Source organism: Eschrichtius robustus, chromosome 11 (genome assembly GCF_028021215.1).
Source record: "Eschrichtius robustus isolate mEscRob2 chromosome 11, mEscRob2.pri, whole genome shotgun sequence".
Classification (NCBI taxonomy): Eukaryota; Metazoa; Chordata; class Mammalia; order Artiodactyla; family Eschrichtiidae; genus Eschrichtius; species Eschrichtius robustus.
Genome location: NC_090834.1, coordinates 90,231,721 through 90,353,616, shown reverse-complemented (window position 1 = coordinate 90,353,616; position 121,896 = coordinate 90,231,721). Strand labels below are relative to the sequence as shown.

The window sequence follows — 121,896 nt, the reverse complement described above, 5'->3', positions numbered from 1 at the left end:
CCACCGCTGACACTTCCGACACCAGATTGTCTGCCAGATCATATTCTCCAAGTGGCAGAGCTACTTGTACCGTAGCCTGAACTGACTACAGATTCCTTTCTTGCTCCAGGCCCACACAAAGTTGGCTACCTTTCAGATTTCCCAGTATATGTACTGGAGTAGTATTGCTAGATGTGGAATGTGCAGCCTCCAGAACCCAACCTAAAAGGGAATGACAGACATTATACCTCATTCTAAGGGATAAAAAATGCAGCAATTTGTCTTTTACTTTCGACAGTATTTCTCAGCATGATCTTTGGACCCCTGAAAACTTTACCAATGTGCCATGCCCCTCCGTCTTCCTAGGGTTTATCTCCCACCATCTGAAGTGAGCTGTTTCACCAAGGCCTCCAGTGTGCTAGGCAGCTCTTACTCTCCCTGCTCTGTCATTGATAGAATGGATCGATGTGCTATTCTGAAGGATGTGCAGATGGTCCAGATTTCTTCTGACTATATTGTGACAGCAGAAGAATTAACATAGACCTAGGACAATACCGTAAATACATATTATTGTCCATTCCATGTGAATGTAAATTGTTCCCGATTCTCTTCTCTGATTGGGATAGAAAAGAACTCATTGGCTGCATACCATTTGCCCAAGTCCATAATAATCTGCTCTGGCAAAGGTACCATGAATGGCAAGACAGCCACTATTGGAACTACTTCTCGGCTGAGTATGTGATAGTTGACAGTCATTCTAGAGTATCCATCTGGTTTCTGCAGGGACCTGACTGGTGAATTAAATTGAGATGTGGAGATATGAAGAAGACCACCATGACTGCATCAGTAAGATCCTTACGGGTGGCACTAATCTCCAACTTCCCCCAGGAATGTGATATTGTTTTTGGTTCACTATTTGGGGGAACTGAAGTTTCAGAGGGGAAGGCAATTTCAGAGGTTTTTACTCAGTCTTTCCATTATGATAAACCAAGGATCTCATGTAAGAATTTAAGAGCTGAGTATATCAATCCCAATTATATATTTGGAGACCAGAAAAATCATCACTGGATGGGTGATCCATGGACCCACTGGACCCACTGTAAGTTGGCCTTTGGCCAAAACTCAATATATTAACTTGCTGCCGTATGCCTCAAACAGTTGGCCATTATGACATTTCAGGTCTCCAGATATTGATGTCATCTCAGACTCTGTGTCCAATAACCCTCAAAATGTATGGGTATTTCTCTTTCCCCAGTCATCTGAGTAAATGGTTGTAGGTATTTTAAGGGAATCATTAGTATATACTTGCCATGGTGTTGCTGTGTACTTCCTTTTGGGGACCCATCCACCTCTGTAGCCAACAGAGTCTGGGTATGAAAACTGGCTCAGGTCCAGGAATTGAGCAAAGTTCATAACTTCTGTTGAGGTGACCACCTTCAGCCTCCTGCTCATTCATTCTTGTCTTTTTTGATTGTATATATTAAACAGCACCCTCTTTGTCTGCCTGAGTCTTTTGTCCCTAGGGGATCCCATGTTCTACTAACCATATCCACAGCTCCTTGTGGGTCAAGCCCCCTTGGCTGCCCCTCCAATCTTGTTGGTTGTGATGGTAATTGTGGGGCCCCCTCATTTCTGGTGATTAATAACCATTATCTGGACTCTTTTGCTTTGAGGCCTTATCATTCCCATTGCTATTAGTAAGCCAAGTTCTGTGACATATTTCCTAGAGTCAATCCTAGCCTGTAGAGGAAAGCCACCACTTAATGTCTTAGTGATGCTAATATTCATCCCATCAGCATGTTCTTGATGGCCTTCGTGAATAGTGCGTTCTCTAGATCCTTCCACGGAACAAAATTTCTGATGGATCTTCTGTCCTCATGTAATATATCCAATTCAGCATGCCTAGTTCCCTGAGCCATTTAATCCCACTAGTTTCCATGGTACCTTAGGCATTACCACTTGGTCAGTATGGGCTATTTTTTTTCTTTTTTTTTTTTTCTTTATTTCGGCTGTGCTGGGTCTTAGTTGTGGCACGTGGGATCTTCATTGCGGCTTGCGGGATCTTTTTATTTTTTTAGTTGCAGCATGCGGACTTCTTAGTTGTGGCATGTGGACTCTTAGTTGTGGCATGCATGGGGGATCTAGTTCCCCAACCAGGGATCGAACCCGGGCCCCCTGCATTGGGAGCTTGGAGTGTTACCCACTGGACTGCCAGGGAAGTCCCAGAATGGGCTGTTTTTTTCTCCATGTTTTTAAGAGTTACAAATTTGCCCATACCCTAGGGCTCTTGCCAAGGCGTTAAATCCATGTTCCTGAAGAGTACTCCAAAGTAAATGAACTTTTGCTTGTCCATTCTTATGTCCTGTACTCCTTAATCAAGCATCCTCAAAATCCAATCCCATGGGTACTCCCCTGGCTCATGCTGGTACGTGCTACCTAATTCTTGCAGCTCCATTGGGATTCGTCTGTTTCCTTATGTTCTAAACTGGGAATATGCTGGAATTTAACCCTATTTTCTGGCCTGGCAGCCAGGACAGGTCTGGGAGAAAGTCCTGAGGAGGACACCTGTTTTTTTGCAATGGGGAGGCCCATGTTGTATCTTCCCACAGGAAGGAGTTCTAGCTCTTAATAGGGACAGGTGAGCCATCTCTGAAGGCTCAGAGGATTCAGGGAAGTCACTGGAACCACAATCTTTGGGGGCATCCATCCAGATGACTCAATCTCATGTTCAGGAGTTCAGGTTTTCCCAGGCAGGGCACTGATCTTTGCATAGTAGACTGGCCGTGACAAAGCATTCCACTCTCTTTGAACCCTGGTGACTATAAATATCAGAACCTGAGTCTGCTTCTCAGTCCACTCTCCTACTGCAGGAACTACCAAAGAGGACCACTGGCTTTCACACTTAGTATTTAAATTTGTTAATTGCCCTTAGTTTCTCATTATCCCTCTGTAGGCATCAAATCAACTCAGTTAGTAACCAGCTGTTTCTACTGTCCTTAAATGTGCTATTCTTCCATAATGTGCAAAAACCTGAATCTTCATACCAGCCCAGGCATTCCCCTCCACCAGGAGGTCCTTCCAAGTAATCACCTGTGAAATTTTTAGCAATTGGGTTGCCACCTTGTGCCAGGATTATCTATACCTCAGATACCATTTGGGATGGGGCCTTCCTTGCCAGCTGTGTGGCAAGTGATCTAGAACGCAAACTCCCTCTTATCACCTCTTGTTTTTGATTATTCCCAGTATCAATTGTGTTGGTTGTCCCTTTAAGAAGCAGACACCAAGCTAAGTTAGAAGTGTAAGACAGAATCTTGGTTGTAGAGCCTGTGAAAAATAAAGGGGAGAGAGGCAAGAGTAGGCAGGGAGAGCCTTCAAACTGCTGTGCGGGTCTGACATGGTGAAAAGCCAGGGGAAACACAGAAGGATGCGGTAGGAGACCCTCAGACTGGTACAGCATTCAGGATTTCTTGGTCAGCGTGGTAGGGAACTCTAGTGCAAATATTACCTATAGAGAAGTCCTGCATTGGGTAGAAATGGCCAGGCCCCCATACCCTCACCAACTGGGAATAATGTGGCTTGAGTTCAAATGCCGCAATTAGGTCATTTCTGGGTAGGCTTCAGAGGGTCCACGCATATCCTGAAATTGTAATCAAAAATCAATATGTGTATATTTTTCTAGAATCCATAGCTTTTCACTAAATTTTCAAAGAATTCCCTGATGCCCAGAAGGTAGCGTGACAGTGGTGTGAATTCACCTGGTCATCCCAGCATGTTCTCCTGGCCCCTTTCATATTCCCTCTTTTCTAAAGAGCTGTGTGCCAGCTACACTGGCCTCCTTTGTGTTCCTCAAGCACTCTAAGCTCATTCCCAACTCAGGGCCTTTGTCTTAGCTGTTCCCTCTGCCTGGGATGCCCTTTCCTCAGATGCATTCAGCTTAAATGTCAGCTTCTCAGAGAGGCCTGCTCGGATTCTGCAAACTAAAGTACCTTCCTCCGTCACTCCTAGCATACTTCTCTGTTTCATTTCTAGCACAGAGCTCTTCCATCTGATCTTCTCTTTGAAGTACAGTTGATTTGCAGTATTGTGTTAATTTCTGCTGTACAGCAAAGTGATTCTGTTATACACATATATACATTCTTTTTTATATTCTTTTCCATTATAGTTTATCACAGGATATTGAATATAGTTTCCTGTACTATACAGTAGGACCTTGTTGTTTATCCTTCCTATATATAAGAGTTTGCATCTGCTAATCCCCAAATCCCAATCCATCCCTCCCCCCACCGCTTGGCAACCACAGGTCTGTTCTCTGTGTCTGTGAGTCTTTCCGTTTTGTAGATAAGTTCATTTGTGTCATATTTTAGATTCCACATATAAGTGGTATCATGTGGTATGTCTTTCTCTTTCTGACTTACTTCAGGTAGTATGATAATCTCTAGGTCCATCCATGTTGCTGCAAATGGCATTATTTCATTCTTTCAAAATGTTTTCTTAAGAATAAATGCTTGTCTTCTCTGTCCATTAAAATATTTTCCAATATGTCCCCTTCTTACATTTTTTGTAGCTACTTTATAGACCTATAAATATAGATATAATTATTAATAATCCAGACATGCAAAAAAATTCCAGACAATAACAGATCCCTATGCACTAGCCTCAAAGATAGACAGATGTTAACGTTTGGCTTCAATTTCTTCAATTTCTCCTTCATTTGTTTTATTTTTTAGCTAAAATTTCATAGCTCACATTTTGTGACACCCTTCCTTTTCAGTGGTAACTCCTGCCTTGAAGGTAGTGTATGTCATTTCTAACTATGTTTTAGTAGTTTAATGATATGTGTTTCTATTCACAAACAACATATGCTATTTTTTTTTTACTGAAGTATAGTTGATTTACAATATTGTGTTAGTTTCAGGTGTATAGCAAAGTGATTTGGTTATGTATATACATAACTGAATATATATATATGTATATATACATTCTTTTTTTCAATTTTTTTCCATTATAGGTTATTACAAGGTATTAAATATAGTTCCCTGTGCTATACAGTAAATCCTTGTTGTTTATCTATTTTATATATGGTAATATGTATCTGTTAATCCCATACTCCTAATTTATACCTCCCTCTGCTTCCCCTTTGGTAACCATAAGTTTGTTTTCTATGTCTGGAGTCTATTTCTGTTTTGTAAATAAGTTCATTTGTACTATTTTTTAGATTCCACATGTAAGTGATATCATTTAATATTTGTCTTCCTCTCTCTGACTTATTTCACTTAGTATGATAATCTCCAGGTCCATCCATGTTGCTGCAAATGGCATTATTTCATTCTTTTTTATGGCTGAGTAATATTCCATTGTATATATGTACCACATCTTCTTTATCCATTCATCTATTGAAGGACACTTAGGTTGCTTCCATGTCTTGGCTATTGTAAATAGTGCTGCAATGAACATTGGGGTCCATGTATCTTTTCGAATTAGAGTTTTCATCTTTTGTGGCTATATGCCCAGGAATGGGATTGCTGGATCATATGGTAGCTCTATTTTTAGTTTTTAAAGGAACCTCCATACTGTTTTCCATAGTGGCTGCACCAATTTACATTCCCACCAACAGTGCAAGAGGGTTCCCTTTTCTCCACACCCTCTCCAGCATTTATTGTTTGTAGATGTTTTTGTGATGGCCATTCTGACAGGTATGAGGTGATACTTCATAGTTTTGATTTGCGTTTCTCTAATAATTAGCGATGTTGAGCATCTTTTCATGTGGCTGTTGGCCATCTGTATAACACATGCTATTTTTATATGTCCCAAGATTTTATATAAATGTGTACACACTGTATATATCTGTTGGTAATTTGGACCTATTTAAGTATTTAACACTACTGTTGAGCCACAGAATTAACTCTGGAGCTGTCCTACCTGTGGACTTATTGTTATACATGATAATACAATTCCTTATTGTTTCAGCCACATGAATTGGGCTTGTTGTTATGCACAACTGAAAGCTTCTTCCCTGTGATAGGCTCATTGTGTTAACATTTCTCACTGTTGAGTCCTTAAGCTGTGGCTGCCCAGAAGTTTTCATTTGGCTGCAGGTTTACCAAGTGTGTAGACAGTTTTGGTTTCTCCTCTACCCCAGGTTGCCCAATTCAGAAATCTTTTGTAGTAGTAATTTATTGCCGTGTAACAAATTTAGCAGTGCAAAACAACACAATTTATTATCTTGCCTAGTTTCTGAGGGTCAGGGATCTGGGAGCAGCTTAGCTGGGTGGCTCTGGCTAAGGGGACTCTTGTGAGGTCGCAGGCAAGTTGCTGGCTGGGGCTGCAGCCATTGGAAGGGCTGGAGAATTGGCTCCCAAGATCCTTCATGGGACTGTGGTCAGGAAGCTTCGGTTCCTTTCTGTGTGAGACTCTCCATAGTTGACTTCTCCCAGAGTGAATGATCTGAGAGAGAGAGAGAGAGTCCTACATAGCGCACCACCATGCACCCACCCACATCTACACGGTTATCAACTGGGAGTCGTCTTTGCTCCCTCACTTTTCTCCTCAATATACACCATAATCAGTGATCCCATCCTCTTTACCTCCTTGGTGCCTCTCAGATCAAGCCACTTCTCTCCATCCTGTTGCATACTGGATGTAGGTGCGGAGAGCTGAGTCTGGGGCACAAGTCTGATCCAGTCACTGGCCCTCAAGTTGTTTTCAATGACCCTGTTAGAATCAAGTTCATGGTTTTGAAGGCCTGCCTGCACCTCTAGCCTCCTTATTACCCGGTCTTCCTCATCTCTTGTCCTCTACTCTCCCTTCCCTCTGTGTTTCTTTAGGTCTGAAGTTCAGTGTCACCTTCTCAGGGAAACTTTTCTGACCTTCAGACCAGACTGGGTCCCCTGGTTACACGCTTTTGGAATGTTCCATCTTCACTCATGCTGCTCATCACATGTGCCCAATGTCTCATTGCTATCTGGTCTGCAAGTCTGCAAGGTGAGCGACCACACAGGTTTTGTTCACGGCTATACTCCAAGGACCTGAGATGATGTCTGGCACATAGCAGACATGCAATACATTGCACTGAATAAGTGAATGGATGATTTTTACTTGGTATTTGTGCTTTCTCCTTTCCTTCCTTCCATGGAAGGAGACAGGTTACTTTATATGCAAATCCTATTTATCCCAATGAACAATGTGGCAAGATTGAACCAGACATTCAAAGCAAGGACCTTTCAGGGCATTTTGTGGGTCCTGTGTGACAAAGACTTGCTCCTTACCCAAGCCGTAGTCAGTCTTGTGTAAGCCTTTTCTTGACTAGGCCCCTCCTTGAGCCTTGTCCTCAAGAGAAAGAATCCTACTAAGTCAGTTTAGTGAGACTCTCCCATCACTGATATCTGATCACCCTTGATATCTGATTCAGTTCCTCATCCCCCACCATCTCCTGGTTGATATCTGATCACCCTGACCTGCCTTCAGCAAGAATCCTGTTAAATCAGATTAGCCAGTATCCCCCCTTATTCTTAATGTTTCCTCTTAGTAGTTTTCCATCCACTGACCCCCCCACCCTGCTCCTTGGTGATAAATCCTCACTTTTCTTTGTTTTATTCAGAGTTGAGCCCAATCTCCCCTGCTTCCTGCAGACACCCATTGCTGCAGTCCCTTGAATAAAGTCTTCCTTACAGTCTTTAACAAACATCAGAATAATTTTTTCTTCAGCACTTGGACTGGGTCCGCCCAGGACAGGCCTCTCGATTTGTCTTTGAACAAATGCACACTCTACCCCTAGACTTCCAACTGGAAGCATAAATATACAAGACAATATATTCTTCACACATGCATTGGCTTCAAATCAATATAGGAACGTAACCTAACTTATATCACCAGACCTGTGGAAAATGGTACCTACTTAGTTTCATTTTGAAATGAAACTCTAAGAGTAGATGTTCATACATAGTTATAACAACAGTCAACCTTGACTGAGCTACCATTATGTATGCCAGCCTCATTTTAATCTCACCAGAATTATAAGGTAGCTATTACCTCCCTTTTATAGATGAGGAAACTGAGACTCAGAGGGGCCAAGGAACTTGCCCAAGTTCATACAGCCTGTAGGTAGTAGAGCCTTGGGCCCAACACCCTGGGGCCTGTTGCCTTTTTTATGCCACTGTACTCTGCTGCCTTTCCTTGGAGTTATTCTATGTTTTGGTCCCTTCCTCATCCTAAATGGCTCAAATGCATGTAACTGTTGAGTTAGCCACTTGGATTGGGGTCACAATTTTTGCCAGTGTTCTTTGTAAAGCTTTGCAGTTCCGTGGCATAGCAGACATTTTGCTTTAAATTGAAGTTTATAAATACACATATGAAAGTCAAGAATAGGTTTGCCCAAGTGATTCAGGAGCACATTCACTATGAAGGCGGGAAGCGTGCCCACTTTCAGCAATTTCCATGATGAATGACATAGAGCAAGAAGAATGTGGTTAAAGAAAGAACGACAGACTCACCTACCCCTTTGCCTGGTTCCCAATGGAAAGGGAGTGGAGCTGAGCCAGCCCTGGAGGTGGAACATTGTTGCTTGTTGCGTAGATGAACAGCTGGGATTCATTAGGGCTGGAGACTTCCATGGCGCGGCCAGTTAGAGCAGGCTCTGGTGGAAGGACCCTTTGTCTTTTCCACAGACCTACCCTTCTCCATCTCTGGCCTTGGTTGACTTGAACTTTGTGTTTCGTACGCTGATGAAAGCCACACTTACTGACCACACTACTGACCAGTGCTCTGGGATGCCTCTCTCAGGCTTGCAGACCTGTACCGCCCCAGCTCTTTCCTCTGGCTTGCCCTCTGTGTGGTTTCTGCTCAGGTGCTGATCTGAAAAAGTTATAGTTTGGAGATTGGGGAGCTGTTGGCATTCACAAGACAGCCTTCTCTGCGGTTTCTTTCTGTGTATTCACATGCAATCAGCCTCCCATGGCACTGAAAAAGGTTCAGGTTTTTTAGAGTGCCTCATCCTTTCATGTGAAAATTAGAGGGGATTGTGACTTGTAATTAAATGGCGGGCCCTACTCCGTCTACTAGAGCCAATTGTTGATTTCTGAGTGTTGATTATAAGTAGATAATTCTTAATTCTAGGTATTGTTCCCTACTTCCCAGCATGGCACTTTGCCTCTTTCACCCATAGCCTTTCTAATGATTTATTCCTCCCAGAAGTGGGTGTAGAAAGTGAGGGCAGGAGGGGGAGAGAATCATAATAAAAATAGCTAATGTTTCCTGAGTACTTAGTATATTTTAGGCACTGTTCTGAGCTCTTTACTCCAACCCTATGGGGGCAGGTACCATTATTCTCTCTACTTAACAGGTGAGAAAACTACAGGCATCATAGGTGAAATAACCTGCCCAGGTGTACATATGTAGTAAGTGGTCCAGCTGGATTCAACACTAGGCAGTATGATCCAGAGCAAGAGCTCTTAAGGCAGAAATAAAAAAAAGGGAGGGAGGGTCCTACAAATACCCATTGTGCAGCTTATAGCCTAGATTCAACAATTGTCTGTCCCAAACCACTTTCCCCAAACCCAACAGGTACTTAGTGAATTTTTCAGTGTTAACTTATGATGATCAGTGATTCTTAAAAAGTTGGGACTTTGCAGATCCCTTTGAGATTTTGAAGAAGGCCATGGCTCCCTCTTACTCCAAAAACTGCATGCAAAATTTTGCATATCATTTCCAGAGCTTCAAAGGCCATGTGAAACTCTCCTCCCAATAGACCCCATGGAACCTGGGTCAAGAATCCTGACTTAGAATAATACTAAACTTTATCAATATGAAAAACTGATTTGACCATAATGGGAAGAGAGGAAGCTAAATTTGGGTAGGAAAATGGAAATTTGTGTAGAGTTGTATGACCTCAGACAAATTACTGACCTTTTTTGTATCGTAGTCATAGCTTCCCTCTTCCTCTACCAGCCCAAGTTTATTGTCAAGTTCAACAAGGTAATATCTGATCACTGCTTTCAGTTCCCCAGAAGAATGTGTCCCGCTCCTTTCTGAGAATTCCTTTCCAGGTTCCATAGCCCTAGGAAGTTTGCAAACCCAGATTAGTGACAACAAACTAGTAGGGCCCAATTACTCCTGTGGGCATTCCAAAGATAGATGTGAGGGCCTGTTTCCAGCCCCCTTAGCCTGGAGAAGCAAAGACCTGGCACCAGGGACTTCTTTAGGGAGCTGCCAGCCATGTTCATCACCTGGGGCTCCACCCTAGTGGGGTAAATTGCTGTAGGGAGAGGCTGCTGGGTATGACTCAGGGAGGGTGTGTTTGTGTGTGTATGTGTGTGTAGGTGAGGGGAGACAAGGGAAGAAGGAAGTAGCATTGTCAGCTGATGGGAGAAACAGATTCCTGAGAGGCTCTAATACCTACAGTTATTTGGAAACTAAGTCACCACCTCCCCACTCCCATCACCAAAGGACTAGAGCTGGTTGACTGGCAACAAGGTAAACCTCTCCTCTTCTACCTTCTTCCCTCTACCCCCTAGGTGTGCTGCCCTTTGGCATTTTCCCCCCTTTTAAGGTTACTTTTGGGGCTTGTTTTAAACAAATTTCACCTGGATAGAGAAGTTGAGGGTGAGGGAGAAGGCCCATACCATGGGATGTCCTTGGGATTAGTCTCAGACTGATAATACAGACAATGATTTATATTTATGGAGCACTGAGAATGAGCTAGACCCTGTGCTAAGGGCTTTATGTATATAATCTCATTAAATTCTCCAAACAGTCTACAAAGTAGATTTGATTATTATTTCCATGTGACAGATGAGAAAATTGAGATTCAGAGAGTTAGTGGTGAATCAAGGATTTGACTGCTGTTCACAATCTTTTGGCTGCAATGGGCCCCAGAAGCAGGGCTGGGATTTAGGAATTTCTTCCTGAGAGGAGCACCTGTGTCAGGGCTCCTGCCCATTTAGTCTGTCCTGAATCCTGGGATTCTACCTTCACCAAGTTTCTCCCATAATTTTTCCCTTCAACTTCCACGGCTGGCTCCTTAGTCCAGGCATTACTCCATAGTCCCAGCTGTTCTCTCTAGGCGGGCCTTGGCCTCCTCCATCCCTCAGTCTGGACACCAGGGTGACTTTTCTTCCTGGGACTTGGCTTTGGGCCCAACAACCCCTGCTCCGAAACCGTCAGAGCCCTCCATTAACTGTAGAATAAAATCCAAACACCATGACCACATGCTTTTTTTCTTGCTCTCTGCCATATCCAAGCTATACAGATTGTTTATCCTCTTGAGTTGGCTTTTGTTCTGAGGCATATATATAGAGAGATATAGATAGATAGATAGATCAAGATATATATATATATATATATATATATATATATATGTATATATATATATAAAACAGTTTTGACATATAGATAGATCGAGATATATCTATATCTCGATCTATCTGTATATGAAAACTATTTAAAATTCATTTTAATGGTATACGTTGCCATGGATCCTTTGGGGAAAAGGATAAATATAAATTATAAACATGCAAATACTTATTTCCCAGTGGCACTGGACAAACTCAGCCCTTTTTCTTAGAAAGACCTCCTTACTCCCTCCATGCATTGAGATCCTACCTCTCTCTCAGGTCCCAGATCAAGCTTCCCCAGCTCAGGGAAGCCTCCCAGTGCTCTGGGCCTGAATGATCACTCCTCTCAACTTTGGTTCTTCATCTGAAGGTACAAACTGGGACCAAGCATGGCTTGAAGCCCCAGTGCTTCCCTGAGTTAGACCTGGGTATGAGTCCTACTTTGCCACTTCCAGCCAAATGACCTTGAACAAGTCATGTAATCTCTGAGTCTTGGTTTCTGCATCCATACTGTGTGGACAATGCCATCTACTGTACATGGTGACTATAATGGCTAAATAAAATGCTGTATACACAGCATTTTAAGAAGCAGTATGCCTGTTGGCTAGGACTATGGCTTCTGGACCCAAGCTGCTTGGGTTCAAACCCTGGCTCTGCCACTTACTGCCTGACCTTGGATGAGCTATTGAACTCTCAAGGACTCAGTTTCCCTATCTGTAAGATGGAGATGATAGGTTTATTTATTTTTTAATTAATTAATTAATTTAGTTTTGGCTACGCCTCGTGGCAGGTGGGATCCTAGTTCCCCAACCAGGGATCAAACCCGCATCCCCTGCAGTGGAAGTGGGGAGTCTTAACCACTGGACTGCCAGTGAAGTTCCAGAGATGATAGGTTTATTGTGAGGAATAAATGAGTTAATACATGTAAGGTACTTAGATGCCTGGCACAGAGAAATTGATTAAAAATGTCAGCTATTATCTTGTAAAGCATCCTTCCTCCTTACTTCAACGTGTCATTTGCTATCTCTGTACCTAGACTGAACGTCCTCAGAACGGAGGCAATATCCTGTATGTTCTTTTATTCCTGAGCCCAATACCCTGCCTAGCATGTGTGCAGGGGCTCTTATGCTGCTGAACTTACCATAATGGGCGTCATGGGAAGATGAAGAATTTTCCCAGAAGCCTGTAGAGGCAAAGGATAAGATTTCCAAACTGTGGTCACCTGGAGCAAATGCTCCAGGTAGGAAGGAGACTTGGGGATACAGGTGGAGGGGGAGGCAGGTTGGCTGCTTTTCTCCTCGCATCACCAGGGCGCCCCCTCCCCCTCGAAGGCAGGCTTTTAATCTAGCAGACTTAGTGTGCGCAGTGAAGGCAGGCAGTGGACCTCCCATCCCAGGCTCGGGGTGTGGGTGAGGGTGTTGGGGGCAGGTGCTTCAGGCCTCACCTGAGCGGCCCCCAGCCCCGTCTACCTGCGCTCCCATTCAGGGTACTGCGGGCCCCTCCCCTCCCCTCACCGCGCTGAGGGAGCCCAGCCTGACCTGGGCTGGCCTCCGTGCCCCGCAGCTTGCCTTCCAGCCACAGCCTGGGGCCTCTCCGCGTGGCCACACCTCCCCGGGCCCCGCAAGGGTTAAGGCAGCCGCGGAGAGGAGAGGTTTGGGCTGACGTCGCTCTGGCTGAAGGTGGTTCCCCTCGGATGAGGATGGGAGAGCCTGGCGAGCTGAAACCCGAGCTCCCGCTCGGCCGCGGCTTGGGGAGGTCCGTGTAAGAGCCGCCTGCCCGCCGGCCTCCCTAGGTCCCTCCCCGGCAGTCGCTCCGGGCACCACCGCGGAACGATGGATCTGGGCTGGTGGCCGCAGCTGGGGCTCACTTTCCTGCAGCTCCTTCTCATCTCCTCCTTGCCAAGAGGTACTGTGAGTAGCATTCAGAACCCCCAGGAGGGAACTTTTCCCTCTTGGGGTTTGGTAGGGGGCAGGACTGGGGGGTCCCAGGAGACGGTGCTTGTGTGTATATGGGTGGTGGCTGGGGGGGGTGCTTCTTCTCAGTGATAATCTTGGGGGCTTGGCTGGTGATGCTGGAGTGTCTGTCTTTCTCCCTGAGAATGGGACACTGTTTTCTGTCATCCCGACTTGTGGGACTGAACTGCCTCAGGAGGGGTACCAGCTTCAGTTTTATTTGCTGGTTTTTTATTTTAGCTTTTTAAAGCACAAAATTACCTCCGGGAATCTACCCAGTGTCAGGTACTCCCTCTGACATGCAAAAGCTAAATTTCCCACTGGAAAAAGCCCCCTCAGAGGTGAGCTGGGAGGAAAGAGGAGGAGGAGAGCAGGGCTGGCAGCGAGGGTGTTCCTCTGGGGCATCTTGCTTGATGAAATCTTACAGTTACAGCCCTTCAGAACAGATTCCCAGCATGGGAGATGTACTCACTCAGCATATATACACTTCCTTTCTGATAAGAATGAGAAAGAAGAAGGAAAAGCCGAGGTGAAGAGTGCAAGTCGTTTCTGGGGAAGCACAGTGTTTGTTTAGAAAGAGCTGTGGCTTCTGTGTTTTTCACATGTCATTTTCTGAGCCACAAAACCCATGTCAAATGGGCTCCTGGGGCAAGTGAGGCTGAAACGAGACACAGAGGTCCTGGGAGCCTCTTGACTCAGCAGAAGCAAGGAGAGGGCAGGCTTGTCCTCTGATTGCTCCCCGGCAAGCAGGGAAGGAGGACTTCTTAGGATCATCTGTCCTATGGCTGGAGAGGTCAGGTGTCAGGAGGTAGGGTGAGACCTCAGGAGATAAGGACCGGTTGAAATGTACACACATGATAAAATAGGGCGACTCTGCAGAGGTGCAGGGAGTGTGTGAGCTTTTGCTACTCTCCTTCTGCGGGGGTTACCTGTCACCTGTGCCGGTTACCTGTCACCTGTGCTCTACCTGAGAGGTGGATTATCCATTGCTGCACATAGCTGGCAAGTGCCTGAGAGTGAGACAGAGTAAGCGGGAGTGGTGAGGGTGTAAAATGAGATCACCTACTGTAGAAGGGGAGCTGGACCATGGGGCATATCCCTTCATGATGAACAAAAAGCCAAGATATAAAAAAAGAAAAACCCATTTTGGTGACTACTTCCCATCTACCTGTAGCCTGCCAGCCTCAGGTGAAATCTTCCTTGGTGATTTACTCTCAAGCTGGAGAGAGTGTTTCATTTGAATTTTGCCTCACTGGCATCTGGAACAGCCCAAAGACAATAATGTAGGAAGAAGGAGCCCAGGAGGGGGGAGTCTGGTAATCCATAAACCCAGACACTTGCCCCAGGGGGTAAGTTGGTGAATTTTCCTTAAGGCTCATTCCTGTTCCACCTCTGCCTTTTGGAGCCAAACTTCCAGGGCATGGTGGCCCAAGCCCAACTCCAGAGGAACCTGGTTCCTTCTGGAACACCAGGGCTCCGAGGTCTATTTTGCTCATCCCTGCATCAGCACGCCCCTGCTTCTTTTTTTCTAACGTGGCAGGTAAGACGGCTGAAACCCAGAAAAGTTAAAAACCAAAGCTCAGCTGCCCCTTTTTTCTTGCCCGGGATCCGAAAAACCCATTTGTTCCTGAGCTGAGAATCTCTTTTACCTTTTGCTCTGGAAAAGCTTCAGGGAGGGTACGCGGTGTCTGGGCAGCCGAGCTGCTGACTGAACCAGAGAGCAACTTCACGTGTCTCGCAAGGATATTTCATTGTTGAGCATTTGCATTTAGAGGGAACACGGAGGGATGGAGTGGAGAAGGAAAATATTTCTTCAAGTCGTGAGTGAATGAGTCCACTCCCTGCTGGAGTTCTGAATCTGGCCCTGTCAAGGAAAGCTTAGCAGCATATTTCCTCTAATTACTTTTCTAAAAAGAGCATCTGATGAAATGTAAACATCCACGGGGATGGCACAGCAGACGGTTGTTGCTCATCGACTTGGGACACGTGTCTGAGGATGAAAATCCAAACATCGGGCCAAGTGATAACCCAATATAAACAGCATGTGAGGGGAGAAACCCAACTCCACTGACTTCACCAAATAGCAGTAGCTCTGCCAGCAGGATTCTGCCTAAAAGGAACAACTCATTTAAAAGATGTGACTCTGGGGAGTGAAACCTTAATATGAATAACTTCACAAGTGTTGCTTCCAACAGACATTAGCTGGTGGGGAATGAGCATCAAGGCAGCTGGGGAAGATAATTTGAAGCACAGATATTCAGTGGGCAGGAGAAGCCAACCGAGAAAGGGAATGTGGGAAGAAAGCAAGGGGGAAGGAGTGGCAAGAAAAATTAGATGTTGGTTTATAATGGGATGTGTTAGCAAATTCCAAGGAGAGAGCTATGAAAATTGGGCCTTCTTGGCAGGGCTAGATTTTTGTGGGGACCATGAAGAGGGTGTTCCCCAGATATATATATTCTGAGAACTCCTGGCTTCTCCAACAGGGAAATAATTTGAGGGTGGGATCATTGGTTTAGGGAGCTGGGAGTAACTGTAGAGATCATTTAGTTTGAGTACCTCAAATGCAGAGGACAAGGAGAGTAAACATCTGTGAGCATTTATTATGTGCCCAGTGTTTGAGCCAAAGCAGGGTAGGTGCTGTTTCCAGGTGAGGTTTACAGAGGGTCTGTAACCTGTCCAAAGATATACAGGCACAGTTCTGAAAAAGGTAAATGTTTGATCTAGCAATTCCACTTCTGGGTATATACACAAAATAAGTCAAAGCAGGAACTCCAGCAGATATTTGTACACCAGTGTCCACTGCAGCATTGTTCCCAATAGCCAAAAGGTGGGAAAAACCCACGTGTCCATCAATGGATAAGCAAAATGTGGTACGTACATACAGTGGAATATTATTCAGACTTAAAAAGGAGTGAAGTTCTGACACAGCCTACAACATGGATGAACCTTGAAAACATTATGCTAAGTGAAAGAAGCCAGACACAAAAGGACAAATCCTGTATGATTCCATTTATATGAAGTACCTAGAGAAGTCAAATTCATAGAGGCAGAAAGTAGAACAGTGGTTACCAGGGGCTGTGGGGAGGAAAGATTGAGGAGTTAGTGTTTAATGGGTGTAGAGTGTCAGTGAGGGACGATGGAAACATTCTGGAGATGTATAGTGGTGATGGTTACACAAGCCACTGAACTGTACACTTAAAAGTGATTAAAATGGTAAATTTATGTTATTTACATTTTGCTGTAATAATGATAAAAAAGAAAACACAAGCAGATTAGCGGAGCCTGGCGTGAGCCCAGACTGTCGAATTTCTGAGCTCAAGCTCGTGTGGTACCTGGCTGACTTAAACTCACATATCTAACAGCATCATATACTGATGCACACGTGATCATGGCATGGCTTCAGGACACATGTGGCGGGGGGAGGGTTCTTGCTAGCTCCAGTTTGGGTGGCACTGCTGCTCTTTTGGGGGTGACTTTGGCAAAGAGGGAGACTGTAGCACCGAAGGATTGGCAGCCGTCGGGTCAAAGGTCTGCAGAAGTAGCTAGTAGGATACGATGCTTAAAAATGTTTTGAACCTGAATGCTTTGAGGTAGGCTGGGTCCCCTCTCTGGCCTGACACCCTGCCTTCTCAATTCACACGTATGTTCTCTGCTAGTCTCTACTGGCATTTGCATTTTTGACCTCCATTCCTGGGAGGGATGGGGCAGAAATGGAGAGTAAAAGAGAGAGAGTGGAAGGCTGTGTACTGAATGCGGGGAAGCAGAAGTGAGAATTTCGTAGCAGACAGGACTTTGAAAAGAAGGAACGTAAATATATTTTAACTTGTGTGTTTTGTGGAACGTAATCTCACCTCTATGACCACCAACGCTTTGGTAAAATGTTCTACTCTCAGGAATGCCCTGGAGAGTGAGCTTTTGGTGGAAACTGGGGGTGAGGCTGGGTGTTATGTTTGGGTCAGTAAGCTAGGGACAAAGCACCTCTGGACCCAGAGGCAGATGTGACCTGGAGCATGTAAGTCCCTTAGAAATATCCAGAAGCCTTAGGGAGGGCTTTGGAATGCTCCTGCCAGGGACCATGTGTTTGACTTAAACTTATCTGCATCTGGGTTACCCTGGCTAGACAGCAATGGCTGAGATAATGGCGTCTCATGGCATCTGGAGGACCTAATGACTGGCCTTAAGTCAGAAAATTATTTCCATCTGCCCTACTAGGGGTGGCCAATCCTGATGCATGAGAAAACCTCTCTACCTGCCTCCCCTGAGCCCAGCTCTAGACGCTGCAATTGATCTGGGGTATGTGCAAATTGGGAAAAGTGCCATTTCAGTGATAAATGAGAGAAGGTGGTGCCCTGCTCCTCCCACATGTGGGAGAACCTGTCACCCTCACTTTGTGGATACTTGAAAGTCATAGGAACCCAGATCCCTTTCCTCTTATTCTATTTTAAAGGGGAGGGAAAAGCAATGTTTACATTTTCTAATTCCTGAATTCCATGGCAGAGGACCCAGAGGGCAGCTGGAGCTTTGAAAGCTACCACATCAGTGGCAGAAAGTCTATCAGAGTCCAAGCCTGGTCTATGTTTAAGGAGTTCTGTTCGTCAGTCATCATGAGATCTGGGCCAAAGCATTAGGTTTATAATGGAGAGAAAGAAGTAAAATGCAGGAAAAAAATCAAACCTCATATCTATAAACAAAACCACTCACAGAAGGCAGAGAATTAGTGTTGGCTGGAGATATTCCACTCTCTTAACCAGTGGGACTTTCTACTACTCCCCCCGCACTGCCCAACCCACCAACAATGACTCCTTTCATTGTTCTCAGTTGTTATTTGTGATACAGACACAGAGCCCATGGGGGCTGAGAGTGGACTAGGTAGGGCTGCACATCAGATTCTTCACCGGTGATGGTGGAAACACCAATGGTGGAAGCCTCCGTACCTAAGGGACCAGATCCCAAATTATCTACTGAGTTTGTGGTAAATACCAGGCACTCTCCTATATGCTTTACATGTATTTATTTAATCCTCACAACACATCTAGAAGCTAATTAGTAGTGTTTTTATCCCTAGTTTACATAGGAGGGAACTGAGAGGTATAGCACTTGCCCAGGTCACAGAGCTGGATGTCCATGATTTGAACCCAGACAGCCTGACCCCATTATGCATGCAATGAAACACTACATAACACTGCCATGGTCAGCAGGGGGCCCAACTATGGTAGATCTGCTGGCCGAATCATAAAGACCATGGTGTTAGTAAAGGATTCTGGTTATCCCTTGGATATTCCAGGAGATGAGAATGGCCTCAGGGAGGTCATGTGCTCACCACTGTGGGGGCAGAGTGGATGTGAGAGATGAGGGAGAGACCTCAGCAGCCCTAGTGGGACCACGTGGAACCCAAGAGGAGCCATTTTCTAAAGGAAACAGGAGTGTTAAGCAGATTGCAAATCCCGCCAATTTCTGGGGTAGCTGTCCACAGGCTCATGCATCTCATTCTGATTAGATGTGGGAAGTGAGAATTTCTTTGTCCCGTGGTCAGCCTTTATAATCAAAATCATGTGTCTGCTTGTGGAGGGACAGAATTAAGGATGAGACCTGCTTCAGGCCTGGCCCTGACACTGTGTAGCGCTGCTCCTTTATGGATTTATTCTGTCATGATCGTCACTGTGTAAACTCTTAGGCTATGGAACAGCAGCAGCAGGCCTGGCATGAGTAAGGGGAAGCGTTTTTTCTTTCTTCTTTTTTTTTCGGCGTAACACAGTTGATGGATATTGCAGGGGATGGAAATGTAGACTCCCGCCATTAATACTCAGATGGGTTTTGAATGAGGATCAGCTGTCTACTAGACACTAATGTCTTGGGTCCTTTGTCAACTGGTTAAGAGAAGTGCCCCCCTCGGCTGAGCGGCAAACGAAGACCCATGTTTCTGTCACCCTTCTGCCCTTGGAGTTGGGGAAATGCCTTTGTTCCTGCAGTGTAGGCATCTTTTTTATCACTGCCCTCTCCGAGGCTCTGGCTGTCTCAGAGGGTTGAGTTAGTCCTTTGGCAGCCAGTGTCAGTGTAAGTAGAAGTCTGGTCAGTTGGTTTGGTGATTGGAAACCCAGGGCTGTTGCTGCCAGAACAGAGTGAGGAACACATTCAGGCAACTTCAGCTCATGGGAAGATGCAGCAATTGTCCTCATAAGCTGAATTTATGATTGGTTACAATAAATTTCTAACCAGTTTTTAATGGAAAACCACCGGGCGAAGGAGGGATGTTGGCCTGGTTTGCTTCAAGTCAAATCATTTGAGGACTCAGAGGAACCAAGGTGTCAATGTTTTTCAAACCCAGTTCCATGTCCACTTACTTCATAGGACTCCTTTGAAGAAGATCAGTTAATCCCCTGCATCATGGGATCCCACCTCGGAAGTCAACAGTGATGGTAGAGAACACCTGAGATATCCCAGGACAAGTTGCCTGAGCTTAGCTTCCATCTGGTAGCATCTACTATATTTTTCAATATACCACTTGGCTCACCTGGATGCAAGCAGAAGGGAGGGCTTGCCTGGTATAAAGAATCTTTATTCTTGGTCTGGCTTTCTGCCTCCCAGTGGATGATTGACTGCCTGCTTCTAAGTGATGTTCCGCCTCCTTTCTGTACAAGCCTGGCTCCCCTGGCCAATCAATGGTAGAAAAGAACAAGTGAGCAGCTCAAGCCTTTATGGAAATGAGATGCAAACTGCAGTACACAAAGAGCAAAAAATATTCAGCCGTAATGGACCCAATGGATTCCTTCTACTGTAAAATAGAGACCCCAAAAGGTCATCGCAAGAGCCATTTCTAACATCCGTCTTTGACACAAATAACCTGACCTTGGAAATCACACATGCCTCATGTATCCACATTCATGTATTTATTCAGCAGACTTTATCAAGCACCTACCAGGTGCCAGGTGTGATCCTAGGTGCTGGAGACAGGATGATGAATAAAAGACCTTTTCCTTAAGGCACTTTCTTTCTTTTTTTTTTTTTAACATCTTTATTGGAGTAAAATTGCTTTACAATGGTGTGTTAATTTCTGCTTTATAACAAAGTGAATCAGCTATACATATACATATATTCCCCATATCTCTTCCCTCTTGCGTCTCCCTTCCACCCTCCCTATCCCACCCCTCTAGGTGGATGCAAAGCACCGAGCTGATCTCCCTGTGCTATGCAGCTGCTTCCCACTAGCTATCTATTTTACATTTGGTAGTGTATATATATATATGTCCGTGCCACTCCCTCACTTCGTTCCAGCTTACCCTTCCCCCTCCCCGTGTCCTCAAGTCCATTCTCTATGACTGCATACTTATTCCTGCCCTGCCCCTAGGTTCTTCAGAACCTTTTTGTTTTTTGGTTTTTTTTAGATTCCATATGTATGTGTTAGCATACGGTATTTGTTTTTCTCTTTCTGAATTACTTCAGTCTGTATGACAGTCTCTAGGTCCATCCACCTCACTACAAATAACTCAATTTCGTTTCTTTTTATGGCTAAGTACTATTCCATTGTATATATGTAAGGCACTTTCTTTAAGGTTGAGAGAGCTTATGGTCCAGCCTGGTATTTTCCAAAGTAGGTTTCATGGAATATTAATCCTAAAGGATATTCAACAGAAGTAAACAAAACCTAGGACGTCATGATGGAATTAGTTTGGGGGATGTGGGAATTAACTATGTGCAAAGAATATTATAGACTTGGCAAAGCCCTACAATAAAGAAAGCTGTTATTAGCATTTACAAAGTTGTTTGGCCACAGAACCTTTATTCACATAATACCTTATACCATCCAGTGGAACTAGTGCTTCACCATTTGGAAAACTTAGGTCTCTTGCCCATAATGAATAAAACATTGAAGAATATCTTCACCATTATAGAGGATGGGGTAAGAAGGGAATTTGAAAATCTACAAAACATGAGCTTTTCTTCAGACTTCTGCTGAGAGATGGACGGGAAGTCTGATGTCCTAGTCCCTTCACACTTGCTGAGATGTTGAAAGAACTGTGGAGGTGATCCCGACCACATTGCTGTAAGAAAAGTCCTCACCAACATCGACCTGCATAGTTCACCAAGAAAACTCATTTCTTGTCTATAAGTTGTTTATAGTAATGTGGTTGCCCTGGGATCACTGGTCAAACTGAGGTGTGGGTCTGATTAACGCACCACCTATGATGATGTGGCAGTTCTGGGGAGCGATAAGAGCTGTGACTTGACTTCCCGATTACATTGTATCCCTGGTGACAGTCACACTGTCTCCTCTTCAAAAATAAGGAGAATCTGGGACTTCCCTGGTGGCGCAGTGGTTGAGAATCTGCCTGCCAATGCAGGGGACAGGGTTCGAGCCCTGGTCTGGGAAGATCCCACATGCCGCGGAGCAACTAAGCCCGTGCGCCACAACTACTGAGCCTGCGCTCTAGAGCACACAAGCCGCAACTACTGAAGCCTGCGTGCCTAGAGCCCGTGCACCGCAACGAAGAGTAGCCCCCGCTCACTGCAACTAGAGAAAGCCCGCGTGCAGCAACGAAGACCCAACGCAGCCAAAAATAAAAATAAAATAAATTTTAAAAAAATTAAAAAAAAAAAACCAATAAGGAGACTATTTGGGCATCCTTCTAGTCCCTGGGGGCACTGAGTCCAAGGTCAGTTCATTACCAATTAACCTCTCCCTTCCCCCCTCTAACACACGCGGGTTTGTCTCCAGTGTTTTTTTATTTACCCCCCTGTCTGCCAGTTCTAGTATAGCTACCATGACCCTGATTTGCACAACCCGGAAGTGGTCTGGGCTGTTTACGCTGGGGCTGTATCCCATAGAGACAGAACGTGAGTTTGAGCTGTTCATCAACCCCTTGTTTGCTGTTTCTGGGAACAGCTTTATTCCTGCCTTTCCTAAATATTGTTCTTGTTGTCACGCGACACGGCTTCTCCCTTGCCCCTAGCATTGCCTGCCTCCTATCTCTGCCCAGACTTGCTTCAGAACAGTGGCAATGGATAAGGAATAAAACCAGCTGTTCCTTTTAAGGGCTTCCTGCCTAAGCAGACTTGAGTAACCATATCCTTCTCAGCAAAGAGTCAGCCCTTGCTTGCCATATTTATGGATTTCATTTTTGATATAGATGTCTTAGTATGGATGTGTTCAAGTTTGAATACACATGTACACAGAAAAATAAAAGTGTAGATATGGTTATGTATATACTTATGTGTGTATATGTATGGATATGTATAAACATAGGGTGTAGAGTATTATGGTTTAAAATATGGGCCAGGTTTGAATCTTGCCTTTGTCATTTATGGCTGGTTTTCTTGGCAAGTTACTTAACCTCTTTAATGTGGCTGTACCACCTCTTAGCCTGTACACTGAGGATAATAGTGTCTTTATATAGGTTTATTGCAGGTGTTAAATGAGATAAGCTATTTATTTATTTACTTATTTATTTATTTATTTTTAAATTTGTATTGGGGTATAGTTGATTTATAATGTTGTGTTAGTTTCAAGTGTACAGCAAAGTGAATCTGTTATACATATACATATATCAACTCTTTTTTAGATTCTTTTCCCAAATAGGCCATTACAGAGTATTGAGTAGAGTTCCCTGTGCTATACAGTAGGTTCTTATTAGTTATCTATTTTATACATAGTAGTGTGTATATGTCAATCCCAATCTTCCAATTTATCCCTCCCCCTCTTTACCCCCGATAACCGTAAGTTTATTTTCTACATCTATAAGTCTCTTCCTGTTTTGTAGGTAAGTTCATTTGTAGCCTTTTTTTTTAGATTCCACTTATAAGCGATCTCATATGATGTGTCTTTCTCTGTCTGACTTACTTCACTCAGTATGACAATCTCTAGGTGGTCCAGTGGTTAAGACTCCACGCTTTCACTGCAAGGGCACAGGTTCGATCCCTGGTCGGGGAACTAAGATCCTGTATGCTGTGTGGCACGGCCAAAAAAAAAAAAAGTAACCTATTTAAAATAGTATAATGCTTTGCAAAAAGGGAGCACTCAGGAAATTAAAGTCATCTTCTACTCCTCTCCTTTCTGCTATTTTCCCCACTAGCACACGTTTCACAAGGAATTAAGAAGGAGAAATATTGGGTGTTCTATCTATAGTAGGGTGGAAGTTACATGGTCCTCTTGAAGCCCACTCCACCTTGGTCCACAGTCCTATCCTATTCATCTGTTACTCTGTGTCAGGGAAAAAATATTCCTAAAGATTCACCATATGTTTATTTCTTTGAGACTTGCTTTTTCCCCTTGCTTTTATCATGCATCTGCCTTCCAGCCTTAGGGTGAAATGCCTTCCACATGCTGTGACTAAGTTTGTCCATGTTTGAAATATGGCTGGTGGTAGATTCTTGCAGGGGTTTGAGGGGATGGTGTCTTGCAGAGTAGGTGATTCTGGGTCAATGATGTTGTCTCCCAAACATGAGATGTTGCTCATGACCATCTGTTGTGATTCAAGGGTAGAGCCAGCCAGGAATCCTCAGGCAAAAAGAAGTTCCCCTTCATCTTGTTCTAGCTTGCAGAACTGGAGAAGGCAATTCTAATGAGGACTAGCCTGCACGAAGCTGCCGCCAGCTTAGGGCTTAGTGAACCATAGGACATGCCATTGTAAACGCATCACCCTCGCTCAAACTGTCATCTGCTCTTGGCCATCTGCCTTTGGTAGAAGGAAAATCTGGCTTCTGCCTGGCATCAGTGAACCTGGATGTGAAGACAGTAACACTTACTCTGGAAGCTCTTGGCAAAGGGGCGGGTGTGGTTGACCAAGACCCCCTTATAGCCCTGACACACTCTGACTCAGAAAGAAGGTTTTAAAAGTGTTGAGGACTGAGGAGCAGGTGGGATCATTTGTAGAATTCTTAGGTCTGGGGAAATCCAGATTGGATTTTTAGGATATAGCTTAAGTTTTATTGTTTTTAACTTAGACATTCTAATACTTTGCTTGATATAATATTTGCTGAGTTCTATTGCCAAGTACATTTAGATGCATTATTAAATTATATTTTTAGTACCCAATGCTAATAAAGAAATAAGATCTATTCAGCTCATATTCCAGTGTTTGAAATAACCCAGAAGCAGCTGTCCTTCAAGGATTTCCAGCACAGTTGTTGAGAATAGTGGCAACTTGGGGCTCTTCCAAGATGCTAGAGTTTGGGTTTTGTTCCCTTTGCCTATAGATGTAGAATTTCTATTTCTGGAAGACAAGCAGCAGGAGGTGAGGTATGTCCTAGTTAAATAGGTGTCTGAAGAGGAGGTATTAGAAAAAAGAAATCAGGAAATCTAGAAGCAAGGGGGAGGAACCCAGAATGCAATGATATAAGCAAGAACGGACTGCTTGAAAATGCCATGTATGTGTGGGCCTCTGGAGGAGGCATTATTACTCACCCCCTTTGCTCCCTTAGCCATCTGTATTTTAGCTACACGTGATGGTTTTTAAAAAAATTTTTATTGGAGTATAGTTGATTTACAATGTTGTGTTAGTTTCAGGTGTATAGCAAAGGGAATCAGATATATATAATCTCCATTCTTTTTCAGATTCTTTTCCCATATAGGTTATTACAGAATATCGAGTAGAGTTCCCTGTGCTATACAGTAGGTCCTTGTTAGTTATCTATTTTGTACGTAGTAGTGTGTATATGTTAATCCCAATCTCCTAATTTATCACTTCCCCCCACGTTTCCCCTTTGGTAACCATAAGTTTGATTTTGAGATCTGTGAGTCTGTTTCTGTCTTGTAAAAAAGTTCATTTGTATCATTTTTATTAGATTCCACATATAAGTGATATTGTATAATATTTGTCTTTGTCTGACTTACTTCACTTATTATGATAATCTCTAGGTCCATCCATGTTGCTGCAAATGGCATTATTTCATTCTTTTTTATGACTGAGTAGTATTCCATTGTATATATGTACCACATCTTCTTTATCCATTGATGGTTTTTTATTCTACAGAGAATAATGGTAATATCTCAACAAACATGCGAGTTTTCTTTGAAAGTGCTTTATGCTCATTGCCTCTTTAACTGCAGTGACATGAACAACCCTATCAATCTACATCCATTCTCTTGAGGTTTGGGGGAAATGCCACAGCAAGGTGTCTTGTCTATGATTGTCCAGCAGCATACAAGAGGGACAGATTTGGTATTAAAATTTGGGTGGTCTGATTACCAAGTGTGTTCATTTCACCAATGCTGCATTCGTAATCTGTAAAGTCAAAGTTGAGAACTCTCTAGAATCAAAATACTGTGTTGGAAAGAATAAGACCTTGGCCCCAGAAAGAGCTGGCTTCGAATCTTCTTTCACCTGAAAGCTGTGCCACCTGGGACAATTTATTTACCCTCTCTGTTCCTCAGTTTCCTCATCTGTTAAATGAAAAAAATGATACTTACTTTGAAGGGTGGCTCTGAGGATTCAGTGAGCTGGTATGTTTGAAAGGTTCAGCTCCCTTTCCGTGGGGGCTGGGACCCAGGGAGAGAGGAGAATGAATGAGGAGTGACAGTGCGGAGCAGCGTGCTTAACAAAGCATGAAGAGGGGAAGGAAATGAAAAACGGATTTTTGCTTCCCTACCCCTCCCCATTGTACTAGTGTCAACAAACTAGATTTCTAGGGAATCCATTGTAAGTTTTATCACTGCTGATACCCAAAAGGGGGTGATGGAGGCATTGACTTTCCAGCTATCATTACCTCGTTAACAAGAGGAGCTGTGAGCAGGGAAAGACCAAGGTCACTGAAGTTGGGAATCCAGCCAGGCTGGGACTGAGGGTCATGGTGATGGGATGGTTCTCAAAGGCTCAGGAGGAGATATGGAGTCACCAAGGGCCCCAGTAACCGTTCCATCACCCCTGCCTCACAGCATTTCTGTCTGGGATTTGCCTGGCATCTGTCATTGACCTCATGGAGTGGGTGATCAGACCTTCAGGTGGTTAGGAAGGTTGCGTGTTAGAAATCAATACAGGGAGTTCAGACAGCACGAGAGGAGGCGGGGGAATGAGTGGGGATGAGAGCGGAGCCCAAGCTGCCTAGCTGCAGGACTCTCTGATTCCTACATCTTTTTTCTCCCTCTGGTCTTAGATGGTTTATAAAATGCAGGACAGTAAAACACTCAGTAGAAATTTTCATGAAATGTGGTTAGAGGGGAGGGCTGTGGGGTTTTTGGTGGATGCAAAGGCAGACTTTAACATCAAGGCGGAGCGGGCACATGATGAAAACGCCTTTCTTTGCCACCTTCTGGGGTGGCCTGTGGTCTGACAACTGACATTTCCACCGTATATGGAACAGTCTGACTCATGTTTTCAGCAAGAATTCTCTGACTTTTTTCAGATTTACCTTAACAACTATCATGTCAACATATTTCCTTAAAACCTAGTGTTGAAAGCGTGCCACTTGGAGACAATGCTAAGGAGACACAATTGCTCCCTCTGCCATTCTGTGGAGTTGAGCCCCTGCTGTTTGAGGGATTACGTGTTCTCCATCTTGTCAGCAGTAGAAATACATCAGTGTCGGAGAGCCTTAAAGCAAGCTGCCTGGCTGATGAGGGGCTGTGAAAATAATGCCGATGGCCATGATGACAGCCAACTCTCCCTCACTCGTTTGTTCATTTGTTCACCACATCTGTGAAAGCCAAACTTGTGCCAATCGGTCAGCGTTGTTTTCATCGCCTTGGCATTTGCATGGATAAAACAAGACTGAGCGGTTAAGTGTCTTATGTTTTCCAACGTGAATTCAGGAAAAACCAGAGCTGGACCAATGTAACTGAACTCTTCGCTCTGGATAGGAGATACCAGGATGGCTGCCCCAAGCGTGGCAGCTGAGGAAGGGCTTGGGCAAAGCCTATGATACCAAAGTACTCTGCATCTCTTTTTTTATTTGTTTACCCTGATTTTAAAAAGAGGGGAGAGGGCTTCCCTGGTGGTGCAGTGGTTGAGAATCTGCCTGCCAATGCAGGGGACACGGGTTCGAGCCCTGGTCTGGGAAGATCCCACGTGCCGCGGAGCAACTGGGCCCGTGAGCCACAACTACTGAGCCTGCGCGTCTGGAGCCTGTGCTCCGCAACAAGAGAGGCCGCAATAGTGAGAGGCCCGTGCACCGCGATGAAGAGTGGCCCCCACTTGCCACAACTAGAGAAAGCCCTCGCACAGAAACGAAGACCCAACACAGCCAAAAATAAATAAATAAATTTAAAAAAAAATTGTAAACTTTAAAAAAAAAAAAAAGAGGGGAGAGAAGCAGTTGCACATATAGGATAATGATGCAGCAGTTTAAAATCACTTTTGAAGACTATTCAGGGTCAAGAGAAAATGTCTGTGATTAAAGTAAAGAAGAAGAGAAGTTTCTTTTCTTTTAAAAAATATTTATTTATTTATTTGGCTGCACCAGGTCTTCATTGCAGCACGTGGGATCTTTGTTGCCACGTGTGGGATCTTTAGTTGGGACATGTGGAATCTAGTTCCCTGAGCAGGGGTTGAACCCGGGCTCCCTGAATTGGGAGTGCGGAGTCTTAACTGCTGGACCACCAGGGAAGTCCCGAAGCAGCGCAGTTTCTTTTTTTTTTTTTTTTTTTTAACGTCTTTATTGGAGTATAATTGCTTTACAATGGTGTGTTAGTTTCTGCTGTATAACAAAGTGAATCAGCTATACGTATACATATATCCCCATATCCCCTCCCTCTTGTGTCTCCCTCCCATCCTCCCTATCCCACCCCTCTAGGTGGTCACAAAGCACCGAGCTGATAAAAAAAAAAAAAATAGGTTACCAGTTTTGAGAGGTAAGAAGATGATCTACACATCTAGCATTTTCTACATGTGGATATATATGTCCACCGAAAGAAAACAATTGAAAGATAGACAATATAATATTAAGGTTATTTCTGAATACTTCTTACTTCTTTATGTATGATCTTATTATTTGAAGCTTTCACAAGGAATCTTTTACATTAAAATATGGAGTGTTTTATATAGAAAAAAATAAGTATTTTGTCCAATGGAAGAGTTAGAGATGAATGAATGCATATGGTGCCTGGAACTTTGTAAGTTCAATTTTGCTATGTGACTATGGGCATGTGCTTGACCTTTTGGTGCCTTGGTTGATCCCAAAGTGGTGCTCTATGAGTTCTTGGTGCTTAATTTGTGCTTGTTTCCTGGGAAGCACTGACAGGATAAAACTCATTTGCAGCTTAATAACTCTTTGTTCTCAAACATGGAAGACAAAGTAACAGTTGCTCAACTACAGCAGCCCCTGAAACTAGAGGTTGTCCTGGCCTGTTTCCAGGCTAAGGAAGCAGCAGGCTGTTCACCCCCTCCCTAAACCTGGAATTCTGCGGGCCTCCCTTCCCTCTCAGAACTCCCTAAAAAACGTCTTTGGCATTTCTCTTTGCTTCTTCCCTACTTAGCTCTTTTCATCACTGGTAAAGTGAAGAGGTTAGAGTAGCTTATTTTAAATTACAAGAAAATGTATTACCTACCTCACTGGGTCATCTTGAAAATTAAATTGCATAAACAATATAAAAGCCCTTTAGCTAAACAAATGCTAACGTGATTTAGCATGCATATAGGAAAACGTTCAGTAGCTTCTCCTGCTGTTGGTATTTCTTTAAATCCTCATTTCTGGAACCTACCTTTAGCATCATATTGAAATCCCCTGAAATTTGTACGGCTGAAGCCAAATGACCAATGTGCCCTTTGTCCATTTAATTCTGATAGATCGAGAAGGAAAAGTCCATGAGATCACTTTTGTCTGCTTAGTGTATTTTCAAATCTCTTCAGCTGATCAACTTTAAATATTTCTCATAGAATATTTCACTGACCTGTTTATTTCTTACATATATGTTTCGGGGTCACTTTCCTGTCTCTGTTCCAGCGAGGGGAGAAAAAAGGGTGATGGACTTACCAGACCAGAGGAGCTGAGTCAACAAAAGCATTAAAACCGTCCCCTCCTCCATCACTTCCATATTCCTGAGAAGTGGTCTTATCTTGGCAAATAGATTTTTATTTGTGATTTTACTTAAACCCCCTTAACCCTGCGAGTCCTGTAGATTTGGTGCTAATGTCCCTGCATGACCATCCACTTGTTCTCATAGCATCCTACATGTCCTCATCATAATGAGTGATCGTGTGTTTGTGGGATCCTTTATCCAATGTCTACTCCTCTACAAAAGTGTGAGTTCCATGGGGCCAGTAACGGTGCCTGTTCTCTCCATTGTATCCCAGTACCCAGCCTCCTACCTGGGATGTAGCAGACACTCAATAAATACTTGTGGGATGAAACAATGAATTCATCAGTTCACCCACACCCTTAGCACTGTGCTCAATGGGAAAGCTGAGGACCAGAGTGGTTAAATGACTGGCTGTGGGTTAACCTTTCTTTTGAGAAGACACAGTTTGTTAATTCCCTGTGGATACTGTAACATATTACCACAGACTTAGTGACTTAAAACAGCGCAAGTGTATTTTTGTACCATTCTGGAGCTCAGGGGTCTGAAATGAGTCTTAGGAGGCCAAAATCTAGGTGATGGCAGGCCTGTGTTCCTTCAGGATGCTCTAAGGGAGAATCTGTTTCCTTGCCTCATTCAGCTGCTAGAGGCTGCCTGCATTCTTTGGATTGTGGTCCCTTCTTCCATCTTGAAAACACATCACTCCTGTCTGTCCAGTGCTTCTGTCCTCACACCTCTGTTTCTGACTCTGACCCTCCTGCCTCCCTCTTATAAGTATCCTTGGGATTTCATGGGTCCCACCTAGACAAGCCAGCATTCTCTACCCATTTCAAGATCCTTAAATTAGTCACATCTGCAGAATTCCTTTTGTCCTGTAAGGTAACATTTTCATGGGTCCTGGAGGTTAGGATATGGACATCTTTGGGGCTACCACACAGAGTCCTTGGAAAGGAGCCAGCTGGCTGACTTGGCAGACAGGATAGAAATGGGTTTCCCTGGGATCATTCCCTTTGGCTAAGATGATACGATACTCTGGACCTTACCTATAAAATTATTGTAATGCGTTAGGGAGGGCAGAGGTGGGCTTGCTCATTGAAGTAAAGAGAAATGCCATTGAAGGCATTTTAGGGAATTAATTTCCCAGGTAAAGGGAGGCCCGCAGTATTCCATGGCTGGGCCAGACGTGGACTAACCAGCTGCTTAGGGAAAACAGGCTTTGCCCTCTACGGGAGTAGAGCAGACCTTACTTGGCCTCCCATATTTTATTACAAGGCTTATAAAAGCTGCAAACAACGTTTATTCTGTCAGTGTCCCCCAGGAGTCATTAGTACTTGTAAATTCTTAGAAAACCTAGAAGGATGGAGTGCTTGCCCTCAGGTGGGCAGGGGGAGGGGTAACACATGAGCCACACCCCGCAGGCATATTAGATGTTCAGAGAGTGGAGAAATCATACAGCTGGACAAGGCAGGGGCTGGCGCCAAGGAATTGAGACCCAAGTTGGGTAACCTGGACTAACTGTTCTAGACCCTTCACCATGGGAGGGAAAGTGCCCCGGTTCTGATATCAGCAAATTATGGGGCGGAGCCAGCTCTCCTGGCTCATAGCTCCGAGCTGGACCACTGGATGGAAATATTTGACTGTTGAAGGGAGGGTAGCTCTAGAGTGGAGGCTGTTTCATTCAACAAGTATTTATCCAGCACCTCTTGCATTCCAGGCCCTTCCCTAGCTGCGTTGAACAAGTTAGGTGTTGTTCCTACCAGCTTATGGTCACGTAAGGGAGACAGATGATATGCAAGTAAATGGAAACATAGAAAGGGATTATAAATTGTGGTAAGGGCCATGAAAGGAAACAACTGGGGTGCTGTGATAGAGAATACTATGGAAGGAAGGGCAGAGGCACAAACTTCAGATGAGAAAGTCAGCGAGGACCGTTCTGAACACGTGTCATTTACACTAAGGCCCAACGTTTTGACAGAGGCAGTGGGGAAAGCAAATGTGAAGACCCTGGGATGAGCAAGACCTTGATGGTTTTGAGAAATAAAAGGTGGGAAATAGTGGCCAAGGAAAGGTTGCAGGGCTCAGGAGAGAGCAGCTCTCCAAGGCCTTGGGGGCCATAGCAGAGCACTTAGGGTTTGCTCCAAATGCAGTGGGGAAACAACCTAAGCATTTAATTAATTTATTTATTTTTTATTTATTTGGTTGCACCAGGTCTTAGTTTTGTCAGGCAGGCTCCTTAGTTGCGGCTCGCGGGCTCCTTAGTTACAGCTTGCTGGCTCCTTGGTTGTGGCATGTGAACTCTTAGTTGCAGTGTGCATGTGGGATCTAATTCCCTGACCAGGGATTGAACCCAGGCCCCCTGCATTGGGAGTGTGGAGTCTTAACCACTGCGCCACCAGGAAAGTCCCAACGTGAGCATTTTATGTAAGGAGTTGATATGTGGTACATTCAAAAACTTAGAACCTTGAGAAATATGGATGTCAATAGTGTTTTTCTTCTTAAGCTACTAGTTATCGAATGTTCATTATATACTGGGCACTGTGTTAAGCTCTTTATATACATAATCTTATCTAGTCCTTTCAGCTGGCTTCTGAGTTAGATAAAATGTACTCATTTCATTGGATGATAAACTGAGACTGAGTGAGTAAAGTAACTTAGCCAAGGTCATATACCCAGTAAGTGGCAAAGGTGGGATTCCAAACCCAGGTCTGTCTGACTCCAATGCTTAAGCCTTTAAACACTTTTTTTCCTCTTACTAGTTTTTTAATAATAAAAAAATATGATAAAAATAACATAAAATTTTCTACATTAGCCATTTTAAGTATACAGTTCAGTGACACAATATTTGTCCTTCTGTGTCTGGCTTCTTGGCTTCTTTTACTTAGCATGTTTGCAAGGTTCATCCATATTGTAATTTGTATCAGCATCTCGTTCTTTCTCATGACTGAATAATATTCCACATTCAGAATAATATTTTATGCTTATACCATGTTTTGCTTATTCGCTCATCTCTTGATGGACATTTGGGTTGTTTCTACCTTTTGGCTGCTGTGAATAATGCTGCAGTGAGCACTGGTATACAAGTATCTGTTTGAGTTTCTGTTTTTGATTTTTGGGGTATATGCCTGGGAGTAGAATTGCTGGGTCATACAATAATTCAATGTTTAGCTTTTGAAGGAACTGCCAAACTGGTTTCTACAGAAGCTGCATCATTTTACATTCCCATGAGCAATATACAAGGGCTCCAGTTTCTCTACATCTTTGTCAACGCTTGTTATTTTCCTTTTTTTTTTTTCTTTTTTTGGATTATAGCCATCCTAATATGTGTAAGGTGTTATCTTGTTGTGGCTTTGATTTTCAATTCCCTAATGACTTGTGATGCTGAGCATCTTTTCATGTGTTTATTGACCATTTGTATATCTTCTTTGGAGAAATGTCAGTTCATGTCATTTGCCCTTTTTAAAATTGGGTTGTTTGTCTTTTTGTGGTTGAGTTGTAAGGGTCGTTTATATATTCTGGATATTAAATCCTTATCAGACATATGATTTGCAAAATGTCCCCCCATTTTGTAGGTTGTCCTTTGACTTTCCTTTGTTGCACAAAAGTTTTTAATTTTGATGAGTCCAATTTATCTATTTTTCTTTTGTCGTTTTTGGTGTCATATCTAAGAATCCAAGATCATAACAAATCTAAGATCATGCAGATTTACTCCTATGTTTTCTTCTACTTTCTTTTACTTTTAACCATTAAGTTCTCTAGATTTTTTTTTTAAATAAATTTATTTATTTGTTTTTGGCTGCGTTGGGTCTGTTGCTCGGTGCAGGCTTTCTCTAGTTGCTGCGAGCGGGGACTACTCTTCGTTGCGGTACACGGGCTTCTCATTGCAGTGGCTTCTCTTGTTGCAGAGCACGGGCTCTAGGTGCACGCGCTTCAGTAGTTGTGGCGTGTGGGCTCAGTAGTTCTGGCTCGCGGGCTCTAGAGCGCAGGCTCAGTAGTTGTGGCGCACGGGCTTAGTCGCTCTGCGGCATGTGGGATCTTCCCGGACCAGGGATCCAACCCGTGTCCCCTGCATTGGCAGGCGGATTCTTAACCACTGCACCACCAGGGAAGTCCTCTCTTCTAGATTTTAGAAGTTATTCACTTCATCCAGCCAAATTAGAAACATGAGAAGCTCAGCTAAGTAAGTCCTGGTGTCTGTCCTGGAGGGGCTCACAGAATAGAACGGGAAACAAAATCTCAGTAGTGACAATATCATGGTGGTCTGTGCTGGTTGTTCCCAAATGCCAGTGTGAGGATCTCTGCTGCCCCACCAGTGTTTGTAGAAAAGAAAAGAGGAATTTTTTCATAAAACTACATGTATTCAATCTAAGGAACTGTCCCTTATTATGCAAGTGGTTCCTTTCTATGATGCTAGAATGTTCTTATGACAGAAGGCTGAGAGAAGATGGTGAGCGTTTCTTTAAATTGCTCTACTTGGCAAATTAAGAATGATCGGTTCTCTGTCAGACTTCCAAATTTAGGGGAGGAAAACAGAAAACTAAACTATGAAATTCAAGAGGTTAAAAGCCACCACAGATATTCGGGTTGGTTTATATGGGCCTGCAAGGCATGTTGGTTATCCCTCCCTGGGGTTTTTAGGGAAGCCTTCACAGGGAAGCCAGATTCACTTTCTTCCTCAAATATCTGACCTATTTCTTCTTCAATCGTCATCTTTGTGCAAAATTTTTAGGAATAGAGAGTTGGGGCAGGAAGAAGAGCAAATCAAAGCTAGGTCTGTTTCTTAGCCTGGATTCCTCTGGGCAGCCTCTGACTGATTCCTCTTATAGTTTTTGCCAAATGATTTTTCTTTTTCATTACCTAAGGTATATTTTAAAGAAGACAGAAAGAAAGAAATTCCACCCAGAAAGGAATACTTTTTTTCTCATGGGAAAGAATGCTCAGTTGTTTTTAGGGACTAAATGAAGTTCTGCCAATGAGTTCACTCTTGTAGAACGTTGAAATTCTCCCAAACATACTAATTAAGATGCCTTTTGTCTTTTCTGTTGGTTTTAGCTTTGAAGATACCATGAAAATGGCATGTTGCAAAATCGAGGAGCCAAGTTTGGAGGAAATGATGTGGTTCCTGCTTGGCATTCAGCCTTGCACTTGATAGACCTAGTCTAGAGAGTGGTCACCAAACTTTTCTGATGGCCCAAGTGCCTGGGCTGTACTGTACAGTTGTGCAGTTTAATGGTTCCTTCTGGAATTGCACAATGCACAAGCTGTGTAGCTGTAAGCCTTGGCCTGATGTACCCCAGCAAAAATAGAAATGAGCACAGACACTCAGGAAATGTATGCTTGTGTATAAGTTATTTATGTGTATGTGTGTCAATCCACTTAGATTATATATTGATAAAACATGGTTTCTTTTTTTGATTAAAAAATAAAAATGAATAGCAGTTTTAACAAATTTCATCTGTGCCCCAGTGGATGGTTTTGAACGTCCTTCAGGCAGGGTGACACGTTTGTAGGGCAAGGTTGCTTCTTAGCAGTAAGGTACTTGTGGGTCTTACCTGTTCCTGCCAGGCTCTCCATCTCACCTTCTGGTTTCTGTTTCAGAGTACACAGTCATTAATGAAGACTGCCCCGGAGCTGAGTGGAACATCATGTGTCGGGAGTGTTGTGAATACGATCAGGTTAAATGTGCCTGCCCTGGAAAGAAAGAAGTGGTGGGTTATACCATCCCTTGCTGCAGGAACGAGGAGAATGAATGTGACTCCTGCCTGATTCACCCAGGTGAGTGTGCAATGGGAGACCTCAGGTTGCCTTCATGTTTTCTGAGGTCAGTAATAGGAGCACGCCGAACACTTGAATTCTGACAGGTAGACATCAGGAGGCTGCGATGCCTTGATGATTAAAAGTGGCATAATTCAACCCACTCTAACTACAGGCAAAGGAATTGGAGGAGTTAGTACCCTTTTCAGTGTTAAACTTATAAAGCTGTAGATTTATCTACTTAGTCATTCATTTAACAAATAGACTGAGCAGCTCCTTTATACCATGACAGGTAGTGGGAATACAGTGATTTTTAAAAAGACACATTCCTGGCACTTCCAGAGCTTGCAGCTTACTGGGGGAGATGGAGGAGTAAACAAGTGGCTGTAATGCAGCATAGTAGGCGCTGTGATAGAGAAGCATGGGTACCATGTGAGCCTGGATGGGGATGTGGGAGGATGACTTATTAGAGGAGGTGATATGTGTGCTGAAGATGGAGGCAGCAAACTGAAAAGCATGAAGGGGAGCCAGTCGAGAGGTCAGGCCATAGAGAATAGCATGTGATAAGGCCCTGTGGCAAGAGAAAGCATGGAGTTTAGGGAATTGCAAGTAGCTCAGTCTGCCTGGAGGGATGTGTGTGTGTGTGTGTGTGTGTGTGTGTGCGCGCGCGTGTGTGTGTGATGAGAAACATGGAAAGAGATAGACAGACCAAAGATTGAGAGAAAAATCTGAAGGAGAGAACAGGGGGGCTCCAGGACCAAGGGCTTTGGAGGCTGTACTATGATGTTTAGGCTAGATCCTGAAGATATTTGGTAACGTTGGAGATCTTTTCATTACAAAGGTAAAAGCTGATTTTCTCTTCAAATGCAGTATGGAGAAAGGATTGGGAGAAGGCCACAATTGGAGGCAGGGGAGGAATAATGGAGACCTTGATGAACAGAAGCCCTATGGATGGAGAGAGGTGGAGGGATTTGAGAGAGATTAGAGAGCGGAGTTGACGACAATTTGGGATTGGTAGGATGGGGAAGGGAAGGGCAGAGCAGAAGTCGAGGATGGTGCTCTGGCCCTGAGTTGGACATTTGGGAGGCGGTCGCAGTAATACGAGAGCATCCTAGGGTGAGATGGGACCTTCCCAGGTCACGGTGCCTATTCCTTTGCCTTTACATCAGGCTGGACCTGCCTTCTCCCAAACCCCCAATTCCCTGGCCCCTACCATAGAGGGGGCAGTGATTGTCCTTCTTCACTGAAGTGAAGATCAGTGTGGACACTGAGCTTCACTCTTAAGGTATTTCCAGCGTGATTAGCTACTCACTGCATGTTTTCTTGGTGCTTTCATATCTGCTGCCTTGTAAATCTGACTTTTTCCGGGGGCATCTGACCTTTTCTCTTCCAGGCCTGATCAAAAGGAGGAGGTAGAGGATTTCAAATACACTTTCCTCAGACTGAAGACTAAAAGGATGTCAAAAATGTGCCTTAGGAACTTCTCTCATTTCTTCCTCTCCCCTTATTTTACAAACACAGAGGATGATGCTCATTATTACCAGGAACTTTCTTTTGAGGAAAGCTACAGAAGAGGAGAGAAAACAGGGCTCAAGTACGCAGGTGTTACATCTAAACCATCTTCCTTCTCGGCAGAGAGTAAGGCTGAGCTTTAAAATAGAAGTGACCTCAGTATAACATTTGCACATTTTTAAAAAAAATTATTTATTTATGGCTGTGTTGGGTCTTCGTTTCTGTGCAAGGGTTTTCTCTAGTTGCGGCAAGTGGGGGCCACTCTTCATCGTGGTGCGCGGGCCTCTCACTATCGCGGCCTCTCTTGTTGCGGAGCACAGGCTCCAGACGCGCAGGCTCAGTAATTGTGGCTCACGGGCCTAGTTGCTCCGCGGCATGTGGGATCTTCCCAGACCAGGGCTGGAACCCGTGTCCCCTGCATTAGCAGGCAGATTCTCAACCACTGCGCCACCAGGGAAGCCCCTAACCTTTGCACATTTGATCCAGAAAAGAAACCCACTGTTCCAATTCCCTGATGGTGAGAATGGTTTGTAGGGAAATAGTTGAGTAGTGCCTCCAAATCTTCTAAGGAAATTTTGAGAGCTAAGCCAGGGTCTCCTGACTAGGGGTCCTTGGCAGGGATGCTGAAGTCTTTGAACAATTTTCAATATTTTCCAAAGCCTAGCGATTACTGTTGTTATGAGGGTGGGGCTTTGGTTTAATGAGCTGGCATGAGGTCGTGGAATAAATAAGAGACCTTCATAGGCAGTGCTGTGTGCTTCCTACTGCATCATATAGAAGGGCATCAACATCTGCCATGCCTGCACCCAACATCTTATTACATCATACAGGAGACACCCAATATTACCACGTCGAATGGTGCTAGGAAGGATCTTTCAAACTGAGTAGTGAAGAACTGTCCCATATCAACCATCTGGTTGCCCTGAAAGGAAAGGCTAGAGAAAGGCTTTTTAAAAAAAAAAAGATTTTCAAAAATAGTGAATTGGTGTCCTAGCAGTCCCTACTGGTGATCAAAGAGGTTTCTCTGTGTGTGTGTGTCATTATGAACGCAGGCATTTTTATTTATTTATGTGATTTAATCCATTTCAGTCATTATTTATTTTAATGCACACATCCCATCTTATAACACTGGGTGCCCCTTTATGTCTTTCTGTGTTCTTCTGACCCGACCACACTGTTTTTGAAGACTTCTTGATTTCTCACATGACAAGATATTTTAGCCTCTTCTTGTATATTTTCTGCCCCAGATCTGGAATCAGCCACTTCTCAAAGGAACTTTGGTCTGAGACCACGATCTGGTCACCTGAGGTGTTCCTTGCTATTGGACTGTCATTGTTACAAGGTTTTGTTTGTATGTTTTTTTAAGTGGATGGAGCTGGGAAACATGTATTTTTTAAAATGAATTTTTGCTGCTACTCAAGTTCAAATGTAATATTCCAAGGTTGTTAATTAACTTCTTTGATTTTATATTTGTATGTCTTTTCTCTCATGGTGAAAATCCTGTTTCCTGATAATATTAACCTAATCACTTACTTGCTTTATCTTATAATTGTACAAAACAACAACAGCACCATTGGTATTAGTAAGAAGACCACTGATGAGAGTGGTTTTTATTCACCTTAGAATATATCTCACTAAGTATATAGAGCCAAAATACTATGTTTTAAAGCCAATTGATGTAGTTCTTTTGTCTGTGGTGTTATACCATCTACTTGATGTGTAGTTAGGTTTACTGTTTCTATCTGTTTTCTATATTTGACAATACAAGCAAATATGTGTGTGCATTTCTGTATCTCTCCCCTTCTTGCACAAAAGACAGCATGCCATAAACACTGCTAACTGCCTTGCTTTTTTGTCTTAACAGTATATGCAGGAGATCACTCACTGACAGTAATAAGGCTGGTTGTTTTTTTTCCATTTCTTTTTACAGTTGCATATAACTGCATCATGTGGATTACCATAGTTCATGAGTATTTGGGTTATTTCTAGCTTTTTGCCGTTATAAATACTACTATAGTGAATAGCCTCAGGCATTCATCAGCTAGTATTTTTGCAGCATATCTTTGGGGTAGATTCCTGGAAGAAGAATTGCTGCATCAAAGGGAAGTGCATATGTCATTTTGCCAGCCTTTGCCAGATTCTCCTCCATGCATTTGGCATTCACAGCAGCCGTACATGAGAGTACCGTTTTCCCGAAGTCTTGCGACAGAATGTGTTGTTTTGGAATTTTGTCAGTCTCAAAGGTGCGAAATGGGATCTCAGCCTGGTTTAAGAATTTCTATCACTTCTATCATTATGCTGGACAGCGATTCTTTCTCTTGTGATGGCAGTAATTGCACGAGGATCGATGTCCAGGGGCGTGGTGGTGGGGATGGCAGTGCTGACGTCCAGCAGTGGCCAGCGGCACTGGGGCCCTCAATGGAGCAAGGTGGCTGTGTATTTTAGTGCGTTTCTAGGCTGTGTAGCTTGGACCTCGGTCCTCTAACCCTTCTGGCAATACCGTGAGCTACTTAGCGTCTTTTTAACACAGACTTGTTCATCTTAATCACCAGGCTGGTTTCTGTGGCTTGCACCTAATGGTCCGGATGTTACTGTGCTGAGAGTTGGCAGGGGCGTAGAGGGCGGACTCTGAGTCCATTGGCCTCCTTGGTGGCACAGTGGGTAGGAAATCGAACGGGAATGTGGCACATGGGCGAAGATGGCCTTTAAAAGACCATCTTTTAAAGCGGTCTTTTAAAGGACCCCTGGGACCCAGTTATGGGCCATATGAAATTTGATGAATCATATTAGCAATTCTTTTCTGGTCGGAAGAGACACTGGGAGAGGGAAGCAAAGTCAGGATGGTGTGCAGAGAGAGAGCTACAAGTCTCTCTCCTACAGAAATCACACATATGTACACTGCATGTATACACTACAGGCCAATGAAAACCTAATTTTAGCCAAAAGCAAAAAAGTATGCTATTAGCTCAAGGAAATGCTGGTTATCTTGAACAGTTCAGAAGCCTGGATTATTCATCCATTCAACCATCCATCTATCCATTTATTTATTCGCTCAAATCTCAATAATATTTCTGGAACTCTCATTATGTGCCAGATACTGTATTAAGTGGGGGTGGATATAATGTTGAACATGGTGCAGTCCCTGACTTCAGTCTGTACAGGAAAACAGACAGTAGGCAGTTAAAACTGAGCATGCTATATGCTATGGTGGGGATAAGCCAAGAGGAGGTATGGGAATGCAGATAATAATAATAGTTCATGTTTTGGGGGTACTTGCTATGTGCCAGGCCCTTTACATGTGTGAATTTAATTTCTAAAACAACTTAATGGGGTAGGCACGTTTTTTAACCCTGGGTTTACAGATGAGGACATTGAGGTACAGAGAGCTTAAGCAATTTGCTCAAGGACACACAGCTGGACAGCGGAGGCGCCAGAACTTAGCGCTCCGTTTTAATAAGTGGGATTGGATTATCTCTACCTTTCCTCACTGTCCCCCACCCCTCAGGAGACCATGTTTTAAAAATAACCCTCGACTAGGGTCTGCTCAACCCTCTCTGGTGTGGCCTGCTGGTCGGGGGGAGCCTGACACCTTCCAGGGTGAGCCCATTATTAGGCATTAAGGTTGTTTCTGACGGCACACTCTGGTTATAGAAGTATATGCCATAGAAGAATATTTAATGGAATGGGAAGATGGTTACTATCTATTATTAAATTAAAAGGTGAGTTATTAAAAACAGAGTGTACAGTATATAGTATAAGCCTAATTTTAAAAAAATGTGTTCATGTATAGAGAGGGAATTACTGATCATTTTCTCTGGGTGATGGAATTTTTGGTGTTTTTAATTGAATTCTTTTTGCTTGTCTGAATTTTCTAAATATTCCATAATAAACATGTAATATTTTTATAAAGAGAAAAAATACCCTGTATTGATGGATTCTACCTTTTACTACAGGTTATTTTGTTTTGCATTAAAACATTAGCCACAAATGAAACAAGCCAGACACAAAAGGTCATATATTGTATGATTCCATTCATATGAAATGACAGGTAGATTACTGGTTGCCAGGGATTAGGGCCGGGGGTGGGGATTGGCGAATGGGGAGTGACTGCTGATGAGTATGGGGTCTTTTGTGGGGAAGGTGATGAAATGTTCTAAAGTTAGAGAACAGTGATGGTTACGCAACTCTGGGGTATGTTAGAACCCACTGAATTGTACACTTTAAAAGAGGGAATTTTATGGTATGTGAATTATCTCCATGTAGACTTTTTAAAAACTAATGCATTAGAACCAAAATGTGCAATCAGTCTGGAAGCTTATTACTAAATATTTTTGATATCTCATAGTACTTTTCAGGTTACTGATGTTACATGAGATATGGCACCCTTGTAAAACGTGAAAAATTTACAACCAGCAAGAGGGTTTTCCTTCAGTACAAACAACAGTGTAATTTAGATTTGGTTTTCATATAGTAATAGGCATTTGCTGTCAATTAGTCTTAAATTTGGAGGTATTTTCATCAATGTTATTTGCTTTATAAAACATAGCGATTACAAAATAATTTTAAATAGCATTGTGTTTTATTGAAACTTAAAGTTCATAATTATGACCAGAAATGGAATTAAAAAAAAAAAAGCCATCAGCCACTAACTAGGAAGATGGTTCAGACCACCCTCCTAAACTCCTCAGTCTGAATTCTGGTGCCTCTAGTGTCTTCCTAGGAATGAGCATTTTTTCCTAAGGGCTTTGGCACCTTTCTAGGTCCAGATGCCCTTAGTTGAGACAAGGTCCTGGGAAGGTCCCAAGTTTCTCTCTTGTGCAGCTGATCAGAACCTGCATGTGCTTAATCTAACACCCTTCTGCTTGGAAAAATTTCAGGTTGTACCATCTTTGAAAACTGCAAGACGTGCCGAAATGGCTCGTGGGGGGGTACTCTGGATGACTTCTACGTGAAGGGCATCTACTGTGCAGAGTGCCACGCGGGCTGGTACGGAGGAGACTGCATGCGTGAGTAGACCCTGACATAGCTCCGTCTCTAGCGTGTGCTCCTTTAAAGTCTCAGCTTTGCCATGGACTAAGGTTTATCTTGTTGGACTCTTGAGTTCTGGAAAGTTGGTGGTCAGAGGGCTTTCTAGGTAAGACTGTAAAAAGCAAAGATGTGTTTCCATCTGTTGGGTGTGGATTGTGGACTTCTGTTTGGAATTGGCCATGGGAGGTTTCTGTCTGCTCTTAAATCTTCCCCTCTCTCCGAAATGAAGCCAATGCATTCTGCACAGAGCATGCCTCATGTCCACTGAGAAGCAATTGCGTGTTGTCATTGGTCAGCAAGCAGTGACTAAGGCTTCAAAAATGTTAAGTCTGTAGTGCATTTAACATATGAATTTCTATTGGAAGCCTTCTTGAATCCTGAGTTAAATTCCTGGAACCCATATCAAATTGTCAGCATGCCACTTGTCCCAGGAAAGGGATTCTTTCTGGGTTCTGCTTGATCTCCAAGAATTACTAAAATCTTTATTAGGGTTCCCCTCTGAGTCAATAATCCTTTGAAAATGGAGTGGAAATCTAACCTGTCTCAGTTTAAGATTCGTCTCTGCAGCAACTGAGAGTCAGTATCTGGAGCAATGTACAAACTGTCATTATTTCGTTAAGCCTATTTTACACGTTTCCTGTTTGAATCAGGAGCAGTCAGGATGGTCTTAGAGTCTAAGTAATTTTACTCTTATGAACGATATTTCCCGTCTGCAGAAATAGAGGATGGAGTGCTATTGGTGTTCTTTGCTTGATCAAACCTGTCGCAAAATGCAAGAGTCTAGGGCAAAGGGTGAGGAAGATACCTAAGTCTATGTGATTTCAGACCCCTTATTCTCAACCACAGTACTCACCTACCTCCCAGTGGTGAGTTCTTCCTAATAGCTCTGTTTTCTCTGCAAAGCAGGATATGAAATCTCTAATGATAGCAGAGTAGAAGGGAAGCTGAGGCTTGAGAGTACCAAAGTTTTGGGACAGCCACGTGATGAATGAGGAAATGCACCAGCTAGCGATAATTTAAAGCATGTCCAAGCAAGGCTGAGGACCCAGTTGAAGCTGGAACTCCTGTGTAGGTGATGCAGCCAGGACAGGTGGTTGATGCTCTCTAGCATCATGGTAGCAGAGATGAATAAAAGCAGTCATTAGGTTGATCCAAGAGTTGGCTGAGACATGATTGTCCAGGGATCCAGGTTGGGTAGGACATGAAACCAACAAGAACCTGGTAAAGAGAATAGGGACTGGAGGTCTCGATGAGATGGAAAAGCAGGCTTAGTGATAATAAAGCAATGGAACATGTAGATGGAAGAGGTATTGTGGTCAGAGAACAGAATTTCTAAGTTGAAGCTTTCAGGGGTGGTGGTGATAATGTGTTCATATAGATTAGTCAGTTTTTGCTGCGTAACAAACAACCGCAAAAGGACAGTTGTGTATTTTTCTCTATCCTGGGTCTGTGAGTTGGCTGGGGTTTAACTGGTTTCAGCTGGGTTGGCCTGGGTTGAACTCTAGGGTTCAGGGCTCAGACCAAAGGGGCAACTTGGGGTGTGGTCTTCTCATAGTGGGTCACAGAAGCACAAGAGGCCAAGCCAAACACACAGCCACATTTAAGGCCTCTGTTCACATCACGTTCACTCATATTCCAAGGAAGTCACATGGCTAATCCTCAAATCAGTCAAGTATGAGAGTATATTCCATCCCAAGGGGAAGGGTACAAATATTTCCTAAACAATACTCTAAACACTCTGTGTGAGTAAGTGGGTTTGTTTAGCAGACAAGGCAGAGAAGGGGAAGAATATTTGGATGCAGGAGGTCAAAGACAGAAGGACTGCATTTGCCCAAAGAAATCCCGTATGTGTGTCTTTCCAAATGGTACCTATTGGTTGAGTCCTGGGTTTAGCCTCAGTGTAAGAGCTGACTGTGTATGGAGTCTGATTGGTTGGATTAGTGATGGTGTCCATGTGTAGGATCAAAGCCTTCTCAAGGACAGCAGAACTGGCTCAGGGCAACTGGTCATCACCACTAGGCAGGCAAAGCGGAGCACACATGCCCCCATTCATTACAAAAAACTTTAATGAATAAATCTACCCATAACCATTCAAAAAATGTTTCTTGAATGAATGCTTCCAGGTGCAACGATGAGCAAGACAGATGTAGTCACTGCCATCTTAGAGCTTGAAAATTAGAGAGGAGAGACCAAAAAACAAAACAAAACAAAACAAAAACAAAAACAAAATAAGAGTGTGGTGAATGCTATGAAACAAACAAAGTAATGGTCGTACTCCTATCTCATTCTGTGTTGCTTCAGTTATGCTTGTTCAATTCCATGATGTTTGTTCTGAAAGCCTCATTCCATACAGTGTATGTTACCTGATCCCTGTCTTCATTCCACCCAGTTATGGATATTATCTGATCACAGCCACATGCACGAAGGAATCATTTCTTATGGATCACTGGGCTGGTCACCAGGGAATACAATGAACCCTCCGTGAGTTTACCGTACATTCGTGGAAACAGGGCTTGACCCTAAGAAGACATCAATAGGATGTTATTAGGTTCTTATCACCTACAGCGCATACTGGCACTAAATAAAAGTGAAGGGAATTCATAAGAGGAAGTAATTCATTTCAGTATTTGTTGAATGCCTGCTCAGTGCTGGGCACCATGCTGCCTGCCTCTGTTAAGGGGCAGCTGAGCACTTGGGTGGTCTGTGCACAGCTGGGGCACAGTGTGGGAGCCAGGTGGCAGTGCAAGCGTTTGCCCAGTAGATGGCGCCCAAGCGATCCTTTCAGGCCCTTTAATCCTGGAGGAGGAAGGCCTCCTGCTGAGCACCATTGTAGAGCCCTGGAATTTTTTCCTGAGTGCCATATAGAACCTTAGAAGGAAAGAGGAGTGCAAATGCCAGAAAGTATCAGCCTCTTTTATATTTGAGTTATAGAGCATTCAGTACTGAGCAGTCGTGGTAGCACCTTTATTTGCTCACCGTCCTTGACAATGCTTGTCACAGTTGGTATTCACCTAACTACTTAGAGTCTTAAAATCCATTAGGTGATTGATTGATTCATAACCATTGACAAGTTCCATTAACCAAGAGAATTGGAGAAGGGCTGGAAGTCACTGAGCCCAGGAGACAACTTTCTTCACATCTTCCTGGCCAGGAAATGTTGGTTTAGTAATCTCAGAATATTCAGGCTAAGAAGCTGATTCCTTCTTTCTCCAACTTTCTATTTTGAAAAGTTTTAAATACACAGAAAGTTGAAAGAATACTTCATTCATCCTTTACCTGGATTTACCCATTATTATCATTTTCCCACATTTGGCCTGCTCTCTCTTCTTCTGCACTATGGATTCATGAATTTTCTTTTCTCCCCCCACGTTTCATAGCGCTACCATCATTTTTTAATGCTCAGATTGTCCCAGAATTGGCCACCGAAGACCCTTTAAGCCCACTTCATCACATCATTCTCTGAGCACTTCCTTGCTTCTTGGCCACTGTGCCGCCCCACCCTCTCCCAAAATGTTTCAAGTTCACCTTGATTGTTTACATACAGGTCCTGGAACCAGCCATTTCTCCACGAATCCTGGTTCCTTTTGTGGGGAATGGTATTTAGGAACTGTGATCTGGTGCTGGCCATGAGAGACACTGATCTCTAAAGTCACAATCAAGGCTTCCTTTCAAAGCTTCTTAAACAGGAAAGTTGAGTTCTTAAGTGGAACCACTCTGCTGACTTCCAGAGTGCAGTTTATTTAACTTGGCCTTCAGACCAAGTTCCTAAGCCACCAAATGAGATGAGCGTGAGAGGGCCCGAGAGCCACCCAGATGCCACACTTCTAGGTAGCACTGAAGTGATGCCAACCTTTCGGGCCCCAAAGGATCTAGGGGAGGTAAGAAGGTTAGGAAAGCAACCTAGATGAGAGAGGATTTATGGGGAGAGATTATAGGCCCTTAACACTGTTTTCTTTTCTTAGTTATATTATAGATAGAAGCAGAGGAGCAGAGGAACTGACCATCAGCTGTGACCAAAACTGTTTGTGGGGCTGGAATATCAGGCTGGTCCTTGAGCCGTAACCAGGAATGATCAAGAGCAAATGAGAAAGAGAGAGAGAGGGAGAGAGGGAGACAGGAAGGGAAGAGAGAAGGAGGGAGGAGAGGGAGAGAGGGAGGGAGGAAAGGAGGGAAGAAAAGAAGGAAGGAGGGAGAGCGGGAGGGAGAGGGGGAGGGAGAGAAAAGGCTCACAAATCTGTGTGTGACTGATTTACTGATTGAAGGAGCCATCCTCCTGGGAGAGCATAGAGTCACCTGGGTGGAGTTACTGAAGACGGGCTCAGCTTCCTCTGGGCTCTTGTGTCGTGACACTTCCAGGAAAGGAACAATGCCCAATTAGGAACAAATTGGGGATGGCATTATGTGGTAGTTAACAGCTGGGCTTGGAACCATTAGGACCTGGATTTTAATCTCTCCCGTGACTTCTTCCTCCGTGACTCTGGGCAAAGTTACCCAATCTTTGTAAATCTCAGTTTCCTCATTTACAAAATGGGGAAAATAATAGTGCCCCCTCAGAGGATTTTTGTGAGGGTTAACTGAAGTGCTGTCTATAAAATTCCTTAATATGGAGTCTGGTATATAGTAAGTGCTCAATAAATGGTAGTTGCTCTTGGTATTATTACTAAACCAGAGCCTTGAAGGGAGCTCTTTTTCTTTTTCTTTGTTGCGAAGGAAATCAATGTAGGGCCAGAGAGGAAAAAATAATAAAACAGAACTTCCCAAGGGACAAGAGAATATACACTGGCAATGAGGAGGTTATCTTCTCAGGACCATTGGTATGGGGGGAGGGGCTTCAAAAATGGTTTGATTGGGCAGGGAGATGTTCGATTTAATCTGGCATAGTCATTCATTCAGTTAACAATTAATTAAGCACCTACTCGATGCATACAAAGGTGTGAGCAAGACAGACAAGGTCCCTGCTCTCACAGAACTGTGTCATGGAGGAGACAAACATTTAAACCACCATTATAAAGTATCAGATTGGTTGGGATTATAGGCCAAATCACAGGATGAGCCATGAAGTCATTCCTGGACATCTAATGAAGACCTGAGCCCCTGACAAAAGCCATCACTTAGCACTTATTTTGAACCAGCTATTGTTCTAAGTACCTTCATGTACAAACTCAGTAATCCTCATCACAGCCTTTTTTTTTTTTTTTTAATATTAGATATATGTCCCCCAAACTCAATGCATTTTTTTAAAAAATTTATTTATTTATGGCTGTGTTGGGTCTTCGTTTCTGTGCGAGGGCTTTCTCCAGTTGCGGCAAGCGGGGGCCACTCTTCATCGCGGTGCGCGGGCCTCTCACCATCGCGGCCTCTCCTGTCGCGGAGCACAGGCTCCAGACGCGCAGGCTCAGTAGTTGTGGCTCACGGGCCTAGTTGCTCCGCGGCATGTGGGATCTTCCCAGACCAGGGCTCGAACCCGTGTCCCCTGCATTGGCAGGCAGACTCTCAACCACTGCGCCACCAGGGAAGCCCAACAGCCTTTTATAGGTGAAGGCATTGAGGCACAGAGGGGCTGAGTAACATTCCTGCTTGCTGTCATGCAGCTGGTAAGTGGCAAAGCCAAGATGCCAATTCAGAGGTTGGGCCCCAGGGCCCAGTCTCTCATCCTCTATACTAAACCACCTCTTGATGTGAGAGGCCCGTGAGGTCCTCACTCCGAGTGCCTGTCTGAGGACCTAGCAGGTCAGGGTAGGATGAACCAAATCACATGGAAGGTGTGAGCTTCCTTCCGGCTCCTGGTCCTTCCCATGTCCTCATCCAGGCTTTTGTGCTACCATCACTGTCCGAGCTCCTGGGCCTACAGACTTTAGGGCTTCAGCCGATGATGTAAAGAGGCTCCTAGGAGCCCTGGAGCGGTGGGTCAGAACCTGGGCTGTCACCTGTGATTCTTGTACCAAATTTGTGTCTCAGATCCAGACAAGACTCGAGACGCGACAGTATTAGTTGCCATTTACTGAGGATTTCTGTGTACCAGGCACTTTGCTAAATGCTTTACATACAATATCTATCTCATTTAATCCTCAAACAAATAAGAACTTATCAACAACAACAACATGGTAGTAGGTACTCCTATTATGCTTATTTCCACATGAGGGAACCTTGGCTTGGAAAATCTAGAGAACTTGTCTCGGGTCACACAGCTAGGAAAATCTGAACTGAGATTAGGACCTGGTCGGGCTTCCAGGCTGCCCCTTAACCACTGTGAGTCCTGTCTCCTGAGTGCTATTTGAAGGAGGAAGGAAAGTGCAAGTGGCTTTTTAGGTCAGAATGCTTTCTTTACTCCTTCCCCCGCCCCCATCCAAGAGGAAAGATTAAAGAAAAAAAAAAAACACTGCTTCTCGGAAGTATGTTGTGTCTCTCTCCTGCCCCTCCCCCCTTGCTCCCCCAGCTGGAGATAACAGGACTTGTCTGAATGCTGGGGGTGTTCATTTTTGCTGGGAACCTTCCAGCTCTCTTTCTAGTTTAGAAATTCATGAAGGTTTCCTTTCAGCTCTGTAAGGCAGAGTCTATCCAGCTCTCTCTCTTGTCTGGGTTTGTAGCCATGGGGAAAGATGGGGGAGGGGGCAGCCTTGGAGATGAGTCCAGGATTCGAGATCCCAGGGGACAGTCTGGCTTGGCTGGCAAAATTCCCTGCACACACATGCACGTGCACACACACACACACACACACGCACACATACACACACCCTCTTCCCCTGCAGCAAGACATGGTCAGGGAATCAGAGCACTTCGTCTGGGCCATTGCCTCTCTGGTCTTTCAGACTCAGGACCACCTGCTTGGTTGGCCAGCCGTACTTCCTTGGCGGGGACGCTCACCTGAGTTCAGTGTTCTGTCCTAGACAGAGGGTGCAGTGAGTCTGCCCTGCGCCCCGGCCCTCGGACTCAGACGCCCACGTGGAGGTGGGAGCCGCTTGGTGTGAGGAGGGAGCAGAGCTCCTTCTCCTTTTCCCGGTGCCCAATACCCTCCCCCAAGAGCACATTTCTGAGAAGTGGCCTCTTTGTCTCTGGCTGCTTGGAACTTGTCCCCGCTCTTGGGACCGACTCTGCCCTCCCCTCTGGAGTGAGAAGGAAAACATCATGAAGGACCGAGGCGTCACATGTAGCTGGGAAACCTGGCTGCTTCTGAAGGACAGCCCCTGGGCCCCAGGAACAAGTGGTCTTGCATCTCACGTGGCTGGGGGCCAGCCCCCCGGGGTGGGTGGGGCTCCCGGCCCTCCGGAGGCCGCATGAGACCCTGGGGCTGGCCAAAGACCACGTGGTCTTGCCAAGAAGACTTGCCTGGGGAGGGGCACCAGCTCCCCGTGGACCTGAGGGGTGGGAGGGCAGTGACACTGCTGTCTGATTCCAGGGAAGAAACCAGAAGCAGGCTGGCGGCATCTGCTGCTGATTCTGACTTGGGGTCCCTGCAGGAGGTTTGCTGCGGAGCTGGGATTTAACACCTTGTGGTTGGGAGGCTGCCAGTCGCAGAGGGGTGGAGACTGTGCAGGAAGGTTTCTTTTTTTGTCTCTCACACCCAATGTATCACTTCCGTAGCCGGGCAGCAGATGGGCGGGTGGGGGCGATGAGGAGTGTGAGGTATGCAGGAAGAAAGCACGTGCACTTCCGAAAGTTGGGGGCTGGGGCAGAGATTCAATGTATTTGGGGGACGGGTGGTGGTGGAAGAATCCTGCTGCTTCAAAACGGAGTGGGAGAAGGCTGGGTCAGGAAACCCTACGACAGTTTAATGCACTAGCAGAGACCCAGCCTTGGTACGAGACAGATCCAAGTTCAAATCCCTGCTCTGCCACCAACTAGCAACAGCTAACATTTGCTGAGTTTTCTGCTAACTGCTTTCCATGTGAGTAATCCGATTCAAGTCTCACAAAACGTATGTAGTAGGTGCTAGTTTTACTCCCATTTGGCTCAGGCCTGCTGAGGTTCTGCGAGATGAAGAAACTTGCCCAAGGCCACGCAGCCCGTGACGCTAAGGCTGAGACTCAAACCGATGACAGCGGGACTCCGAAGTCCCGTCGTAACCACTGCCCTGCAGTTAGAACAGTCGTCTGCAGTCTTCCTACTTCCTGGCCATCCAGCTGTGGGGAAGTCACCTAACTTCTCCCATCCTTAGTGTTCCTGTCTGGGGACTGGGGAGATGAATATCATTCTCCCAGGTTTCTTGTGAGGATTAAACAAGAGAATTTGTGTAAGTCTTTTAGCCAGTCCCTGGCCTGTCACAATGTCATCATTCATTCGTTCAACAGCTCTTTATTGAGCACCTGTTATATGCCAGTTTCCATTCTAGGTGTACAAGCTAGAGAAGTCCCAGCTCTACCAAAGGGAGTAAGCAAATAAGCTCGATAATTTCAGATAGTGATGTGTGTTATGAAGAAAACAAAATCGAGTAAAAGGCAGTGACTGTAGAAACGTGAAGGTCCATTTTAGCTGGGTGGTCCAGGAAGTCCTCTTTGAAGAAGCAGCTGTTGAGCTTAATTCCCAAAGGAAGGAGATGTGGAAGAAGATGACCTTGTAGGTTAAGGAAGCAGTGGGTGCAAGGCTTGGAGCTGGGACAGAAAGGAGGCCGTGTGGCTGGAGCTGCATGAGGAGCAGATGGGTGGTGGTAGAAACCGGGCAGAGGGCAGGGCTGGGCGGTCCGCGAGGCAGGGCCGCGGGTGCTGTGGGAAGGTGAGGCACGGTGGCCAGCCTTTGGAGGGTCGAGTCGAGAGAGTAATGTGATCTAATTTATTTATTTAAAGGGTGGCTTTGGCTGCTACGCGGAGAATGGAAAGTTGGGAGACAAGGAGGGATGCGAGGAGGTTGGAATTGCAGAGAGAGAGAATGGAGGCCTGGCCCAGACAAAAGCCCCACGTGGAAAGTGGTGGAAGATGTTTCCCATGTGGAGCCGGGCAGCAGCAATAAACATCCTAATGATGAGATGACTCATGCTGCCTAGCAGTCAGTTTTGCAAAAGTCACAAGCTTCAGACCTCACAGCTTGTCAAAAGCAGAGTTTGGGCTGTATTCCTAACACTGTAGAAATATTACTAACATCCTGCCGTGAGGCACCATCCACTGATGTTCATATTTTTCTTTTGAGCAATGAGAATTTATTTGGGGAGGTTATTGAAGATAACCGCATGTCCAGAATGTATGAGGTCAAACTGGGTTCTGTGTAGAACAGAGTTAAATACACTTTTTCTGTAAAGGGGCAGATGGTAAATATTTTCATTTCTGTGGATTCTACTGTCTCTTTTTGCAACGACTCAACTCTGTCATTATAGCTGGAAACTGACCTTAGACAATGCATTAAAAATGGGTGTGGCTCTGTGCCAATAAAACTTTATTTAAAAAACAGGCAGGAAGCCGGATTTGGCCCATGGATCATAGTTTGCCAACTCTGGTAGAAAATATAGTTTATTTACATGACCCAGATAACTTTTTTTCCTATAACACCAATTCAAGACATTTCCCCCAAGCTCTTTTGTAAAACTAAGGTGCATCTTACACATCTCTGCTTAACACTAGAAGATATGATATAATTTAATGGAGACTCTGTGCCATGGTTTTCAAATCTTGGGGATTCCTTGGAGGTAACTCAGGAGACCAAGGTGATAGTGAGAGTGGAGGGCTTGGGGCCCCAGCTTCTGCTTCAACCAGGAGCCCCTCTTGGATCCATTTTTAAAAATTAAATTGGTGGTCTTCATAAGAGTTTGTCTGAAAAAAAAAAGGGCTTGGGAGGTAGAAAAAAATTGAAAACCACTAACCCAGTCCAAATGGTTGGAGTTCATGTCCCCCTGCAGGTGTCGTGCATTAGAGAGGTGTTCATCACATAGTTGCTCATAGAACAAATTAATACATACATTTTCTAAATGGATGGAGGGGGGTCAGGAAGGAGTTGCTTTGGGGTTATATTTGTGGGGTAGAGAATGTGCAGGGAACACAGACCAAAGGGTCTTATGCAGATTTAGACTCCGGACAAAGGCCACAGTGTCCCATGTAGAGCTGCGGGGAGGGCCTGCTTTCTGAGCCTGGTAAGGTGGCAGCAGCAGGGTGGCATGTGGCAGTCTTGGAGAGGCAGGTGAGAGAGTGGCTTGGACTTTACATTCAGACACAGGTTTAAATCTCTGCTTTGTCACTTAGTAGCTAGACGAGTTATTTATTTAATCTCTGGTTATCCATTTTTCCATCTGGAAAACTGGAATGATACTACTTCTCTTCTCAAGCTGTTGGGTGGATTAAGTGAATTAACAATTCACTGCCAATTGCCTAGCACATTGCCAGGTGCTTGAGAAATAGAAATATCCTTCTACATTCTGTTCTCAAGGGTGTGGGATGAGCTCAGCGGCTTTGAGACCTTTTACCATCTCTTTCCTGTTGACTCCAATTTCCATGCCCCAATCTTCTCTTCTTAGGATGTGGCCAGGTTCTACGAGTCCCGAAGGGTCAGATTTTGTTGGAGAGCTACCCCCTGAATGCTCACTGCGAATGGACCATTCACGCCAAACCTGGGTTTGTCATCCAGCTAAGGTAAGGGGCTGGGGTCAGAATTAGGGAGTCTGAGGTTATAAGGGAACACAGTAACAGGACCAAAGGTCCTGGATCCTAGTGACCAAGGGCTAATTATCAGAACTTCATTTTTAAAAGCAGAAATGTATATTAGAATCTTTTCCTTTACCTCTCAGTGATTTTGTGGGATAAGGCCTGGGTAAAGCTATGGTCAACTAGATGTTTGTCATTCACTGCCCGAGGACAGTGAGACTCAGGTGATGGTGACCCAAGGCTAATACCAGCACAGCAGAACACCGAGAGCAATCTATCCCCCAGCCCCCAGATCTTGACCAAGTCTTCCTGTTCACTCAGTACTGGACTAGACGCTATGGGAGGGAAGGGAAGAAATAAGGACAGGTCTAACCTTTAAGGAATTTGCACTCTAGGTTGGGGTTTATGCTCATCACATCTCCTTTCATTGCTGTCCTCAGAAGACAACCACCACCCCTGCAACCAATAAACTGATTGTTTCACATGCGTGGAAGATAAGCTGATTCTTCTTATGGAGCTTTGGGGTCCTCACAAATGTGACTAATTGATGCCATAGTCCAAAGTATAGATCCAGGTTTATTGTAACTATAGATAAATAACACGAGTGCATCCTGTTTTGTGAGAACTCCTCACTGCCGCATCCAGGTGCCTGAAACAGGACCCGGTACACACCACAGGTGCTTGGTGGACTCTTGTTGCATAAATAAAGTTGAAAGAACTGCTCCCTGCCGCCAGGGTATCTTCTCTCCCCTGGCAAGCACCTCTGCTCTTCCTCTCTAGGGAAGCAGAGTGGCCCACTCACCCCTGGGACATCTAGCGACATTGTCCACCTAGCCCTTCCCTTTTCTAACCAGTGGGAGGTTGGCGGTGATGGAAATCTCTAATCTTCTAGGGCACAGGCTTTCAGTAGGTATTTTCTGGGTGGATCAATGCACCTGGAGGTTACCACATGCCAGCTGGCCCCTCGATGGTGCTCTGTCCCTCAGGAGGGGCAACACGATACCCGCTTTGGAAGGATGCAGCAAATCAGGTCCCCTTCTCAATCCTCCTCATCAAAGCTGCCCTTTGGTAGCTGGTCTTCTTGCTCCCTCAGGCCCTGGGGTTAGGAGTAAGGTTCGTTAAGTGGACTTTCCCGGAGGAAGGTTAATTCAAGGAGCAAGTGAGAGGCCACATGGTTCTGCTGAATGGGCTCCAGGCAGGGTCTGGCAGGATGATAAGGGCAGGTGTTAAATGCCACATGTTAATTTTTCAGCAGCTCAGGGACCAGGACCAGTGGGTCCCCTCAGGGGCCTCTAAGGAGCTTCTCGGAGATACAGGATACAAAATAAATCCCCTCCCCCCAACCCCGCCAAACAAAAATCCAAAATGGTGGAAGGATTGAGAAGCACATCACCTGCCCGGGAAAGGGCCCTAGGAAGGATTGGAAATATGTAGATTTCTTTCCTGCCGGTCAAACCTGGACCTGCTGGCCAGGGATACTAATAAGGACGTAAATACTCTGAAGCCTAGTGTTCAGCCCAAAAGCTGGCAGTCATCCCTGATGCCCTCCTTTTCCATCACCTACCACAGCCGGGTCGTCACAAAATCTACTTCCTTACTTGTAAAATAATCTCAAGTCCATCCACACTGTCTCTATTGCCAACATTCTACGTTTTTTTTTTTATAAGTTTATTCATTTATTTATTTATTTTGGCTGTGTTGGGTCTTCATTTCTGTGCGAGGGCTTCCTCTAGTTGTGGCGAGCGGGGGCCACTCTTCATCGCGGTGCGCGGGCCTCTCACTATCGTGGCCTCTCTTGTTGCGGAGCACAGGCTCCAGACGCGCAGGCTCAGCAATTGTGGCTCACGGGCCCAGTTGCTCCGCGGCATGTGGGATCTTCCCAGACCAGGGCTTGAACCCGTGTCCCCTGCATTGGCAGGCAGATTCTCAACCACTGCGCCACCAGGGAAGCCCCAACATTCTACTTTAAACCACCACCATGTCTCACCTGGATTCTCTCATGGCCTCCTGACTGGCTTCCCTGCGTCCACTCTTGCTAGCTCTGCCATTTCCTCTCTTCAGAGTGACTGGAGTGATCCTTTAAAATCCTCAGTAAAATTATTGTCGTGTTGTTGAAACCTTCCAGTGGCTTCCTCACAGGCTTGGAATAAAATGTGAACTCCTCACCATACAGGATGTCTCCTGCTGCCCTCTCTGACCTCAGTTCGTACCACTCTCCCCTGTACACACCACCTTGCAGCATCCCTGACTTCCTTCAGTTCCTCAGATATGCTCATGACTACCTTAAGGCCTTTGTGCTTACAGATTCCCCTGCCTGGACCGCTCTTCCCCATGACCTTCACATGGCTGGCTCCATTTCATCATTTAAGTGTCTGCCCAGATGTCATGTCTACAGAGAAGTCTTCCTTGACCATGTGTGTAGAAAGCTTACCCTCCCAGTCACTCTCTGTGCTCTTACCTGGTTTATTTTCTTCTTAGGACTTAACATTCTCTGGAATTCCTTTGTTTTCTGGTTTCCTTGCTTATTGTCTGTCCCCCAGATGAGAACTCCATGAGGGCAGGCACCGTGTCTACTTGGGACACTGCTGTACTTTCAGCACCTAGAACAGCGTCTGACACACTGCAGACCTGCCACAAATGTGTTGAATAAGTGAACAAATGAATGAATGTAAATACAAGTTGCAATGTCTCATGTTTCAGTTTCAGAAAAAGCTGTGATCTCTGTGGGTGGTGGCCTTGTCCCCCCTCCTACCCTTTTTAGAGTAAGATACCAAAGCCCAGAGAAGGAAGTGATTGCTCAAGGCCCACAGTGAGTTGGTGGTGGCATCTGGATGAGAAGTCAGATCCTTACATGCTACAGCATGTTTCACAAAGTATGATTAATAGGACTTACACTCCCTAGCAAAAGATTTTGTGATAAAAATTTTTGAAAAATAAACACTAGGCATACTCAGTGATTGGGTTTCTTTTTTAGTAAGACCTTTAAGAGCATTTAGAATATCCTGATTGTTCTCTAACTCTGGCACTTGAAGTTTTTACCCAAGGTGGTAGAAATAGCACAGGTCCCAACTTCTCAGGTTGTAGTTCTGAGCTCTTCTGTCTATTCCCAACTTCTCCAAAATGTGAGGGACAAGATACAGATGTACATTTTGTGAACTTGATACTTAGGCATTCCCTTGGGAATCTTCTACAAAATGTCTTTTCCTCTCTTGCCCTGGGATGTGACTCCCTCTTTTCTTATCTCTTGGAAATGGGAGCTTAAGGTTACCTTCTGCTTTTTTGATCTGCTGCACCCCAGTATTTCCAAACCCAAGACCCCTTTAAGGTAATCACAGATATATCAGATCTCTTTCAATTCTGAAATTTTGATTTGCTACTTTTTCTACTCTTTGGGGCAAGAATTGTTACCAAGAGAATAATTATCTTCTGATCCTTCTGTCAGACAGAAGAGTGTGCAGAGAGTTTTTTCCTTTACTTGGTCTTGCAAGACAACATACTCTTTTCCACTCTCCAATTGTAAGATTACGATAGAGTATCCATTCTGTCAGCTATTCAGCAATATTTGTTTATTGTCTCTATATGCCATGCACTGCGTTAGGCACTAAGCAAACAGTGGTGGAATAAGACAGATGTCACACTCTACCTTCGAGGAATTTGCAGTCAAGGGGAGGAGACAGGCATGCACACACACTCACGAAGTCAAGGAGACAAATATGAGAAATTAAAATGTATCTACGCATTATGAAGAAAACAATGGATCTCCTTTAGAAAGAGTTGTCAGGGAAGCCTCTTTGAGGAGAGAATATTTAAGCTGAGACCCGAGGATAGGAAAGAACCAGCCACGCAGCATGGGGGGAGAAGTGCTCCTGGAAGAGGAGCCAGCGTGTGCAGAGATTCTCTGAATGGACTGTGGCGCCCCCCTCACCTGGGCACGCGCGTACACACACCTGCACACAGAATACCTACCTACCCACGTTAAAAGAAACGTATCTGACCTCAAGTCCTCCAGGACCATTGTCCTATCACATCAGGCCAATGGCACCACTCTTCAAGAGACCTGTTTATCCTCTGGCCTTGAACTTGCCCAGGGGTGTAAGGACTATCCGGGGCCCACCTGTTTCCTGCTGTCACCCTCTCCACCCACAGGGTTGTCATGTTGAGCCTGGAGTTTGACTACATGTGCCAGTATGACTATGTTGAGGTCCGTGACGGGGACAGCAGCGACAGTCAGATCATCAGGCGTTTCTGTGGCAACGAGAGGCCAGCTCCCATCCGAAGCACGGGCCCCTCGCTCCACGTCCTCTTCCACTCAGATGGCTCCAAGAACTTTGACGGCTTCCATGCCATCTTTGAGGAGATCACAGGTAAAGGCCAGGGAGACAAATGTCGCATTTTATGGCTGTGCTCCACACAAACATTCCTTTCTGTGTACCCCCCTTCTCCCTGCCCAGCCTTGTTAAAACCCAGCGTGCTGGGTTCTCCGAAGCAACCTGCACATTAAGAAGGTAGAGAGAGATGGCAAGGGATATTTCAGAAACGCTCACTAGGACCAGAGCTAAGAATTATTAACTCCCCTGTTTAGATGCTGCAGCACAGAGAGACCAGGTAATTTGTCTGTGGTTGCACAGCTCTGGGGATGGAACCAGGAATCTGTACAGGTTGGCTCTAGAGCTTCTATTAGGGGCTCTCATGGTTAAGAGCATTAGCTTTGGTCCCTAGCAGATTAAGCCGTGTGGCTTGGACAAGTTCTACTTCTCTGGGCCTCATGTTCCTAATCAGTGAATAAGGGCATAACCCTAGATCCAGCTCCATTAAGGAGGTGCTGGAAGACAGAACAGATGAAGAGCTTAGCCCAGTGTCTGGTACAGAGGAAGCCCTCAGTAGCCGCCTTGCCCCAGGCGTGCCCTGAGCCTCCCTTTGTCATCTTTCAAATAGGTGTTCAAAGTCTTAAACTACATAGGAAATGCCACTTACTTTATGAGTAACTCTGAGTCTGACTTCACCTCCTGTTCTGTTCATATTAGGAAGTAGGATTTGGCCAGAATGAACAAAAAGTGCTCAGTCCTCAGAGATTGGATTGCATCAGGTTTTACAAAATAAACTCGAGCTGGAAGTTCTATTTTTTTAATACTGAATTTTAAAAATTGCGATTGACCATTATAGCTTCCTTCTGGAAGGTGCGATACAGAAGTCTCAGGAAGGGAGGCGGGCAGTAGTGGCATCAGCCCTGTCCTTTCAGCAAGACCGGCAGACAACCCACCCTCCCCAGCGTCCTCCCGCGGAGAATGGTCCCACAGGAGCTCTCAGCAGTTGCTCCTGTGTGACTGCCTCCTTCCGGGATGTCTGTCTCCTCTGCAGCAGCTCAGAGCCTGGGAGTTCTAGAAGCTTTGCTGCTGTGGTGTGGTCGGCCTGTGGCCGAATCCTTGCCCCTCGGTGACGCCCTACCAGCTGAGGCTGAGATACATCGGGGGGTGTTTATGGCAGTCAGCGGTTGGGGGCAGCAGTGGCTCGCCAGCGTGTGACCCTGCGACTGAGGGGAGAGTTAGGAGGGTCTCTTCTTCAACCTCCCCTGCAGAACTCTGGAAACTCTGGTCTCCATTGTCAAACAGTCAGACAGAGCTCTTCCCGTTCCTCAAACACCTGAAGTGTCCCGCCTGTGCTCAAGTTATTCCCTCTGACTAAAGCCACCTCCCAACTCCTGCTCATCAAGTCCCACCCTTCGAGGCCCTATCAGATTTCTCCTCCCCTGTTAAGCCTTTTCCCTTGTTCTGATGGGCTGTGGCTTTGCCTTTTTTTGAATGTCTTCTAGCACTTTCTCTCTCTTCTGACACTAACTGAATCATGCTTCAGTTTATGGTCACTGCCTACTCTTCTTGGAAAGGCTCTGATCTGGTGAGCCGGCCCTCCTGTTCATCTTTGTATCCCTCCTGCCTTACACAGAGCAAGCACTCAATTTGGGTTTGCTGAACTTGGCCGAGTGATATATTTCTACACCAGGGTAAAAGAATGTGGAATTGGTGGGTAACAAGCAGACTGGTGTTTCCCAAAGTGTTCTCTGTAGAAAAATAGTCCCCAGGACACTCTGTAAAATGCAGTCTCTCGGGTCAGAGAAGCCTGTGAAAGGTGGAACATTATGTGCATTCTTAGAAATTCACAATGCCCCTTAGAATGTGGAATGTTCGGAGAAGTTCTGCAGTAGAGAATCTGGTTAATTATCATTTAACACCAGTAGCATTTCCCCACCATATCTGAGATCATAACTCTCAGTATCTCAAGGGACTACTGTTTACAGAATGCGTGTTTGAAAATTCTTGAGTACACTTTCACCAGTGTCATGAAGATCATCTTCTGGTTCCTTTCCTCCAGTATCCCGGATACTGAGCTTCCTTGAAAAAAAAAGATGATCTATTACCCAAGGCTGCTGTCTCCCACGGAGCCCCTACAGGAGGGGGTGAAGCACGCCTCTGCTTTAATTGTGTGGTGCGCCTGTGTGTTGTCTCAGACTCTAAGTGTCTGGAGCATACTTCTGGGGCCTTGGAAAACATCAAATGACATCAGGAACATTTGATTAATGAGCAGCTGTTTTAGGCAACCTCAAACAATGGTAACATGATATCAATAAAAGGAGTTACAAAATTGCAGGAAGACTAAAAAACAAGTGAAAGACTGGAGGCGTGAAGAAACTGACTCACTGCACAGGGGCACTGAGAGAAATTGCCTTTTCTCTTACAGCATGTTCCTCGTCGCCTTGTTTTCACGATGGCACTTGCCTTCTTCACAACACCGGATCTTACAAGTGTGCCTGCCTGGCAGGCTACACGGGGCAACACTGTGAAAATCGTGAGTTTGCCTCTGGAGTGGGAGTTAAGGTGTCACGTGGGGCTGGCGTGGAGAGGGTTTGGGGAGCTTGCCGGGGGTGTTGTTCCCTGCTGTCTACCATGGTCCCTCTAAGATGGTGGATAATGTGGGCTTTCCCATTGAGTGGATCTCAAGAGGGCTGCGCTACCTTTGAGTCAGGATGTCTGGAACCACCCAGTTTTGTCCTCAACTGCTGCAAATACCTCTCAGAAAGATACGCCTTCAGTGGCCTTGAATAATATTCCGAGCTCAAACACGGTGAGAAAGTGTCAACTGTAGAAAGCCACCATCATACACCCACCTGGGGCCCAGAGTCTGAACTCCCTCTCCATCCCATGATCCAAATTTTGGAGTCATGCCAGCTATGGAATTCCACACATTGTTCTCTAGGGCGGCTCCCCTTCTGCTGTCACCACTCAAGTCCCACCTCCTGCCTGAGCTGTATCCTGGCTGTCCCACTGAGTCACCCACACTCTCCAGTTCTTGCAGACAGAAGTCAGAAGCAGAACCATAGTAGTATTACCAAACCAAACTTGGGTCTGCTCGCCCACGTGCAGTGAAGCCAATCTACTGACGCCGGGTTGTGGTGAAGGAAAGTGCAGCATTTATTGTAGGGCAACCTTCAAGGAGTCCAGGACAGCTAGGGCTAGGAAAAGCAGGAACTCCCCGAAGGGTTTCAGCAAAGCATTTTTTTTTTTAATCATTCATCAATTTTATACACATCACTGTATACATGTCAATCCCAATCGCCCAATTCAGCACGCCACCATCCCCACCCCACCGCAGTTTTCCCCACTTGGTGTCCATATGTCCATTCTCTACATCTGTGTCTCAGCTTCTGCCCTGCAACCCGGTTCATCTGTACCATTTTTCTAGGTTCCACATACATGCGTTAATATACGATATTTGCTTTTCTCTTTCTGACTTACTTCACTCTGTATGACAGTCTCTAGATCCATCCACGTCTCAACAAATGACTCAATTTCGTTCCTTTTTATGGCTGAGTAATATTCCATTGTATATATGTACCACAACTTCTTTATCCATTCGTCTGTCGATGGGCATTTAGGTTGCTTCCATGACCTGGCTATTGTAAATAGTGCTGCAATGAACATTGGGGTGCATGTGTCTTTTTGAATTACCGTTTTCTCTGGGTATATGCCCAGTAGTGGGATTCAGCAAAGCATTTTTAAAGGCCAGGTGAGAGAGGGGGGGGTCACAGGGTATGTGATCAGCTCGCGCACAATTCTCTGATCAGTTGATGGTGAGGTAACAGAGTGGTGTCAGAGGGATTAACATTATCAGTCCTTAGGTGCCAGTAGGTCTGGGGGCTACATGCCCATGATCATCAAGTAGTTAATTTCTTCCACTTGGTGGTGGTTTTAGCATCTGTAAAGCAACTCAGGAAATGTGCCCCGGATACTATTATCTAGGTACTTCAGAGAGGAGCTACAGCAGAGGGTACGGGGGAGGGGCCTGACCCGGGAAGGGTCCATAGCGTCTTGATCAGTTACAGTAGCCCTCACTAACCCTGGTTCAACCAAACAGCAGAAATAAGAAGAAACAAACACAAAGAAATAACTCACTGAGAAGCAGGTAGAAGTTTCTAATTCATGTTCTTGAAAGGCAGATCATGACTCTTCTCTGATATTAGACTCAAACTTTTGCCAGAGGAGAGAAACTAGAACATGTATCTGATAGGGCAAATCCATTGCCCTGGGGAAGGGTACAAACGCTGACCACTGCCTACGGCAGCATCAGGTGACATCCAGCCCAGTGGTGCAGTACCCAGGACTGTGCCATTAGCAGAGAGGAACTTAAACGCTATGACTAGAAATCACCTATCAAGGGTCTCTGGTAACCAAGACCCTGTGTGTGTCCTAACAGAAGTTTGAGACTTAAAACAGGTACCACAAACTGCAGCTATCAGCACGGAATGAGACGTTTGGAAGAACAAGAGGAATCAAAATTTGGGGAAAGCCAAGGAGGGCAGCTAATGACCTAGGCAGGGTTCCCCTGAAGCAAATCCTGACATGCCAATGTGTGTGGACATGCCCCCAGGAGAAGCTGGTAAGGGAGTGGGGAAGCTGGGCCAGAAGGGAAGGAAGCCAAGCAGAGTCATGATTTCAGGCAAAATCCCAGCCTTAGTGTTAACAGGCAATGGAATCTGGAATGTGAAGTACATCTCAGACTGTGTCCTGGCTTTAATGCAAGGCAGCTGGGCTTTCATATCCCAACTGCAATCGGTGATTGGCTAAGGGCTGCCTTGGGCGAGCAGGACATGCTTAAGTTTCTATGCGTGTGCCAGAGTGGTTCCAATAACCCTTGAGCAGTGGAAGAGTTGGTAGGTACAGGCCATTGGAAGTAAAACAGTATAGACTGGGCGGGGGAGAGAAGGTAAAGGGCATCCCAGGACAGAGCGCCAGCAGTGTTTGCTACCATCACTTCTGACTAGCGTGCACAGGTAACTTTGGGGTCATCCTATATATAAGGGGCCTGGTCTGACAGCATTCTATAAAGTTCATGCATTTTTTTCAATTAATTTCATGAACTTGCCTTGCCAACAGTGTAGACAGAAGCCAGTTTCGGTAGTGTGTCCTTGAGTGTACATTTCATTCTACTCAAAGCACTCCTTGCTTTGGGGTGGCACAGCTGACCTGAGTGTGATTATGCCGGATTCTTAGGAAATGATGTTCTGCTTTGTGGTTCCTGCCTCGTTTAAGTTCACTGGGTTGTGTGCAAGGTGGAGAAGAGAAATGTTGCTTTCCCTTTGTTTCAAGAATTTGTATATAGAGTGATTCTGGAGTCTTGACAATGGCAAATCCTGAGCTCTACCCTTTAGATACAGAGGGGGGACAAAAAAGGAAGGCTTAAATTCTTGGTGAACTAACTGTATGATATTAGCGCTTTGATAAACAAAGGTAAAATTGGAGCGAAGTAAAACAGCACCAAATTAGTCAAAATGCCTTTAAGAAGCTGGGTCAAATCATGGCGGGGGTGGGGGGTGGGGGTGGAGGCGGGGGGAAGGAAATTGGTCCAAAAGTTGTGAGTAAAATATTTATGAGTAGCTTTTGAGCCACAAAAGGATTTCTCATCATTGTTATTCTATCCAGCAAAAAACCAAACCAAAACAAAACAATTAAACATGACAAAAAAGAATGTAAAATATGTCATTATGAACTGATTCATAGCTTGGTTCAAAACCTGTCTCAAATCACTTTTGGTCTCAAATCACTTTCGGTCTCAAAACATCAGCATAGATGGACAAGAGAATTCTTCCTAGCTACTTTACAAAATGTTGTTCAAAAACCGTGATTCCCTTAGTACCCTATAGTTGTGACTGGGTGAAGATATTGGTGGTGGATATCTGATATGCCATTTGCTGGCATCAATGTAGGGGATCAAATGTTTGATTATTTTCTGTAAGATTTAGGTCTGTTTTTCCTTTTAGGAAATTCAGCATGAATTCCAAGTAACTCAGTGAGGGAATGATCACAATTGGCTGTGGCAGTTTACCTTGTAATTTCTGAACAAATGTTAACCATTTTCCCAGAGCAGTCTATCATCTAGAAAAGAAAAAAAGAAAAGAAAAAAAAAGCTTTACTTTATTGTTTTTCTCATGAGTATATCAAAAAACCGAACAAACCTCCCTGGAGGAAATTCTTTCAAAATTAATAAGAAACTGAAGCATTCTGGGATTCTTCAAATTCTAAATTGTCCAAATTGGACTAGGCATATGTTTTACAAAAAATGGCTTTAAAAGCACCAAAGCCAATATTAATGAGAATTCCATCTTTTGTTTATGTAGTACCAAATCTGATGAGGGGAAACCACTTCATAGTTGCTGCTTTAATGCACTGCTCTCCTAAAGGTTTTGTGGAAACGTAGATGATCCTTTAAGCAAATGAAGGATTTGAAGTACAGGGTGCAAGACACCGATCTTGGTCCAATTCAAAACCAGAGGCCAGAATTCCTCATTTCCCACATTGTTCACCATCTCTCTGACACCGTTCTCACCACCTGGCTTGATGAGACTCCAGATGATGGACTGATGAGCTGTGGTTACCATCCTGTCTCATTATCAGGTCCTGCCAGAGGGCTTCCCTTCCCAGGTAAAGCCCACCTGTCTCTCTTTTCTAGAGAGTCCCGATTGACTGTCTCTTGATATGAGCTGTTCTCTTTATTTTCTTTGTGTATGTATATGTCGATGAGTGGGAGTGGAATAGAAATAGATTTTCTACTAAACTACAGAAGAAATATATACTTGTAAAAATAATCAAACAGTACAGAGGTGTATAAAATAAAAAGAGAACGTTGTTTTCCCTGACCAATCCCGCTTCCCAGGGGAACCACTGTTAACAACTAGGTGAGTATCCTTCCAGACTTTTTTCTATGACATGCAAACCTAGGTTGTCTATATGTTTTCAACTGGGGGAGATTTTGTCCCCTGCTCCCACCCCTAGTGGACTTTTGGCAAACTGGAAACTTTATTGGTTGTCATCATAGCAAGGGGGGAGAGTGCAACTGACATTTGGTGGGTAGAGGCCAGGGGTGCTGCAAAGCATCCTGCGATACACAGGACAGCCTCCCCGACAAAGAGTTACCTGGCCCAACGATCAGTAGTGCCAAGGTTGAGAAACCCTGTTTTAAACAAAAGTGGATTAAAGTATACATACAATTTTTCAACTTTTTATTTTCCGTGCTCATATTGTAGACATTTTTTCCAGGTCATTCCTTGTTGGTCTCCCTCATGGGGGAAAAAAAATGACTGGGGAAAAGAAATGACTGCTGAGGACTCCATTGTATGGGTGTCTATACAATCATATAATCACTCCACCCCTTAAGATGGACTTGATATCACGTTTAATATTTTTACTATTATGAAGAAAGCTGCAATGAAGAGCCTAACATATGTTTCTTTGCTCACATGTAGAGGTATTTTTGGAAGATACATTCCTAGATGTTGAACTGTTAGTCCAAAGGGTACATGTATTTAAACTTTGGAGAGCTGTTGTCAAAATGGCCACCAAAAGGTTTTACCAGATTACAAGATGAACCATTTTAAATGCCAGTCCTCAAAATAAGAATCAGAACTTGCAGGTCAGAAGCCAGGGTCTATTCTTGTCAAGCTGGAAATGGATTTATTTTCGAAGGAATTCTGTGGGTCTGAGGGGAGATGCCTCGTTCAGAATTTGTGTTGTAGTAGATGAAGAATAAGATACTGTCAACACAGGTTTGCCCTGTTCGGTTAGGGAGAGGGTGCAAGAGGCCCAAGGACAATCTTCAAGGATGGCTACCCCAGCCTTCTCCTCAAATTGTTTTCCAAGGAGCAACAACCTTCCCCTGCTCCCAGGTGACCTCCTCTGAGAACAAAAAGAGGGGAGTGGCCCCTCCTCGGCTTTGGGGCCAAGCTAACCTCCTGCCAGCACCCTCCGTTACCCCAACCTCCCTGGGCCACCATGTAAGAAACTGGGGCCCCTTTTTTTCCCTCTGAAATTTCCTGTTTCTTTGTATGGAACACGAGGACAAAATAAGTTCTTGAGTAAATGGTTGGAATCTTGTTTTGAAAAAGTGGAGAGCGAGGGATTCATTGCCCCGCTCCAGTTTCCATGTTGCCTTTGTTCCTCTGGCCCAGTTGACGGTGCCGCGGTCTCCCCCCTGCATCCTAATGAAGGGTGATGAAACGGGCTAAATCTTGGGGCACAATGCTCATACTGCGGGCTCTGATGCGCCTTTGAACAACACGAATCGGCTTCCACCAATTAAAGAAAAATGGTGTCTCTGGGGTTTTGGAGCATCAGAAGGTTTCCCACTAGCCTGTCCCAAGGACTGGGAAGAAAAGAGCCCAGGATGAGAGGCACACTTTATACTTCAGCTTCAAAGGGCCAACCCGCGTTTCTCATCAGAATAAGTGATTGGGAACTTTGGGGTTTTCAAGGAGACGTTAACACTGATGCAGTGAGGATGTACTGAGACCCCTAGTGGGTCACAATCGCCTCTCCCATCACAGATAAATAAGGTGCCTCAGGTTTGGTGGAATTAATGCAAATTCTTGTAAGATCTCTTAGGGGAGGTATGGTAAAAATGGAATTATTTTACTGGCTTTTTTACAGTTCTAAAGGCCTATTTCATCCTTAACATGTGGAAGACAGGTGCACCTTTGTTCACAGTGAGATGATGCAACCCTGGGTGAAGAGCTTGGACTCTGGTCAGAAAGACTTTGGTTTGGTTCTAAGCCTGCAATTTACCAGCCCAGTAAATCTCGAGCAAGTCATTCATCTCCTGTGAGCCTCAGTTTTGCCACTTATAAATTCCAGGAAAATATTATCTAATTCTTCTTAGGGGTGATGGCAGGGATGGAACAAGGTGATCCATATAAGGCACTTATATATTGATATTGATGTTATTATATTAAATAATAGAAGCAGTTATTCTTATTACTACTTTTGGCCCCATGTGGCCATTTAAAACTTTGGCAGAAAGCAGGGATTCTCTAGACAAGGGGTTAGGGTAACAGCACTAGTTTCTACAAACTAGATGATCATGACAAACCTTTCTTAGAGTCCTAGGGTTTAAGAAAATTCTCACAAGACTTTCCAAGTTTTCTCTGTGAACTCTTCCTCCTGAATCATTGCCAGATGCTAAGTATTGCTACCATTACACCAGTATCCAGGCAAGAAAGATCGGGTTTTAAAGGACAAGTAGATACTGCCAGTGCCATTGTCATAAAGGAACCCTGGACCCCAGGAGAAGACATGCACGTTGCCATGATGGATGGGGAGTCTTTGTAGCCAGAACAGCCAGGGAGGGGCTGTTAGAGGTGATAAGTGGAGTAATGTCAGGGGGAACTGGATTGGGAAACTCCAGAGCAGGTTGCCCCACGCATCATGTTATCTAGTCAGCCTCCTTTTTTTCTCATGGGACTTTTTAATAGTCACTCATTTAACATGGGGTGGGCTGTATGTCAGTCCCCTGTTGTTATGCAGGAAACCAAAGCTCAAGAGCATCCCTTACATATTAGAGTAACAGAGTAGAAAAGAGAATACACAGTCTGGCCTGAGAGGGTATGAGGGGTATAGGGATAACCCCATGGAAAACAGTCCCGGGGAATCCGTACTTGTTACCCACCAGCACTTGGTAACCCAGAGCCTTCAGAGACTGGAGGAGCCCGGAAAGACGATTAGCTAGTGGACTGCTTACTTCTTACACATCCCCTATACCTGAGCCTCCCATCTCCTCTCCCTCCCTAACATGGAGATGAATCTCTGCCATCCTTCTTAGCATGTTTAGAGGGATGCTGTCTCATTTGGATTTAGATCTGGAAAACCAAAGAGGTCACTGAACACAGTAGAAGCTGCCCTTGTATAGTTATCAAGGGATTTGTTTGTTTGCTTTTATAATTTAGGGGAAAAGTTTCCTTTTCGTTTGATCATTCCTTGTTGGTAAATCTGAGTCTACATAGACCCAGTGACATTTCAGTGTTAACTCTGCTGGGCTCCATGCGCCTGTGGCCTCTTAACCAAGGCATTGCCTCTTCTCATTCAGAGTAAGATGATTGGGGTTGGTATATAAGGGATGCATTTTGCTAGTCAGTAATTGTTTTAGTTATGGATGGCATTCCAGCCAAATAATAAGAGGACAGGTCAGGCTTCCTAAACAACTCTCCAGCCTGACTGTCTCCAAGAGTTTGGGGTGGAGTGCCCATGAGTGTGGAATGGGCCACGTCCACCATTGTTTTACTAAGACTTTGCTTCCACTTGCCTGCTCCTTGTTGGGGCCCCCTTGGCTTTTGCTTTGGCAGACGAGGTCACTGAGGCAGGACTTAATGCAGGGGGTGGATTTTATTTTGGTTTTGGGTTAAGAGGTAACCCATTAGAGCTGGGATGGACTGTATGCCCATGCAGGGAAGTGGGGGGAAGATGCAAAGAGTAGAAGAACTTGAGAGCAAAGCAGAATTAACTTCTGATGGAAACAAACATCCCTGCTGTCACAGACCCTGAGACTGACTCCAGCCCCTTGACAAAGGCTACAGAGTTCCCACTTTTCCTTAAAGCCTCCTGCCTTGTGGGTTGTTCACTACCTGTCCCTCACCCTGCTTCAGAAGGTGAAAACTTCCTCTCTGCAAAACACAAGACATCCTTATTGGTATCCAAGTATTAAGAATTACAACAGTAGTGATTCTCACGATTCTCAATATAGGTCAAGCTCTGTGCTTTATGTGACACTGTCTCATTTCATTGTCACAACATCCCCCTGGGGTAGGAACTATTATCCTCCCCACTTTGCAGATTCATCCAGCCAGACATTTTTGAGTGTCTGTTAGGTACCAGGCACTGAGGAGATAAGGCAGGGCTCTTTGGTATATTTTCCCCCTTCATTAGGCAGAACTGTAAAACAATTCCAATCTTAGCCTTTTTCTGGTGCAGAGGAGAGTGGTCATGCCGTACATTTCCCAGCGACAACTTTTTCTAGAAAGGCCTTTGGTAATGGTGATGGTGGTGAGAATTACTAAGTTGGCAGGATCTCTTAGGACTCACATGTTCTCAGAAGCTCAGGACTCCTCCGCAAGGTCATTCTCTTCATCCCCAAGGCTAAACAGAATAGTATTGCCTTGTTTGGGCCATTTTCATTGGGATGTATTTTATATTTGAAAAGTTGACCATGAATGCCATGGGGGACATTTCCCCTGGTAGTTTAGTGTTATTACCCCACCCCACCCCCAGTCCCCACCCCAGGAGGTGACTCAGAAACCTTCTGAGATTTGTGGGAGCCCTAAGAGGACTTACCGAGCACATCGCCTAGGTAGAAGATGGCTAAGTTTCTATAGTTACGTAGGTTGCTCATCGGCTCTACCAAATAAGGATGTGTGAGGTTCATTGTTTTTTTCAATTAATTTTTATTGGAGTATAGTTGCTTTACAATGTTGTGTTAGTTTTTGCTGTACGGCAAAGTGAATCAGCTGTACGTATACACATATCTCCTCTTTTTGGATTTCCTTCCCATTTAGGTCACCCTCAGAGCATTGAGTAGAGTTCCCTGTGCTATACAGTAGGTTCTCATCAGCTATCTATTTTATACATAGTAGTGTATATACGTCAATCCCAATCTCCCAATTCATCCCACCCCCACAAAAAGACCAGAACTTTCTGAGGATTTTTTGAAGCTGACCCATCTCTTAGGCACAGGGAGTTTCAGCTGTCTAATGAAATAGGCCATCCAAATACCAGAAAAGTGGTATCCAAAAGACACAGTGTACCCAAAGCCAAGGACAATACTGATTAAGATCAAATAGCTAATTGTAAGCCTCAGCCTCCAAATTGCTGCCAGATGAACAAATAGCAGTGTGTGCAGTCCAAGTATAATTTCACATGGATAGTCTCATTCACAACTTTGGAAGGCTGGAAAACATCAGGGCGGCAGGGTTCCATTGGCTGGACAGGGATAAAAAGGGTTTTCAGTGGGGGGTTATATCACGAGTTGGTATCATTATTCCTGGTTGGGGAAGACCTTTGTGGAAGTAAAAGATATTGGGTCCAGAGGCACCAGACTCAGATATTAGCTGAATAGGAAGAAGTGAGGAAGAGATGCGAGCCTGTCCAATGGTTGTCTCTGGGTGTTGGTCTCAGATTAAGTTGGGTTTCCAGAATGAAGGAAGTCCCAATGAGAAAGTTAATGCCTTTCCCAAACAGAACCTTAATTCTGTCACAAATTATTCCCTTGACTTTTTGACGAGTGAGAATGGGTGGATACCATGAGTATGTTAAGAATTGAGACTAACACCCCACCTCACACTGCCAGCTAGATAATGGGGTAATGAATATTGTTGACTTTGGATCTTTTTCCCTTGCTGGAACTCTCAAGATAATCTTACGGCTCTGAGACCCAGCTCCTGTTGAAGAGACAGAGTAGTCCTCTTAGTTTTTTGCTCAGGTGGCTCTCTGGCTACCCTAAATATATCATTAATATAAAATTAGAGGAAAAAAGTATGCTTTTTTTAGGTGCAGTTTTGTAAATCACATCAAACCATTCCTGAAAGCAAGCAGGGTATAAATGATAATTAAAGTAAAACAATTTAGAAGTGGGACAAGAACAAGCGATGGAGAACACTAGGTGGTGCAAGAAAATTAATCAACGAAATGGGCAGCCAACAGCACTTCACCAGTCTTTCTCTACAGAGAGACTTACAGGGCTTCCAAAAGGCAAAGCGGTGATTGGATTCTTTGGTTCTTAGGGGCTTTTTCTAGATGTTGTCTCCAAATTTGAACTTAAGACCAAAGGAAAAGACAAATATTCTTGAAGTCTGGTATATCATAGTGAAATTCTAGACTCATTCATAAGAAGATAGTTTGTGAACAGGGATATACTGGTAGAGAGCAATATAATGGAGCAAGAGGTCTGTTTTCTTGCCACAGCTGGAACTGCTTCCTGAGTTTTGTGATTATTTGGGGGAATGGGAAAGTGGGTCTACTCCCTAAATTAGGGATGAAGAGTGTGAACTTCCTTTTGTTATAGTCAATATAGTTGATCTGACAAGAGGGCACAAAAAAGTGGTATTATTTGTGTGCACCAAAAAGCTACTTTTCCTTAAAATGTCTCTACATTATCCTGACATACTCCCTGACATCTTCATCATTGTGTCCACTTCTTATAGACCTTCTGGACCTGGTCATATTAGCTACTTCATATTGGGTATGAATCTTCGTGTACCAATCAGGGGGAGAAAAAGATACAACTTTATTTGCTTTAAATCAACTTAAATTCAAATCAAAGATCCATAATTCAGTCCCGTGAGATGTTCTATACCCCAGGGTTGTAAAAAGGTCCCTGGCTTTCCAAAGACAGCACCAAATCAGCAGGGAGAATCCTTGGATGGTGGATTCTGCGTCTACACTGTTTAGCTTAGGGAAGTCCATTGTCTTAGAGCACCTGATCCCTTCAGGTCAAAACAGCCCTGCTGGTGGGGGTGGGGGTGGGATGCTGGAGCCTGAGAATATCTGTGGAGGCTGGAGAACCTCTGATGAGATTGGAGACCCTCTGATGAGATGCAGCCTTTCTAGTTGCAGTCATCCTCACCAAGATCTCCCAGGAGTGCTGAAAGGCAAACAGGGCCCTATGCCCAGGGCTGAGATAACAACCTCTCTCGGGTCTCATCACCTCCCAGGAGTGTCGCCCTAGGGAGGCATGAGGGGCTCTGGTACTCAGGGATAAGAAAACAGCAGAGCTGTCTTAGCTTAGTTTCTCCCTCAAACCAGACCCTGAGCCACATTTGGGTCCAAATGATTTATTAAAGGGAGTACTCTCAGGATCAACCAGTAAGGGAATTGCAGAAGCAAAATAGGAAAGAGGAAAAAACCAAGCACGAGTGATTTCAGCTGAACTCCCAGACTCCGCCTGATCCTGTGGGGTGCTGGGAAGTGTAAATTACACCTCGAGAAACAGGAGTTGGGCTTTTGTATTTCCACACCCATCAGTCACTGGCTACAGCCAACCCTGGAGTGAGCATGAGGGAACAAAAATCTAGGCGTTTTTTTAGCTCTTCATATGGGCAAGATGGTGCCCATGCCCAAGGGGCAGTCCTGTGAAGGTGGCAGGTGCCAGCTCTCAGCAGCAAAGCACACAGGTAGAAGTTGAGTTGGTAAAAGGATACAAGGAGACCTGGATGGGGCACCAGTAGTGATCACTACAAGAACCATCCCAAAGCCATTGCATCTCCTCTGTAAAGTGGTATCACAGCGAACTGCCTAATACTGTTGCCCTGAGAAAAAAAGAAAATGAGGGAAGGTCTTTCTTTAAATGTTTATCTGAAACAGTATCCCATAGAAATGCATCCCAAGTACTATTTTGTTCGAAAGATAGCCTGTAAAGGCATGCTAAACTTGATGTGTTCATATCCCTGGGCCGAGTCCCAAAAGTAACAGGACAATGTGCTATTTATTACTAATTATGTAATATTTTACTTAGCAAAAAGCAAGAGCTTGATGCTCCTTCACACCAGAGATGCAGATGTTTTAAATTCTCATTTGGCTTTGTGTAAAAACATCCATTCTACTGAGGAGAAATGAAATCCAAAGTTCTTGAAAAATCAAATAAAAAAAATCATGAGTCTGTTCAGTGGGGAGATACAAAGGTTTCTAAACAGAGAACCCACAGGGGTAAAAGAGAGGGCGTTTGGAAATCTAACCCTGGGGAGATGCTCTTTTGAGATGCAGACGCTCTATGAACCCAACAGGTAGAAGTCTAAACAGGGAGAGAAAAGGATGGATAGAGGAAGTCTTAGAATTCTCTCCAAAAGCATCATAGGAGAGGGTACAGAAGGAAGAGAGAATAATGCCCAGTAGATGTTTGATATAGGAATATAGTTTTAAGGCTTCATTACACAGGATTAAAATAGATGAATGTACAGAGACCATGGTTGGTACCCAGAAGTCTGAATCAACACACTGGACCCAGATCTGGAAGCCCATCGCATTACCAAGAAGCCAAAAAATATTGCTTTATACTTGAATAGGCCCAATAATGGGCCTTTAGATTCCTTTATGGGTTTTTCTTTAAGGTGTATGAATTTGGGGAATTGATTTTTAAGTGCAGTAGGGTGCTTTGTAAATAAAGGCAAAAAAGGGAATTAGAGACTATGTGTAGTTTAAATTACTCCTCAAAACCGACCCAGCCAGAAAAGTGTTATTATCTCGTTTTATAGATGAGAAAAGCAAGTCTTGGAGAAATTAATTAATTTTCCCAGGCCCTGGTTTATTAAGTGGAAGAATGAATACATTTTAGCCTTTATCCCTTCCACCCACAAACAGACATTTGTTGAACACCTACTGTGTGCTTATTCTGGACACTGAGGACCAAATGATTATTTAAGCCTATAGCTATCTGGATCCTGGAAAACATTGTTTTTCCACCAGAGTCTAGTGACAAAACTCATTTAAACTCATTTAAATCTGAGTTCATGGAAAGTTGGATTAGTCTGTGTTTATGCAAGATGGTAAAGAGATTTGCATGGGTTGGAGAGGGTATGGGAACACACACACAAAAAAAGGCATGAAGACTTAATGCTAGTTTTATAGGCTTAGTGGGGAGGACCCAAACCGTTTTTGCCTGATACTTTAAAAAATAATAACAATAGAAACAACAACAAAAATAATAACAAACTTTTATGGCTGCATTTTCTGATTATAAAACTTCTAAAAAAAAGTAGAAAGAAGCAAAAAGCATTCTCAGCGTTATAAGCCAGAGATAATGACTGTAATTATTTTAAAGGATGTTTTTCCAGTCTTTTAACCCTTTGGCTCCTTAAATTGTTTTTCTTTGGTTTTGGTTTTGAACAGTTTTATATGATATGTCTATGTGTGGTTTTCTTCATATTTATCTGGTTTGGGACTTTGTAAATCTGTAGGTTGACATCTTTCATCAGAAAAATTTCTATTATTATCTCTTTACATATTGGTTTTGCTCCATTCTCTCTCTTTTCTTCTGGGATGCCAATTACACGTATTTATTAACCTCCTCACTGTATCCTTACATTTTCCTTATATTTTTCACCTTTTTGACTCTTGGGGTTTGTTCTGAATCTTTTCTTTCAAGTTATCTTTCAGTTTGTTAGTCCCCTTACACTGTATCCGGTTTGCTATTAAACTCAGCCACTGAATTTTTACTTTACTTTTTGAGTTCTAGATTTCTCCTTTGGCTATTTTTTAAGGTTTTCAGTTTTCTACCAAAGTTCTCAATTTTGTCTTTTATTTCCTTGAATATATTCAGTCTATTTATTTTTCAGTAGTGTCAGACAACTACATTATCTGAATCCTTTATGAATCTGTTTCTAATGTCTGCATTTCTCTTGAATTTCAGCCGTATAGTCTCACCTCCCATTGAACCCTCACTTGGAAGCATCATTCAGCTCAACCCTGGGGACATTTCATGAGCATAACTTAAAACCAAATAAATCGTTCTCCATGCTAAGATTTTAGCAAGTTTAAGGTGCACCGTTGATTTAATTATAGCTGTTCTGGGGATTGGGAGTAAAGAAATATTACAGGAAATGTAGGCATATGACCTGATTTCAGACACATCACGTTATAAAGGAATAGGCATTTAAGAATTATAGAAATATGGCAGAATTCCTCAGCCGTGGGCAGACCTGTTTGGATATCTTGAGTCCGTTTCCCTTTAAATCTTCCTTTAAAGCCTCTTCAGGGAGAGGAACAAAGAACCTGAATTGTCCTGAGGCTTTATTACCTCCAAGAGCTAGAGAACTCTCCATTGTTCCTGCCAGTTAAACCCACATGAAATGTCACAGAAATAGGATCCCTGAGAATCCTGCACGTAGGAGATAGTGGAGTGGGAGCCTACTGGGCCAGGAAGCTACTTACTTCTAAAATGCAACAATTAGGCTTACAGTAGAAGCCCCTTCTTGTCTTCTGCTGAGCTGATGCGGCTAGAGGCTAGTTCGTTTTCTTTCAGTATTCCAGGACGGGTCTTTAGTATAACCCAATCCTTCATGGCCATGAGCTCTAGCAAGCAAAACTCAAAATGGATGAGGAGCTACACTTGAGTTACACAAATCACAGCCCTTTGATATAGCCTAACCAGCCACAGATTTAAGTGTCTGCCAGAGCCAGGCAGCTGGTCGGTGGAGGCCTGTGGCCGAGGCAAGGCTGTGGTCCAGTCCAGGCAGGGAGCTCCTCCCCACACCAGCTGATTCTTGCCGTGTGAGAATACAGACCCAGGGTTTCCGGAACTGAATTTTGTCAGAAGCCAGGAACACAGATTTCTATGAGAAATGCCCTGATTTTTATGTTGACAGTGAATTCCATTTTCTAAAACTTGCAGGTATAACACATGTTTTTGAGATGACTGAAGTCTGTGGGCTCTTGCTGGTTGTTTCTGGGCTACATGTTCAGCACTGAATGAGTCTGTACTGTAAGAAGGTGGCCCCATCACTGAAGCAATATGGAATGCTTGCTCTCGCATCATAGAGGGATTCCTGGAAATATAAGCACTGGGGGACTTTCTGAGTCCACTTGAAGCTTCAGAAATGTGCATTGCCCTCACTATACCATTTCGGTATTTTTTTAAACAGCTCACTCAGTGAGGTCCTTTTTTGACACTTAAAATGGGGCTTTGGAGTCAACCCTCAGGGAAACTGCTCAAAGTACATAGCCCAAAACACACAGAGTGTCATTGAGATCATCTGTCGTGTGATCTACAGGCAGTCTTAGAGCAGACAAACCAGAAACTTGGACAATATTAGCAACCTTGCCAAATTGCACAGAGGAATATTCATTAATTTTTAGTTCTCAAATATTGTAGAAGTATTATATGAATGGACATTAATTTCTTGCCTGGAGGCAAGCAAGTAAGTTGTTTGAAAGGTAACTGGGACATTTATGGGAAGTAAAGCATGTCCAGTGCGTAATTGTATTGTGTGGGGACAGTTTTATAGGAATGAACCTGTGTCTTAGAAAAAATGATTAAAAAGAGACTAGGGAGGCTGATAGAGTGATTGGTACCCAAACTCAGTAATTAAAGGTTGAATTCTTCAGGGGACTTACTCTGTGTCCTTAGGCAAGTAATATTCAGTAATTTGCCATAATCTTTTTGAGAAAAATATGTTATCTAGCTGATAGAATATTTCCAGGATATATCTAATATCCTGTTCAGTGCTTAGAATAGCTGGTGATGCCAATTTTACTCTAAGTAGCTGTGCAACATGAATTAGAGACTAGAGATATCTTTGTAATGAATATTGTTAACTGTTTAGATGGAACGTTATATTTGGAGATCAAGGGAATTTGTTGTATCTCTGAATTTATATTGTCCTCTAGTGTTTTTTAATTACAACTTCTAACACACTAATGTTCCAGCAGATGAAATATAAAATCTAAATTTATATATGTACTCGTTTCGAATCTGTTCTACTTTCTGGGTACAACACAAATAGGAAACTGAATAGTCTGGTTTAATTGCCTAAGCTTTAGGGAACGAAGGAGATGATATTACGACACTGAAAACCAATAACCCTTGTATACTGATCATAAAAACTTAGGCAAAATGTGTATTTTGTCCAGGCCTGGCCATCTCCCACAGTTTGAGAAACAAATGAACATGATTATATGAGAGACCGTTGTAGTGTCAAATTTATTTGTATATGGGATGAAACACTTCTCAATTTAAGAATAAATCGTAAAAGCAAGGGGAAGATATGTCTAATGCATGCATTTTTCTATTATGAGTTTTCTCTTGGTAATTCCTTTGAGTACCATTGTTAGCAGGTTCTGTATCACTGCGTTTTTAATTCAGTGAGACTTGAAAATATTTGATGCTAAAATGGAATGCTTCAGACTATTAATAGCTCTCCTTTTCTTTCCACTTTCAGTCCTTGAAGAAAGAAACTGCTCAGACCCTGGGGACCCAGTCAATGGGTACAAGAAAATTACAGGAGGCCCCGGGCTCATCAATGGGCGCTATGCAAAAATTGGCACCGTCTTGACCTTCTTTTGTAACAACTCCTATGTTCTTAGCGGCAATGAGATGAGAACTTGCCAGCAGAATGGAGAGTGGTCGGGGAAACAACCCATCTGCATAAAAGGTAACTTTTGAATATTTTTGAAGTCTGTAGAGATAGATGGAGTTGCTGGACATTTTGGTAGCTCTCATACACGTTTTTGAGCCACTGGAAAAACGCCTTCTCTCTTAGGTTCTCACTGGAACCATACATCACTCTCAGGTTGGAAATCATCCATAAAACATTTGCTTCTTTTTTGAACCGCCAAAGGACCTGCTTATCCTAATCACAATGTCTTGATGTGATCAAGAAGAGTGATGTAGTTAACAGAGCAGTTTAGGAAAGATGACAAGGCTGAGTTTTATACGTGCAAACCCAAGCATAGATTTGAAGCAATTAAAATGCATTTATATGGCTACATTTATCTACTCTCTATGCAATATTAAATTAGTGCAAGAAATGAAAGAACACAATAGACACATCATCCCTGCCAGCCTATGTGGAGGGAGGTTTGAGATGTTAAGATGTTGAAAAGCATCTTAAGGGGCTTCCCTGGTGGCGCAGTGGTTGAGAATCTGCCTGCCAATGCAGGGGACACGGGTTTGAGCCCTGGTCTGGGAAGATCCCACATGCCACGGAGCAACTGGGCCCGTGAGCCACAATTACTGAGCCTGCGCGTCTGGAGCCTGTGCTCCGCAACAAGAGAGGCCGCGATAATGAGAGGCCCGCGCACCGCGATGAAGAGTGGTCCCCACTTGCCGCAACTAGAGAAAGCCCTCGCACAGAAACGAAGACTCAACACAGTCATAAATAAATAAATAAATAAATAAAAGAACGTGAATTTAAAAAAAAAAAAAAAGCATCTTAAAAAGACAGTAAACCCTTGAACATTCAAAGGAGAGTTATAGAACAAATGAGTGGTGTATATTCCGAGAAGGAGTGAAATAGAGACAATTGCGTGTAGCAGAGAGCACGGGGACCTGTCTGGGAAGCAGGGAAGGATTTATAGAGGTAAAGAGGACTTGGGATGATATTCCAGTTAGAAGACAAAGGGAAGGTGGTGTAGGCAGAAGTGAAAGAATCATGGTAAACAAAAAGTGAATCAATCCTGGAATCTGGGAGGTAAATTTTAAAAGGTAGTTGGAGACCAGAACAAATGGAACATTGCATAGGGAAGTTTGGACCTTACCCCCCTTGGGAGTGGGCATGCATAGTTTCTTGCTGAGTTGATTCACTAGTTGCTCCAGGTCGACAGCCCCTCTCCTTTTGGTGGCAGGTCACAGTTATCTAGCTGTTTCCTGGGAAGAAAAGCATATCCTTGGCCTAGATTATCCAGATAATTGCTTCAATCCTCCACTTTCCCTTCTGAGTGTTTGTCAACAACCTGAATCATGGGAAAAGGAATGAAAGAAAGGTTTGTGAAAGGAAGAAATCACTTTAGACTTTAGCCAGGAGCAAGCTTCATCCTCACCAGCACAGACTCTGATTCTTGATTTCATTAAGTATGGGAACGGTGTTTCATACGTCCTTGGAGATTTTTGTCAACTCTTCTCTTACAAATTAATACAAGCAGAGTTCCCTAGGTTGCTAATTAGAGGAATGTTGGCTGCTTGATTGGGAAAGTGAGATGGGAAGGATTCCTTTTCACTTGTGAAGAAAGAGAAACTTCGAAAAAATTAAACTGGGCTTTGAGTTGCCCTCAAAGGGTCATTAGGGGCCTTAGTTGCAGAGACATGGAGGAATCAGTTACTCAAGAGTTATTGATGGTTAACACTGCTGTCTGGTTTTAAATGAGAACCTTGTGATTCACTCTGCTGGGCTCTATTTTAGAACCTTGACCTTGGCTTTTATTCTGTATTGATTAAGTTCGCCAATACTATTTATGTGAACAGATAATCCTAATCTATTAATTACCATTGTTTCAGATCACCTGGGGGGAGCAGCTCTGCAGAGGTGTTTATTCTACTGGGGTTCTTCAGAGGGGGTTGCCAATTTAGATAAAACTCAGCATGCTCTTTTGCTAAGCGAGCTGTCCAAGTTTGGCTAACGTGTCTTACCTCTGAAAGCCTGGGGAATGTGCACTGGTCTCCAGAAAGGGTGGTCAGGTACGAATCTGAACTGAATGGTGTGAACAGTTAATATGGAAAAGGATTATGCAGCACTGTCTTTTTTTTTTTTTTTTTTTTCCTAGCCTGTCGAGAACCAAAGATCTCAGACCTGGTGAGACGGAGAGTTCTTCCAATGCAGGTTCAGTCAAGGTGAGGTTGAAACACCTGAATTCTGCTTTAAAGGCGAATGAACGTTCCTCTCCCACCCCCTTTCCCCACTGGTGTTTGGCCAAAGACGGTCTGAGGTTTCTTAGGGACACTCAGTGCTGACTGGCCAAGGAAGAATAGGGCTCATTAGATGGAGGCTTATTAGCCAGCTGCCTTTAGCCAAGAGGTAGCAACTGTTGGAAGATGCACAGATTTCATTGGATTGTGGGAAAGTAAGTGCTGGTGGGAAGCCAGACTTTAAGATGGTCTTTGAGGAACTGGATTTTAATACTCGAGTCTTCCTGAAATTACTACGTATTTATTATGCAGCCAGCTGTGGCTTAGGAAGATGTTCTTGGTAGTGACCAATCAGATGAGGCAGGCTGGTGGGGCCAGGAACCGGAGATGAATGACTTGCCCCTGATGAGGGATGTGAGGCCTCAGGGACACCCACCCAGCTTTTTTCCTGGAAAGATAGAGGTGGGGACCCCTGGTGGCAGCTACTGAACCTTACACCCATGGCTCCAGAAGGAACCTGCTTCCACTGGATTTCAACGAGGCTTAGTGCCTGGTTTCCTTCAGTTCCCTGCTTAGTTTTTACCTGGCAGAGAGACCTTCCAAGACCATCCTTTTAAAAATAGCAACCCCACCTCCACCCTGACCGCTGAGCTGACTTCTTTAGCCAGCGCTCTCTGGCCTTTACAGAGCTCTCCAGTTTTCACATTGGCATCCATCTCCACCTGTTGTCCTACTGACATTTTGTTCATTTACTTGTTCAATTTCTGTCTCCCTGTACCCCACCAAAAAAATGTGAAAGTTTTAAGTGCAGAAACATTTTCTGTTTGGTTCATGCTGAGCTTCTAGTTCCTAGAACGGTGCCTGCCACGTGGTGGATACCCCCAAAATATTGAATGAATGAGTGAATGAATGAATGAATGAATGGATTGGATCAGTTGGTTCAAGACCTGCTGTCATCTCTCTTTAGCACTGGGTATTCTTGGGCAAATTCCTAAGCTTGCTGAGCCTTTAGTTCCTCTTTTGAAAAGTAAGGGTAATCACAATAACATTTGTCTCTGGGGACTGTTAAGGATTAAATGCAAGGCAAATAGCTAGCATTTACTGGGTGTTTGCTCTGTGCCCGTTACACTTCTGAGTTCTTCACATATATTAGCTCATTTAATCTTCACTACAACCTCTGAGGTAAGTATTATTATTACCATTTCATTTTAGGTTTTATTACTTTTTATTACAGATGGGTAAACTGAGGCTCTGAGAGGGTGAGGAACTTGCCCAAGGTCACATTGCTAGAGGAAGGAGCAAACCCAGGATGCAAATCCAGGGTCTTCAGGGTCTGCTCCCTGATGCATGAAGCTTGAACTAAGCCTTATATAAAGGCCTTAAAAACGCCTTGCACCTATGAACACCTGTAAGCAGTATCTATTGCTTTTAGAAATGGTAACAATGAATCCCAGTGACTGGAACTGACCCCAAACAAGTGATCTGAAATATTCAAAGATCAGGATATTCCTTCATCTCTCACTCTGCCTCTGGCTCTCTCATTCCATTTCCCTTTCGGGCAAGGCATTTCCTTGGGGACAGTGGCAGTGGAATCCAGTATTTCTACCCACCCTCCTTTCTGATCTTTGTGATTTACCTGGGGCTGGACTCTCCAGTAAGTATTCTTCCCAAGGAGACATCTTGGAGAGGAGGCCCAGAGCTGTTAAAAAAGACCACCACCGGGCTTTGCATTTTGTAAAGCGGTTGTAATGGGGGGTTAGGTGACAAGGTGCCAGGTGTCTCATGTAGATGAGAAAGCAAGCCTAAAACTTGGTTGTAAATGTCTTTCTGGAAGATATGCTGCTGGAGCGGGGATATGATGGTCTCCAGCAGCCAGGCTCACCCAGGAACCCCCAAAGGCAACGCAAACCTTCAATGGCCAAAAGCTGTGTTTGTTTGCAAGTCCAGAAGCTCCCTGAACTGCAGACCTGGTTCTAAACATGAGCTAAAGATTTATTGGATGAAATCAGTGTGGATGGAATGTTTGCTCTGAGCACAGCACGGTACAGACACATGAAACAGATTTCTTACGATGGATTGGCATGGCAGGGACACCAGGGTGGGAACCATGACTGCCTGTGTTGCCTGGGGCACTGTCTTAGCTTCCTGTGTGCCCTTCAGCACTCCCACCTACCTCTCTGGGCTTCCTTCCTCCATTCATTAAATGGGATGAAAACACTGATGCCTAAAGGAACTCTAACTTGTCAGTTAATAGTCATTATGCACTGATATAAAATGAGCACAAGTTGTGTAGTGTGCATACCTCCCTCCCAAGAATCCCAGAGTGGTCTCTGGGTGCTTCAACTTCAGGGCTCATTTAAAAGACCTTTTCACATTCGCACACAACGCTCCTTATTTCTCCCAATCAATGTGCTCTGAGAGAAGGTTTTATTCTCTGAGGTGGACTAATTACATCTGCTAATTGCTAAATCAAGCTGCTGTATCAACACAGTTCGGTTTGAATCAATTCCTAATACTGCCCCATTATGATAATGGTTAGAGAAAAGCAGCCGCCTGGATTTCTCCCCCTTGAAATTAACTTCCTTTCTTATTTAATTTCACTATTAATTTTTGTGTGTGTGCATGTGTAGCGTACCTTTGGATAGCAGCTATTATGTCAGATATTATGCTCTTTGGTTAAAATCCAGGGCAGCTGGAGGCATGCCAGAAATGGAAATGGAGGAATAAATTGAAGGTTGAAGTGTGCAAGAAGACCTGCTCAGTGGCAGAAGAGGCGTTCATGTGTGTGTGTGTGTGTGTGTGTGTGTGTGTATGAGAGAGAGAGAGAGAGAGGTGTGAGGGGAGAAAGGGAGAGAGAGACACACACAGAGGATGAGATAGATAGCTGTTTTCCCTTCCTCTGTAACCAAATATCTACGTGGGGATTTGCTTGGATACTAAAGGAGCCACAATGACTGTCTCTGGCCCTCCTCTCTCTCCGGGCCGGGTGCTCCGATGTAGGGAGACACCATTACACCAGCTATACTCATCAGCCTTCAGCAAGCAGAAGCTGCAGGACGCCTCTACCAAGAAGCCAGCCCTTCCCTTTGGAGACCTGCCCCCTGGGTACCAATATCTGCACACCCAGATCCAGTATGAGTGCATCTCACCCTTCTACCGCCGCCTGGGCAGCAGCCGGAGGACATGTCTGAGGACTGGGAAGTGGAGTGGGCGTGCCCCGTCCTGCATCCCTAGTGAGTCAATGCCTGTCCTTGGTCTAGAGCAGCTTAGATCTCCCATTGCTGCCTATGAAAAGCCACTGACCCTATTGAAGACTTTTTCGGGAAAAACTCCTTGTCCAAAAGAATGGCCCTCTAACACTTTCCCTAGCTTGGCGAAGTCTGAAATTCCACAGTTAGAGCTTCCTTCCTTTGGCTTAAACTTATTACCCAGGAGAAATGAACTCCTTAAATCTAAGACGAAGTTTTTGGGAAGGGGGGCATACTTTTTGTGGATAATTCTTTCATATTTACTTGGAGAAAAGGGACAGAGCAGTTATTAAACACCAAGTGACGAAGGGGTTAAAGGTGCTAGAGGGCTTCTGGTGATATCACCTTAGTTACCCTGTCTAACCCAGTTTTCATTCTCATCACCCAATGGTATTAATTAGGTTATTGTTATTAATTAGATTATGAGGTATTAATTACTCACAAGGTTATAATGATGATTACTGTGGTAATACACGGAAGTGTCTGGAATAGGGTCTTGCACATACTAAGCTACCCCCATCCTCTTTGTCAAAGAAGAAGAATATGGCTTAGTTCGAGGTGGTCATCTTTATAGCAATAGTCATGATATTTTGAATCTAACTGTTTATATACATCATCTCATCCACTCTCCTCAAGAACCCTAGGAGACAGTTGTGATTACTGTATCCATTTTGCAGGCAGGAAGACTGAGGCTGTAAGAGATTAGGCAACTTGCCCAGTAAGTGGCTGGGATGGTAAGCCTCCAGTCGTAATCCTAGACTTTATAGTCAACCATGTCAAGGTGGTTGATTAATGTTTAAAGGGAAAAGAAAAACGGGTTAGATGCTCTGTGGTCTTGACATCCGTAGGGTCCACCTTTCCAGATTTGTGCTCTGTTGGTTGACTGACACATTCCCCTTTGGATGGGAAGGTCTGAGTTTACATTACTGAGCTGGTGCTTTCTCCATAGTCTGTGGGAAAACTGAGAACGTCACTGCTCCGAAGACCCAGAGGGCGCGCTGGCCATGGCAGGCTGCCATCTACAGGAGGGCCGGCGGGGTGCACGGGAGCAGCCTGCACAAGGACACGTGGTTCCTGGTCTGCAGCGGTGCCCTGGTCAATGAGCGCACCGTGGTGGTGTCTGCCCACTGCGTCACCGACCTGGGGAGGGTCACCGTGATCAAGACAGCAGACCTCAAAGTCGTCCTGGGGAAATTCTACAGGGATGATGACCGGGAAGAGAAAAGCATCCAGAGCTTGCGGGTGAGACAGGGCTGCAGCCTGGAAACCGGGCCTCTGGCTCAGCAACTCCCAGTACCGGGCGAGCAGTGACTGTGTCGGTCCTGTCACTTTAGCACTTTAGCATCCAGCCCAGAGCCTGGAAATATTAGGCGCATAGTAGGTGGCCAATATATATTGACAGATACTAGAAAGGGGCATCTAGAAAGACTATGGAGTCTTTCACCCCTAAAATTGTTTTAAAAATAAGATAGTAACAAATATCTTCTATCATTGGGGTCATCAAAAGGTAACCACCTCTTATGTTTAGGACACTGTGCTAGGTAGGCTTTGAGGAAAAATAGAGACTCCTAAAAAATTTGTAATATTCTTCTCTTTCCCTGCCTGCCTCCCTCCCTCTCTTCCATCCACCCACTCACCCATCCAGCTCATCCATCTGTCCATCCATCCATCCATCCATTCATCCATCCATCCATCCATTGTTGAGTTCCCACAACATGCCATTCGCTGGGAATACATACAGAACTGAATAAGGCATGGTTTTTGCCCTGAAGAGTCCACAGGCTAGGGGAAGAGACAGACCAGTATATCGTGACTAGTCCAACACAATAGAATCCCTGAGTAAATGAGCCCAAATATAGTTGAAGGAATAGAACACATCCATAAGAATGTTGCGGCGTATCACAGATGTCAGCTCCTGGAGGCCCCCGTCAAAGAAGATGATCAGCAAGGATGGGGACAATCAGGGGAGACTTTGTGGAAAAGTCTTGTGGACCACCCTGGGTGTAGCTCTATCTTACTGGCCTGAGGGTAAATGCAATGTTTACAGTGGACCAGACGTTGCAAACTGGTAGCCTCTAGGGGTTTGTGTTTTGATAGTGCTAACATATATTTTTTTAATCAGTTATTTGCCAACATTTCAAAACCAGGAGGTTTCAGCCAGAGGTCTGGAGTCTATTCTCTGGCAAAATGAGCACTTCTGCATGGCAGTGGTCAGCTGGAGCAAAGTGGCAGCTGCCCCCTCTGCATGGGGCATGCACTCCCGTTCTCTGAAACCTCACCTGTCCACTCAACTTATTTAAAACAACCTGCCATATGTATATGTATAACTGATTCACTTTGTTATAAAGCAGAAACTAACACACCATTGTAAAGCAATTATACTCCAATAAAGATGTTAAAAACAAAAAAACAAAAAAATCAACCTGCCAGCCAGGCGGACATTTCAGTTTGCAATCCTGGAAATAGAGCAGTTGCTTTCTATGATCCCTTGAGGAAAGTATCTCTGTATAATTGTAGCTGTCTCTTAGACATTTTCTCCCAATAATTCAGCCCCGGGGCTTGCCTGTTCCTATCACTATGAAGTTGGCTGCTCACAATTGCTGTCCATTCCTTACCTTGGTAGATTTCTGCAATCATCCTGCATCCCAACTACGACCCCATCCTGCTGGATGCGGACATCGCCGTCCTGAAGCTCCTGGACAAGGCTCGCATCAGCACCCGCGTCCAGCCCATCTGCCTGGCGGCCCCTCGGGACCTCAGCACCTCCTTCCAGGAGTCCCGCATCACCGTGGCAGGCTGGAATGTCCTGGCCGACGTGAGGAGCCCCGGCTTCAAGAATGACACGCTGCGCTCGGGGGTGGTCAGCGTGGCGGACTCGCTGCTGTGCGAGGAGCAGCACGAGGAGCACGGCATCCCGGTGAGCGTCACGGACAACATGTTCTGTGCCGGCTGGGACCGCACTGCCCCCTCTGATATCTGCACAGCAGAGACGGGGGGCATCGCCGCTGTGTTCTTACTGGGACGGGCGTCCCCTGAGCCCCGCTGGCATCTGGTGGGGCTGGTCAGCTGGAGCTATGACAAAACATGCAGCCACAGCCTCTACACAGCCTTCACCAAAGTGCTGCCTTTCAAAGACTGGATCGAGAGAAACATGAAATGAGCCTCAGGCCCATCAAGAAGTACTTCCATGCATCCTTCCCTACGTGTGTTGCCCGAGGCATTGTGGACCTGAAATGTGATTCTGCCCATGAATTTGGCTGTGCCAGGGCTTCTGATTTCAAAACCAGTGGAGGGCGAGTCGAGCTTAACTTTCTGGTAGGCCACTGCCTCCCTGACTGCTGGGACCATTTGGAAGATACCAGGGCTGCTTGCAAGAACTCAGTTTCTTCAAAACAGACTACATAAACAGCAAAGAAATCCTCCCCATTCAACCGACCCAGTGGCCTTCCCCACCTGCCCTTCAGTGGTGCAAATGCCATGGTCAGCTCTGGTCGAGAGAGGGTTGACTGGCTTCATCAGGTCTTCTCCAAGGCTCCAGCCAGATAGAGTTCCAAAGAGCCGCCTGCAGGACAGTCCCGGACAGCGGAGCCTGGCTGCGGTGTTGGTGTCCGTGCACACTGCCACGTCACGAGGTGGTCCTTTTCCTTCCCAATCCCCTGTACACACTTTAATAAAACAAGGGTTGGCTTCTGACCCACGGAACGAATGTGCCATGGCTCTGATTCCTGCATGCAGCCTCTTTGAGCTACATGTGTTGGGACCAATGGCTGGGTGGCAGCCCTTTAAAATAGATCCTAGATTATCATTCCCAAATAATGCGTATAGCAAAGCCGATGCCATCTTTTCAATACCAGTGCTTGCAGCTTGCTGGGCCTTCGGTGGGGGGAGAGGGAGAATGGGCACCATCAGTTAAGGCACAAACAGAGGAAAATACCAGGGATTTGAGGATTTCTAGTGTCCCCTCTTGTTCTCATGTTCTAGATCAAGCACAAAAACCTGCTTTGAACCTCCAGAAATCTTTAGGACCTATTTTCATAGCATCTGAACTGGAATCACCTATATACTCACACTCGATTGAGATCTGCCAAGAAACTGCAGCTTCATTCTTCTCTATAACTTATATGATTTTCCTTTCAAGCCCCACCCCTGACTCCCACTGGATAGTGGAGGAAAAAAAAATGAATTGAATCCAATCCAATCCCTGGAGTGATCTTTTCAGGAACATTCTCTTTTTTGGGTGACTCACTCTTTTACCCTTTCTCCCCTACCCTCACCAGTTTCCTCCTTTCCAAGATGTGCCGTGGAGGCTTACGTGACTTCAAGCCCCGGGACACACACAGTAGGACTCCTGAGTTCCTGCTGGTTCTTGGGTGTGTGTAGTGGGACTTTCTCATTCCTGGGCGTTTTGCTGCCACTGGGTGCCCGTGTCTGTAACTTGTGCTGTGTTCTCTGTCTCCCTGGGGCCCGGCGGTCCTCCCCGCTGACTTAGCTGTTCCTCAGGTCTGGCTGGCACTGATACTCCTGAGATCCGGGGGGACTCCGACTTGACACTGGTTTGGGTTACTCAGCCTCCTGGCCACAGTGACAGCCTTCTCTGGTGGCTACCCAGCCTGACTTTCAGTGACCTCCTCTTCCTCCCCTGGGGGCTTGTGGGAACTTCTTGGTCTTTTCCTCACCTCCTGAGGCCTGAGAGCCAAGGGTTGGTACATTCGCCTCCTACAGACCCCAACAGAAACATTACTCTTTCCTCCACTTATCAGAGAAGACTTTGACCCCAAGGACTTTAGCCCCAAGGCGGGAGGTCACATCTGTCTCCCAACCTGCCTCCTCATCTCTGTGTCTTTACATAATTCCCTGAGCCAGAAGAGAATTTCTGGTACTTTCTCTTTTGGTCAGGCTTTCTTGGGGCTTTCCGTAGGTCACGTCGTCCTCCTTTCACCCACCCGCTGCATCCTCATGGCTTAATCTCAGGGCAACGTATTACTTATCAACTTCTGAGTAACAAACGTCCAACACGTAGTGGTTGAGCTGGAATATTGGATTTGACCAATATTTATCAGGCTGCTCGAAGGGTTTTATTCTTACTGTTTTTAAGCCTAGAAAGTTTGGATCTCGAGAGGTGTAATGGAAGTCGGATCAGAAAGATCTAAATTCAAATTCCTGTCTTTCAACTTCTTTTAAGTGATCTTGGGCAAGTCACCTAACCTCTCTACCTCAGTTTGTCATTTGTTAGATTGGCATGCTAAACTCTGTCTTTTGTGGTAGCTGTGATGATTAAATGAGCTACTGTGTAAAGCAATGAACATAGTACCTGGCATACAGTTTGGTGCCTATAATAACTGGCAGGGGCAGGGCTGTCCAGCGGGGCACAGCTCCCCAAAGCCTCCACATCTGCCACTTCTCACCTGGCTGTCCATGCTCATACTTTCCATTCTTTAACTCATCCTGACCCCTCACCTGGACCATCACGTTCCCTATTTTCTTGACACTCTCTTTACTATTTAGTGTCATTTTCCATCTTTGCCTCACCACTCAGATTTGGTTCACGTTTATGTCATCTCAGCTATGACTTTGTTCCCTTTAGAAGCTGAATCTGGCCCCCAGTCCTGGTGACACCACCTGGGGCTGCTTAGTTAATAGCCTCATGGCCACTTGCCACTCGCCCTAGATCTTTCTACCCCAGCACTGCTCTCACAGGCTGCAAGCACTCAACCAGACTTAAACTAAGACTCCAGGTCAGGACGAGAGAGTCAGACACGAGCCTGTCCCTTGGCCATACCCGGCACTGGAGGAATCTCTTCCATCTCCCTTCATCACATGGCCCTTTGGTCTTAGGATAGAACTCCAAGGATGAGGAATCTCTTCTTAGCTGGAAATCTGGGGTGTATATCAGTGAGGGTTTTTTAAGAGATTCAGAACTGATAAGGGTCATCTAGAATAAGGGGTTATGATGGCCACATACAATTGTGGGCACTCGTGGCAAAGTCTTTTACAAGTTGTTGCCTTTGCATCTGATGTTGGATCTGGATTCAACCGGCCAGCCGTTGGGAAGGAAAGCTGGGTGTGAAATTGGCAGAGCAAGGACAAACTGGGACCCACGAGGACAAATGGAAACCTATGTTTGTCTCTTGCTGTCCCCAACCTCGATGATTTCAGTGACCTGCACACACACACACACACCTGGTCCAGGGCACTCGGAGAAGCCGGAAGAGGATTTCCAGCAGGTATGGGAGGAGCTGTGGGCCTGGGTGGTGTCCCGTGCCAGCAAAAGGTGAACAAGCGGATCAGTGACGTTGTGTATGAGCTGCCACGGTGCCCGATGCTCTTTACCAATTTCCAGAGCACGGAGACAGCTGTTGCTTCACTCTCCTTTTCAAATCTCATGTAAGTTTCTCTTGTGCCCGCTCTCACCTGGAGCCATACAGGGAAGGGAACTCTGCAAACATAGTTCCAGCCTCTAAGTTGACACGGAACGAAAGTCATCACAAGTCATCAAAGATTAATGTGTGAAATATTAATGTGGTTGTCAACTGGGGACACCTCTGTGGAGAGCTGGAGAAGGCTCCTGATTCATCCAGAATGGTTTGGCTCTAATTTCTTTTGTAGTGTTTTTTTGTTTTGTTTTATACACATGAAGCCCCTGACATCTGACATTCTATCGGGGAGGCCTTGGTGCCTAGGAGCTGGCCTGGCACTCACAGCAAAGCTGTGGTGTTCTCCTGTTGAAGATCAATCGTTTCACAGGATGCCAGTATCAGTCAAGATCATTCTGTGACTCTGATGGATCAAGACAGAAGCAAGACTGCTTTATAACTTGTCTGTGAAGAGACAAAAGCAAGGTTGTTATTCAAACCAAAAAATACCAACTATCCCCCTCTCCTGGTTAAGAGGAGTGACTGCGACTTCTTTACCAATTACAGTGTTAGCCTCTATTCTTCCTTCCTTCTAGGTAAGATTTATAAAGATAGCCAATTATAGAATTGTCCCCACTTAACTGTTAGCATGCAATCCAGAACAAAACCCCACTTCCTCGGAACCTCCCCCAAATCACCTAATAGAAGCCCAAATCCTATAAGAAGTTCATTCTAATACTCCCGTGATGAAATACCCCACATTTCCCCATGATGTGCCCTCTCTTTCATTTCAAGGAGCAATAAATCCAACTTGTTCAACTATAGGTGTATTTCTGGTGGTCTTTGGCTGTAAGGCATTGAAAAATATATAGACACACACATATACATATAGGTATACAAGTAAGAATCTTGCCTAAGTCATATAGATTTTACTAAAATTTCCATACTCTACGTTAACATTTATATGATGCATAAAATTTAAGTAAACTCAATATGATTTAAGCCAGATTCTTGCTTTCCTTAGGAGTGTCCAGGTTTACATATCAAGTGGACTTTCAAGAATTACTGAGTAGTCAACCCATATTGCTTTCTCTTACATAAACTCCAACAGGAATCGAGAGCAAGGGGCACTCCAGATAGGCCAGTGTTTTCAGTTAACTTGTCACTCACAGGGTAGTTAGAACTTCAGTTGAGTCTCTGGAGTGGTGGATGGGAAGGAAGTAAGATATTGTAAATACAGAAAGAGCTTGGAAAGCACATAAGATTAAACATGGAGGGGAACTGGCTTAAAGAAGGGCCAGTTCTTTCCCAACATGAATCCTTTATTACAATGACAGGCCAGGTTGGCCAGCCAAGGCAAGGCCAGCCAAGGTGAAGCCAATTGGTGGTGGATCTCAAATGCTAGGATCAATAATTTGGCTTCTTATTGCCTATTTGCAAACATCAAGCTCATGTTGATGTCTCCAGGAGAGTGAAAGGATAGAAGTGGAATTCTAGAAAGGCCCATCAGGCTGGCTGTGCTAGACAGAGACAGTGGTTAGAAGACCCAGCTTAATCTCAAATCCCAGCTCTGTCACTTACATGCTGTGACCTTGAGCATGACATTCAATCCCTATCCCACAGTTGTTCCATCTGCAAATGGGAGCGAAATGATATGAGGAATCGGTGAGTTAATGTGTATGTGAGTGAAGTATGTAGAACAGTATCTGACCCACTGCACTCTATAAATATTGGCCACTATTATGATGGTTGTTGTTTCATTGCTGTTCTTGAAGGAGGGGGAGACTGGAGATGGAGAAACCAGTTATAAGAGACATTATGTGGGGTGGAGAGAGGAAGAGAGGATTTAGAATGCTGTTGCGGTCCACGCATGTGGAAATAAGTTTGGCAATCTGTGGGGTGAGCTTGACAACAGGGAAGGGTGGGCGGAAATAAATGGGCGCCACAGGTTAGAAGAACCAAGAGAGTTGAGAGCAAAACGCAATGGGACTATGTAAGTGGAAGTAGTCTGGATAAATTTCTAAGAAAAAGTGCCAGAGCTTGCAGTGATTTTTTACACATTTCCCCATCTGCATGTATGTATGTGTACGTGTTTGCTGGGGAGTTTGTGGGGGGACGGTGTACAGGCTGGACTTTTTTTTTTTTTTTATAAATTTATTTATTTATTTATTTATTTATTTATGGCTGTGTTGGGTCTTCGTTTCTGTGCAAGGGCTTTCTCTAGTTGCGGCGAGCGGGGGCCACTCTTCATCGCGGTGCGCGGGCCTCTCACTATCGCGGCCTCTCTTGTTGCGGAGCACAGGCCCCAGACGTGCAGGTTCAGTAGTTGTGGCTCACGGGCCCAGTTGCTCCGCGGCATGTGGGATCTTCCCAGACCAGGGCTCGAACCCGTGTCCCCCGCATTGGCAGGCAGACTCTCAACCACTGCGCCACCAGGGAAGCCCCAGGCTGGACTTTTAGAAAGGGATCAGGTGCAGCTGAACTAGTAGGAAATTTGCAGCCATCTTATCAACTCCTTCCCAGCATGAAACCTGTTGTTCTTTGGAGTTATGGGTATGAGGTTTGAATATGAATCTTTACAGTTCTTTGGGACTTAAGAATTTTCATGCTTTCAAATTCATCACCTACTCAGAACTTAATGGGCCTTCCACAGTTACCTCCTACATTAGAATATTAGTTGATAAAATCTCTTCCATCCTGAATTCAATCAAGGATTGTGAGTTCATTGATTTTCTGCCTGTCATTTATCCATCAGCGAAAATTGATTGAGTGTTAAGGATTGAAATACTAAAGGGGGACAACATAGGCTTGGTGCTTGCCCTCAGTCATATAATCCCAGAAATACATGAATAATCAGAAATCATGGTGACTACTAGGAAGGAACATACAGCATCTTGTAAAACTGTATAACAAGGGTAACCGATTTAATCTGGATGGAGCGGGATAAAAGGTTGGCCTTCCTGAGGAAGTGATGGCTGAGTTGGGAAGGAGTTGACTAACGAATGGAGGCTGGGGAGTGGGGAAAAGCATTCCAAGCAGAGATGAGCATGTGCAAGGACGTTGAGAGGAGGGCTCTTGGCATATTTGCAGAACTAGAGAACCAATAAGGCTCTCTAAAAGCGTGGGAAAGCGTGAGGAGGGGAGCGCTGCAATGGGAGGCTGCAGATGGAGTTCCGGTGTGTATGGCCACCTGGGCAGCTTGGAGAATTAGGTGAGAAGGCACTGCTAGGATCACACTATGTATGTCAAACCCCATGAACTCCTAGAAATGTGCACTAGGAACTATCAATGAGGCCATCAACTCGTCAGCTATAGCCTTTGGCTTTGACTTTGGATTTTTCTGTTGTCCTTCTAACCTGGACATGAATGAAGACCTTGAGTCTCACGGCAATAACACAACTGCATATTGTTGTAACGGAGAAATATCTTAAATGAGTATGAGATAAGCTAAAAGAAGAAGGCTGACAGTCAATGCAAGAGGCAAAGAAGTGAGACACTTATAGCTTCCCTCCTGCCTTATTTTTTCTCCTTCTTTAGTATCCTGTGAACATTTTGAGTGAAATACTTTTTGGATCCCTAGGGCTTGGGGAAGTTTATCTTTTTAGGGCTGTTGGAAAGACAAGAGCATTTTGGAGTGGTTTGGTAGCAATTTGTGGTCTCTTTTTGCTTTTCTTGGCAGTAGGACCTGCTTTCCCTGGCAGGGCTCTGCCCGGATGTGCTGTTGAGGCCCAGCATTTTAAGAAGAACGTCTCAATGGCTGAGGTTTTTAGGGCTCACTTCACGTTTGTATTCCAATTCACCGAGTGTTTATCCAGAAGCTTGTGGACCAGACACGATGGAGAGCTTTGTCAACAAAGAAGAAAAAAAGTCAGCAGATAAAATTAGGGAATAGCTTTCTCCGGTGAAGAATAATATTAGAGACTGAATTCTCAGAGGAAAAAAAAAAAACAGTGTTATATTCCTGAACTTATGGTTTCTAGGAAAAGATAACTCCAAACAAAAGAGAAAGAAAGAACGTTATTAATCCTTATTTAGAAAGGGGACAGGGTGTTACAAATAAAACAGTATCCAGGTGCTAATAAATGAAACCTCCAAGTGAATTGGGACCCTTCTAATTCACCGTTTTTACCCAAAAACATAATTCAGCCTTTGATTTAAAAAAAAAATATCTCTGAATCTAGAATCTCAACTTAGAAGTAAATTACCTGGTAGCTATCTTTCTCTTTCTCTTAATAAAGAAAATAACTTTATAAGAAAAATACTTTGGGGATTCGATAACAAAGCCTCTCTCAGAAGTACTAAGTGATTTCATAAAAGAAATGAATACAGATATTAGAACCAGAATCACATCACTGGATTTTCTGAGGTCACGAGAGCCTAGCTTGGGTCCTTGATTTGGTCCTTTAGCCAAATCGTTTAGCATTTAACCACAGTGAGCTGGCATCAAGCAACGAAATCTCCCACAAAGATAAAAATATCTCTCCATCCTTTTGACCATCATGAAGATATCACTACTGAATATTGTCCCAGCAGAACAAAGGGAAAGGAAAGATGCATAACTGGCATTCTTTGCCATGATTAGAAGAAACTGGGGGTAGAAATGAAAATACCAGCAATCACTCTCAAAAAGTATTTCTACTTTATACGGAATCGAGCTACTGAAAAAGAGACAGTCACTCTAATTCAAAATTGTATGGTTTTTATGCTGGGCATAAAGAATTTGCACCAACCCTGACATTTACCCTCAAGCCATCTCCTAGAAGAAGATGCTGACATCTGGGAATGATAAACCAGGAACTCAGAATTCACCTTTCTCCATTGTGTCCTTACCTCTTTCATCTTTGCGAAGTAAATGGAATGAATTCACACTCCTTCCATTGGAATTCGTCAGTCAATAAGTGTAGCTAACAAATGTTTTAGTCTTCCTGAGCCTTCTACTTAATGGTGGAAACCATCTACTAGGTGGTTTCTGCCTGAAGAATGGATTACATTTAGACCAAGTTCTCAGTCTGAATTGAGATTTCTCTGAAGTGACATCTCTTTTCTCATCAGCGTAGAGAGTCAGGTAAAAATAGAACTCCCTTACTTCTCTTTTGCTAATGTGTGTTAACAAGAAAAGAGTGAATGAACTCAACTTGTATCTTACTGCTCCAAACACCCCTGCGAGGGATGATTCCCTTTATTTTCTATTCAGTGACCACACTGGACAGACAGAGCTCCAGGCAGGCTCATCTGTAGCTGTCCTGTGTTGTTGGATCCGAAGTGTTACCACTATTATCACTTCTGGGTGATGACAGCATGGCAGCCAGGAGGCTGACATAATAAAGATGACAGTAGCTATCGCAGTGTGCCAGGAACTGTGCTAGTGCTTTATGTGACATCACCTCCTTTAGTTCTCCTCTGAGCCTGGTGGATGGGGTCATTACTAGTCCCATCAATACCCAGAAGGTTAAGTGACTTACGTTCATTCAAAACGAAAAGAGGGAAAGATGGATTCCCTTTGAAACTCACTGCTCCAAATGTGGTTGAGATGAATGGTTCCCAGGTCAGTCTAATTCTGAAGGCCATGTTATAACGTCTACAGAGACCACCTTTGCATTCGTTTTTTCTTTTTAATTAACATCTTTATTGGGGTATAATTGCTTCACAATGTTGTGTTAGTTGCTGCTATATAACAAAGTGAATCAGCTATATGTGTACATATATCCCCATATCTCCTCCCTCTTGTGTCTCCCTCCCACCCTCCCTATCCCACCCCTCTAGGTGGTCACAAAACACCAAGCTGATCTCCCTGTGCTATGTGGCTGCTTCCCACTAGCTATCTATTTTCCATTTGGTAGTGTATATATGTCCATGCCACTCTCTCACTTTGTTCCAGCTTACCCTTCCCCCTCCCCGTGTCCTCAAGTCCATTCTCTACGTCTGCGTCTTTATTCCTGTCCTGCCCCTAGGTTCTTCAGAACCTTTTTTTTATTTTTAGATTCCAAATATATGTGTTAGCACACAGTATTTGTTTTTCTCTTTCTGACTTCACTCTGTATGACAAACTCTAGGTCCATTTACCTCACTACAAATAACTCAATCTCGTTTCTTTTTATGGCTGAGTAACATGCCATTGTATATATGTGCCACATCTTCTTTATCCATTCATCTGTGGATGGACACTTAGGTTGCTTCCATGCCCTGGCTATTGTAAATAGAGCTGCAATGAACATTGTGGTACATGACTCTTTTTGAATTATGGTTTTCTCAGGGTATATGCCCAGTAGTGGGATTGCTGGGTCGTATGGTAGTTCTATTTATAGTTTTTTAAGGAACCTCCATACTGTTCTCCATAGTGGCTGTATCAATTTACATTCCCACCAACAGTGCAAGAGGGTTCCCTTTTCTCCACACCCCCTCTCCAGCATTTATTGTTTGTTGATTTTTTTGATGATGACCATTCTGACCGGTGTGAGGTGATACCTCATTGTAGTTTTGATTTGCATTTCTCTGATGATTAGTGATGTTGAGCATCCTTTCATGTGTTTGTTGGCCATCTGTATATCTTCTTTGGAGAAATGTCTATTTAGGTCTTCTGCCCATTTTTGGATTGTGTTGTTTGCTTTTTTGATATTGAGCTGCATGAGCTGCTTGTATATTTTGGAGATTAATCCTTTGTCAGTTGCTTCATTTGCAAATATTTTCTCCCATCCTGAGGGTTGTCTCTTCGCCTTGTTTATGGTTTCCTTTGCTGTGCAAAAGCTTTTAAGTTTCATTAGGTCCCATTTGTTTATTTTTGTTTTTATTTCCATTTCTCTAGGAGGTGGATCAAAAAGGATCTTGCTGTGATTTATGTCATAGAGTGTTCTGCTTATGTTTTCCTCTAAGAGTTTTATAGTGTCTGGCCTTACATTTAGGTCTTTAGTCCATTTTGAGTTTATTTTTATGTATGGTGTTAGGGAGTGTTCTAAAAATATGGAACGCTTCACGAATTTGCGTGTCACCCTTGCTCAGGGGCCATGTTCATCTTCCCTGTATCGTTCCAATTTTAGTATATGTGCTGCCGAAGCGAGCACACTCCTTTGTATTCTTAATACAATGATCTGGGGCTGCTGCTGTGAAGATTTTCCTCCCACCAGTTATCACCCTAAACTCTCTTCTTTTTCAAAAACCTTTTCATTTTCAACTTAGTTTCTCTAACGTCTCTCTCAGATGCTCTTGGCTTCAGGGCCAGTGCTGTGAGAGAATATTCTTTCCTCTAAAACAGAACACTGTACAAGGATTTTCATTCATGGTTTTCATTCATCCTAAGAATAGCTCACAGTTTTGAAAAATTAGCATACTCATTTTAATTGTCTTGATGAAAGGGCCTCCAGCATCCTCTCTGTTTTATTTATTTCTTAAAAACCTTAAGGTGTTGATTTTGTAGTCTTAATGATCAAGCCAAAGTTTCAAAAGACAGATCCAGACATGCTGCTCTTCCTCTGGGTCACTTTCTCCTGATAAACTTTGGACATTGAAACATTTCTCCTCTGTTGTCATCAGGAAGGGGAATGGGCTTATTTAACAGCCTTTTATGGGAAAACAGTGTAGGGCTTTTTTTCTCTTTTCTATATTAGGAGTCCTCCCACCCCCCCAATCAGAGACGTGATAACCAATCTCAAGCAATCTGAAGGAAAACCAAGACAGGGAATGAATTCCTTAGAAGAGCAAATAAGAGAAGGGAAAGCTTTTATCCCTTCTTTGGTCCAACTAAGCTCCTATAACGATTGGAGAAGAGCACTGAGAATTATAGGATTTAGGACTGGAACCTTTGAGGCCATCTGGTGATTTCTTCCATGGTATAAATATACCGTCTTCTAATCTGTAGCAAATTGTCTGGCTGAGTCCTCTCTGCTAGAAGATCCTCCGTGGTGGAGAGGACCCTGCATGGGGGCAGCCTGTTCCAATAATGATGACGTTATTATTACTATGGGTTGCATAGCAGAGAGGTTAAAAGCAAGGTTCTGCAGGAAGGCTGCCTGATCTCAAACACCAGTTTTGCCCCAGCTTCGTTTGTTGGTCCTGTAGATTCCTTCTCCGACTGTCTCCATCCTGCTTCTCGGGAGGTTGAACTACAAGGACTACATACGAGTTGTGCCAATGTGCTCTCTTGCCCTCTGCTTCCAGCTTTGGCCAACAGGCAGCCCCGCAGGGGAGAGAACAGGAGGGAAGTAGGGGTCAAGTTATTTATTCCCAGGCCCCCTTCCAGCAGGTCGCCATGGCAACAACGTCTCAGTTTATGTCAGCTGGAACTGAGCGCTCCCTCTCAGTTCAGGTTAGGGTGGGTAATGGTGCCCCACTGTTACAGTCTGTGGGCTCTGCACTATCCCTTAGAGTTTCCCTACATCCTTCCCATACCCTTCTAAATAGTCTCTTTGTTAAACTTTGCACAACGTACTTAATTTGAATATGCCATCTTTTTCTAGCTGGGACCTTGACTGACACAGCCACTCACCATCTGTGTAATGCTGGGCAAATTCTGTAACCTTTCTTGGACTCAGTTTTCTCCTCTGTAAAATGGGGGTAATAATAATAATATACACTGTAGAAGGTCATCTTAAGAATCAAATGAGATAATATATATATTAAGATACTTTGAACACACAGTAAGGACTCAGCAAATGATAGGGTAATTCTCCAACATGGTCTCCAACTGGGACTATGAAGTCCCAGCCTAAACACTACCTTAATTCAACCGTGGTAAGTCACTTTTCACAGCTTGGGTTAGGCCTTAAGTCAACCATTAATAAGGCAGAAAAGAAAAAAATCCCTCAGAGTAAAAATTAACTTTGAACATCCCTTACGTCACCTATCAGAGGACAGTACAGTCAATTTTTTGGTATTCAGTCCTGCAGAGTAGTTTTTATTCCTGCTAAGTCTGAGAACCTGTGGGCAAGACTTAAGAAAGGTAAATCAACATGCAAATGTGAGAGCATCCCACCCCTTCTGCTTTTGCCATAACCATGGAATCCCTAGAGGAGACTGAGAGATGCTAGAAAATTCGAAAGTGTTCTTACTGGCTTGTAGGGTTGATCTCGTTCTGTTCTCATATCAGGGCTTTATCGACTTAATGTTGGCTGGGAGATTTGCAGAGTTTGTTGTGAAGACAGAAAGGAGTTAATGGGGTTACACTTTAGGTGGCTTTAGGGGAGGCTAGATTTTCACACGGGCTCAGCGGGAAATTAAACGGGGTGTGTGCTGCTGCTCCCACAAGGCCAGGATGACCCTTTCTTGAGCGCTTAAGATGTGCCAGCCTCAGAGCTAAGCACTTCCTACATGTTAGTGATCCCATTGTAACCTCACGGCAACCACGAGGTGGTATTACTATGTTCTCTGGTTTTGAGATGAGGAAGCTGAGCACCTCAAGTGCCCAGCCTAAGAATATACAGTCTAATTGACGCCAGGGGCAGTATTTGATGCGTGTCTGCCTGACCCAGAGCTGAGTTTGGATCCGGCACCGAGGCAGTGTGGGCGTGTGGCTTACCCTCAGTGTTCCATATGTGTGCAACCCGAGAAGAAGACTCCATGTTTTATAGCTTTTCATGTTAGTTGTCCACAATAGCACACACGTGTTTGCCTGGATGGATTTTTAAATGCCCTGTGTTTGGCGAGAGGAGGGTCAGCCTGGTATCTTCCTATTGTCTTTGCAAAGGCTAAACACACCAATCTGCTTCAAGTACTCCCCAGGGCCATGTTTCTGGACCCCTTTCCATCTTTTTGAATCATCTCTAGTCCAGTGGTTCCCGATGCTGGCTACACAGTAGGGGAGGTTTCACCTGGGGAAGTTTAAAAAAAAAAAACAAACCTGAGTCAGGGCCCTTCTCCAAATCTCTGCAAGGTGGCCTGAGCATTATTGTTTCTAAAAAGCTCCCTCAGTGCATTTTAATGGGCAGCCCATATTGAAAAGCACTGCTCCAATTTGCTTAAAAAATGAAGAATTAGTGGGAATGTTGTCAGGGCCCTCTGGAGTGAGGAAAAAGGATCAGTTCCTTCTAGCTAATGATTATTATCCAGAATTATCTGTGGCAAATTCCACATGATTTAATAGGCCTCATCTCCAAGGGCAGCTGAATGCAAATGTCTCTCAAGTATAAGACGGGCGTCAAGGTTCCCAAATACAGCCATTTGCAGGAAAGGTGGCAAAGCGGAGCCACTTCTCCCGTCTAATCTGGCCATGCTTGTTGGTTCACTGAATTCTCTCAGGTCCTGAACACTGAAAATATAATTAAGACTGTTTTTCAATTGGATGGTTTAAGAAGTGAAATCAACTCCATTCCCTTTTCTCTGGTCTTTTACTTACTCTGTTTCTGTACCATCAGGTGCGTTGCCCTTGGCAGTGAGGGCTAAGGAACGGTGCTGCTCAGCCCTCCCCACCTGTGTGCAGATACTGAGGGATTCTGATGGAGGTCTTCCTTTGTGCTCATTGTAAAGGGGGTTGAGGTAGTGCTGCTGGGATCATTAACGTCTAGAGAGATGCCCATGGCTTTGTTTTCCAGCTGCCACCTTGGCAGAAAAGGCAACAAAATCCCTAAATTATAAAGAGAAAATGAGACTGTACATATTCTGCACTTGACAACTTCACGTACAAAGTCACACATGCACTCTTGACAGGACTAGAGAGAAGGCAGTACCAAGCATCACACGAAGGTTCAGGAAGGTAGTTTTTCATCTACAAATTACTATAAATCACAACTAAACTTTAAAAAAGAAAATGCACAATTAGAGGTGATATGAAGGGTCCTAGGATAGAAACGATGTAGGTCTGGTTAATCTAATGGGGCACACAGGAAAGAGAGAGAGAGAGCAGGAGGGAAGGGGAGAGATGGAGGAAGATGTTTGGATTCAGATTTTGGGAAGGGAGGTGAAAGGAGGAGGTGAGCAGAAACGTTTTAAAACCTTCTATTTAGTTCTTTCCTCTTCTTGTTATTTCTCTAATCTGCCTATTCACCCTTGGATATTGTGCTCAAGAAACTATCCTCCAAAGAGCCTCAGATTAAACTGAACAATTTTTGAGGGTTTACTGGGTGCCAGACTCTAGTTAAGAGCTTTGCGTATCTTTTACATTTCATTTCGATTTCCTAGCTATGTGAGGTTGGGAATGGTACTCCCGTTCTGCAGATGGGATGAAGAGCAGTTAAGGACTTTCCTCCCAGATGATTCCACTGGAAGGTGAAATCAAGCTCTCAGATACCAGCGTCAGGCATTTAACCACGAAGCGTCCCTGCTGAGTCTCCAGCTCCCCTGGCACGGTCCCCGGGATGAACTCCGCGAGTTTCCACGTGGCCCGCTTCATTCGATCTTCGGAAAGGGGTCAGCACAGCCACGGGGCTGGGGAGCTCCTCTCCTGGGGAATAAGACTAGACAGGCGGCGACTGAGGACACGACGGACGTCCCAGACCCCCTCCCGGAGGAGCCTGGCAAATTCCAAGGGGCAGGCTTGCACCGCAGATATCTCTCGGGCGCGTTGACACTTTGCAAATCTCTCTCTCAAGAGAGCCTGTTTAATTCTCACCGCGGCCCTGCAAAGGGGGTTATTTTGGCCCCATTTTCCAGAAGAGGAAATTGAGGCTTGCCCTCCCGGGCGGTCGCAACGTTGGCAGGTGCTGGAGCTGTAGGTGTCTGTCTCTTCCTAGAGATAATAAAATCTGCACGGATTTTGTCTTTATTATGCAAAGCCGGCGTGGAGGCTCGGACCCTCCCTTGACAGAGCCCATCTGTCTTTGCGCGCCGCCCCCGGGGGCACAGAAGCCTAAGGCAAGCGGAGCAGAGTGGGTGGAAACGCGTCCCCACCACTTGCCTCGCCGTCTCACCGCGCCTTCCCCGCCAGCGCCCCGGAGGCCGACCTCCCTTGGCTTAAAAAAAAAACAAACCCAAAAAACTACGTCCTCCCCAGCACCCGCCCGCCGCCCCAGGGAGTTGCATTAATATTAATCCCGATGCATAATTGATGGCCGGAGATTTACTCAGGCCGCGGCAGGGGAGAGCGCGCAACTGGGCTGTATTTCGGCCGCGCCACTCTTGTGTTTTGGCCGCTTGGATTCCGCGGGGCCGCTTGGGTTCCTCCCAGGACGTGGGAGGGGGGCGGTGGGTGTGCCGCCTGTGAGGATGAGCTTGGGAGTGAGGTGAGCCGGAGCGAGTGTGCCAAGGAGTGAGGCGGGGTGCTGGGGGCTGCCCCAGGGAGGCGGGGATGGAGGGGCATCCCAGGTCTCCGAGACGTGGCTTGTGCTTTGCCCAGCGCGGGGTGACCCCGGGCCACGCGGGCTTGAGGGGAAACAATAGAGCCTCCTTAGATCCTGGGCTGCTGCCACGGAGAGCCCAGGCCTTCCCGGGAGACCAGCGGGGCTTCTTTTCTTATTTGGCTAATTTATGGCGAGAGGCTGGGGGCAGGGATGGCAGAGGAGGGACCGCGTCTGGAGATGGGGGGCGAGGGGGCGGCAGTTAAAGGAGTCTCCTGAGGCGGCGGCGCTGGTGATGTCAGCTCTCGACGAAAATAGAGAGGGATCGCCTGCAAATCCCCCGCTCCGGCGGGGCTAAACCTTGCAATCCCTCCCCGGCCGGCGCGGAGCCAGGGCGCAGCGGCCCGCACCGCCTCCCCCGGCGCGCACACACACCCGCACACCCGCGCACGCACGCACACACTCCCCTGCACACCCACGGCACACGCACTCGCCGCCCTCCCCTGCCACCGTCCTCCGAGCCCGCGCTCCGCCACTCGCCCCGCGGCGAGCCCCGCAGCAAATACAGGTGGCGGCGGCGGCACGTCGTCCCTGCGCGCCCTCCCGCAGCCCGGGGGACGGCGCTCTCTCGGGGAAGCCACCCTCCGAGGTCCCCCCAACGCCCCGCCGAGCGCCCAGCCAAGCCCCAGCGAGGCCGGCGGAGGGAGCGCGGCACGCGCGCGGTGCGGAGCGGAGACGCGGCTTAGCTCCGGCTGGAGCCTCCTGCGCCCGTTGAGGCGCTAAAGGGCTCACCCAGGAGGGGGGTGGAAGGGCGGGGAGAGGCTCCCCCTTAAATACCGCGCTCGGCCACACTCGCGCGCTCACCCCGGCACCCGCTCACTTCTCGCCCGCCGCTGCCGGATTGTGCCGAAGAGGAGGGGGCGTTCCCCAGGCCATGGCATCCACAGAAGGGTGAGGGGGCTTTTCTCTGTACCCGCAGCGAAGCGGGGGGCGCGCGCGGTGTGGTGTCCGCCTAACCGGGATGGGAACAGAGAGACGCCGGCGCCGGGTCTCGGAGACGGTGGCAGAGCGATGGCCTGGCTGGGGGTGGGATGGTGGGATGGTGGGGGGGGGAGATTGATTTTCTTTCGCGAAGCTTGCTGCTTAACCCTTTGAAGATGCGAGAGACGGAGGATTGCTTTATTTTAATTAAAAAGGTTCGGTGGAGGTGTGAAAAGAGTGACGAAAAATCCTCTTGAGGTTACTTTTGAGATTTGAAAACAATAAGGGATTGGGCACAGCAAGAGCGGCAGACATTGCTGGGGGAAGCAGCGTTTGGAGCGCGGCGCCGGCTGTATGGTGGGGACCGGCCGGGAATGAATGAGCTGGGACCCGGGCCGGGGCGGGGCGAAGACCAGCGCGCGCCGTCTTGAATGTCAGATTTGCAGAGTCGCGGAGTAGATACCCGGCCTGCTCCGATCTCTTCTTGTCCCGGGATGGCGGAATCTCCCTGGCCAGTGTTAAGGAAAAGTGGAAAAGATTTGGGTGCTTCCCGGGAAGAGGCAGGACAATCAGTGGCTTTGGGCAGGGACAGGAGTCCCCAAACTCCAGCGGGGGGAGCGTTGACCTCCCCCCCACCCAATTCTGCCCGCTGTCTTGGAGTTGTCTCCTGCCTCCTGAGGCTGCAGGTGGATGGAGAATGATCCCAGTGATAAATAATGGCAGTGTCTTTAGCAAGAGGGAGATGGGGCTGCAAGAATCCCTTGAATACTCGTATCTCAAAGGAAGTGTCCAGAACAACGTCCCTGGACCAGTATCTCCCAGGAAACTTTCCCGGCTCGGTAGAGTCTGAGTAGGAATAAAAGACTGGTTGGGGAGCTCAGCCCTTTGGTTAATTCACAAAAGTGCACTAGATACTTGCAAGACATCACTGGATCCATATTAAGTGGAAAGCAAATATCAGAGGCTCCTCTGAGCACAGGTGGAAGGTCCTTGGTGCTGGAGCTTTCCAGGGCTCTTGTCTAATAAATTTTACCAACTCTGCAGGCTTGTTTTGGGGGAATGGGTCTCTAAGTAGGAGTATAGAGCGGCTCCAAAGTTAGATCTCTAGACTTCAACCTCCAACGAAGGGCAAATATTTCTAAAACTGTCTCTCTGTGTCCAAGAGAAGGAACTCATCCCTTTTCTGGCCCCTGGAGTCCTTCCAAAGAGGGGCTGGCACCTTGTGGTTGCATGAGATTTCTCCTCTTTTTGTCCTAATATTTCAGCAGTGTGGACCTTTTTGATTATTAGTTCTCCAAAAAGATGCTCCAGGAAGATGCTTGTGTACAAGGAGGGTGGTACATTGTGCGAACACAGATCTCTAGAATTAAATACTCAGAGCTCATATGTCTCAACCTCAGTGTCTTTGCCTGTTTAATTAAATAGTCTTTCATATTAGAAAAGATATAAAGGCATTTGTGGCTGCCTTCAGGTCCCTTCTAGATTTGTCCCTGCTTGTAAAGGCTAGGTTGGAAAACATCTGTGAAAGACAGTGATGATGTTAGTCTTTCAAATCCTGCATCCTTATTTCGATGGCCAGATAGTAAAGGGAGAGGTTAAGACAACAACAAAAATCCCCAAATTAAGTGTGTTTATCTCACCTGTGTCCTAAATGAGACCTGCCCAATGATGACTCTATATTTGATTTAAATATGGAGCAGAAGTGATTCACATTCAATTAATTAATGTCGTATTATACACTCTGCATAGTCAGGAAAAGATTGGTCAAAGGAATTTGCATTTAGGAGACGAAAGAATTGAGAACATTTGAAGGGCTGGGAGACAAATACAGAAAGAGCATGACACATTATCATTTCAGAGCAGTTACTGATGAGCAGGTGACATTCTCAGAAGCCCTGGTCTTTCCTTTTTTCTTCTCTTCCTTTCTTCCATCTTTTTTTCCAGGTGCATTTACTCAGTACTTGTTGGGTAGACCTCACATGCTAGGCACTCTGGGGGGCTACAAAGACATAAGACTTTGATTAGTAAATTGTTCATATGGTTTAGTGAGAGTCTCTTGCCTCTTCTGATGTCTTTGGTTAATGTGCCTTACAAAGGGAAGTTCACTAAGAATCCTCAAGCTGGTTGCCTTTGATAGCCTGTGTCTTCTAACAACGTTGAAACTGTTTCCTTGAGACATACATTGCTGAGAAGGAAGCAAAAATAGCAATAGAGTCTTATGCTTTCAATGTATGTATTTTCAGTTCAACTCTGTTTGATCCAGAATGTTTGGGGAATGGAAGAGTATGGCAAACTGACCATTCTGGTCGCCATTTATTTGGTGATGTAGTTATAGTCAACGACATATGCTGATTACCAATTTTGAAAGAATTATTAGAAGCACTAGTGACATCTTATGTTTGTTTAGCACTCCACTTTCAAAGCTCATGTGTGTACATCATCACATTTGATTCTTTCAGTAACTGTGAAGTAGGTGGTCCAATGAGGATGGACTTTAAGAATAAAATGATATAGAATGTAATGTCATCTTTCCCAAAAGATTCCAGGACTTGGTCGAACTTTGGCGTTATCGTCTGGAAATGTCAATTATCATGGAAGGGTGCGCTAGGCATGTCTGGAGCAGGAGATTACCAGCCTTCTCTCAAAACTTCGGCATACACTGTGCAAATTGCCTTGTGGAATATTCTTATTATCAGCCTGTGCACTTGGTCATTGCCTTTGCAAAGCATGCTCAAACACGGTCTGGTTATCTGAGGTTTCTGATTATTTGGAATTGGGATTATTAGCATCCAGCTTCTAGAAAACTCAACAGTGGACTCTTTGGTAGTTCCCAGGCCCTGAGAGGTATTTTCCTGCAAAGCAACGTCTAATTTGATAGTTGAGCATTCTGTTTTTCTGACTCCTCAGACATGGCTAGAATTATGGTTTTGGAAATTGGAAAGAGATTATCAGTAGTTGGTGGCAGACTGGCTAGTGTCCATTATAGACTGAATTATGTTGGACATTCAGATGCTGTAGAGGCAGGCATTTTAGAACTACGTTCTGGGGGTGGGAGACAGCTAGGTCACCATGTATGTCACAGGTCCAAGGTGATCTATCTTCTGATAAACTCCCAGGAGCCAAGGGGTCAGAGCGAAAGCCAAGTGTGAGGGCTTGGGTTTCAATTTGACTTCGAAAGCCAGGGAAACAGAAAACTGCTGACAGCAGAAAAACCCCACAAGAGAGACCACTGGATGTATTATTTCAAGCAAACAAAAGCAAAATGTAACAATTGCTTTCTCCCGCCTCCCCTTGGGAATGAGGTTGAGGTCAGTAGGAGGAAGATCCCAGGGAATAGACTTATTGGGAAGGGAATGGAGGGCATGGGGTTTGGGGTCCAGAGGAGGTTGGTTGCACGTTGCATGCCTCAGGCTTCACTGCAGTTTTCATTTCTCATTTTCAAGAATATAAAAATCAGCCTCCTTGGGTAAAATAAAGATGAGTGAAACTCAAATGAGAAAGCCATTTCATGTTTACTAAGATGGTCTCTTGTGAGTGACTGAAAGCTTAATTCTCACGAAATAATTGCTAAATCCAAATGAAGCTTGTGACATGGAAGAGCCAAGATGTTAAAACCCAAAAGGCAGTTCTGCCCATAAGTATCAATGGCCACTTCTTTTCTTCCTTAATGCAACACAATTAGGGGCTGTCTCCTTAGGCTTCAGATTTAAGGGAATTGTCAGACAGGGAAAAGTCTTTAAGAGATGGTGGTGCTTTGGCTGCAGAAACAAGCAATATTTAACAGCAAAGTGTGAAATTTCTGGGTCAATGTGCCATAAATCATACAGATCCAGGATTGCAAAACTGACAGGTTGAAGCTCAACACAGGTTGATTTCAATGAAAATCTCGTCTCCCCATCCTCCTCCATGGCTGTATCACACAATGCCCAGATGTCTGGTTTTCCCCCTTTCAAAGGCAAACTAAATTGTTTTCCATACTGATTCTTCCCCCCCTGGGACTGGCTTGCCTCTTGGAACAAACTGCATCTAGTCATTTCAGTCACCTGCTATACTTATTTTCACCGAATCAGACACCCATCATTTAAAATCTTCTAGCAACAGTAGGCAAAAGAGTCATTCTCAAGATGAAATTTTAGTTTTGTTTGCATTTTCAGAACGTGTCCTGGAAGTCTGAAAAAGCTAACAAGTGCCATACACTGCCTTGCTTGCTGTCTTCTCTCCCATGCCCTTAACAGCTTGTTGGGGGCCAGCAGAATGTTTCATAGCAAGGGTTTTAGTATCCAGATTACGGCAAATCTCTTTATTTACCAGATCCTGAGCTTGCTGTCTCCTCCCTCTGCCCGCCCCTCCCCCCTCCCCTCACCAAGGGCCAAGTCCTTGGAATGAATTAATTAAAGGAGTGTTTAAAAATATCTCATTGCTCCATCTCCACGTGCTCCATCGTTGATTGGAGGCAGATGGGCTGCATATTTGTCAGTAGAATAGAAAAGGACTAGCATCTCGTTATAAATCTGTCTGGTTGGCATCAGATGATGGCAGAAAGACAATGGGCCAGCAATATTAAAGGAGAATAAAGACGGGTAGATCCTTAAACTTTAAAAAAGAACACCTCATTTTCTTAGTGCTTGGTGTTTTTTTTTTAATTTAAATGGTTGTTTTCCAACAGTGTTGATGTTTATTTGCTTATCTTTCATTCGTGTATCTATTTAATTTCTCACGGCTGTCTGCTGAATGGCCGTCTGGTGTTCTTGGCAATCTCGGCAGCTGCTTTGGGTTATGGACTCATTGAGCAAGAACTGTCCTTTAAAAATGGAATGAACTCTATTTTGGCAGTTGGATATGTCAATCTGGGTCTCTCTAAGATAGGTGGTGGTCCGTGTTAAAGACCTTGAACGAAGTCCCTGGGGGGAAGGGGGGGAGACAGCTTCCCTCTACACTTACACACCCTGTATATTAGAGGCTTCATTTAAACCACTGAGAGGACTTTCTTCTGTTACATTTGGTCAGGCGTGCCATCTGTCACTCGGTCTTTGTAATCTGGCACAGAACTCTCCATCACGTGCTCCTGCCATCCTGACTTCCCAGCCACTGTGCTCGAAGGATCACCAAGCTGGTGGCCAGGTTGGAAGTGGGGTGAGGCCTGTCTGCTTCCCAAGCTCTGCTCTTCCCACAACACCAGACTCGAGGTGTTGGATGCCTGTGGACTGTATGTGGCCCACAGACATATATGTTTTGCCTCACACAGGATTTTGAAAACATTTGAATTATTTGCTTATATTTAAAAAGATTTCACCTAAAAAAAATTCCTGATTCTGGCTTCTCTCAAACATTGGGAAATCTGATGACAAAGGACCTGCCCTTTTGTCTTGGTACCACTTATTGAATGCTTACAGCCCTACAACTTTTTAAAGCACTTTGCATGTATTAGTTGATTTAATTCCCACAAAAATGTGATGCACAGGGACTATTATTATCCCCATTTTGTAGGTGTGAAAACTGAGACACAGAAAGATTAAGTAACTTGCTCGAGGTTTCACAGCTAGTGAGTGGCAAAGCCAGGCCTTAAACGCAGGCAGCCTGTCTCTGGAACCCATGGCCCTAACCACAGTCTATACCTGCAAGGTGGTGGGCGAGTCAGCTGGGGCTGAAGAGTGGCTGTCCCCTGAGACAGGGCATGTGCCTTCCAGGTTGGGCACAGTCTTTTCTGAGACCAGTTGCTCATGTTACCTACTTGACCCCTTACCTTTCTAAGGCAGCCATTGAGAGAATAAGAGCTTGGGTTCCATCTTCTCAGGGTATGCCACTGCTTAGCGGTTGTGCCTACTTTTTCCTGTTAACCCCTTAAACACTACCTTCTTGTTATTTCTTTTAACTTTGTTCTTAATGAAGAGTTCCTTTGTAATTATTGGTTGTCAGGACACCAATAGCATTGTCTTATCCAGATGCAGTGCTTTGAAACAGCCCAGGGCATGACCACATGGGTCCAAGCCTTTGGAATCTTGAGCCTTGGGCATGCACTTCTTAGAGGTAAATGTAGTGGAGCATTTAGCAGGCCCTGGAATTTATTCTTATGTGATTTTCAAGCGTGGCTCTTTAGGGTTGTGACTTAACTTACCCAGTTTCCTAAAACAGATGCTAGTCCTACCTCTTTAGGAGAAGGGCTGGTGTTGTTGTTGTTTGCAACTTATGCAGACAGTGATGGCTGGGGAGCCTTTTAAATTGAGGAATTTAAAAGAGTGTATTTTTAAGAGTGGCACAGTTTGCTGATCATCCAGTAGGTGGCAGTAAATGTCAGTACTTTGTCCAGACTGGGGGTTTGACTCCCTTTGGTCCTTAGGGAATCCCAATTCCTACAGCATCCCATTCTCTCTCTCTCTCTTTTTTTTTTTAAACATCTTTATTGGAGTATAATTGCTTTACAATGGTGTGTTAGTTTCTGCTTTATAACAAAGTGAATCAGTTATACATATACATATGTTCCCATATGTCTTCCCTCTTGCGTCTCCCTCCCTCCCACCCTCCCTATCCCACCCCTCTAGGTGGTCACAAAGCACCGAGCTGATCTCCCTGTGCTATGCGGCTGCTTCCCACTAGCTATCTATTTTACATTTGGTAGTGTATATATGTCCATGCCACTCTCTCACCCTGTCACATCTTACCCCTCCCCCTCCCCATATGCTCAAGTCCATTCTCTAGTAGGTCTGTGTCTTTATTCCCATCTTGCCACTAGGTTCTTCATGACCTTTTTTCCCATTCTCTTTTGATTCAAGAGTGTCTCCACCAGATATATCATTTAGTATCTGTGAGATGATTGTCATATATCAACAATGTTTATAGATATCACCATAAACAAACATAAATAGGACCATTTGTTTGAACTTATTCCAAGTCTGTGTGACTATACGTATACGATTGCATTAAGTCCTTATGAACTCTTATGAACTATTATGGAATTAACCCATTAACTCTTATGGAATATTATGCTCATTTTACACATGGAGAAACTGAAGCTTCATGATATTTTGATTTTATGCTGTTATTGGGTGTCTGGGCTTTTTTTTTTTTTTTTTGGTCATCTAATTCTACTGTGTGTCATATTATCCACATTTTGTAATTAATTCATATTTCTTTAAAATTTCACGAGCCCTCCCTTTGTTCATTTGTTTGGTTTTGCCCCAGTGGGCGTCTCCAATCATTTTGGTCAAAGGAAGCAAGATAGCCAAGCGTTCCTGCAAAAAGAGATAATAAAGGATTTAAGAGGAAATGCACAAGAAGGACAGCAATGGTTACAGAAAGAAGTTAACTTACCTTTGAATGGAGGTGTGACATTCAAAAGAAAGTGCCACTATTAAAAAAAAGTGAGACTTAAGTATAAATAACTGAGAAGGATGGTCAGACCTAGGTTGTAGAAATTAGTTTGGAGAATTTGAAATAGAAGAAACAGTTGCAGTGCATGAAGGGAGATAAGGTAAAAGAAAACAGATAAAAGAAGGAAAGCATTCTTCTCTATTACGTATCAGACAAAGCCAACTGCTGCAGACGAAATTGTATTTTTGTTTTTATCTCAGTCTTTACTTAAAAAGACAGTTGTGATCTGATAATCAGCTTTGTTAGGGAAGTGGACGGAAGTCCACGTGAACAAAGCACAATTAGATCAACTTGTCTAGGGGTGAAATGGATGAGTATCAGCTGACAGCACTCATCTCAGACACGCGAAAGGTGTCCGGGTGAGGGGTTCAGCTATTACTTTTTAAAAAAAAATTTATTTATTTATTTATTTTTGCCTGGGTTGGGTCTTCGTTTCTGTGTGAGGGCTTTCTCCAGTTGCGGCGAGCGGGGGCCACTCTTCATCGCGGTGTGCGGGCCTCTCACCGTCGCGGCCTCTCCCGTTGCGGAGCACAGGCTCCAGACGCGCAGGCTCAGTAGTTGTGGCTCACGGGCCTAGTTGCTCTGCAGCATGTGGGATCTTCCCATACCAGGGCTCGAACCCGTGTCCCCTGCATTGGCAGGCAGATTCTCAACCACTGCACCACCAGGGAAGCCCCCAGCTATTACTTTTTATACTGAAATGCAGCATATGGTCTAGAAAAAGTGTCAAAAATAAATATTGGACTAATTTCTAAGAAGAGAATAGAGTGTAATGGAATTATAAACTGAATCTATTCCCCTAGTGTTTTTCTGGGATTCAAAGTCATCAATCAGCAGACCTTAGTAAAACCATCATAGAATAGAAGCGCTGAAGGGATCATTGATTTTTCCATCATGATTAATTGTTAACATTTCAATGAAGAACTAATCATTTGTAGGCGTTTCTCTCTTAGTCTGAGAAGATTCAAATTTGGAGTCTTTTCAGGACATTGATACATTGGGGTTGAGGCACTGTTGCTGGTCGCTCCTGGGAAACACTTTGAGATGGAGACTTGTGTGCATGAAATTTACTGGGGGGAGCTCCCAGCATAAATCCCTGTGGAAGGGAGCAGGGAGCAAGGGTGGGCAGAGGGAGAAGTTGAAACAGTACAACGAAGTGCTCAGCCCAACCCTCAGGAAGGTCTGGCGCAGAACGGTCCTGAATTGAGAGAAAAGAGGCCTTCTACGATTACATCAACCGGCCCCTGGCTCAGGGCTGTGCTCAGGCAGTGGGCTTGGCCCTGGGTGAAAACACAGCAAGGCCTTAGAGGGGGATATAGTTGATAAACGTTGTCACTTATCAACACTCCCAGCAGCTGGGGGGATAAATCCCTCAGTCCTTAAGTGGGGGAAGGAGGTCAGGGGAGCATACCACAGCATCCACTATCGACTCCAGATTCAAATGTTTGAGAGAGCATAAAATAATGGGTTCCGTTGCTTTCCATCTGAATATCCAGACCTCCACAAAGCTATCATCTGTAATAAAATACTGTACCTTAAAAGGAGTGTGCAGTTGTGGGGCAGGGAGGGAAGGTGGATTCTGGTGGGCAAGGCTGGGGAGAATTAGCGGACATCACCTGCCTCAGTTTTAGCTGTGACCCACACAGCCCCCAAAGACAGATGACTGAGCCCTTCTCTTCACTCCAGGCCTTCCAAAGGTGTCTGGTCCAGCGGGAGGCTGGTTATCTCAAACTGCTGCCTAAGAAAGGGAAATCAGCTCCAGTGAATGGAGGGGCCAGAAAGAGCAATAGATAAATATCCTGGGAACCAGAGTCTAGCTATAATTGATATTTCCAGTGTTCACAGCAGCTGTTTCTATATTCCTACTAGTGTGGTTTTCCATGGAGTCCTTACCTTGGGAAAAGGGGGGCAGTGAACTGGGTCACCCCTTTCTGGAATATCCACTGCATTGTTCTGTTGATTCAAGTCATGCATTCTGTCAACCTCGGGCCCAAGGTGCTTGAATGTTGACTTTTCTCTGCTCTATTTCCTTGGTAAATATTAAGATGTGTTCAGAGACGAAAGAACACTTTTGTACATAATCCAAGGCCTTGCAGATTGTACCTCTGTGGGTAGTTTCCCTTGTTTTCTCACAGCAGGTGTGACCTGGTCTGCTTTGAGACCAGGACATTGATTATCAATGTGTTTGTGTTTTTATTAGCATGACAACTCAATTCAAATGACTTGATTCTGGAGTAATAGAAGGTAAATCAACCAACATTGAAACCTTCCTTTCCTTACCTGTTTTTAAGAGTTACACATCTGTTACTTACAACGGCAGATAGATACTGTGTATGTTTCCAGTAATGTAAGGCAACACTGATTGTATTCAGTCTGCATTTAGAGAATTTTTCGCATAGAATATATCAGCCAATAAAGGGGTATGAAGAATTCACTATCCACTGTCAAATAGATTATTTTAAACAAATTTTAAAAAACTTCTTGTCCTCTGGATTAGTGGCTCTCTTCCCATAACGAAAAATGTGGCATTATTAAAAAAACAAACAAAAAAAAACCCAAACTTCAAATATTACAGAATAGCATAAAGTAAAGAAGTAAAAGACTGCCTCTCACCCCGATCCTGTTCTCCAGAAATGCTCATTTTTTGGTCTATCCTTTGAGATATTTTTCTGTGTCGATGTAAACATCCTATTCTTAATATGCAGATTGTATTACCCTATACAGACAACTTGCTTTTCACTTCACAGCTCTAGGTACATATGTATGTGATATATATGTCTCCTATGTATGGTAATATGTTTGGTAATAGCCCACTGGTCCACTGTATGGTTATATAATAACTGACTTAAACAGTCCCCGATGGATAGATATTTAGATTATCTCCACGTCTTTGTTATTATAATTATTATAACAATGTTGGGTGAAATATGAATTGGAGAGGAGGATGAGGCAGGGCCACTGAGACCATTAGAAGATGACAGCAAGTGATTCGGTGGGAGATACTGCCTTATGTTAGGACATGGGGATGCATATGCAATACCAGAGTCCAAGGATATTTAGAAGGACTCAGTGACCAAGCACATATAGTGAGTGAGTAGGGGGGCGGTGTAAAACCATCTCTTGGGTCTCTGGCTTAAGCAAATGGAGGTGAAGGGTGGGGAGAGTGCAGATAAGGAATTCAAGAGAGAGATAGAAGTTTGAAGGAGAAGATAATGAATTTGGTTCAGCATCCTGGGTTAGACTATTTCTGTGGGACGTCAGGTGGAGATGCTCGCTGAGAAGTTGGGTGCATGAGAGTCTGGGGCCTTTATGGAGTGACATTTATGATCCTAGAAGTGAACAAACTCACCCAGACAGATCATGAAGCTAGAAGAAAAATGGGTGGAGGGAAGAAGCCTGGGGAGCTCTCATGTCTCTAGATGGACAGAGGTGATTCAGGGTACATAGGATGCTGAGAAGTAAGAGGGGAGTCAGGAGACAGTGGGGGTCTTGGAGTGGCTGACTTCTACATGCTGCAGAGACATCAAATAATGTAAGTACTGAAAAGGGATCATTGGATTAGTCAATTTCAAGGCCATTGCTGACCAGAGCTAGACTCAGCAAAGGGATGGCTACTGTCGCCATGTTGGTGTGGGTTGGGAATGGCTGGAGAGAAAATGAATGTAATTTGTTTTTTCAAGAGTGGTAATCAAGGGGAGGAAGGGAGAGCAGGATTACATTTTAGCTTAGTTGTTTTGGTCTCAGGATGGGTGTGAGGTAAGCGTGTTCAAAGGGTTTTATTAGTGATGGTGAGGCCTTGAGTACCCTTTGTGAAAGAAGCTGATGAAGGAAAGAATTAGAACCAGAGGATAATTCATTGCTTGCTCTGGAGGTTCCTGCAGGGGAGGACAGGGCAGCTCTCTGAATACTTGGCCAAAGCTTCCTGCAGTCTTCCTGTTTGATCCCACAGTGCAGAGCAGGACAACTCAGAACAGAGGGAGAGGAAAAGATCATGCGCTTAGACTGCTAGACCCACGCAGTCAACCCTGGTGATCCCCTGAGTGACAGAGGGGGCAGCTAGCTGGAGTTGGATATATTTTGGTAGTAGGTGTTATTTATTTTTTTAGATCCACCTTCCATAAGCCTTTCTAAGTCTCCCTGGTTGTATGTCTTCTCTTTTTCCCCCAGTCCTTCACTCGTGCTCCTGTGTAGCTCCTGAAACTTCTTTGGACTCATTCTTGATCCCCATTCTCTTGGCTCTGCATTCTCTTTGGATCACTTCTTGGGCCTTTGCATACCACATGTATACTTATAACTTTCAAATGTATATTTCTATCCCAGACCTATCCTCCAAGCTCCAGATTCCTATATTCTACCACCTAATAGACATCTTCATTTGTGCAACGCACAGACATGTTGAAATGACTGTGGTACAATGGAAATCTTGATTTTTAAAAAGTTTTTATTTTATATTGGAGTATAGTTGATTTACAATGTTGTGTTAGTTTCAGGCATACAGCAAAGTGATTTAGTTATACATATACATATATCTATTCTTTTTCTGATTCTTTTCCTATATAGGTTATTACAGAGTATTGAGTAGTTTCTCTAGAGATTCAAAGCCAGAAATGTAGGTGTTACCTCTGTTGTTTTCTCGTCTGTCAGCCCCAACCTATAAGCTTTCTCAGTTCTGTCTCTAAAATGTACCTAAGTCTGGCCTTTTCTCTCCACTGCCATGGCCATCACATCAGCCCAGACAACTGTCATCGCTCCAGTGGAAGCTTCACAGCCTCCTAACTTTGAGTTCTTCAAATACCCCATGCTCTCGCCCACCTCAGGGCCCATTCCCTTTGTCTGGACCACTTCCTACCCTCCACCTGCCGCCATTCTTCAGTTGGCTGGCACCCTCTTATCCTGGACCATCCTTTAGTTCTTAGCTTGAACGACATTTCCCGGAGAGCTCTTCTCTCATCATTCCACTGAAAATAGGTCTCCTTTCTTAGTCCTGCATCATTCCTCCTTTTTTCCTTTCTTCATGGCCTCAGTTACAATTTTAAAATATTTTATTTATTTATCTTCTTGTTTGTATCTACCTCCCTCACGAGAATGTAAGCACTTTGAGGGCTGGTTCATCATGGCATCCCCCAGGATCCTAACGCCGCGCACTCAAGAAGCGTTTATTGATTGAATATTCACCCACCTCAGCCTAGGGACTTAGGGAAGGTTTCTCAGGAGAGGTGACATTTGGGCTGAGCCTTTTCCGGGGACTTTGTCCCCATTACACTTATTACAGCACTTCATTATAACAGAGTGCGCTAAGTGTTTTCTTGTCTGTCTGAACCATCACCATCCTGAGATTTCTCTGAGGATCAGGACTACATTCATTTCTTTTTTTTAATACATTTATTTATTTTTGGTTGCATTGGGTCTTCCTTGCTGCGCGCGGGCTTTCTCTAGTTGCGGCCAGCAGGGGCTACTCTTCATTGCTGTGCACAGGCTTCTCATTGTGGTGGCTTCTCTTGTCGCGGAGCACGGGCTTAGTTGCTCCGCGGCATGTGGGACCTTCCTGGACCAGGGATTGAACCCGTGTCCCCTGCATTGGCAGGTGGATTCTTAACCACTGCGCCACCAGGGAAGTCTCTCCATTCATTTCTTTGTGCCCCGATTTATTATCATTATCACAATGCATGTTGGTGTAATTGAATTATAATCTCTTTGGGAAAGAGACATGCAAAGGCATAGAGAGGGAAGGAAGGGGAGTGTTTTAAGGGGGTTGCAGGACCAAAGTTGAAAAAAAACATGTTCTTTTGCTTGTTGGGACAAGTCCTCCCTCGTGGTCAGTTGAACTTCCCTGTCCTGCAGTCAGTAACCAGCCTTTTCACTGCAAAGTGTTGATAGGGTTCAAGTAGGTTACAAGAATAATTAGTTGGGCAGCGGCTCATCTTGTGAAACCAAAAATGTATTTGTCATAGTCAATCACGTTCCAGTGCTGTTGTCTGGGAAAGATTACAAGCTCACATAGCTGGTGTTATTTTAAAATGCAATAAAATGGAATCAGATAAGATTTTTTAGCGTTTTTTCCCCCGACCCCCATGCCCCCACATCTTTCCTAAGACTGCTTGCTTCCCCTCAGAGGGATGTCTTTCTATTCCTTTTCCTTGTTCCTTGTGAAGGAAAACAAGGAGAAGTTAGCATGCATTTGATATTCAGATGCAAAGAAGGATTTAAGTCAAAGATGGTGTTTAAGTTACATCCGTGAATAAATCCAAGGCTCTACAGACAGTACAATTGCTTGTGAAACTGATTTAGAAAAAGTTACCAGAAGCTGACAGCACTGTTGTCAAATTTGACACTTTTTAACTCTTAAAGAGATCCTGAATGTATTTAATCATTCCCAATAGAGTTTTCTTCTCTGGTTTCCTATTGTGGTTGGGGGAAAAAAAGAGCCATGGGTCTAAAAATAATATGTCTTGCCTTTGGTATATGTGTTTTCTGGCAACATAAATAAAAATGTTCGATATTTCTATATTTCCTGAAGTGGAGTTCTTTTCTGGAGTTTTCTAGGGCCGGGACATGTTGAGGGGTATTTGTTGTGGCCTGGTGGGATAAGAAAATAAAAACTCTGCCCGGCGTGTTCTTTCTCGACTCTCAGGGAGAATTCTGTGATTGGATGAAGGGCCAGTTTATGGAACCCTCTTCCTGAGCCTTTTGAGAAAGTCTTCAGCTGAAACCCCCCTCCTCATCCTTATGGCAGATGCTAGATTCCTCCTAGATTCAGAGCTAGGGCATTCAAACTGCTGTTTTTGAGTTGAAAGTAGAATCAAAGTAGAGACGCTGTGTTTTCTAGTCTCCTCTGACATAGAAGTCATTGTTAGTTGGAGTATCCACGGATCGTGTGTTTACTTTCTTTGCTTTCTCTCTCCCCCGAAGACTCTCAGTGGGTTTCCAGGAAAGTAAACTCCAGATCTCCACACACAAACCCCATGTAATTAATTGTTCCACAATCAGAAAGACCTACCCGGTTTGTCCAGAAAGGGGCGCGGTGGAGCCGCGCGGTGGCCAGCTGCAGGGCAAGGCTGATTTTCCTGCTGCCCTGAATCAAGAGTCAGAGGGCAACTGCCTCTGTCCCCAGGCCAGCACCAGCTGTTGCCTCGGTTTTTGAGAAGAGAAGCCCTTCCGCTTTGACTGTTTACATTCCAAGTGACCTGGAGTTGTTAAAACAACCAGGGGACCAGAGCTCTTGAGCCCAAGGCTACACCTGGGTCAACGGGACTGAGGTTGAGAGTGAGTTGACCGCAGTCGCCATTTACACCCTGGTCCTGGGTCCACGTCCTTGTCCTCGTCCTCCTGGCTTCTCGCTGAGAGTCATCAGCAGGGTTCGAACGAGATTTGCTGGTTCCAGAGCTTGGGTATGTCCAACCTGGGTTTAGTCTGGGTTATTGGCAGACTTTTTAAAACGAAGGGGCAACCCCGGGGAAGGAGAAAAGCCTTTAAGAGGGAGGAAGCAGACGAGGGATTGAAAAGTACATTTGGAAAGGGTTGGAAAGGCCCCAGAATAAACAATTCAAGAATGGAAGCATGAAAACAGATATTCCTCTTTTCCAAATGACTAACCAGCCACCCCAGAAGTCCAGCTTGTGTTCCAACCCAATTGGAAGCAAGAAACGGAATTAAAATAGGCGTGAAAATGCTGTGTTTTTGTTACTGGGCTCAACTCTCTTAGGAGGAGGCTGTAGAGGAGGAAGGGGCTTAGCCATGTGTCCATATGTTGGTTGAAAGAAGACTCTCCTCTCCACCTTTGACTGAGCTGCCCAGGCCAGCCAGCGAGGTGGAGATGTTCCCGAGTTTTCAAGCCACAGGAAAATCAGGCTTCTGTGCAGCTATAACTTTCGTGTCTAGTCAAGGGGGCATTTAAAATTAACCTTTGAGTTTCTCATATCATAGAAGCGCAGGGTATTTACTGAATAAGTAAATGAAAGCAGTCGAAAAGCTCACTGGATGAGTTCTTTACTGCAAGAATTTCTGAGCCCTCCTTCAAGAGAACCTTGGATTCTTTGAGTTTATTGATTATAAACATAGGAACACAGGGAAGCAGGGCTTGCTTCGTGGGCATGCGATGGGCAGACACACGGGGCTCAGAAGGGGCCTGTCCTTGGTTTAATGCTCTGCAGCTGCCATCTTGAAATTCTTAATAACAGAGGCTTTGGGTTTTTCTTTTTGCACTGGGCCCAGCAAATTACGTGGCCAGGGCTGCAGGGAAGCCACACAGAAACAGGCCAGTATGAAATACTGCTATTAGTGGTGACGGTGACCATGAAGAAGATGGTAACTGTGAGAATATCTGATCTCTTGCAGTGCACTGGACTATTGCATAATGAGATATTTTGCACAAAACAGCTTCTGGGGGCCAGTGTTGTACAGTGGTTGAAAGGATGTGTTTTATACTCAGACCCAAGCCAAATTTCCTGTTCCACTGCTTACTAACGGTATAACTCTAGGGAAGTTAATTAGCCTCTCTGAGACTCAGTTTATTTATCTGCTAAATAGGGACAATATCACCCACCTGTTAGGGTTTTGGAAAGGATTGAGGCAGGATGTGAGTGCCTGGGACACGGAGGACACCCTGTAATGATGACTGTCTTTCTATATCTTGGAATAGCCTTACCGTATTACTTTTAGCCTGCTGAATTTAGGTGGGGTTATCCCTCAGTCTCCTAACTTTGCAAATTAGGTTGCTAACACTCGGTGCATACCCACGGTTATGTTTGCTAATTCTTTCTCGAGAGCCCCAGGTGATAAGATTAGAAAGTAGGTCCTACACTTCTTTGATCTTATGGTGGTATTTGCACTAGTGAAGGTTTGTTTGAAGATTTTTCTCTTCTTGTGCTTTTAACCCTTGAACTATTATTACTCATAACACATCTGACTCAAAATGCATGGTACCTTTTCCACCACACTCTGATACCAGCTGGGTGTCCTACCATTCAATTCAGTTCTGACACTGTCTACCTGGAGTTAGCGTCAGATCCCACAAGTTAAGGGCTCAGTCCCACAAGGCTGCCCCCGCCCACTGTAGATGCCAGTCGCAAGCCCAGGTTGTGCTTCTGATGGACAGGCTGTAAATTCAGGGGGTTCCCACAACCCCCTCGTCAGGTTTGATAATGCCCCAGGATGACTCACAGAACGCAGGGAAACACTTTGCTTATGTTTCCCAGTTTATTATAAAGGATACAAGTCAAGAACAGCCAATGGAAGTGATGCATAGGTCAAGGTATGGGGGAGGGAGTTTGGTGACCTCTCTGGGCACACCTTGATGTGTTTACAACCTGGAAGCTCTAGAAACCATCCTTTAGGAATCTCTATGGGGGTTTCATGATGTTCCATGATTGATTAAATCACCGGCCATTGGTTATGAACTCAATCTCCAGCTCCTCTCCCCTCCCCCAGGGGGTCGAGGGTGAGAGGGCTGAAAGTTCCAACCCTCTAATGCCTCGGTCTTTTTGGAGACAGCCCCCAGCCTGAAGCTACCAAGGGATGGGGTCCCCCAGCCACCACTCATCAAATTAGCCTACAAAAGATGCTCTTATTGCCCTGGAGACTCCTACAGTTTGGGGAGCTATGTGCCTTCCAGAAACCAGGGACAAAGACCAAATATTTAGTTTTTTATTTTATCACAGTCCTGTAATAGGAAGGTCTCCCCAAGCAAGAAGCATCCTGCTCCCTGCTCATTCATTTGTTCTGAAACTGTCTAAAGATAAGATGAATTGTTTCAGGAGATGTTGGGCAGGGAGATGGGGCAGAAGGGGTCTTCAGGCCTAGGTCAGACAACCATCAGGCAGGGGCACCACAGAGGGTAGCCAAGCCTTGGAAAGAGGGGTGGGCTAGATGACTGTTGTTTCCTGTAACACTGAGGGTCTGGGATTTCCTCTCTGTCAAGTTACCCTCATCAACTGCAACAACTGTTGGTTCAAGATTTCCAACACGTTAAACCACCTTAAAGCATCTCATGGGTGTTTGATTGGTAATTGCCTTGTAGATGACCAAAAACATGTGACAGAATGTTACTCTTTTATCAGGTGAGCTGGTATATGGGGTAAAAGGAACCTCTGTGTGCTGCAGAAAAGAATGCTTGTATCTCCCAAATAAAACATAAAAAATAATATGCAGCTGGGCACTAAAATATTACTATAGGATTATTTTCAAGGGAAATCAAATAGAAAGACTTCTGTGTTTTTCTTTTTTCCCTTTTCTTTTTAATGTTACCTCTGTTAAACTATCATGGGACTCTGACTTTTCAGGAATGTTCTGTATCATTTGTGGCAGGCATAAGCCATATTAAAACACTCTTCTGTAAGGGTGGATAGTTTATCTATAACAAATTTATTTATTATATGTGAAATCCATACTGGTTAGACACAAACAAGATTAAAAAAAAACCCCAAATGTTATCTCACTAAGCAGAGATAAATACCTTTAATATTGGTATATTTCAGTTTGGACTTATGCATATTTACATGTCAATACATTTTTAATAAAAGTAGAAGCAGAACCTACAGATTGTCATATGAACTAATTTTTTGCCTTGGCAATGTGTTATGAACATCTGTTAATAAGTAAGTCTGTAAACTTTAATGAGTACAGTTTTCATTTTATGGATATCATAACTTTTAAAACCAATCTCCTGTTGTCAGATATTTAGCGTGTTTCTAATTTTTCACTGTTACAAAGATCCCTGTAGATACATCTGTGCAAACCTGTCTCATCAATGCCTTGGGGCGGAGTGCTAGAAGTGGAATCACTGGGTCAAATGGCGCACATACTTATCAGTTTGACACGTATATATCAATTGTGCAGTGACTGGGAGGGGCAGGAGATTCGAGTGAATGAATGCAGTGTCTTACTGAATCTACCTCACTGCAGTGTCTATTCATTATTAATTATAGTTCTAATACAGGATGGCTCTGTAGTTAACTTTAATTCCTGGCAAAAACATAAGCCAGGTGTAGACTGAGAAATGCCTTTCTCCTGCACTTGGTTAGAAAACATTTTTTTTTTTCTGTGTTGGTTTTTCCTGTTTTACATATCCTCTTTTACATCCCACATCAGTCTATACTGAAATGGTCACATGCTTTGTTTCGGAGATTTTACACAAATTGCAGAATGTTCTGGTGATGTCTATCTGTAACCATGTAGAATTCGCACTATGTCTCTAAGGGGTTATCGCTCCTCTGATGAGTGATTTCCGTGAAAAGGTGGCTTCTGACGTTACGTGGGGTTGGCTTCTTCCTTTTTGCTCTGTCTTTTTGCTGCAGATGGAAAGAACTAAGTATCCCCTCTACGCTGAATAGGAATAGATGATGGAACAAGCTGTGCACAACTGGCAAAGGCATCTTCTATATGCAGGCGTCGGGTGCAAGCTCTGCTTCTCGCGTTCTTAGACTTCTTGTCTCAAGACCCAGCCCTGCCCCTACCCTGGCCACCTCCCTGCCTCCAGTTGTGGTCATATGGATTTTGTACCCCAGTTCTAAGGAGGTGACATCTACCTAATGATCAAACAGGGAGAATCATCCCATTTGTCTTTCTTATCTGGGCAGGTCAAAGTTAAGGTGTTGGGACCAAGTCATTCAAAGTGCTTGCTTCAGTTTCCCACGTGTCCTAGGAGATGTCTGTAGGGAGCTGAGTCTGTTAAAGGCCAGCTCTCGACTTCCTTAAGGGTAAAGGGGGACCACATGGGGAGGATGGCAGTTCAGGGAGCAGGGGAAAGAGAAGAGGAGAATAGTACAGACATGCTGAAGGTCAACGTGGATGGGATGGCTCCTCCTAGGGTGGTAGGAAGAGATGCAGCTGAAAATTTTTATTTTGCAAGTAACTTACAGAATGATGCAAATGGAGTCTCTTCTCGAGTAGATGGCGGGCAACTGCAGGCAACTCCAAATGGCCTCTCTTCTCATCTCACGTGTTTCACAGCCCCGTGGAGCTGAGTAGGAGGCTAAGCTGCTTCTGCTTAGGGTAAGACTCTGCCTTTCCTTAGCTCTCTTAAGATGAGGTAGCTCACCTCATCTCCCTGAAGGAGAAGCAGGGGCATTGCTCTTTATTCCTCTGCAAACAGTGGACCCCAAATATCTATTTGAGCAGGCTTTACTTAACTCAGTGTGGAGTTGCTGTGGGCTTAATATCCTTTGAGCTACGCACCGGGGTAGCACTTCAAGTTTGGGCTGTGTTTCCTTGGCCAAACTTGGACCATATTTTTGTTCCATCCCCTTCAAATGGGAGAGTGGTCAGTGCGTGTGAAATTGCCTTGGAAATGAATGCTGAATCGGCTTCTATGTCACGTTAAGGATAATAAGGGGTTCCTCGTTGTTGTCACCAAGGACTCAGAATGTTCCAGAACGTTTGGGCCAGCCCCCTCATTAGCCCGAGGCCCACAGTCAAAGTGAGTTGAGAGACCTGGGCTTTAGTCCTTGCTCTGCTACTGGCTTCTGGACCGTTATATCTCCTAATACCCTCTGTGAGTTTCAAAGATGGGGGGAAAGAAGGAAATGAGGTTTCAGCTGAAGTCAAAGACTGTGCCTTAGGCATATTCTGAGCTTTTCTTCTTCCTTCCCAGTGTGTGAGCTTTAGAAGATGTGTTGCTGGCTTCACCTGTGTTCTTCCCTTCACCTTGGGCCTCTGCTAGCTATTCTGGGGTCCCTGGGACCATTACTGTCCCTTGGGATGGTGCAGCTCTGTCTGCAGTCTCGGTGGAGGGTGAGGTGGGAAAGCCGAACTTTCTTAGCTCCCCTACCCCTGAGTTCCCCAGAGCCTCTCACACGGAAGGGGGTTGTGAATATACAGACTTTATTGAAGATACGGGAATTACCAGAGGGAATAATGATTAAAAAAAAAAAAAAGATAACCATAAAAAAGACTATTCTCAGTGCTTAAGAGAAAAAAATCCTCAACTTTTGACAGAGGGGCCTCCTGAGAGATGAAGTCATTCCTGGTTCTGGCTTGAGGTCTGAGCGCAGAGAAAGAGCCTCTCTTTCAGTCCTTCCCCGGTTGGGCGGGCACCACTCCCTTTTGAAAACCACCACTCCTGCCCACGGAGACGTGGGTGCTGTCCTTGGATCTCTGTCACCCTCGATGCTCCAGGACAGCTCATAGCTGTTCACTGTGGAGTGTCCCTGAAATCAGAGTTAATCACTGTGGATGGCACAACGGCAGCACCCCTGTGAGAGCTCACCTCCTCCTGGGTCTCTGGGAGCCTTTGAGTGACTATAGGCCGTGGCCCATGCTCACCACACAGCATCTGGGCTCCTGAGGACAGCAGTGGTCCAAGGGGGCAGTGCACCCTCCACACCTACCACGGAAAGAAATATTTTTCTCAGAGGTAACGTACCATGCAGCTATGTCTTCCATCCACCACAGAGAGAAGATTTAGCTTTATAATGCATTGTCCTTTCCTCATCTTCCAGCTGCCGTGTCACGGCCAGCCGCCTAACTGTGCAGCAGAAATGGGACTCAGAGCTGTGTCTCTCCAAGCCCCGGGGCCACTTGGCCCTGATCACTTCTACTAACTAGATCAGGATCCACAGGGTTGAACTTTCCTGGAATTCCATCCCGTTCTTGGCTGGTGGGACGGTGGCCCTCCAGCAGATGAGCAGGAATTGAAGGTGTGACTGTGGGGTGAACTCTCCAGGGTAGAAAAGAAGGGGTCAGCCCACCTGGCCTGTCCTGCCTTTTTCTGATGAGTCACTTGGTCATTTTCTACTGGCTGAAAAGTTCATGCTGCTTTGACTCGAGCTAAAGGAATCTTAATATTTAATCAGGAGAGTTAAATGAGCTATTTGCACTTTCGTATAGTTGAAAAGCGGCCTTTCACTCCAGCAGGCTCAGATGGCCAAATCTGCGCATCCAGTGTCTGAGGGACGAATGGCGGGCAGGTCCAGGACAATGTGGCAGTTCTCTGTGGTGTCTGAGTAGCAGGCTGAGGCTTTGGAGACCCAGCGGATGTGTCTCTGATCCCTCCACACCTGGCTGAGGGCATGTTTGGGGACAGAGCGTGGATCTCAACCTTCACTGTGACATTATAAGCA

At 44.7% G+C, this 121,896-nt stretch overlaps 1 protein-coding gene and 1 non-coding gene across 3 annotated transcripts; one reads left to right on the top strand and one right to left on the bottom strand.

The window, feature by feature from the left end:
- The first annotated feature begins 12,973 nt into the window (after window positions 1–12,973).
- Window positions 12,974–84,646, top strand: PAMR1 (peptidase domain containing associated with muscle regeneration 1). 2 transcript variants are annotated; one of them, XM_068554911.1, is made up of 11 exons: window positions 12,976–13,211; window positions 34,797–34,973; window positions 41,342–41,470; window positions 51,928–52,042; window positions 56,201–56,418; window positions 58,787–58,894; window positions 75,291–75,503; window positions 77,611–77,677; window positions 80,693–80,925; window positions 81,890–82,182; window positions 83,564–84,646. In XM_068554911.1, exons 1-11 carry the CDS (start codon window positions 13,139–13,141, stop codon window positions 84,098–84,100), a joined length of 2,163 nt encoding a protein of 720 aa, XP_068411012.1. In that variant the 5' UTR covers window positions 12,976–13,138; the 3' UTR covers window positions 84,101–84,646. The 2 variants fall into 2 exon arrangements, with proteins under 2 accessions (XP_068411013.1, XP_068411012.1); XM_068554912.1 differs by lacking the exon at window positions 58,787–58,894 and having other exon boundaries at window positions 12,974–13,211.
- A 9,598-nt stretch (window positions 84,647–94,244) lies between these two features.
- Window positions 94,245–94,351, bottom strand: LOC137772763 (U6 spliceosomal RNA). Its single transcript, XR_011075566.1, has one exon. It is a non-coding gene; the product is annotated as a U6 spliceosomal RNA (small nuclear RNA).
- Window positions 94,352–121,896: the final 27,545 nt, after the last annotated feature.

Coding starts and splice junctions, on each gene's coding strand:
- PAMR1 (XM_068554911.1), top strand. CDS start 13,139: ATGGATCTGGGCTGGTGGCCGCAGCTGGGGCTCACTTTCCTGCAGCTC. Junction 13,212..34,796: donor CATCTCCTCCTTGCCAAGAG/GTACTGTGAGTA, acceptor TTTCTGTTTCAG/AGTACACAGTCATTAATGAA. Junction 58,895..75,290: donor GGGGCAACACTGTGAAAATC/GTGAGTTTGCCT, acceptor TTCCACTTTCAG/TCCTTGAAGAAAGAAACTGC.